The sequence below is a fragment of the Mytilus edulis genome, chromosome 8 (genome assembly GCF_963676685.1).
Source record: "Mytilus edulis chromosome 8, xbMytEdul2.2, whole genome shotgun sequence".
NCBI lineage: Eukaryota > Metazoa > Mollusca > Bivalvia > Mytilida > Mytilidae > Mytilus > Mytilus edulis.
Window position 1 is genome coordinate 60298807 of NC_092351.1, and position 144179 is coordinate 60442985.

General features: G+C 30.9%; 3 protein-coding genes across 8 annotated transcripts; 2 read left to right on the top strand and 1 right to left on the bottom strand.

Annotated features, from left to right (window-relative positions):
* Positions 1-19334: 19334 nt before the first annotated feature.
* Positions 19335-25740, bottom strand: LOC139486018 (uncharacterized). Its single transcript, XM_071270712.1, has 3 exons — positions 25442-25740; positions 20879-20950; positions 19335-19821 (listed from the first exon to the last, which is right to left on the bottom strand). Exons 1-3 carry the CDS (start codon positions 25707-25709, stop codon positions 19361-19363), a joined length of 801 nt encoding a protein of 266 aa, XP_071126813.1. The 5' UTR covers positions 25710-25740; the 3' UTR covers positions 19335-19360.
* A 20583-nt stretch (positions 25741-46323) lies between these two features.
* On the top strand, positions 46324-114286 carry LOC139486009 (protocadherin-9-like). Of its 6 annotated transcripts, XM_071270699.1 has the most exons (12): positions 46324-46378; positions 47900-47981; positions 50392-50465; positions 51919-52115; positions 53078-53122; positions 69069-69156; positions 79072-79142; positions 103007-105708; positions 108894-108965; positions 111172-111289; positions 111801-112230; positions 112542-114286. In XM_071270699.1, exons 8-11 carry the CDS (start codon positions 103054-103056, stop codon positions 112043-112045), a joined length of 3090 nt encoding a protein of 1029 aa, XP_071126800.1. In that variant the 5' UTR covers positions 46324-46378; positions 47900-47981; positions 50392-50465; positions 51919-52115; positions 53078-53122; positions 69069-69156; positions 79072-79142; positions 103007-103053; the 3' UTR covers positions 112046-112230; positions 112542-114286. The 6 variants fall into 6 exon arrangements, with proteins under 6 accessions (XP_071126800.1, XP_071126805.1, XP_071126803.1 ...); XM_071270704.1 differs by lacking the exons at positions 46324-46378; positions 47900-47981; positions 50392-50465; ... (2 more) ...; positions 69069-69156; positions 79072-79142 and adding an exon at positions 80645-80776; XM_071270702.1 differs by lacking the exons at positions 46324-46378; positions 47900-47981; positions 50392-50465; ... (2 more) ...; positions 69069-69156; positions 79072-79142 and adding an exon at positions 84737-85093.
* A 14108-nt stretch (positions 114287-128394) lies between these two features.
* LOC139484251 (uncharacterized) lies at positions 128395-135320 on the top strand. Its single transcript, XM_071267987.1, has 5 exons — positions 128395-128414; positions 129447-129502; positions 130355-130463; positions 132627-132700; positions 134923-135320. The coding sequence occupies exons 1-5, from the start codon at positions 128395-128397 to the stop codon at positions 135306-135308; spliced, it is 645 nt and encodes a 214-aa protein (XP_071124088.1). The 3' UTR covers positions 135309-135320.
* The last annotated feature ends 8859 nt before the right edge of the window (positions 135321-144179 follow it).

The following is a 144179-nucleotide window of genomic DNA, read 5'->3' on the forward strand; positions in this document are numbered from 1 at the left end:
TATAGCAGTTATATTAGATAAGTATCGCATTCATAATTTTTTTATATTAAAAAAACATCGCTATGATATAAGACAAACATCGCATTGATATAATAAAATATAGCAGTATCTTTGACTTATATGTGATTTTGGCTTAGCAAACAATTATATTCATCTCAATTGCATTCCACTGTTTGCTACATGATATTTATAGAATGTGTACATCTACAAATGATAAATCGTGCAGTTATGTTTCATTTATTCAACAATTCAAGTTTCTCGTTTAATACACCTTGCTTGTTATTACATAAAATAATTCATGGAAATTATACAGCAGACGTATGTCGTGTTAAATGTCACCCTGTTTTAAAAAAAAGAGTCATTACTTTATACCGAGAAATCTGCCTTTCTTCGAACAAATGCTAACATTCGTCTGAAATTTCCCACAATGCAACTCGTTGATATAAGACAATATCGATCGTTGATATAAGAAAAGTTTTTATCGATTCGCTTCTTCCATAGACTGATAATGGTTATTCATTAATCGAAGGTGACTTTTGTAAATTGGAATAACTTGTGTTTCTCGATTCTTTTGAACACTTAGCAATACTATCTTCTCTATGAACTACTATAAATTGAAAACAAGACTCAAAATTCAGCATTTAATCAACAGTTATACGTTTGGTCGTATTCACTCAAATTAATTCGTTTCTATAAATTTTCCTGGACAGAAAATGTAACTATAAAACTAAACAGATCAACATATTTTTTAACATTTGGTAGCTATACAATAAAACTTGGAAAATACTATATAAGTTTTATTAACTTGTGTCTCATCCCTTTTGCATATTTAAGCAAATAAAATATGTTTAAACTAAGCAATAAAACTATTGTCCACCTTGCAATGTATATGCATTTTTAAAAGAGGACATGCACAAGGTATATTTTAATTGATTAAAGGTGAGATTGCATATAGCAAATCTATAGTATACCTGAGTACACTGTGTTATTATTTGGGCATTTTTTTCTTCCCCATATAATGTAGGTCGCACCAGAATCTGTTAAAAAAAAATACGCCATTTATTATAAACAGAGTTTCCAATACCCATGTAGGCACAGACAATTACAACATTGAGATGATGGATATATTCCCGTTTATATTCGATGCGAATTAATTATTGAAAGCTACATCTCAAAATGTAAACCAAGGACATGGCGTATAGTACGATTGCACATGAGACAACTATCTGCTTGAGGCCAAAGGACGGGGATAATAACTAAATTCAAAATCTACATACTTGGCTGTGTGGAAAGTATACATACGCAGGTATGTCGTGTGTAATAATAAAAGAACAAACAATGACAATTATGACATAATGGTCTTACGTTGAACATTGTTCAATGAATTTTGTAATTGTTGAATAGTTTGTTCCTGTTTTTGGACAGTGAACGCCTGTTGTTGGCTGTTGTTGAACAACAGTACCATTGAGAACAGTCATGACACTTTCCATTCGGTTCAGTCGATTAACCAGTACATCAGGGTCATTAAGCAATAGCCTCTTATCTTCTGTATGCACAATGTTTACTCTAAAACAGAAAACATATACCAACCAGAGAATCATTGCAATATGTGCACTTTTCATCTCGTGAAAAGTAATTTGACACTACTGTATTCTTATCTTTTAAGGACTTGTCTTGCGATCAGAGTCAGTTTGTTTCAGATAATAATGTAAATAATGCGGTCTTTAGTTTTGCTTGTTGAATTGTTTTACATTTGTAAGTTCAACGTCGTTTATATCGGACTATGTGGTATATGTTTTGCTCATTGTTTGGGGTCGAACTGTGAATTAAAGTTGTTAACTTCTATGTTATTTGGTCTATGGAGGAGAGTTTTCTCTTCTCTTCTTCTCTTCTTTTTTTATATCTATACAAAAAAATAGTTCGTTACTTGTAAAATCTCTAGTACAGTAGTAATGTAGAAACAAGAAAAAGTATATGCTACATGTATCAAGACACGACCTGGCGAGCTGTTCAGGTGAAATTGATTAAGGACTTTCCGATTTGGAGTTCGGTAGTTTTGACGAACTATAGCATCCTTGATTAGGAAAGCGAAAAATAGTAAATAGGTCCGTCTAAACATCCCAAAATACTGTCAAACAGTAAGCCTATAAAAATCATAGATCATCGTTTACTAATGTAATTATACGTCACGTTATAATGCCATATTTTTAGAGGGTATTAACTTACTTTATCATCTTGAAGTGGAACAGTGCATGAGGTGGATCCAGGAGTGTTGGGGGTTGCCCCCCCCCCTTTTCGTCGGAAAAATTTGGTTGATTAGTTCATTATATGGGGAATCACTGAAGCATGACTGGAGCGGCCCCCTTAGGCCAGTAAGCCCCAGCCCCCTTTTTTTATGAAAAATTCTGGATCTGCCACTACAGTGTCATTGTAACTCTGAAACTCTGAAACAATACATACGATAAGAGTGGGAAAAGACTTGAACTGAATTCATAGTAAAAGTATTTTATGATTGGTGGCATTTAAATTTCTAGTATAATAGTCTTAGTCGTAACACAGAACAGTTAAACAAAGTTCAATATATAAGCATCAGTAAAACAATGAAGGTCTACTTTCGAATATAGACATGTTCTAGGACCATATATATTTATAGATTGATATAAGATGATGTGGTATGAGTGTCAATGAGAAAACTCTCCATCCAAGTCACAGTTTATAAAAGTAAACCATTATAGGTCAAAGTACGGTCTTCAACACGGAACATTGGCACACAACGAACAGCAAGCTATAAATTTAGGGCACCAACAATCACTAGTGTAAAACCATTCAAACGGGAAAACCAACGGTCTAATCTATACAGAAAACGTGAAACGAGAAATACTTATGAACCAGATCAACAAACGACAATTAATGGTACCAAACCCTCACCCTTATGTAAAACATTTGTATAACACCAAAACATGTGTCCGTTATATACGGCTTTGATTCAGATAAGATTAAACAAATGTATTAATAAAATAGTCAATTTTATTCCCTTTTCTGCAATTTTCATATGCGAGACAATGCATGGTACTTCCCTTATTTAAACCCCATATAAAGCATAAAACTAAACAAATTGAACAATCGATCAATCGATTAATAAAGTAAGTAAGACAACTTAAGGATACTTGCCCTTACATTTCAATTTTTTTACACCTGTTCTAAGTTAGGAACCTTTTGTTTAGTTGTAGTCGTTTGTTGATCTGTTGCATTAATGTTTCTCGTTTTTCGTTTTTTATATAGATTAGAACGTTGATTTTCCTGTTGTAATTGTTTTACACTAGTTATTTTTTATCCCTTTTCAGCTTGCTATCGATGAGAACCAAAGCTTCGTGTTTGAGGGCATATTTTGACCTATAATTGGTTACTTGTTACACATTGTTAATTGTTGTCCTCATACCAAATTTTCTTATTTGTATATTTTAGCAAAATGATGTAAAGTCAATTAGACAGTAGGCTTCAATCAATATGGTTTTCGAGTTTAGTCAATTAGACATTGGACTTCTAGCGGGGTATTTTATTTATATAGCCAATGAGATAGTAGACTTCTTACAATAACATGCTTAAGTGTAGTCAATGAGACAGCTGATGTCTAGCATTCTGACTATTCATTGAGTCAATCAGACAGAAAACGTCTACACAAGCGGTTCTTGAATATAGCCAATGAAACAATAGATTTCGAGCAATATGGGGTTTGAGTGCAGTCAATGAAACAGCTGACTGTTAGCAATATGATTATTCTGGGTGGTCAATTAGACAGAGGACTTTTATGAAAGTTGATCTTGAATAAAGCCAATGAGACATTAGACTTCTATCAATATGGTGCTTAAGTATAGTCAATGACACAAAAGAGAGTTCAAGCAGCATGGTGCTTAGGTTTAGCCAATAAGCAAGTAGACTTATAGAAATGTGGTCAATGATACTTATATACTTATAAGTTCAGAACAGACTATTTAAAGGAGTTCTGATTGGAATATCTATATGACACATAGAAGATATGCGAGAGGTAATTGAATGAGATACATTCGTGGTTCGTATGCAGTATCACTATATCGGTCCGCAAATTAGGTAACAAGTAAGACAATAAAAGGTAACATAATAACTAGGATAGTGATTCCCCGGGTTTCAAGCCCTGATAGAATATTCTATAATAACATTTGTTGAAACAAAGACCTTTTAAAATTGTTTTTAATTCATGCGTTTAATTTGTAGAATGAAACCCGGTGATAATGATATATTTGTGAGCGTGTCTTGTGTTTTTCAATTTAGACCTTAAGTGTTGTCTAATTGGCACTCAGACCATAACTTATTTTATCTACTAGTATATGTTTTAACTAGGCAATGTGTTCAAAAGATAATAATATAAACGGTACCAATTTTGCTCTACCAGATGCCCATTTCTACAATTAATGTTAATTGAATGATTTTTTGAGTCACAATATTTGAAAATCAAAAATTATATATACAAACGGTTGAGAGCTGATTAACAAATGACCTAAAGTATGACTGAAACCGGGTTTTGTTAAGATGACTACTCCGTACCGTTTCATATACTTCATCAATCTAAACATGAGAAGCTTAAATCTGAATCACGTTCAATTCAGAAAAAGTCAAAATATATATGTAAAAGTGACGTGAACATTTTATAAATAACATGAGTTCGGTAACAGCAATTTAGCTGAAACAACAACGGCACAAAATAAGCAAAACATGGTCTATAAATTTGAAAAGCAGTGGACCATTTAAAAAAAAAGAAGAGCCCAACAGAACAAAATAGAGAAGGAAAACAGAAAATAAGTTTGTGGTAGAGCGGTGTCAGCTTTACCTTTATGTTGCTGACTGTCACAATGAAAATAATGAATAAAAAACAAAAACAAAAGTGCTGTTTCTTGACAATGTAGTATACAACCATTTTGAAATGATTTGTGGTTTTGATTATTACTTCATGACCCATTGTTTTAATAAGCACAACAGAATATCAGAAAACACTTTTCACAAAATAATAAACAAAATTGTGAACATAGACATTGATTTAAGTAATCTCTATTTGCTTTGCTTTTCGTTTCGTCATTTTAGTTTAAAATCGTTTTCGGTGAGTTATTGCAGTTATCCAAATCAACACGATGAAAAAAGAAGTAACGATTGAATCATACCTACGTCAATTTTAAATGTTTTGTCTATTACCTTTCGATTTTTTATCTCCAATGTTCTATATATTAGGCGTAACACCTTTTTTTGTCTCCAGATGATGTGGTTATTCAGAAACAAGATATGTTTTTACTCCAAGTAGATGTATTTCTCTACAGTTGGTGTAATTGATAGATTTTCTTATTACAAGAAGGTTAAGCGTCGAGACTATAAACGTTTAGACTTTAGAAACAAGAACCGTATGCTGAACTGCATAATGAAAATGACATTTTAATGTCATATCACGAAAACAAGTTAGTACTAGACCGCTTTGGTTCGTCCGGGTTATAAGTTTTTGCTCACGCCTAGTCCATTGTGGAAAAATAGAAAACTGATATTATAAAATGCTGTTGGGTTTTATGCCACCAGAGATAAAATCAAATACATAAGAAATGTAGCCGTATGATTTTTTGCCTTAAAACAGATTAAACACAGAATTGTATTGAACATTTCCAGGTATTTGAATTTGTTCCCAATGTATATTTAAAACTAAAAATGACATTAAGGTAAATACAAAATTAGACAAGCAAACTCCTGCATACATAGTTCCTTGGAACATTGGTATAGAATTACATAACTGCTACGAAAGAATTTTTTAGAAATGACTCAATGTTGATTTTAATAGTCGATAACATCATGTAGGCAGAAATCAGAAACAGTTATTTAATTGTAGCATAGCAAATAACCTATGCAACAGAAACACATCTAGAAAAATACAATTGCACGTGGTCTTTTTTTTTAATTTCTATTGGTATTGATGTTTATATCGGGTTATATCTGACCGTCGGCTGTTTTCAAAGGTCATCTTAGATAGTGTCTGGACTAAAATACTCTCGAAATGCTGTGATCTAGAATATGTAAAACTCATTTGGTAAAAAGAAAACTTAGAAATGCTTGACTTTCTCCTTTGTATGGGGTGATGTAAGTGCCAATTACGGACACTACTTGTAAATTTCAACACTAGAAATGTATGTCTTTACTGAAATATCCCAAGTCTTTTAGCGTAAATTTAATTCCGATGCAATGTATTAACAAAATACCAACCAAAACAAACAAATCATAGGATGAAATTTAACTTTGACATTCTGCATTCTGCCCGTTCTTAATCAGTAAATAAATGATTATTATAAGGACAGTACCACTCTTAAATTGAAAGACTATATACATGTCCATCAAAACCATTAGATTTGACCTTCTATTCATGTGAATATAAAACACAGCAGAAATGTATTCTTTATGGTATCTAAAAGTAATTTTCAAGTTAAATAGTTATCAAAGGTACCTTGCTTATTATACATCACCTTCTCTGCATGATGTCTCTATTAATGACTTGCTGCCATTCATACAAAAGCCGTTAGGTATTCATCACATTCGCACGAAACTTTATTCATTACCCCTTTCGAAACTTCATTCTCTGTTCAATTTATGTTTGGAATCCACTGTTACAAACCCTCATTCAAACCAATACAAACTTGAAGCTATAATTTCGGATATTGCAAGTCGCAGACTTTTCAAGCCAGTTCGCATTGGAAAAGATGAAAAAGAGAAAAGATCTTTTCTTAATCTTTCCTTTGCCAACAAAGGTCTCGATGGCGTCAACCTAGGCAATATCCTTCATCATAAATTAGTGCAATCGAAAATACCTCCTTATTTCAAAGACCAGTCTGTACCAATAATTTCTTATACCTATACCAAACCTATTGCAACTAAAATTTTCAATTACAAACGCGTTTTGCAGGATCTCGATATTGACGACTTCAAGTCTAAACCTCCTGATTGCACTTGTGCTAGTTCCAAATTCACTTATAATCCTGCTGGCCACGTTATTACCGGTGACCTTAACATTGTTAATAACACTTCTCTACGAAATGTGTTATCGAAAAGTCCCAAATATCGTGAGCCTAAATCCATCAATTGGAAATACAACTTTAAAATTTTGATGGATTCAGTCGAGGATTATGCCAGGCAATGGGCTAAGCGCGAGAAGGAAGACGTAGACACTCTTTCCGAATGGATTAAGGCAGTGAGGTCGTTGATACAAATCAGAATTAAGAAACTGAATGGGTCCATCAATAACCATGCTACGTCAATCTTTAAAGACCCAAATGTTGCAAAACACCTATCCGACCTCCATGACAAATATGTTGTTGTCCCTGCAGATAAAGCCCCAAATAACATCGTTTTTGTGTGTAAAAGTCACTACATCAACTGCTTGATAAACGAATTAGGTATTGACAATTCACTTGGTAACTCAACATATACCCTCACGACACTTACCAAAGAGGAAATCCTGGATAATCATAGGTCTGTTCTATGTTCCTTTGGAATTTCAACCAAAGATGAAGAACTGGATCTTCCATCACTGTATTGGATACCTAAACTACATAAGTGTCCTTACAAACAACGGTATATTGCTGGGTCTTCCAAGTGCTCCAAGAAACCTCTTTCTAAATTATTAACATCTATTTTATCAGCAATCAAAGACGGGCTCAAAGTTATTGTGAAACTGCCTATTCTAGAGGTGGCGTGAATCAGATGTGGATACTTAAAAATTCAAAAGATCTTTTAGAGTACATACAATCTAACTCTCTTTCATCTTGTAACAGTATTAAAACATTTGACTTTTCTACCCTGTACACAAGTATTCCACATTCCAAACTAAAAGACAAATTGAAAGAGTTGATATTACTTTGCTTCATAAAAAAGAATGGCCAACGTAGATACAAGTATCTTGTCTTAGGGAGGGATAAATCCTACTTTGTAAAGAATCACTCTGATTCAAACAAAAAATTCTCTGAAACTGATATTATCAAGATGCTTGATTTCTTGATTGACAACATATTTGTTACGTTCGGAGGACGTGTTTTTCAACAGACTGTCGGCATTCCAATGGGAACAAACTGTGCCCCTCTACTCGCCGACTTATTTCTTTATTATTACGAGGCTGACTTCATGCAGGAACTTCTTAGGAAGAAAGATAAGAAGTTAGCAATATCCTTTAACTCTACTTTCCGCTATATAGATGATGTTCTTTCACTAAACAATTCAAAATTTGGTGACTATGTGGAACGCATCTATCCAATCGAACTAGAGATAAAGGATACTACAGATACAGTTAAGTCGGCTTCATATCTTGGCTTACATCTAGAAATTGACAATGAGGGTCGGTTGAAAACAAAACTTTACGACAAAAGAGATGATTTCAGCTTTCCAATTGTGAACTTTCCATTTCTAAGTAGCAACATTCCAGCAGCACCTGCATACGGGGTATATATCTCCCAATTGATACGATATTCCCGTGCTTGCATTTCCTATCATGATTTTCTTGATAGAGGTTTGCTGCTCACAAGGAAGCTATTAAACCAAGAGTTCCAAATGGTGAAGTTGAAATCATCCCTTCGTAAATTTTACGGACGCCATCACGAGTTGGTTGACCGTTATGGAATAACCGTTTCACAAATGATATCGGATATGTTCCTTACGTCGTAACTACAATCCCCTTCCCTTTCATGAATATGACCTACCGAATTAGACTATTTACCGGATTTGTAATCACTTAAGCAACACGACGGGTGCCACATGTGGAGCAGGATCTGCTTACCCTTCCGGAGCACCTGAGATCACCCCTAGTTTTTGGTGGGGTTCGTGTTGTTTATTCTTTAGTTTTCTATGTTGTGTCGTGTGTACTATTGTTTTTCTGTTTGTCTTTTTTATTTTTAGCCATGGCGTTGTCAGTTTGTTTTAGATTTATGAGTTTGACTGTCCCTTTGGTATCTTTCGTCCCTCTTTTAATACGCCGAATGCGTAATTCGTCTACATTAGACTCATCAGTGACGGTCAGATCAAAATTAGTAATAAAGCCAAACATACATAATATGTTGACATGCATGATTGGGATCATTCAAAGTATGGACTTTGCAATTAAAGGATTTATAAAGAAAATCCTTTGAAATACATTAGTTAATTGGAAAAAATGCTGATGGTAAGGGACACAACACTGGCTACTTTTTATAACAATTTTTTCTAAATAACCTACTTTCTATGGATTTAATTTAAGTCATTTGTATAGACACCTTCATAAAATAAATAATTGTCTATCATAAAAACAAACACCAGAATGTTTGAATACAATAACAATAAAGCATACATGTGTCTTTACCTTTAAATATATACTTGAGTTTATTAAATTAACTTTTAAGTGTATTTTATAAAATGTCATATACCAATGTCAAGTACAGATTTTAACAAAACTACATGCAAGTAAGCATGGTATACAATAATTGGAGGAAGAAAAAAACTAGAGATTTTGTAAAATGAAAAAGATATTTATTTTGTGAATCCCAGGACTAAAAAAAACACCCTGGTTTACAGACACTACAAAAATAATATGAAGATATAAAACAATAATATTTTTCATGAAGATGAAGTTCTTAACGTAACAATACAAAAGAACTCATCTTTTGAGTTTATGACAATACCAAAATGTGGGTTTTACAATGAGATTTTCTTTGTTTAAAATTAGTCCGTCAGCTCAAATATCTTTAACAGTTATCTGTTTTCATGGTGTTTTTTTTTAATTTTTAATCAAAAGGCAATGATGATGTAGCAAAATATACACCAAAGAACCTAGAAATTAAGCCTATTTTGATGAAATAAAAATATTTATAATTTGATGGTTACGGACACTATATCATTTTTTTTTGTAGTGTCGTAACCATATTTTCATTTTTTCTTAAATTGTTATAAGTAGGTTCTTTTATTTTGGTAATTTTGTGGCTAGTGTCAAATCTTTAAAGAAAAATTACTATTTACTGTAGCTATTCTCTCTAGGAGAATAGTATGCTGGTTACGGACACTACACTTTTTTTTTGAAAAGTACTAGTATTCTGTATGAATCATATCATTCATATTACTGTATTTTATTTTAGTCTTATATTTGAGTATATTGACATATATCTTCAATGTATAATCTTGCAAATTCATTTTATTTTCAGAGTCATGAATGTTCAACACTTTTTCAACACAATTTTAAAATGTATAATGAAGCACCACTTTTACAATTCTGAATGTTACATTTTTAAAATAAGCTCGGATTTGTGTTATGTTGGAGTCGCCAGGCAATAATCTGCAAATTGTTATATGAGAAATGCTAATTACACTCACTGTTAAAAAGATTGTAAAGATGGAAATAACGTAAATGTTGAAGCTCAACCTTATAACGTCTGAAAATGACAATTGTTTGACAACTAATCTCACAGGTGTTCAAAAACTATTCAAGATAGAATCGTAAAATTTTGAACGAGGTTAAAACATCTAATATGTCAAACATAATTAAAAGAAAACTGACAATATAATGTATGTAAGGTAACTGTAGAGTTTACATAACAAAGGCCAGTTGTAAATTTCCCAGTCAGTGTGTTTCACCCGATTTGAGAATCGTCTTGCATACTATTTTACCTTTTTCGTATTATATACCACAATTATTTATCGTATATACTTTTATGTACCATATTCTAAAAATATTTTTCATCCTCCCTTTAGAATCTTCCATTTTCAAAATTTTATTATTCCATATAGCAACAAACAATTAAATATTAAGGAAAAACTGAATAAGAATACTTAGGTGTTCGTCAATAGGAACACATGTTTCGTCGACTATAGCCATTAACTCGATCAAAAATATATGTATAAGAAAATCTGAATCAATATCTGATTTCATTTATCATCTAGAACAAACTGTCAATTGATAATTTTTAGTGTACGGTGGACATTTCAGAGATCCACATCTGGTAAGAACTGGATAAAAAAGTTTACCGTTATGTCGATCCACACCTCCAATAATATATTCTGGGTTTATGTCTACGCATACGTAAGCAGAAACAAATTCATGAGTATGATCTCCAGAGGAGAGATTTCCGTGCTTTCAACCTTCCAATCACTGTAACACGTATTCTTTCCAGGAATCATTATAACAGATGTAGCATGAATTGTTCTACAAAGAACACAAGGGACGTCCTCAGCATCGGAATTGGAGGCAAAGAAGTTCGTGTAATATTCCGAACCGTACATACGACCACCGTCTGGTCCGCTGGTTATTACATAATTCGGATCTGGTGGTAAACATACGTATTAAGCAGCCGATCCTGTTTCACCATGAAAGCCGCCACCTGCATACCCTGTGATACAAACAAATATCTTATATATTCACAATAGCACGTATCAACATATTTTTTAAAGCTATATATATTTTTGAATCGAATTTAATGTGGATCATATATATCAATACTAATGGGGGGAGGGGTAAGCTGCAGATCAGTAAGACTTTGTTTAGCTTCGACATATCTTCAAAAATTAATACAGTAGAAAAAAAGTTTAGAAGGGGGAGGGAAAGTAGAAGATTGAAAAGTGAAGCATTTTTTTCTTTTTACTTTATGTTTTTTAATTTAGGGACATCGCCACAGGCACCTATTTCTATCCATGGGAAGGTCGGCTATCAATATGTAATATATATATATGGATAGTCGACCTTCCCATTTATAGAAACAAGTTCCTGTGTACATCTCTCTTCGGTCCATCTTCCTTTAAGCATATTATTTAGGGAAAGAAAGACAATTATTCTATACACAATGGCAGTTTTAGTTAATACAAAACTGTTGGAAATGTAGGTTATACGTTAATAAGACAGCAATCAAATGACAAAGACAAATTAAGGACATCCAGAAGGCAACATATAGTATAGTTTTCAACAATATAGATAGATGCCTATGGTCCAGACCAAATGAGTATTTGTACCGTACGCGTACGGTCCGGACCGTATGCGTACTTTTTCAAAATACTCATACGGTCGGACTATTCGCGTACGGTCTGCCTGATTTTAAGAAGTTGGTCAAGTTTTAATACAAATAAATATACTACAGATCAACATGACATGCATCTGTAATTTATATAAAAAGTTCAATTGTAATTTGAATAAAAACCTATTGTTTTGACTATTGAAATAAGTTGCGTTAATTTAATCTGGTATGCTCCTGTATTTAACATGAAATTGAATATTGCTCACTGAATTGAAGACATAATGTGGGAGAAAAGTTTTTAGAATATTTAGGTACTTTTCTAGAAAAAACGTCAAACCAGCTGTTTCCTTGTGAGACACCAAGTCAATTGCTAGTTTTAATATAAAAATTGTGACTAAATTTGATAGAAACGATACAAAAAAATAACATTAAATCGTTATTCTCCAAATAATGTAGCAATTTAGGAAGAAAGAAAGAAGCCTTAATTAAAAAAAAAGTTAATAATTTAATACTTACCATTTTGTAACTAGGAGAGTGACGAGACGTGTTTATGTCTAGTCAACGGATACAACGAAGCTTTTATTAATTATTTGACAATGTTTAAAGTCACTATAGTTCTCGTTTTACTGCATTTTAAAAGGATATATGATTGATCAATTATGTGTTGTTGTTTTTTAAACGTACTGTGGCAAATATTTTACGCATATTTATAACGGAAAGAAGACTTTTCAAACAAGAAATAAGAAGTTGCATGCGTTGTCGTTGGAACACCATTATCATAGATAGACGACAAAAGACAAACAGCAAAATACAAAATATAAAAACATATTCTATAGCTTTTATGTACTTAGTAGGCAACCCTTTTTGTTGGTTTGTTGTAGCATAATATTCTCATGCACCGACTTTTAAAAGAGACCACCAAAAATCTCCTTGTAGATACTCTTATAGTATTAAGCATCCTATCCCGCTAATATAAGCGCTTGAATATCAGATATTTATTTGAAATAACCCAAGATATATGAGGTTGTGAATGAGGTTTACAGAATAGAGAATAATGCCCCTCCCCCCAAATAAAGACATAATATAAAGTAAAGTTGATTAACAAAACAACTAAACTCTGCGTTTTCTGCATACCAAATTAAATACTGATATATGTATATCATTTGGAATGAAATATTGAACTGGTCCTTATCAGAACTGGTTCATTGATTTAAGCTCTGCAAATTATGTTCATTAATAAGCATCGGTATTTTCGTCCAAAATCACGATGTTGCCCGAATTGACAAATCTTGACTTCCCATTTCGTCCACTATTGCAGACAAAGTAAACATTACATCCGTCTCCTGCATTGTGTCAATAATTATAACAACAATGATATTATATTTTGTGAAAGAGTTCAGACAAAAATAACCATTGATAACAAAAAGCTCTGCGACAGCTGAAAAAAACATACAACAACTAGTTATAAAGGACAAGGTACGATAAGGCCCGTTTTTTGCCGCCCTATTTTCTCATTTTTCAAAATTTGTTTTGGAAAGCTACTTATCACGTTAAAATATTCCCTTGGGTTTGAAGTTTGTTTGGATGAACTTCAAAACCATTAATTTCAGAAATTTGGGTGAGATTAGGGGGTTATAAGGGCATCAAAACGCCAAAAGAAGGGAAAATTATGATTTTTGGCCATTGTTTCTTAAAATTTAATAGCGTAAGCCTACATGACCCAGAGAAAATTGTGGCAATTAAGACAGCAAAAACAGTTCTCATGACATTGGAATAAAAACATTCTTGGGTCACGTTGGTGCAGGCACTTAAAAACCAAAAATTCGTTGAACGAAACACCTGCAAAGTCAATAACAGTTACAATATTTGAATTATAACAGAAATTTTACCCCCTCACCTCACTCAGATGCTAAAATTAGTGGTTTTGAAGTTCATCCAAACAAACTTCAAACCTCAGGGAATATTTTAACATAATAAGTAGCTTTTTAAAACAGAATTTGAAAAATGAGAAAATAGGGGGGGTCAAACACAGGCCTTATCGTACCTTGTCCTTTCATACAATCAAAGAGCTATAATTCTCGATGTTTGGAACCAAGGATGCAACAGTAACAGTTAAAGAGCTATCAGACCAAATAGACTCTACTAAATAGCCAAATCAGTCGAAGATCAACTTTGTCTGATGGAGTTAAAACCTTAGTTTCTTTATAATTTCAAAATTTATGAACAATTTTAAGGGAATTTCAGAATCCAAACGTCTTTTTCGCCGGAATGATTCCTACGTCTTCAGTATCATATTTGAGAAATCCATAACGCATTCCAATTAAAAAAAACACACTGTATTTTATAGATCTGGAAGACGAATGCTCGAAGACGGATGACATTGTTTTTGATTTTTTGGGGGTTGGGGGAAACCTAGTTTTTTTCACTACGAATAGAAGTTAAATACATTTTAATATCCTCCAAAACAATTTGATTGATAAGCATTTTTTTCTATATTAGGCTATCAATAACAAAATCTAGTTCTGGTGATAAAATTTTTACTCTATCAGATTCCAGATTACTCTTAATGTCGGATAACTAATGCTGCTGTATATATTATAAAACTCTATGCTCAGCGCTAGCTTCTCAGTACTATTTCCTCATATATCACAAACTAGATAAGATCAAATATAACTAATTTCATCTTATCTACTGCTTAATACCGGCGTCACATATCAGCGTATAACTCCGACGTACGCTTGGCATGTTAAAAAATCATGTAAGCTGCCAATACGCTAGTAATTTTGGATGCATTCAACCTGTCAATCATATCTGTAACGTGTGCACAACGAGCTTTAAGCGTGTATCGGGCGTACCAGAAGCGTTCCTAAGCGTTTATCGGGCGTTCAAGAAACGTATGTTGGCGTACGCCTGGCGTTTGTCTAACGTAGATGGAATGTACACTACGAAGGCAAAAAGTTCTTGAACGTATTTGAGACGCGTCCCGGACGTATCTTGGACGTTCTATTATGGGGTGTTTGTTACAAATACACCCGCATACGTTTTAGTTAAAAGTCGAACGATCTTGAAGCGTATACAACGTGCCCTAAACGTGTCTCAAACTTATCTGTAGCGTGTTCAACGCGCTTGTAGCGTATGTATTACGTGCGTGTAACGTACAGGTTCAATGAAAGAAAATCATTATTTGAAAGTTTCCCTCTTTGTGCAAATATGTCATTAAACTCATTAGGCAGAACAATTTTCAGGAACACGTACACGATGATCGTAAGTTAAGAAGGCTTTGTGAAACGGTGGCCAGGATACTATGTTATTCCACCATCTGTTACCTCGCTGTAGACCGAGCGTCCACGTGAGCTAATTTCATCTCCAAGTGGTAATCATCAAACGTAAACAAAATAATATCCTCTAAAATATGTCTGTTCATTCTTAGTCAAAATTGTCCTTACGATACATGCGATACACAGTGTAAAAGTGTTGTCCCATTTACCAGCATATCAACCTCATGAATGTAACATGGTAACTGTTGTTTGAAAATATTTGTCAAATGACAGATTAGACTAAATTCAAGCACTGTGAACAAAGCCATCCCTAGAAAAATCAATTATTTGGTAAGGGAAAACCCAAAGATTATTCAGATTTCAGATAACAAATCACCGGACGTTTAGTTCCAGCATATATATTTATAGAAGGTGCATAATGGTATTATGTCCTGAAGAATAATGAAACTGCATGGTCATTGTTTTGTATGGAAAACCCTAGAAATACATGTAGTAGGATAAAAAAAAATAAAACTAGGGTCACAATGACATTATGACATTGAGATTCTGGAAAGGTTTGTTTGAAATACTTTCACCAGTTTGGGAGGAATTGCGGATTGGTGGAACGGGGTCCGGAGGTAATAATCATAATATGAAAGAGCAATGTCTTTGTTTTGTATGCGCAGCCCCAGAAATCATTCTGATCAAAATTAAAGATAGGATGTTCTCAGTAGAATTATGGCGTGAAAAATCTTGAAAATTTTTTTTGAAATACATTCGCCAGTTTGGGAGGAATTGCGGATTGGTGGAACAAGGTCAGGAGGTAATAATCATAATTTGAAAGAGCAATGTCCATGTTTTGTATGCGCAACCCCAGAAATCATTCTGATCAAAACTAAAATTTGAGGTTCACAATGGAATTATGGTATGAAGAATCTGGAAAATTTTGTTTAAGATACATTCGCCAGTTTGGGAGGAATTGCGGATTGGTAGAACGGGGTCTGGAGGTAATAATCATAGTATGAAAGAGCAATGTCTTTGTTTTGTATGCGCAGCCCCAGAAATCATTCTGATCAAAATTAAAGATAGGATGTTCTCAGTAGAATTATGGCGTGAAAAATCTTGAAAATTTTGTTTGAAATACATTCGCCAGTTTGGGAGGAATTGCGGATTGGTGGAACGGGGTCCGGAGGTAATAATCATAATATGAAAGAGCAATGTCTTTGTTTTGTATGCGCAACCCCAGAAATCATTCTGATCAAAACTAAAATTTGAGGTTCACAATGGAATTATGGTATGAAGAATCTGGAAAATTTGGTTTTAAATACATTCGCAAGTTTGGTAAGAATTGCAGATTGGTGGAAGGGGTGGGAAGGTAATAACGATAATATGAAAGAGCAATGTCCATGTTTTGTATGAGAAACCACAGAAATCATTCTGATAAAAAAAATCTGAAGTTTATAACAGCATTTCTGTGTCCTGAAGAATCATTCTGTAAAAGATTGATTGAATCCTTTAACTAGTATAGGAGGAATTGCGGTTGGGATGTTATAATCGTAATATGAAAGTCTATGGTTTTTCTTTTATTCGAGACCACAGAAACCATTCTGATCAAAAAGTAAAATATGAGGTATACAATACAATTATGGCATGAAGACTCTGTAAAGGTTTAATTGAAATCAATCAGGGTTTAGAAGGAATTGCAATATTTGCTCCCTAAATAAAAATAGTTTGAAATCGAAAAAGTCATGTTTTTTGTGTTGGGATACTTAGAAATCGTTCTGATCAAGAGGCATAATATGGGATGAACAAGTATTACAAAATAACGAATTCATTCGTCGGTATCAAAAAGAGCTGCATCGATAAACAGACGGGTACACCGGTCACTATATTTACCCCACTTCATTGCGCGGTGTTATAAAACATCACCGTGTCATAATCGTCCATATTTTTCTATGGTCCGAAATCGTCAATAGACTCATTATAGGAGAAATTCCCATGTTGTGAATATTTAAACAACATTTTCGAGATCGTGTAATTTAAAACATAGATAGAAAGAGGAAAACTATACACAGCAATACGTATGACCAGAAAAGATCTACAAATAAATTGACATGACCGAATCCTTAAAAGGTGCTGACATTGTGCTTAAAAGATTTTTTAACCCATGATTATGTTTTGTTTTGTATAAAGAAAACTATATAATAATAGATAAAGAGAAACTGCAGGTGACAACAAAGATTATCAAAGCCAGATGTACAAATGGTTTCAAATGTTCTCCAACTGGTGGAAGAGTATCCCATCTGATAACAATTATATTTTCTAGTGTTCACAACATTGTCATATGTTTTGTTTGTTTTCCATATAGTATAACGTTTTTGAATTTTATACATTCTACTTCTTGTCTTGTGTAACACACATTTGAAATGTTCTTGTTTGTATTAGGAAACGGATTTATTATTAAGTCATAGATTTTGTATCAAATTACTTAAAACCTTTACTAAATTCTCCCATATATACAAAGATTTGGTTGCAAGATCGGTTGTACATGTAGAAAACTTACTTCAAACGAAATAGCACATCCTAAATGTTACGGTAATATTGTAAAACGATCCCGGAAATTGAGATACGATCCGGGATAAACTTATCGATGCTTTAAATAAACTTAATCTAAAAGGTTACATATTCAACACTGTAATTACATCTTTAAATAATGTTTTTATTGGTATGAATATTGATTTTGTTATCAGTAAATTAAAACCATAGTAAATAGTACAAATGTGTATTTTCACAATAAATCAATCTGTTGATACCTATAGTTTAGTATTGCACAAGGTCGTGTTTTCTCTGACTATTGATGTCATCTTTACCCTAAATCCATTGAATGTGTGCGGCTATATTTTAGTCTTAGATACATGATTTTTCATTTGTTGTTATTTGCTTTGAACAAGCTGTCGATAACTGCGAGTACTCTCATATCTTATGAGAGTACTTAATGTATTTTTGTTGTTATGATGTATAAGTACCCGTCCACGTCCACTTTGTGTTTTGTTAGATGTATTTCTATTTGTATCCATCTGATGAGTTAAGCTTTTTTTCACTGTTTTTCTTTATAGTTTTTTCTTATGTTGCACTGCTACACCACTGTCCCAGGTTAAGGGGAGCGCTCAATAACATGTTTAACCCCATCACATTCTATGTGCCTTTCCCAAGTCATCAAGTCAGGAGCCTGTAGTTTATGGTCATGTCTGTCATATGTGTTTTTCGTAAAATGTTTTGTTATACATTAGGCCGTTAGTTTTCCCTGTTGAAATGTTTAAGGTTTTCATGTCGGGGACTTTTATAGCTGCCCATACGGTATGGGTTTTTTTTCACATTGTTGAAGGTCGTAAGGCTAACATCCACTTCTTTTGAATTTTGGTAGATAGTTGTCTCATTAGCTATCATACCACATTTCCTGATTCTTAATCTAATATAAGCTTACAGATCCTGTTAATCATTCATTTGTACTAATATGTTAATGTCAAATTGTGCATATTGATTAATGTGTATTTGGAAAAAAAAATTATTTGCATTAACAATCACAGTTAGTTTTAAAAAGATGGCTGGTCGTGTTTAAGCTATTAATCGAGTCAGAATCTTGAGAGCGTCTAGTTAATCTAACTATCGCAATCCGTGAATATCTCACAATTAACCACGATTGACCAATAACAAATTCAATAGTGAATATACGCGAATTGTATTTCTTAATACATCAAAAACAAAAAATGAGAATACCACATTTTCATTTTTCATAAACCTTTGTCATTAATACATGTTAAGAAAACTTCAAATATCAATAGTCAAGCCTGATAGTCAAATATGCAAACAAGCAGACTATCAACATGATCAAAGATGGGAATGAAAACATTACGAATGGTATGTTTTCTAAATAAAAAGAGACTATTTGCATGGACTTCGAAAAAAATCTTCTTGTATGCATGCATTATTTGTACTTGTTCTATAAGCTGCGATATCAATAGAATATGGGAATAAATTTTTAAGTTGTATTTATTCATGTTATTATCAAATACATGAGCTTTATTACTTTGAACAAACGACACATGTTAGTGGGTAATTGTTTATATAGGGTGGACATTTCAGAGCTCCACATTTGCTGACAACCTCATAGAACAGTTTACCATAATGTTGATCAACACCTCCAATAATATACTCTGGGTTTATGTCAACGCACACATAAGCCGAAGCGGCTGCATGACTATGGAATCCTGACGCTAAATATCCATGATATTCTACCTTCCAGCCACTGTGACATGTATTCTTACCAGGAATCATTATTACAGATGAAGCACGATTAGTTCTACAAAGAGCACAAGGAACATCCTCGTCATTAGAATTGGAAGCAAAAAAGTTTGAATCAAATTCTCCACCGTACATCCGACCATAGTCTCCCCCACTAGTCTTTACATAGTTAGGGTCGGGTGGTAAACAGACATATTCAGCAGCTGCACCTGAATCGCTATAAATGCCACCACCGACATAGCCTGCGATAAAAGAAAATTAAACATATTCATATTTTGCCATTGTGTTTGTCTGTTTTTATTAGACTTACATATATTATTTTTAAAATAATTTCGTATGTAATGTTCCAAATTAGACTTTCACTTATACAAAATTTTAAATCTTTTTTAGACATAAATTTTGATTTTTAAACTAGTTTTATCGATTTTCCTGAGGTGCCGAAAAACAGTTTCTATTTGAACCCATTTTATTAGAATTCCACTGTATCAATCAGAACGAAATGCAATGTTTTAAGAAATGATTTAAATTTGTATCCATATACTATTGGTGAAACAATAAATGTTTTAAAAGGACGTATTTTCTGTATAAAGTCAATTATATGTAGACTTTTGAAGCCATAACTTTCTATTGCTTTAAATAAGCAAATAAAAGATCCGATCACTCTATCAATACAGAACGACATGTTTTTGAAGCTTTAGAAAAACTTTTGGCGACAACTTATTATTCGTTATAGAAAAAAAAAGTACTTAAGATATATGTAATTTTCTCCCTACCCAATATACCCCTATTACTTATTATGATATGGACCGGACATTGTTATTGAATCTAACTCAATGGGATTGGATTAAGTTCTTTAAATTAGTGTACCTTCAAACTGGTTTATTTTTTATACATATCAAGGTGAGAATTGCCACTTCTGATATTTTAACAAAATTTTCATAATATAGAGTAGATAGATTATTATTTAATACTCTATTCTGGAGATGAGAGTGAAGGTTTACAATTCAGACGTTTTATTTCTTTAAACAAGTCATTTTAGAAGAAAATTGCCGAAATACATTTTACGCACGGCTACGCCCGGTAAAAATATTGTTTATCTTATAGAAAAGCTATATTTTTCAGTCTCTTTATAAATCTTATATTTACAATTGATAACAAACAAAAGTAGTCCGTAAACAGTGTCAAATAAGTACGATCTGTCTATTTTGGACATTAAAATTCAATACGATAGTGTAAGAGTCAATTTCATCTACCTCGCAAAATGTTGTTAGGCTTTATAATTATATTTTCTTTCCCTACCTGAATAAACCAATTCTGTGTTATTATTTGGACACTGCGTTCTCCCCCATCTTGTATATGTTGTTCCAATGCCTGGAATATATTTCATTGTTACTCCAGAGGTTGAAACTATTTATTGAAACTTATTGCACCCAATACCATAGTTTATGAACAGGGCACTCGTCTCTCAAATAATATATAGACCGAAGCATAAATAAGAATCATACTATTTTTGGAGATGACCAAACTATCCGTCAACTGCAATTTTAAATGCGTTTTATTCAAACATCATAAACACTACAAGTACGTTAACGAAATTGTCCAAACTTTGAATACATAGAGCCATAACAAAAATGAATATGTTTGTTTTCCCTAACCCTGCATATCCAGAAAATCTTTTATTGTCCTGATATGATTTCTTTTGTTTAATCAGATAAGCATGAAGACTAGAAAACATCGGAAACATCAATTTCTCTTTGCGTAAAAAAAAGAAAATGTCTTCCTACCTACCCACTGTCTTTATCTTTGTGAAGGGTTTGGGCAAACCAAAATATTTTAAGTGTGGCCTAGAGAATATAACAAAACAATATTATGTTTGAAATATTTGATGATTTTTAAACCTTCGATCCAAACAAATAGGTGCAAATGTTATGGACTATATAATGATGAAACTCCTAATTTTCTGAAAGAATGATACAATTATCCAAAATGCTTAGATTATTGTGTCAAGGTTATACATATGCTAATCATATACATGAAATAAACTTTCCTACGCAACAAATTTACTAATTTCAATTTAATAAAAAAAAATATAATATATCAAAAATGGGGTTCACAAAAATGTCATAAACTGCTAATTATAAATGTTTTAATTCTTGACCGGAACAATAAATTATTCAAAACTATCCAAATAAATTACTCTTTGGATAACAAATTGTTAAGTAAAAAATCAGATAATTGAAAGTTAATTTGTGAATTTGGACGGAACAGATGTAAAAAAAAAACTACCACGAGGGAAACACCAGTAATGTGATAGAAGAGGAATTGCATTTGCTTTTCGGTTGTTAACTAAACAAAAGAGTTAGAAATCCATATTTTCAACAATTAAAAAAGATTTAGATAAACTGATATCCATAAAGGAAAAAATCATGGAAATTCATAACCAGAAAAGTGTTTTACTTTTCATGTAACATTTTATGTTCTGTTAATGTACATACCTATACCAATCTTCTTTTATTTGGCGAAATTTGTCAACATCAATTTGATTTACTAGTATTTGAATTTCCATACTTAAAATATATAAGACTAGAGCTTAGTAGAGCCTTTATTTCATATACGAGCCTTGTGCAACAAAAATGTATTTTTAAACCAAAAAAAGCCTAATAAACCTCATATTATGCAATAATGATCAGCAACCATTCTTGTCTAGGAAATTAACCCATTAGAAGAATTTTACAACCCGACAAATCTCCTGTTTTTTGGGAATATTCACAGTCATCAGGTATGTTACACGTTCGTGAAGTCACAAAAAGAAAATGAAAGGAAAGAAAGAAAATGTGTGATCATCATTGAAATTAGTTCAAATCTATGACTAAACAAATCTAGTATTTTAACCCCCCCCCCCCCACCTTTTCCTCCCCATGACTACAACATTAATCAGGTTGGACAGTTCATTGACATTTTCAAATTAAAATATGATTGTTACATGTTAAAAATATATTCCAGTGTATTCATGGGGTTGGTTTTGCAGAATGTTTATTTACAAAAAAAGACAAAGGAAGTCCCTGCATAAGTCTCTATGTAAGACAATCAAGTTACAGTGACTTGACTGATAGTGTTGCTATCCACCAATTGCAATTCATTCAAAATTTTGACCAAATTGCAATTTGTTTTATTAAACCAAATTGTTCAACTGGTCAGAAATTTGAACAAATTGTTCAGTCTAAATGTGAAAGTGCAAGGTGATAAAATAAATCATACTTACAATCCTATAAGACTTTAACTCCACTGTGTTGATGTTATTTTTAAATTAGTTTATCAATCTGTATAGTTATATTATAGCTATTACCATACTAAAGGTGAACTGTTTTATTTGTAATTGCTATAAAAATGTCCAAACTAAGCTTTTATATAGTTTTTCTTTCAAAATGTATTCTATATTTATAAGAATCACACATTATATGAATAAAAACATCATATTCAGTAAAATATTTGTAAAATTGCAATATATTTGTAGGAAGGGGAGATAATCTTTTTTGGTTTCAAAAAGTCTTTAATGGCTATAATATAACATATATGATATAATATAATTATACCAATTGCAACTCATTCAAAATTTTGACCAAATTGCAATTCGTTTTATTAATCCAAATTGTTCAGCTGGTCAAAAATTTGAACAAATTGTTCAGTCAAAATGTGAAAGTGCAAGGTGATAAAATAAAATATACTTACAATCCTATAAGCCTTTAACTCCACTGTATTGATATGCTATATCATATATGTTATATTATAGCCATTACCATACTAAAGGTCAACTATTTTATTTTGAATTGCTATAAAAATGTCCAAACTAAGCTTTTATATAGTTTTTCTTTCGAAAAGGATTTTATATTTATAAGAATCATATATCATTTAAAATAATACATCATATATTCAGTAAACTATGTGTGAAATAACAATATGCTATTGATAAGTTTCCTTGGGGAAATAACCTAAAATACTATTCTTTTACTATTCTTTTGAATAAAGACTTTTTGAAACCAAAAAAGATTATCTCCCCTTCCTACAAATATATTGCAATTTTACAAAAATTTTACTGAATATGATGTTTTTATTCATATAATGTGTGATTCTAATGAATATAGAATACATTTTGAAAGAAAAACTATATAAAAGCTTAGTTTGGACATTTTTATAGCAATTACAAATAAAACAGTTCACCTTTAGTATGGTAATAGCTATAATATAACTATACAGATTGATAAACTAATTTAAAATTAACATCAACACAGTGGAGTTAAAGTCTTATAGGATCTTAGCACTGAAAATGTATATGATCAACCCTTATTTTGTAAACCAAATGTGTTGTTCGATGGAAAAACTGTTATATGGTATGATTTTATAAATGCTGGAATTGTTCAAGTAAAAGATATATGTTATGAAGTTATAGAGGGTTTTTTACCAGAAATGGCTATAGTTGAGATGATACAAAATGTAACTAATCATTGTGATATTAACAGTATTGTAAAAAGATATAATACTTTAAAAGTTGTATTGCCTAAAGAATGGACAGAAATTATTCATAAAAATATTCATAGGAGAAATGTTTCTCGCTCTATAAATATTAATGTCATTTTCAAAGATAAATTGTCAGAGTTTTCTATGTGTTCGACAAAAGAACTGTATTTGTTACTTACTAGTAAACTATGTCAGCATCCTATTTGCTATAAAAAGTGGACAGAAGTTTTTGAGATTGAAGAGAATGATCTTTGTAAAGTATGGAAAAACGTTAATTTCTATTGGAAACCATCTATTTTAATGGATCTAGATTTCAAAATAGCACATTATTGTATTTTCACAAATTCTAAACTTATGACTATGAAACTTATAAATTACAATGTATGTGATGTATGTGAAAAAGAAGTAGAAAATATCACTCATTTATTTCTATTATGTTCTGAATTAGTAGAATTTCATCTGTTTATGCAACAGAAGTTGTCAGTTTTATTTGATAATGTTGATTCTGACAAAATTGATAATTTAGTGTATGAAGAGGTATTTATGTTTGGTTTATTTGGATCTATCAAAGGCGTAAATGTAAGTTTTGTCAATTTCATGTTATCTGTAGCGAGATATTGTATCTTCAGAAGAAGGAATTTACTTAAAAATTTAAACAGTAATGTTGATCTTATTAGACTATTTAAATACACTGTAAAACATTATATAACTTACCTGTATGAATATTTGTGTGATGCAAAATGTATGAGAAATGTTTTTGAGAAACACTTTTTAAAAAATAATATTCTGGTACAAGAAACCGAAGGTGTCATAACATTTAATTTCTAATTATTGTGCTGATTATATATATGTGATTATACTTAAAACATTGCTTTGTGATAATTTTGTGTAATATGTAATATATCTGTTGTATATATATGTTGAAGAATTGAATAAAGATAAAAAAAGTCTTATAGGATTGTAAGTATGATTTATTTAATCACCTTGCACTTTCACATTTAGACTGAACAATTTGTTCAAACTTCTGACCAGTTGAACAATTTGGTTTAATAAAACAAATTGCAATTTGGTCAAAATTTTGAATGAATTGCAAGTGGTGGATAGCAACACTATCAGTCAAGTCACTGTAATTAAAATTATTGAATCTACTTTCTAATATATGTCCTTACATAATCCAATGGTCATAACATATAACAGTTAATATGAATTTAAAAATATCTATCTTTATGTGTGTACTAATTTTAATTATGCAATAAACAGAAATTCGGTCGTGTGGCAAAGTGTTCATTTAACGAATATCAGCAACAGATCGAGAATAAATAGTAGCACATTGATATAAAATCTTACTTTGAGAATGTTTGATAGTATCTTGCAACTGTTTAATTCTTAGTTCCTGTTGGTTGATTGAGGTCTGCTGTTGCTGAATCATTAATGACTGTTGCTGAATCGTTATTGACTGTTGTAGCACGGTACTATTGAGTACCACCATGACATTCTCCAATCGGTTTAACCGGTTCACTAGTACATCTGGGTCATTAAGCAATAACCTCTTTTCTTCTGCGAGGACTACTGTATAAACCTTAAAAGAAAGAAAATAAATTAACCAAACAATCATGATTAGATGTCTGGGTTTGAATGACACAACTTAAATTCCTTATCGTTCAAGCTAAAAAGGTCAGGAAAGGTTTACCGTTTATGATAACGACACGTTCCAACATCACGATGTGTACATGTATATGACATTTTATAACGGAACATATACCAGTTTCGAACTTCTTGATTTTTTTAGTGGAATTACGAAATACAAATAAAACAAAACGAAAAAGGGAAAATATCCTCAGTGAATTTCTATCATTTGCGACATAAGGATGGATCTGGTAGCCCCTGCTATCCCACAGTTTCTTACCTTACTGTAGACTGAGAATCTACGCGAGCAAATGTCATCACCAAGTAGGCCCCATCAAAAATAGACAAAACAATCCCCCTTGAAACATGTCTGTTAATACGTGCGTCCTTACGGTAGCCAGTTTGTATATTTCGTCCTATCTGCCAGAATAGCAAAAATCTATGTTTGAAATCAGTCATATTTGTCAAATTATATTCGTTGGCTTTTATATCTAAAGAATTATAAAAAAAAACACAGTAGACTTAATTCAAGTACTGTGAACAAAGTAAGGTCAGTACTTTGGTAAGGGAAACCCAAAAAATTGTTTACACCAAAAAACATTTTGTTGAAAACAATCACCTGACGTATAGTACCAGCATAATATGTGCATAGAAGGTGCACAAAAGCATTATGTCATAAAAAATAATCATATTATGAAACGGCATGGTCAATGTTTTAAATGGGAAACCCCATAAATCGCTCGGTTCAAAAAGTAAAACAGGAGGTCGAATTGCATTATTTCATTAAGACTTTGGGAAAAGTTTGTTTGGAAACTATTCACTAGCTCGGGTGGAATAACGGATTTTAGGGGCAATTATGACCCAAACAATTTCAAAATTTTCAACGAATAATTTTAGAAAGGTTTGTTATAATTCAAAAAGGAAAGTCCTTAGTCAAATGTCAAAATCAAAATTAAGCTCAAGTACATCAAAAGAATGGATTTACCTACATCAGGTACACTCAAAGCTGAATATGTGAAAGCAAAGGAAGTATAAGAACCTAAACATTTGAAAAGCTAAATCTCCAAGAAGAATCTTAAAAAACAGCCAAAACCATATAAGGTCAACTTTGCCTGAAAGAGCTGAAACCTTAGTTTCTAACAATTTCAAAATTTATTAGCGGACGGACAATTTTAGAAAGGTTTGATGGTGAAATTGTATCCCATCTGATAACAATCATTATTTCAGCTCTTTTACGGATCTTATTATTACATTGTATTATTAATATAATATATAAAGGCAACAGTTGTATACCGCTGTTCAAAACTCATAAATCCATGGACAAAAAACAAAATCGGGGTAACAAACTAAAACTGAGGGAAACGCATTAAATATAAGAGGAGAACAATGACACAACACTAAAATGCAACACATACAGAAACGGACCAAGCACCAGACAAAATCCTACGAGAACAACAAACATAACATCACAACCAAATACACGAATATGGGACAGACATGCACCGCGACACGTCTTATAGTAATGTGAATTCACACTCAAAAATAAGAGAAAACAAACGACACAACGGAAACACAACGTTAAAATGTAATACACACAGAAACGAACTATAATATAACAATGGCCATATTCCTGACTAGGTACAGGACATTTTTAAAGGAAAAGTTAAAAGTTAGAAAAATATTAAAAGAAACATTAATACAGTGTATATAAAGTGCGAATCCAGCTAGTTCATTTTTACTGTTATATGCGGGTATGTCTATTGTAGAATAAAGGATCATGGGAAAACTGTATTTGTTTATGTTTTGAAAATATCAAGTTAAGTGATTTGAAGATAAGTTTTAACATATTTTCATTGTGATATGTCTTTATAATATACAAACATAGCATTAAAGTTCAAATAAGTGTTATAAAAGCATCATAATATAGCATATCGATTATTGAAAGCGATCCATTTTAGCTATAGATGCGATGAATTATCACTGTTAGTGCAGTTATTATTAATGTAGAATTTTCAAAGATGCGAGGAATTTTTATTGTAGAATTATGTGATAAATGCACTTGCAACAAACGAAAAAACTTAGTTGATGACTTTAGGATTTATGATACATGTATTTTCAAATTGAAATACAAACTCCTCATTCATTCTTCATCAAATATATAGCTTTTCAAACTTGTAACAAAAGCGATTCTCAAAATGAAAAATTCTAGATCCGCGAATGGATACTACCGCAGAGGTAAAACCATACACATTTGGGTTATTGTACACGAAATGATTGCCACAATTCATTTTTGTTGATTTTAGACCCTTTGGAACTCTCTGTGGGCTGTTTCAGCAACTAGACAAAAAATCCCCAAACTAGATACACGGTTAGATTCAGCATGTCAACGAATCCCAAATATCTATATTAAAGGACTTTTGTCTTTAAATTTGGACCCCTCAAAATTGAAAAAGGGACCAAAAATATAAAAAAAATGCATGCATCGGATACATTTGTTATTGAAGGCATGACTGTAACAATAGGATTGATATACACAAATATCTTATTCTGGGGGTCTCATTGGGGGGGGGGGGGTTCTGATCCCGGATCCCGCTTACTGTTTTGGCAGATTCCCGTATTCCGCTTATTGTTTTGGCAGATTCCTGTGTCCCGCCAGACTTCATTTCTCGTTTTTCACGACACAATCATTTGACTTTCACCTGTCACGCTTGCAAAAAATCGGCAATCCGGCGTCACGCTTATACCCAAATGCGACCCACTATTTTACTCTATTCTGAATCATATTAAGCCCATTATACATATATTAAAAAAGTAGTGTGGATTTTTTTATACCTTTTTATCCCGTCTCGTTTCGTTTTTGAGCCATATATAGATGTCGTATGTGACAATGAGACAACTCTCCATCCGAGTCACAATTTATAAAAGTAGACCATTATACGTAAACATACGGTCTTCAACATGGAGTCTTGGCTCACACCGAACAGCAAGTTATAAATGGCTCCAGTGTAAAACCTTTTAAACGGGAAAACAAAGATTCAATCTATATCAAGATGTACGTAATTAGTGGTGAAGTGTCATGGAAATGGATAAAAAAAAATAAGGATAAAGATCCCTATGCGCTTTATAAGTAACTAAATGGAATACATTTGAAATAAATGTTATTTCTATTGAATTTATTAGAGTGTTTTAAAACCAAACTTTCCTCCGTAAGTTAAATTTTATCAAATCTTTCTCTTACTTTATCTATTGTTTGAGCAAGTCGGCTAAATTAAGGCCTTACAGCTAATTTCATAATGCATGCAAAGCAAAACTTTGGTTGGCTTGCTTGCTTTGTTTGTTTAATTGTTTATACAAACTTTGTAAATAAGATTGACATTTTTAAACAATATGATTAGGCATATGATAGTTTAACCTGTATTTTTAATATTTGAATTAAATTGGGTGTTATCATAACGATTATCCAATAAAAGAAAAACAAGCAAGTCAACTAAAGTCTTGCTCTACATGCTTAAAGAAATGAGCTGTAATAGATAAAAAAAATAAATAAAAAATTATACAGTGAAAATGCACCGCATATACAGTACTAATGATTCGCTCCACAGTAAAAATGAAAGAATAGTATCATTATTCGACAGTAAACATGACTAGCATTACGAAATCATCATAGTGGAATTTAGTTAAATATGAAGAAACTGAATGACAAAACATATTCTACGTTATACAACTTTATTAATTGTATTAAAATGAATATTTTGTACTGCAACAACATCTTACCTGTTAGTTATAAAGCACCTGCACGATCTGTTCGTGAAATGTCATAAATATTCACCTATTTTGGTATATATTTCAAAGCTGGATGGCTTTAGGCGCGATAAAACCCCGCTCGCATCTCTTACTTTGTTTTATTAGTATTATGTATTTCTGAACATATACATTTTAACTAATTTTCTTCATTTTCTTCGAAAGTAAAAAAAAGTTCGTCTGTTTATTTATCATTCTACATTAGACATTTATGGCATATACAGTAAAAATGATATTTTAGGATCCGCACTTTACATACACTGTTAATATGTTACTTCTAAGTTGTGAATATTGTTTCATTTGAATTTAAATAATATACTAGGCTTGCACTAACAATCATAGTTAGGGTGAGTTAAATTGTGGCAGTTAATCGATTCAGGCGCTTGGGAGCCTCAAGTTAATCTAGCTACCCCAATCCGTGCAACCAGATTTTCTCGCTGTGTTGAAGACCCATTGATGACTTTATGCTGTATCTGCTCTTTGGTCGGGTTGTTGTCTCTTGACATATTCACCATTTCCAGTCTTAGTTTTATACCTTACAATTGACAACGATTGAGCATTCACAAATTAAATAGTCTATCAATATACGCGAATTGTGTTTTTAAAACACCGTTCTTTCATTGAAATCGAATAGGAATACGGTACCACATTTTAACTTTTCATAAACCTTTCTCATTACTACGGTCAACCTGTTTAGATAAATTTAAATATCAGTAGTGAAGCCTGATATTTCACTTTTTACTGCACTCGTTCTATTTGAGCTGTCAAAATGCGTTGACTGTATATTTCTATGTCATATACAGTCACTGACCCGATATCACTTTTCCTCATGAATATTTGAATAGAAGTTGCCGAAATAATATTAATTATTCATATGACCTCTTCAACCTGTTCTTGTTTCCAATGCATACAACGATGCGTGGAACGACTCAACCTTGTTTCTTTTGTAATTATTAGAAAAACATATTTCATTTGTTTATATTTTTTGTTTGCAACCTATAAATCATTATGTTTTATGCTTATGGTTGATATTTTAGTCCATACTCAAACGATTTCGTTCACCATCGAGTGTGGGTTTCAACGTAAATGTACATTTCATTGTGTTGTATATTTCTCCGCGAGCATGAAATGAGGCCTTTTTAAACGGGATTTCCCCCAATATTTAAATCAATAAATAACCTTAACGCATTTAACAACGATTGAAAATGTTTTTTTTAGATTGCAATATAAAGACAATTAGTAACCAATTGTTCAGAGAACAATTGAAGGTCTTTCCACCAGTTAAAATCTATTTTGATATTAAAATATAAAAAATCAGTCTAAAATGTCAGTTCATATGGCTTTATGATGTATAGATATGAATTTAAAGTAAAGGTCAAAATCTAGAACGTCAAATTGACCTCAATTGCAAGGTCACAAACTGAGGATTTCAAATCAAAAGACCCTAGTCTCTAATATGTATGGTTAATAAGTTATATCACTTTAAACATAATTTAAGATATGATAGGGGCTAAAACTCAAATTCATTGTTAACGCACCCTTTCAACTAAAATTATTTAGTTACCACATGTCGCAACTAACAATTTATACAAAATAATTTGTCGATATCTTATAAGGTTAATGAAAATGAGTGGAAATAAGACAAATTCAAAAATTATAATATGACCTTGACCTTTGACCTTGACCTAATTTTCATTTTTTGGACCAAGGACCTCAAATCAAAAGACCCTAGGTCTCTAGCACTTATGGTTTACAAGATAGAAATGCATATCACTTAAAACAAATGCATAAGGGGAAATAACTCTCATATGGAGCGTTCATATCACTTCGGTCAAAATAGGACAAATCATGCGAAGGATATAACGAGTAATTTTGTAAAATAAATTTGTCATAATATTTTACGGTTGCGAAGGAGTTGCGCTAACAAGGAAAACAGTGTTTGGGGAGATAACTCCTACAAAGAAAAGTATTCGTTTACGCAGGGTAAATTTCAAAAGCGCATAAACTGTTCGATATCATATACCAAATATCTAAGCGACATATTGCGAAACAAATGTTTATCGCAAGAACAAAATTAGGCGGAAGAAAAAAAAAAAAAAATAATCAGAACAAATACAATAGGCTTTCCACAGAAAAGTGGAAAGACCTAATAAACAAACGAAATACAGTAAGGTCTTTCCATTTAAGAAAGGAAAGACCTTAATAATAATAATAATAATAATAATAAACAGAAGAAATACAGTAAGGTCTTTCCCTTTTGTAAAAGGAAAGACCTTAATAAACAAACGAAATACAGTAAGGTCTTTCGCTATATCGCTTTCGCGTCGATCCGGCCCCACGTCGATCCGGCCCAAGTCGATCCGTCCCACGTCGATCCGGCCCCACGTCGATCCGGCCCAAATGTAAAGTCGATCCGGCCCCAATAAAAAAAAAATATATTTATAAGGAATAAAAATAAAGATATATATTAAAGTAATCATAAATGTTTATGATTTTTATTATAATGTTAAAGGTGTACGGTAAAAAAAATTAAAAAATATTTTCTTCAGATGAGTATAAAAACAACTAGGTTGATTATTAGCGTCTTCTTTCAATTGACTGTGATCCTAACAAGTCTTTCATCTTGTGTAATAACAAATAGTTACATTCAAGTGCAACTATGGTTTTGAAAATTATTTGTCAATAATTCGACATTTTGAGCAAAGGAAATGTATTACTAGATTAAGAATATCTGCTCACAAATTGCAAATTGAATCTGGTAGATACCAGGGTACTCTTCGACAAAACCGAATTTGTCTCAGGTGCACCTCAGGTGAGGTTGAGGATGAAGTTCATTTTTTATTTAAATGTGACACTCATTTATTAAAAAGAGAGGAAATGATGCAAAATATATTAAAATCATGTCCAAACTTTCAAAATTTAAATATTGATAACAAATTAATTTGGATAATGAATAATGAGGATCCTAATGTACTATTTGCATTTTACAAATATATAGAAGATACTTAAGAATTAAAGTACAACTTAATCTGCAATAACTAATTCATTATAACTCTTTAATATGAATTTGGATACCCTGTTAAGCCTGCACAGATCATAAGAAGAATTTCAAATTCTTTGGCACCGTCCCTTGATGATCTTTGCTGGCTGGACACAGAATCTATAATCTTAGAAATATGTTTTAAAAATATATTTTCAATAATTAAGGAGCTTGACTCATCTGCATTAAGTACAAGTAGGGACTCCCCTTTAAGCACCGACTCTTGGTGCTTTCTGCAGATAAGTCATATTAAATATCCTTTATTAAATAAACTTTGTTATTTGCAGTATACCTCATAGTCAAATGTGGGAGTGCTTAATTGCTTTGTTTTTTATTGGGTTCTTTTTGTATTTTTTTGTATTTTTATATATTGACATTTCTTCGCACAAACTACTAATGCCTCATGTTTGTCTTCTCAAAGTGAAGATACACTTACAGGGTGCACTTGAGTCATTTTCAACATAGTATTCATTGAATAATAATACATTGCTACTATTTCGTTGAGTGTATTTTCTGTGTTATATTATTTTATTTTATTATTTTTATAACACTTGTTACATATCTTTACTGTGTGTGTATTGCATATGTTACTGTTTATAATAATATTGTCTGTATCATATGCCCTCCTGGGGCCCTAATTTGGTAAATAAAATATTCTATTCTATTCTATTCATACATACACAACGGTACAACCCGATCCCCAAGCTGATACATACAAACTTTGTTTTTCTTTTAAGTTCTTAAAATTTCTCAAATTGAGAAATGTTGTTTGATTTGCCGAATCCTATCTATAAAAGAGAAGACAGAATGTCTACCAACTGTCCATCCGGACCAATAATGATGTAGAAGGTATTTTTTTATATATATTAGTTACAAAATAGTAGAGTTGGTATTTTTGCCAATGAGACAAATATTCAACTGAAGTAAATGAAGAACATGGAAGTAAGTAATTATTGAAATGACAGTCTAATAAATTCTTCAATAAAAAAAATATACGAAACTGTTATTAAATATTGTCATCTGCTATAGCGATTCTTCTCTGTTATATGTACTCAACATTTCCTTTCTTGCAATAAAGAATACAGTAATGGATACTCATATAACTTGTGTTTTTTCTACACACAACTATTCAAAATACTGTCAAATTTATGAAAAATATATCGATATAGGAAGATGTGGTGTGATTGCAATGAGAAAACTCTCCATCCAAATAACAGTTTATAAAAGTAAACCATTATAGGTTATTATTATATACACCAAACAAAATATCAATCTATAAAGACCTTGTTGATATTGTAAAAAAAAAAAAAAAACAAGTAAATAGAAGCCTGTGATGTTACCTGAAAAAAAATACAATTTATAATTATTATATACACCAACCTAAACCAGAAGATCAATTAATCAGGATTTGATTTAATTAAGTGATTACAAGTGGCATTACCTTAGTTCACATCATCAGACAATTGTTGAATAAACAAACCAATTATAGACTAATGATTTGATTAATCAAGTCATTATGATGAGTTAAATTTAATAGGTTCCAGTGGACTGTAAATATTTATTTAGATATTCTGTGTATGAACAAAAAGGAAATGAAATCGCCATGAGTTAAAGTTATCATGGAAAAAAACTTCATGTTTTAAAATATGTTGAAGCTGCTATACAACAAACGACTCAATAACAATCATGTTCGTATCGATTTAAAATAGTTCTTTAACTGGTACTCCAATACTTCACTTACCTGTTGTCATCCATCATCGGACACCTTTTGCAAATTCCATTTATACTGTGTCACAATTTTCTCCAAGATCAATATAGCTATTTCTTATTTTATTATGGGGCCGGATCGACTTGGGACCGGATCGACGTGGGCCGGATCGACTTGGGCCGGATCGACTTTGGGCCGGATTGACTTGGGGCCGGATCGGTTTGGGGCCGGAACGACCGGATACCAGGTCTTTCCATTTAAGAAAGGAAAGACCTTAATTACATAAACAAACGACAACTACTGTACATCAGATTCCTGACTTATGACAGGTGCAAACATATGCAGCGGGTTTAAACGTTTTAATGGTACCAAACCTTCTCCCTTTTTCTGAAACAATAGCATAACATCACAACATAGAAAAACACACGCTAAAATATCAATTGGAAGGCTTAACTCATGCAATCAAAAAACGAAAATTAACACACTACGTACGAATAAATTTGATCTGCGATACCTGAATGCAAATGCATAGTTAATAGAATATTAGGGACAAACATTCAAGGCCAAAAAGCAATCAAACAAGTTCAAACAAAGTCATGGCAAGACTCCACCGCGAAATATTCAACCCTTCGAAAATAATCACTTTTGAAAAAACGGTTTTCATAATATATACAGTTAAATGAAAAATATCTTTGTCGTTTTAGGTATACCACTTATGTGTATATAAATTCTTCCAATAATTAAGAATACCAAGAAAGTTCTGTCATATAAATACCTAGTTTAACACAAGATACAAATTGGGGTGAATATCAACAAACTATACAATTAGAGCTAGCTAACACTTCCCTGTACAGATTTAAGGACGGAATAATCTTGATGTTCATACAAATCCAATGCATGGATATATATCTAAGTCTTCTGTTCACGATTTTATCATTTTTTACGCATCAATATCGTAGAATGATAAAAAAAAATATCTCGGTCTGTTATGATGTGAAAAATGGCAGCTAATTAATTGTCGTGTTTTGAAGCCGTAGTTTACCGGTTGTCACCTTAGTAAACAACCAACAAAGAAGCATGGATATTTGGCACGTGCTTAACATGTAGAATATGATCATAATAGTTTATTTCAGTGACAGATCCATTCGAGAGAGGTCACGCTGAGTTCACTGTATACGGAAAACATATCGGCGAATTGTTTACTGCATGGAAGGAAGCAATTATAAAAATTAAACTTCTTCTAAATTTGGACAGTTGATAGAATTTTCTTATACAGTATATGTACATATGTTTTAAAATAAAAACTAGCCAACTAGATGTAAAAAAAACAACATATACATAACTTTTTTTTCAATTTAAAGTTTCATATGTCTTAAATTATAAATGAAATAAGATTTTTTGGTAAACACAAACGTTTATATGATTCTGATAGTTCCCCAACTCTTACATATGGAATTAATAAATTGGTTAATCGAAATATTCTTCCAGGCTTAGAAACAGGTAGCAATATCTGGTTGCCGTGCAGTTTAGTACTGCAACCCTTTCGGCAATTACGTGTTATATCCAAGACCATGATTGGTAATTCCTTGCAAACTCTAATCAATATTACCGAACATGGTCTCGGGTGGAACATTTATTTTCCGAACATTTTGAAAGAAAATCTGCTGAATATTTAAAGCAAGGCAACATGTCATTGTCCATATACTTCAATGGATACGTATAATTGTTTTAAGAATGCATTAGCATGTGCCAAAATTTTGTATGGTTTATATGTCTAAACTTCCCACTTCTACTTTTGTATGAAAAATTTGTAAACTTTTTAGATCCCATTGTGCCTTTTAGAGTAAAGTTCTTTTGTTTTCATGGAAATTTTAATATGCATATTGAATACTAAAATTATTTTAATAGACATGAGGAACACAACTGCTGCCACACATTTGGAGCAGGATCTGCCCGGCATTTAACGGGATTCGTGTTGCTCAGTATTTAGTCTTATACGCTGTTCTTTCAGTTTGTCTTTTTTTCACAAATGCGTTGTCAGTTTATATTCGAGTGATAAATTAGTATACCTCTTTGGTATCTATCGCCTCGCTTGTGTGTGTGTGTATTTTGGGCAATTTTCAGGACAGTGAATAACTGTTACAGATGCCGCTTAAGCACCTAAAATAATGCCAAACATTCTTTGAAAACGGGACTAACAATATTAAGAATTGTAAAATAATTTCTTCTCATTTATGTGCGAATCATTAACTGAAACAGTGAAAATCGTCACGAGTTATGCCGCTTTGTTCGGGAAACAGTATCCCAAAATTATCAGCAACCGAAACCGGCTGAATTTTTTCTTGAATCATGGATTAGTACAATAATATATTTTTATTAGGTTCTAAGACAAGTATTTTAAAGTTTCGTTTAGTGAGGATATATCCTAAAATTTATAGGCAAAATGGTCTTGGATTTTCGATTAAATCTGTTTTTAAACCTTTTTATTCGTCTTTCTTTATATTGATATTAATGAGTTTCGATCTGTTTATAAAAAACAATCCCTAATAACGTTAACTTTAAACTGTATAAAGGTTACTCGGGCCTATTCTAAGTTTCTATCAGAAGTGCCGTATTTTTTGTTATTTTATTCTTTACAGAAAATGAATCAAATTGGTCGAAAAAAATAGGCGGTCACGGACCATTTAAGCTCAAAATTTTACTTTTAAACATGTATATAAAAGGGACCATTTTTCAATGAAATGATTGGGAAAATAGAGGTGTTGACATATTTTTGTCGGAATATAAAAAAAACAAAAACGCTTATGACATTTAGTCCAAAACTGTGATATAAAAAGCTTTAAAGAATGAGCAAATAAAAAACATAAGTCACCGATAAGGAAAAAACATATGTTGCCTTACAATCCAAATTTTGGAGGGAAAAGGGGGAAATGGGTGAAATGTCATTTTGAGCCTTTAAAGGATACACATAATAACGAAAATATTCTTTTAGTGACATAACTACAATGATTGAACATTTCTAATCAATCAAAATATTTAAAAAAAATATCAAATTTACGACAAATACTTTTCGTCAGTGTGCATTGTAATTCATGCGTGAAATTATGCGCAGTCGAATAGTTCCGATCCACCTTAAGCATGTTTTATTGCAACTATCCATTATCAACAGGTTTTATTATCAACATATTCATGATGAAAAAAGTTCAAAAGTTAATTTATCAAGTGTTCATCTGTATCATGTGTTCATCATCCCAATTATGTGATATTTTTTAAATTATTTTTATTTTTACAAGGATATAGGTATAAATATAATATTATAATAGATGGTCGTAGATTTATTTTGTTGCATAATTTCCGTGATGTAGAATAAAAGATTTGGTTTTTATTTAAGTAATTCAATTTAATTTAACTAGAGCTTATGTTATATCCTTGTTTGTTCATATGCCCACTCAAAACCAAAACAAAGCTTAGACGCAACGTCAGATATTGCTACCATTTAATGTAACAGAAAATAACGTTAAATTGGAAACGCGCACTATCAAGTTTTTCCTGCTTTCCTTGTTGGGTAAATGCAAAGTATAACACAAAGTAGAAATGCCGAAGAGAGATTCCAATCCAATATGATTTTATAATTTACACAGGATATTAAATTTTACTCCTAACAACTATGTGTTGTTTTTGTTTTGTTTTGTTTTGGGTTTTTTTGTTTGTTTGTTTGGTTTTGTTTTGTTTTTGGTTTTTTTTTTGGGGGGGGGGGGGGGGGATATTGCTGCATTATATAAGCAACCCGAGTATGATTTTATTCAAGCAGTGGAACAAAAGACAATTCAATGGCTTATAGTTATGAAACTGAAGTTTTCTTTACTTTTTGATCGTCTTATGAATGTGTATTTTTGTAATATTTGCATCATTTCGTTTTGTTGAATGTTAGTAGGACATTTACATAAAGTGGAGGAAGGAACTTGCGAATGCAGTTCATGTCGGCCCATATTACGCTTGTGGCAACGTCAAATAATGTTAACGGACAACCTTGCAAGACATTTTCATTAATCAATATTTTTTATAGATAAATTTGATGTAACATTTTCAACTTTTAAAGTACTTTTTATTGGCATAAGTAATCAAAGCCAAAATAAAATCTTAACGAAATCAAATCTGTCAAAAAGTTTTGTGAAGACATGAAAGTTGAACTCGGACATTTCCGCAAGACATTGCAAACCTATTGTTTTAAATTGAATATGTAGCTCAATTTATTTATTAATTTGAATTTTTGGAGCTTACACTTAGTACAAAACGATATCGTGCTTACAATTTAATAAATTATATGTCAAAATTTTAATTTTTGACTGAAATGTTTCAAGTTTCCAAAACTAACTTTCCCCTGGGACAGTCATTTATTCATAATCTTTTCAAAGACGGCCATGTAAACCAATACTGAAATATTTCACGTCATGGAACATTCATGCACAATTTCGAAGAGTTGCGTGAACATTTTGCGAATTGTTCGAGTTTTATGTTTCGGGTGTATTACATGGGACAACGCTAAGTACATACGTTTCAGGGGCGGATCCAGCCATTTTAAAAGTGGGGGGGGGGGGGGGGTTCCTAACCCAGGACAAAAGTGGGGGTTCCAATTATATGTCCCCATTCAAATGCATTGATCGTCCAAAAAAAGGGGGGTTCCAACCCCCGGAACCCCCCCCCCCCCCCCCCCCCCCTCTGGATCCGCGCCTGCGTTTTTGCTGATAATCTGTGTCTTTTAAAGCCTATGAATATGATATTTTTATTCTTTCTCTATCATAATGTGAAACTGATTTAAGACGCAATCTTTATTTTCATATATAATTTGAAATATCTATTTCAGCATTTCTAAGAAAATTTCCTTATCAAATATCTACTTAGCGCTATTTTTCGTGGTAGTATCAATATCTAAAGTTGCGTCATATCTATTTTATATTTTTAAGAGAGAGCATTTGAAAGTCTAACGCGTATCGTAGCAACTTCCAAGCAAGGACCGAAGCTCATAAACTCTGCAATCAATGTTAAACGCAGGACTTCGGAAATGTCCGACCGAAGAATCGACAACCTTGCTTGATCTTGCTTCGGAATTTCGATTTGAATTTGGTATCGTAGGAGTACAAGGGTACCAGTGTTACAAAATCGAGTGCACCTTTTGCTGGGCGGTAAATGATCACATGACTGATGACTCAAAATGACTGACAACTTTGGCACAAGTTCTACAAGAAAACAGATAAACGTCTTTTTATAACAAACCATGTAACTGAATCAAACTCCCCGACAGTTCCAGCTACGATCCGCATACTACTCTAAACTAATAACAGTTGAAACTAAAGTGGAGAAAGTAAAATTTAGTAGTTATCAGAAAACAAAACTTCAGCAAAAGTTTGATTATCTCCCTTTCTACACCAATTCTAAATTTCCGTTCTAGCAATTAGTTGATAATGCCATGTCAAAACAACAGTATTTTTAATGTTCTTCAAACAAACAAAAGCTAACAAATATCAAAAGAAATGCCCTTTTCCCTCCAAAGCTGTGGTATCAGAAATATTCAAACACAGATTTATAAATTAAACAGCAAGTGTAATGTGATGTTTTATAATGTATAATGTTTTTACACTTACCTATACCATAAGGTTCCTTCTCACCAGACTCTTAATTTAGTTTTTTTCTAATACATTATACAGTTGACAAACTGCATGTTGCACAAGGTCTACACGGAAATGATTGCCAAATGAGAAGTGTTGCACTGATCACGGGACGATTGCCCGGATAGTGACAGGATGGTTCACCAGATGAGATATAAATAGTCATAACCTTTTTGTTATTTGGTAGATTTCTTTAATATTTGTAGACTTTTTGAGAAAAAAATATTTTTGAGCAATTAATGTTGACCGGACGGATTAATTTATTTGCTGTTTATGTTCTCTTATTCTGTCAATTAGTCAATTGTTTGACCTATGAATTTTTCAATACAAGTGAGACACGTCACATTATGCACAATAGATAAATAAATAATATTTCTGATTTACAGTTCATACTAAAATTCAGTTTCAGATGACTATGTCTGATTTTTACTTTAAGTTTAACAAATTGTCCCACTTTTATCACAAATTAAAATTTGGTGATAACGTGGATTGTGTTTAATTACTGATGGAATTTTTTGGCTGTTTATCTTATTTCCTGTCATTAACAGAAACAATATTCAATTAAAAATGTGAAATTTGTTAATATAAAAAATTCATGTTCTGAAAGTTAGTGAATAAAATTCATTCCCCTACAACTTATTGGCATTTCACAATCTGTTTTCCATTAAACACGAAAAAGTTTCCCTTTTTCAATTATAAGAATGCAAAGCAAACAAAAAGTTTTGAGTTATCTCCCTTTGTATAATTGATGTACTTGAGTGTCAGAATTATTTTGCATTTTCAGGTAAAGAGTTTTTCTTCATTCTTTCAAAAATCAAAAGTAGTAAATTTCTATGTTAGAAATGTGTAAGCAAATTAACATTGATAGGTTTTTTTATTTCCTTTTTTGAAACCTTCAATAAATTCCTCACAATGCAGAACAAGGCACTTTACAGTCAAAACTTTATTTGGAGGAGACAAACATTTCATGATGATTTTTAAAGAGCTTTTCACAGAATATAACACATATACACAAATAAAATAATTGATGAAGCAATGCAGCATGGAAATAAATAATTATAACACAGCACAAAAAATAGCTGACCAAAAAATCACATATAAAGGGCTAAGACTTCGTCTTTAAAAAAAAAAATGAAAATTTAAAAATAGATTCTATCACAGTCTGTGCCTAAGTATTTTCCAACTACTAATTTGAAGACCAATATTTATCTTGTGTCTCCAATCAAAATTTAGAAAATGTTAACTTTCTAGTGGGAATAGAATGTTTTCTTGTCTGGTGCATTACACTTGTAAAACCAGGGGCGGATCCAGCCATTTTAAAAAGGGGGGGTTCCAACTATATGTCCCCATTTAAAAAACATTGATTGTCCAAAAAAAGGGGGGGTTCCAACCCCCGGAACCCCCCTTAATCGGCCACTGAAAACTATAATGAAATATTGGAATAACTAAATTATAAAATGAGCATATTCACTAATTGTGACTTGGATGGAGAGTTATTTTATTTAGTCATTGGCACTCATACCACATCTTCTAATATAAGGCAAAACAATAGATAGTTATAAAGTGTTTAAAGATTGTATTTTCAAATTTTGGACCTCCACAGTTGCTACTCATGAAAGTCAATGTATGGCATGGAAGACAATACAATACAGTTATGACAGATCCTCCAATGTGAAGTATTAGTTTTTATCCATGTCAGATGATTTTTTACTGGCAAAGCAATAAACAACGGCTTAGTATGCAGCTTTTCTCAGGGGTAAACTGCTTAGTACGTTTCATAACTGTTTGTTCAACAGCAACTGTAAAGAAATTGGATATTTGTAAAATAACATGAACTATTTTGTCTATTTATCAAACAGAAAGTTAATGTTATTATAACGTTGGACATTCCTGTCTTTGTACAGTGTAATCCTTTTGTTAAATCTGCTTGTGAAAGTTATTTTTTCTGTAAACAAACTTTGTTTATATTTCGTATTTTCTTTCAGATGAACAGGAACTTTGTTTGATTTGATTGGATGACCTGACAATAAACACTGTCAAGACTCGGATGACCAAAATCCTGTTTGTCAGAGATTACACAAAGCTTTTGATGAAATGAGAGAATAATAAAGAATTAGTCCTTGTAATGAATTAAGAAGTAGGTTTACACTTCAGATTGTTTTCCAACAATGAATGAAAATTATACAAACATAACTTATATTACTAATGGCAGAATTAGGAAAGCTACGATATAATATATGGTTAATGCATACACTTTTTGCAAGTCCCACTACATAGCTGTTTTTGGTCCCAGTCTGTGAAAAAAGTCAATGGATGGTGATTTAATTTAACAATTTGATGCAACATAAATTAATACTGTAATTATACTTTTGACCCACTTTTAACAACAATTGGTTCAAATATGTTTCATGAATTTGGGGACCTATTTCAGAGCTCCTTGAATTTGTTGGCAGGCATGGATCAAGATGTTTTTTAAATGTTAGTAATGTCTTGTGGTTCGAACAGGAAACAGGAATGGGTTTAAGGATGATTTTTGGTAGTTTTTGCATGAAGGAGAGTTTGTGATAGAGGATTAGAAAAAACTTTAGACCTAATGGTTGGGCCATCTGAGTGACTTTTATTTTGTGTCATTTTCGCGCTTTTGGTTTTTGTTTTTATTTGCCCAATCACTCACCACATCAGCTGTTGAACAATTGTTAATGCAAGGACATTTTCATGTAAGATCTTGAGATGTCGGGTTTCTGTAAAAAAAAAATTGAAATGCAAGTCCTACCAGTAACACTATAATTTCTGAAGTAACTTATTTCAAATGAGAACTTTATAATTTACATCTTTTCATATCTGCTACATGAGTTCTTAAATAAAAATTATATTGTATAGATTTCAAATTCCCTGATAACCTACTGTTTATAATACAAATTTATAGACCAGTTTGTCTGTGTTTTCAGTATAACTTTCAATTTATTATGTCAGAGTTATCTGCTCTTTGATAATATTGAAATCTGTTTCCTTTCATTATCATATATGTTGACAGAAAAGAATAATTAATTAGAAATTTAATTAATTGAAGAGGTCAAAGTTTATCTAAATGATTTAAAGAAATGGCCTTATAATTGTTATGTAGAGACTGTTAAGTAATATGGGTTATACATGCAGACATTTAAAGAGAAATAATAATTAATTTACATTATATTTACATTGTTAAGTTCTGTTTTCTATAATTGTATGTGTGATATCTTGATATGTATGCAAAAATGTGCCTATTCTTTCAGTTTGGTTTTGTATCATGCATTTTAAAGACATTCCAAGGTGTGCACTATGTGTCAAATTGAATTTAGATTTAAGACTCCACATTTACAGGATTTTGTTCATTCCTATATAGCAGAACATTTTTTCAGATGGTACCAAAATCCTGAAGCTGAATTCATGACATAAAGGGCCTGGGTGCACATTTTTGAAATAAAACACCCAACTGTAAAGTCCTTTTAGAATCTTAGATGATTTTTTTGTTGTTTGCTAATTTATATTATATACAAGATAAGTTATAACCGCACCTTCTAGGACCTTCATGATTTGTTGATGATATTTGTATGTCCAGTGGCAAATGTTTCATGCATAATCTGGATAAGAATCATATGTACCTACTAAATTACAGTTACCTATAGCATTATTGATACAAAAGTCAGTCAAAAATGTCACTCAGACAGGATGAGATTTTGTTCCATTTTAAGGTGTCACTATCAGACTTTGAGATGAAAAACGGCAATATTGAATAAATAAGAATTTGAGATGAAGAACGGCAATATTGAATAAATAAGAATTTAAGATGAAGAACTGCAATATTGAATAAATAAGAATTTAAGATGAAGAACTGCAATATTGAATAAATAAGAATTTAAGATGAAGAACTGCAATATTGAATAAATAAGAATTTAAGATGAAGAACTGCAATATTGAATAAATAAGAATTTAAGATGAAGAACTGCAATATTGAATAAATAAGAATTTAAGATGAAGAACTGCAATATTGAATAAATAAGAATTTAAGATGAAGAACTGCAATATTGAATAAATAAGAATTTAAGATGAAGAACTGCAATATTGAATAAATAAGAATTTAAGATGAAGAACTGCAATATTGAATAAATGATCAGTTCCTTTACTTTAGGTTAATAAAGTGAATATGGACCATAATTTGGTATTCGGCCTTTGGTTTCTTTTTGTATCCTTTTTTATAAGTTCTAAAATTTTAACTTTTATTTTGTGGGTTGTGTTGGTGTTAGAATAGTATGAATGGAACAATTGAGTTTTTCGAGAAAAAATTAATACATTTTGATTCACCGTTTACGTGACAGGAAACCAAACAGGAAACCAATCTTTATTTTCTTTATTTTGCACAATATAATTCAAAAGGCATAAATAAACACCATTACTAGTGTTACTTGCTTCATGTTAATATTTAAAATCTATTTTCAATGTTATATTAAAGTTTTTTTAAACGTGACAGGAAACCATAAGAAACCGAAAGCATTTTTTTAGTTTTATTTTATTGCAAAATCTGCTTAAAATAATCTGAACAGTATACTTTTTCTTAAAATCCATCTTACATTTAACAGTATTATAAAACTCCTAAATATGTGCTTGTTTTGAAAACAATTAGTACAATTTATTCAGAATTTTCCATATTTTCTTCATTGATACAGGATACCATAATCGTTGTATCTTGATGTTTTGGCCAAATAAATATATTTATATTTGGTTTTGAAATTCCAGTTATATAAAATTTATTCCAAATCATTGGCAATGTAAACTTCTTTAAATCCAGTAAAGAAAAAAACTTTTAACTTTGAATTAAAATCTTTAAAATAGGCACCATGTGATATTTGTGACCTGTACACCATCTACATGGTTTCCACATTTTAACCTACTTTAGTGGGCTAAAATCAATAAAGTACTTCCTTTCAAGTCATGCCTGGTAAAAGTTTACTTTTCCTTTGACAAGTTTATTGAGTTTCTGAAAAGTGTTTGCAGAACATGAATAAAAAAAAATAATTAAAAATTGTGACAAAGTTACCAACTTTGTACATTCCTAGTGTAACGGTATATTAACATGCATTTTTCATTTAATTATCTTTATTCACCTAAAATATCCAGTAATATTTACTGATGAAGCAAAATCAATCCAACGAACATCGGCAACATGATAAGAGACGTAATTTCGATTGAATTTTCCAAGGACTCTTTACATCGTTATTGGGAAACGTAGTGTGTTTAAACGTCGGTCAAATTTGAAATCGATTTTGTCAAGTCATTGGGCATTTATTTTCACACAAGATCGTATGTAACATTATGCACATAGGAATAATAATAGACCTCTGGCGCAATCTCTTTGAAAATTGTATTTTCCTTTTTTTAACAAGTCGAAACAAGTCTACAGATTATGTTTGCTAACATCCCGTTGGAAACAAAAACAATGTTTAGAACTAGTATATCGTATGTCCGGCTGTAAGGGCGTGATCACATGTTAGTCACATGTTTCACGTATGACCGGAAATGATTAGAACTTAAGGACAAAAACAATTTTAATAAATAACTGGACTTCTGTTTCGTGTGAAATGTAACGCATAACGATAACGTCATTTTCTTACTTAATTATTACGAAGATCAAAACAAGAATGTAAATCATCTCCGATTTACCTGTTTGAACATCTCGCGAGAGTTCATATTTGCATATTGTTTTTAAGAATTCTATTACAACAAAGCAGATTACATCATCTAAAATTTGCGTTACGAAATCGGACACAAAAATCACGCCACTGTTCTTACATCTGCTACATAAATACTTATAGTTCTCGGCATTTTCTTCTCACTATTCTTATTGGTCGATGTTCTTTGTTATTTGAAAGCAAAAGTTACGAATTTGCCGGTGACGATTATCTATAAATCAGTCAGCGTTATGTTCTTCGGAAGCAAAAAGTAACGCGAGAAACGACACAAAAATACAGTTGTAGAATCTTTGAAATTCGTATATTTCAATTTTTTTTCTAGGGAAGAGTAGCATACACTTGTATGTTAATAAAAATAATGGCATCTTTAGATGTAGTTACAACTTTTCTTACAGTAATTCAAATTTTTTCACTTTTCTATAGTTATAGGAAACGGAGCCCAATAGCAAATTATGGTCCATATATGAATAATTTTTTTTTATACATTGAGGCTCTGTTTTATCAGAATAATAATTGCAGTTAATATAATAAATGAGCACAAGTGTTATGTTTAACTTTATAAATACAAGTAATTGTATGCATAATGCATATTTAATAACACTTTTAGTTTTATTGTTTGTTAAAAACATATGTTTTATTCACGCTTTGTGTCTCTTTTATAGGTTGTCACATGCATGGAAGATAAAGTAAACAACAGAAAGAAAGATCAAAGAATATGTAAATGAGTTTTCCATGCACTGTTATTGGCTTTTAACCTCTAACCTTTAAGTTTTCTCTAATTTGTAAATTGACCAAATACTTACTTTGATATAATATAGTTTCAATTTGACCTGTTGATGGAATGGATGTCATTTTCATGGATCATTGATTTCATCCTTTTTATGATGGGTCACTTTCTTTACAGATCATTAAGAAATTTGGTAGGCTGACTTGTTCCATTAACACCCATCTGTAATCATAAATCTTGAGGGTATTTGGTAAATTAAAGCTAAACATGAAATTTTACAGGAGCTAAATAGTAGATGATGTATATTAAACAATTATTATAGGCCCTGGTCAAGCGATTTTTTAAAAGGGATGTTAAAACATATATATGCAAGTCATTAAAGACTAACCGGGTTCAAATTTATGTCCCAATACAGAAGCATTAGATGTCAGTCAAATTGCATATCTGCAACTGCAATAAGACATGTTTCAAGTTTTCTTTAAGTTTTAGTGCTATAGATAAAAAAAATTTAATCATAGTATGAAGTCCATTTATGTTCTTATTTTCAAAATTTCCCTTAAATTTCAAAATCACAAAACCAACGACAGTTGATTTGTTGTGTGTTTAAAAGTTGAACAACATAATGTCTAGATAGATAAGAGGGAGGTTTGTTCCCATGTAAAACTTGTTAAACCCCATCCCCACACATTTCGTTTAGCCTGTATCAAGTACGGTTATTTAGATTATGCGTTGCAGACCCACTGGATTCGTAAAAAAGGGGGCTGTGGGCTGCCAAACTAGACCAAATTTTGTCAGAGCTTTATATTATGACCTCAAGACAATATCCAGAGTAAAATTTCACTAATTTTTTTTAAAGGAATACAATATTCCATCAGGAAAATATGTTACAAATTTTCTTGACATGAGCCAACTTAAGTCTTGGCTGACATTCCTAAACACTGTAAGCTTTAGTGAGAAGAAACAAAAACAAGCTTTTAAGTATTTTTGTTTGAATGTGACCTTGTATGAAAACTGCAAAGCAAACATGCTATTTCAAGACCACCAAGATGTTTTTAATTACTATACTTTGTGAATATCATCTAGCTTCCAGACTCTTTTGAATCAAAGAGATCAGAAATTAGTTGATTTCTAAAAATGATGGTGTTCTCTAATGCATTTTAAATGACTGCATAAATATGAGGGTCTGGATGGGTTTTACAGAGATTAAAGGGTAAAAAGTGCAGAAATAGGGTAAAAAAAATAGAGAAAAAAGTACCAAAAAATTTAAGAAAAGAGAATTATGAGGACTAAAATATAAAGAATACAGAATTATGGAGGACTAGAATATAAAGTATAGATAATTATGGACAAAAAATATTTAAAGAATATCTGAAAATTAACCCAAACAAATAAAAGTATAAAGAAAAGGTAAAATTATCTACCCCCATCCATATATTCATTCCATACCCTCACATATGCACTGACTTTGATCCTGCTTTACAGTAATTAATTATTTTTTAAACATTTTTCAGAATCCTGTCATTGAAGTTTGAGAGATGATGTGGACTTGACAGTGAGAAGAAATAAAGAAGGATTTGGTAACTGTCTCATCTGGTAAAACTTGAAATTTGTTTTCAAATCCACCAGACTTAAAAACATCTATGTAAACAAAAATTAACAGCAAATTAACCGGAAAATTCAAACATCTTTAAATTATCCTCCCTTTTCCTTTAATTTACAGAGTTTTTATTCATTAGCAATGAATTATACCATCTTTCAAAGAAAGGAAAATGTAAAACATATCTTTTCATCAGGTTTATTTTCATTACACTTAGCAGAGAATGTGGAATTTATTAGTAAGTGTTGAAACAAGTGATTAACCGGCAGTAAAGTACCGGAAAAAAACATTCTTGCATAATCAACGGTTATTTTAATAAAAATTAGTTCTGTCCCTGGCTAATTACTTTACCATGCCATTTAGATTAAAAGATAAAACAATTTCACTTGCTCAGCGGTAGTTTATAAACATTAATTTACACTTGGCGCTAAGTTAGTGTGTTTTGAATTTTTTCGCTTCATTTTTCAAGCGTTGATAATTAGTATTTTTTCAAGATGCGAAAAGTTTTTAGTGACTTTTTGATGAAGGGGTTGTATAACACGTTTTGAACTTCTGCTAAATGAGGAATAAATTTCACTTTGATCAATGTAGCTTTGGAACCTTTTATTTTTTCAGGCGGAGTAAATTAAATAAAGCAGGTTTATTTTTAATAAATACTTTGATGAAAATTTGTAATGGGAAAAGTATGGGTTTTTCAAATTACTGGTTTGCATATAAAAGATTTGTCTTGAAAACCTAGAATGAGAAATATTTAAGATTGGACGCCTGAACTTGAATTGATGTTTTTGTTGCAAATAGTCTGTGTCAAACAGCAAATTTTAGTATGGTTTATAGAAATGGGTAGACTTGTTTTACTCGTAAAAATGGCTGTTTAACATGTTTAACCCCGACACATTTTTGCGTCTGTCCCAAGTCAGGAGCCTCTTGTTTTTGTTAGTCTTGTATGATCTTTTAATTTTAGTTCATTATCAGAGCTTAATTCACTGAACTAGTACACATTTTTGTTTAGGAGCCAGCTGAAACTTCTCCTCATGATTTTATTGCTGTGCTGAAGACCTGTTGGTGGCCTTCAGGCTCTTTTCTGCTCTTTGGTTGGGTTGTTTTCTCTTTGACGCATTCCCCATTTCCATTTTCAATTTTTTTGTGTCAACTACCAGGTTAATTTTATACTTGTACATTATGTTAGGAATTTAGAGTTTGATCATGGTATGCAGGGGCTGATTGGGCATTTTTGTAAAAAATTAAGGTATGTAATTCCAGAACTGTATAATTGTATACAGAGTGTATAACAAAGCTTAAACTATTTCGGGCCATTTTATGCAAAAACTTCCAATCTGAATAGACAATGAAGTGAAAATTATTGTCACTGTATGGCTTTCTTCAATTAGCAAAACACAAAAAAAACTATAAATGAATGATAAGATTTGGAAGAGGAAAGAATTTAAAAAAAGAAAACCTAAAAGTCTAAATAATTCAAAAAAATATTTGCAGACAGCAACCAATAACAATAACTCACTCACAGGCTCCTGCTCTTATAGGTTGCACTTTGCAAATACAACTGTTTCTCAAACCACACTTCTTTTGGGGAGATTTAGAATATTCATAGAAAATTAGATTTGTTTACATACTGGTTCCCAGTTATGCGCTCTGTGTTCCATCTCCATAAATGTTGAAAATATGCCACCCAGCCCTATATTTTGACCTTTGAAAAAAATTGTAGTGCATATGAACTTTCAATTCTAGGAAAAGATTTTTTTCAAAACTTCATAGTAAAAGTTGTACAGTTTTAACCAAAGAAGGAGTTCTTATGGAAAATTGCATTGTCAATATTTACACAAATGCAACCTATAAAAATGTAATGGGTTTAAAAATGATCATAAGTATTAACCACCTGCTAACCTTAAGCTTTGACAGTGGAGTGTATTTAAAAGAGAGGCCAAAGATACTAAAGAGAAATTCAAACTATAAGTCGAAAACTAAGTTGTTCATAGAGAACAAGTGTTCAGAGTAGGACTTAGGACAGACTGTTTAGAGCTAATCCCCTAAAACATGTAGAGCAACACTTTGATAATGCCAAGGATAAAAAATAAAAAAGGACCAAAAATCAAACAACAGTTTACAAAACACTTCACAGAAAACTAAAGACTGAGTAATACCAAACCAACCAACAATCAGTTGGAAATGGCATGACTTACAAGATCAGAACAAAGCACAAAAAGAAAGAACAAACCCCAGAAGACCATATAGTACTTACACTTAAGTCTCTGGATTAAAGTCCTTGTGGTCTTTGGTACAGACTAATTAACTATTATATAGATTGACTGATTGTTGTTTATTTTGTGTCCAGTGGCAAATATTTCATGCATGTTCAGGATGATCAACTAATATACATACCTTGTTTTGTAGCAACAAAAAGTTGGATTTTTCTTGCATAGAAGAACTTGGGACAGATTGTTCATCTAATGTTTGGATAAATTGAGGTTTGTTTTACATCAAGTGGCTAATATTTCATACATATTCAGGTCGATCAACAAATGTTAAAACCATATAATGTGCTGAAGTAAAAAAAATCGGAATAGGAATTTGAAAATTTTATATTGGTTTATTTTATGAATTGACATCAGCATTGAATTCTTTAAATAATATTCCATGTTCTGAATCATTCACTGTCAATTTCGTCAGAGAAAGTTTTTAATTTAAACTTAATCCGTAGTGTCAAATTTAAATTTTGATAAGTGCATTTAAATCTCTCAATATTTATTCGATATTATTGAAGCAACATAAACTTTTCAATTCATTAAATCAAATTAATGCTATATAGGAGGGCAACATATTAGATAGATCAATAAAAATGAACAGGAGTAATTCATTGGTGGTAATTCTACCGATTGACAATTTAAATATGTTAGTTATAAGGGATTAAATCATTGTTCGTCTCATAATAAAGATAATATTAGTCACTTAACTTTCTAATAATATGGGATTCAAAACTTTCCATTCGTAAAATATGATTTCAAGTTTTAATCATTTTAGTGTAGTGCAAAAAATATGAATTAGCTTGATCTCTGCTTAACCTTTTGATCCAACATTTTTTTAGATGCATGGTTTGTGAAAAGTATTCAGGGCTTTCTTTCAAATTTGAAGATTTCTTTGTGAACATTTTAGGATGAAAATGAAAGCATAATTTAGAAAGTACAAGGATAGAAAAATTTAACTGTTGCAGCTTATAGATCTTAATTCTTTTTCAATTTTTGTTGGGTAATACTATATGTGAATGCAATGTTAATACAGAATTAATTCTTATGCTTCAAGTAAAACATTTGAATAGTAATATCTAGGAATAGACAGACAATTGCAGAGAAATTAGTAAAAAGAAAGAAAAAGATCTGGTCTTTACAGAAATGGTTTGTATAAGTAAATGAGAAGTAAAAACTGGTTATACTGGTTTAAAATTCAATTTTGAAACTTTTTTAAGGGATTTCATTTTTAGAACGTTTATTTTTTCTCTCTCTCTCTTTTATTTATATGATTGTTTATTATATGTTTATTATACATTTTCTATTGAAAATAATATTTTAAGATGTTATTTTGAACATCAAAGGTGAAGTCACACCTCTATAGGTCAATGTATTGTCCTAAAACAAAAAATACTTTCTGCAAATTCATGATGGATTGAGAGGTAATAGAAATCAAAAGTTAGTTTACATAAACTATAACGCTGAATCAAAACATCTTAATTCTTATCAAGAAAAGTTCCTTACTTTTGGCGTTTTCTTTGTAATAAATCATGCAGTATACGAGCCAAACCAAATTTCATGCATTTTATCAGCAAAATTTTCTCCATGCTTGCAAACAATGGTAAACCTTGTTAAAACAATTTAACAAAATCTGATAAAATTTGATTTGATATGATTGAAACCTTTTTTTCTACAGGTGAGAAAATAAAATGAAAAGTGAAAGAAAATATATGCCTTGATTAGAAAAAGGGGTTGACTAGTTATGAGAGTAATGGAGCATGCCATTTTTTATTGCCGAAAACTTAGATGAAGTAGATATCCACTTGTCACATGATAAACAACACTTAAAACAATTGTGCAGATTTTCAAGAGCCCACCTGTTGTTTTAACCAGGTAAGTGGATTATAATTTTGTACATATGTATTGGCTACCATTATGAAAAGATTATAGTTGTAGATAATGCATTTGAATGTACTTAGACAAATTTATGATAGTGGAAAAAGGGGAGATGACTAAGAATAAACTAATATCAAATGATTTTATCTTTTAATTAAGAAAAAGAACAATAATAAAAAATAAAATTTTATGCTGAAAATTCAAAAAAATATCTTGACTAGATACTTTACTGCAAATAGAGATGAAAATAATAATAATAAATAAAAAGGACTTTGTATTGGTAACATGAAATTCATTTATTGTATCAAAAACAGTAATGGGTACCTTCTTAAATGAAAATATTTAATTTTTTTCTTCTGAGATCAGTATTAGGATAGGCTGAACCAACATTTCTTTTATTTAAATTATACAAACTTGTCATATATTATAAAGCATCCTTAATTTTGTCAAGCAAAAAAAACCATGTCATTGTCACAATAAAATTTTAAAACATAACCATAATAATATACATACATGATTACTTCACATAATTAGAACAAGTCCTTTAGATACAGACCCCTATAATTAAAGAACCTGCTCCCTATTGTTATCGACTGGTACTTGACGTGTGACAGGACACACTTGATTAAATCACATTGATTCAGTGGTATTAAAAAGGTGTCAATTTCTAATCATACTTATTGAAATGAACAGATACATGTCAGTTTCTTATGCAACTACCTTACAGGTATTTGAATGGGAATTTCAATAAAATTCAATTTTATGGCTTTTTTATGAACTGGGGGCTACAACATGACCGTAAAAAAGTTTGAGGGAAGTTAAAGAATTAGTTACAGTCCAGAATTGTCTATTCAGTCGAAAGAGTGTTTTCTGTAAGATAACTAGTTACTATTTGGATTAATTAGTAAATTAGGAGGATAACCTAACAACAATTGGGTTTTGATTTTTCTAGACTGTAGAGGCTGATTTTAAATACAGAAAAAGGAGTGTTGGTTTCATATCAGGTAAATTTAGAAATTAAAATAGCACATTTATCCTAAATTTAAACAAAATCCTAAAAAATGCTCTCAACTTTTAAGTAGATTATAAAAACCTAATGTAATGTTCTTTAAAAAACTAATAATATTGCAGTACAAAAATGTATTTGGATTTGAGGTGGCAGCCTTGTAATACCCAAATATTTGACTTTTAGATTTTTAAACCAATGATTTTTATTAATTTTTTTATTAATTAGCTCAGCAGTAATTTAATTTTGTATTACATGTACTATAATCATACTCTCACTATATATTTAACCAATCAAAACACTGGATTTGATGTTTCAAGCACAAATTTTGTACTCATGGCCTACTTCGATTCGTCCAACTCTGGTTACTCGAGTTCAATTTTTAGGTTTGATTGTGCATGCGCCAAGAGCATATTAATTGAATCAAAAGCTCTGATGGAGAGTTACTCGAGGTCCATTGTTTACCTTAACATCATGGAGGAATTTACGATACTAAACCATATTTTTAGTCATGATGAATAAAGGATGGCAATTCAGTAAATAATTGATTCTGACAAAATCTGAATACAATTATTGACAACTTTGTTACCCAGGGAATGCTTTCTTTTACCTCAGCGGGAAAATGCAAAGTTTTCATTTATATCGAATCTTCAGGATTCGAAGATTTTTTTCCTGGGATCCCAGGATCTGACCCCTTATAACCACCCCAAACATGGCTGAGTATATAGGATATATTACGGAAAGGGGGCAAAGGGGGTCCTAATAAGAGAAGAACTGTGAACTGATTTTGACAATAACAGTTAACAGCTAAAAAAATATTCACAATAGCCAATAACAATGAATAAAACACGCCCAAAACACAAGAACAGTAAATGTCACCTTGCACCCTTCTGAAAAGTATAACGGAGATACACATGTGTATATGTGTATATTTTAGCAATTGTTTACAATTGATGGACATTGATGTAATAACATAGATATATATTGTTGTCTTTTAATGTGACTATTGATATTGTACACTTAAACTTCTATTTCGTCACATAAAATGGCTAAAATACGTTTAAATCGTAGAAAATATATTTTTGAAAAGCACTCCTGTCTCTTTCGTGGTCATCTTGACAATTAACTCGACTCAATTAAACCTGGTCAGGGGCAGGGTTGATATCGAGTTAACTCGAGCGTTGTAAAATGATAAAACTCTGCTACTTCTATTGCAAATCGTGAAACTCTGGTTACCCGAGTTGGACGAATCGAAGTAGGCCCTGAAGTTCTGGGTAAAGTTGTATGACCATAGTTGTTAATGTCTGTGTCATTTTGGTCTCTTGTGTGGAGTTGTCTCATTGGCAATCATACACATCTTGTTTTTTTGTAAATAGCCCCTGACAATTGGAGTCTTCTCCCCTCATCTCATTTCCTTCTTGTCAGAAACCCATTGGGCTTAAATTACCAAATATAGTGCATGATAAGTCCTCTGTAAATGATCATTCTTTTGTTCTTTAATATTCTTCTTCTGAAAGTAGTAGATGAAATATATATATATAAACTTCACAGGATTGATGACTTGGAAGTCCAGTTACATAACAGTCTTCATTTATGTTGTACAAGTGGTAAACATGGCCACATTGATAGTGGCACAAAGTTTCAAGTAAACTAATGGGAAAACACATTTTCATGTTCTTATGAAACTACTTTGCAAATTTCAACATCTTAGCAAGAATGATTTATTAAATGAAGGTTCTCTGAATAATTTGTCCTAGGTTTGTTCTGATCAGATAAAAAGTATGACTGCAATCTGTGATTCTGATAAGCCAATGTAAGAAATCTTTTTATCAATAAAAGCAAATTAAAACTTTAAAATCATAAGGATAAAAGATTCAGGCAGACCTTCAACAATAGACCCCCATTTAGTAATGATAGGACGGCATGCATTACACATGCATAGTTCCCTTTATAGAAACCTAAAAAGGAGAGCATGGTGGATTGGACAGAAATTTTGCCTTGCAAATGCCATCATATTTGCAGAGTATGCGGCATGCACCTATCCTACAGTAGGCATCTAATTTAAAGTCTTAGCCAACTAAAAGCCACACTGCAATTTTACAGCCTAGATGGGTGAAGCCTTGTGAGTCAACCCTAAATAAACAGAAACTTCTATCACCTCACACTTCAGATGTATGTTCTCTTATTCGTTCATCCCATTCTTTTTCTCTCATTACTTTATAAACTTTTGTGTAGATATAAACTTTGTATATTTTAACAAAAGTTCATGATCTCGTCTCCCATAAATATTTATAAATTTTACCGATAAAAAAACACCTGGGGTTGGAATGAGTAATATGTCTTGTGGGTGATCATTGACTATACTATCAGTCATTATATATAATAGTACTAAGAGAAGATACTTTTTAAAGGTTAATACAAATAGAGATCAAACGTTTTAAATGGAGAGGTGTTAACTAAAACTGCATGTATTGTTACAGGCAGTTTTTTATCATTCATAAATATCTATCAGTAAATGAGAAAGGATTATATTTAACATTGATAATTTTTTGTGTAACCTCAAAAATTTGTTTGCATTTTTGCATCTACTTCTTCAAAATATTAACAAGGTGCTACTAGATGCTTTCCCGCTGGTTATTGGTTTTCCCCACCTACAATAGTAGAGGGGCATTATGTTTTCTGGTCTGTGTCGGTCCGTCCTTCCGTTCGTTTGTTCAGGCTAAAGTTTTTGGTCAAGGTAGTTTTTGATGAAGTTGAAGTCCAATCAACCTGAAACTTAGTATATATGTTCCTTATGATATGATCTTTCTAATTTTAATGTCAAATTAGAGTTCTGACCCCAATTTCACGGTCCATTGATCATAGAAAATGATAGTGCGAGTGGGGCATCCATGTACTGGGGACACATTCTTGTTTCATATCCTGTAAATTCATTATTATTCGTAAGATACCAATTTTCATTGATTTTGTGTGTTAAGGTAATGAATGAATTTAAATGTTCAACGAAATGCATATTTTCTGTCAGGTTGTATACAAATTTTGGAAAAACAACGAAATCACATGTCCTCAAAGATGCAAGTTTTCCTCAAACCATGAAAATTGGTACCTATGAAAATGAATGAATCCACACACAGTATACAAGTTTTAAAGAATTTTATGCTCCTTTATGTTGTAAATGGATACAAGTTCTTGGAAATTGTATTCTCCTTTATGGAAAATCTTTTCAATGGTTCATTACTATATAGACCCAAATCCACACACTTAACTATACCATGTACCCAAATATAAAGCTAAAAATTTTGCCAAAATACTTTAAATAACCCAGAATCAAAGATAAAGCATCATAAAACCCTAAAAAGTTTGTCAATACGTATTGCTTATAGTATCAGTAGAATTGCACTTTTTGGTAGCTTGCAACAATGACTGTGACTGTTTAGTCTAGCAATAAAACATATATTCACTTAATTGTATATATTTAAAATATAATAAACATGTCTGGTTAATACATTGCTGACCCGAGCATGTTAAAGAGATGTTTGGCCAGGGGTCAGTTTATAAGAAAACATATCTAGATAGTTTGTATAGCATATAATCATATAACACTCGTTTACGGTATGTGACTAAACATTTTATGAAATTATTCATATTTTTATGGATGAGAAATGGATTTTGAAGAAGCTCAAAGGCTGAATATATTTTGTCATTAAAATATAACATTTTCTCTATATGCATGCAGGGTTCGATGCTCGGCTGATCACAGAGAAAATGGGAGACAAACAGAGAAATGGGCTATTAGTCTATCTCTATTATCTTAAAGGGTTTGACCCATTAGAGGCAATTTCATTTCCATCTTAATCTTTTGATAGCTATATTATACATTTTAAAATATATTGGTCTTCTTTATAGCATTAAAATTTGTCAAAGATACATTTTATTTTATTGTCAAATTTATTTCTTTATCAGTCTAAATTCTTGATAGATGAGTTTGTTTTATGTTGTGATGGATAGACGTGATAATAGTTTTATAAAAGACAGAGTTTAATTGGTTAAGCTGATTTATCGTAAAAAAATCTTAAATTTTGTTGAAAATTAAATTTTGATAATAAATTTTAAAAGTTTTTACTTTTGATATATTATATTTAATGTAAAATATTGTCATTTTCATAATGGAGATGTTCCGTGTGAGTCATTTATATAGAATTAATAAAAAAAAAAAGTGATGTAGGGTATATTTCAATGGTCAATGAGATGGATGCAAGCTAACAACAAAACAATAAAATTATTTTTCTTTTATAATTTACAAAAAAACAAAAATTTATGAGACAGATTTGTCTCTTTTGATATGGAGTTAAAATAATACGTTTTTTAAAAGAAAAACTCCCTTGTTTTTATTTCTTATAAATTTTAACTAATTAATTACATTTCTTTTTTTTTAACAAAAAACAGAAATGTCTAAAGTGTATATCAATATATCAATGTATTGTCTTTAGAAATGAAGCTAAAAAAAATCTTACTTTTTTTTAAAGTAAGTATTCAATGATTAATTACTACTGGGAAAAGTTAAGACACCTTTCAACAACAAACTATCCATTTTAACTGAAGTGTTGAATTTTTGGAGGAAAATAATTGACAAAAAGTATTTTTTGTGAATAGTTGTAAAGTTGTGAAAATGCTGTAATTGTTTTTGCACTATGACACATTCTTATAACAATATTTCATCACTTCGCTGACAGTAATTTCATTTTCATGGTATGATAGCAATCTTTAACTGATTTTCTTGTTCTCCTAAAAAAAGATCACCTCATTATCAAAGCACTGAAAGAACTGTTGAAACAGATTAAAAATAATGAAGTAAAAATATATCTTTGTGATTTCCTCCATATCACAAATATTCGTATTTGATTAAAATTATGCATGAAAAAAAGACTTTTATTGTGATAAAGTTACTGAGAATTACAACTGAAGAAGTTACACAAATGTGCACTTCATATTAAAAAACTGCAAAAATCATTCCGCTATCTGAGAAACGGCATTGTGAAAATGTTATGAAAGGGAAGCATAAACTGTATAATTGGTTTAGGATAATGAGTAGATTTTGGTTTATCATCATTCTAAAGTAGATGGCAATAACAGGGTTCGGTGCTAATATAAATACATTGTGTAGCAACATTAATTAGCAAGATCGCATAGTCTGGTACATAATTTCCTTTCTGAAGTGGTGTAATTTAATGAAGCAAGTTTCTGGCAGGTTAACAGTAGGGTGGCAGGGATAGAGTCTACAGAATCAATAGGTTTAATGACAATATTGTTTCATATCCTGGGGAGCTTAGGTCTGGTCCTGTATTCTGTTTGTGTTTACAAATAAAATATAATTACAGCTCATTTTAATTAGATTGAGTCAACCAAGTGCAATCTTCTAAACTTTTTAAGCCTTTGTCCAATCACTGCTTAATGACATTTTTTTTCAAACCATTTCTGAATTTACCATCATATCTTTTTTAAACACAGAAATTCTTAATTTACGTTGCATTTTGCTTTCTTGTTTGTAAATGCTTGCCAATATGCTGTTTATGGATGTTTAATTATGTATTGAGATAACAGTTAACTCTGACTTTATGAAAATCCTCCTTAATGTCTGATATTATACTTTACATAATAATTTCAATGTTTCAAATAAAAGAAAAAAATCTGCTTACTTCTAATATCAAGGATTTATTTTACTTGCTACCAATTGTCCATAAATTGGGAAAATTGTATTTTCAATTACTCTTGAGTGCTTGATCATTTTTGAAGAATTTGCATACATAGGAAATTTCTATTTGATTGAACACTTGAATTAAATGTTCACATACAGCCTCAAAATCTAAGAAAATGAGTACCCACTAACTAGTAATGAATTTACAGTAATATGTTCATGTGTATGACTAATTAAAACTTGTGGTAAACCATTACTAAATGTTATATTTCCTTATTCAATTTGTAAAACCACCAAAAGATATGATACCCAATGAAATTGAATCTAATTTGAAATTGAAAATCTATAAGTGAACCAAAACCTGAAGTGGTGACAAATTGTGGTAGAAATGGTTAAGTATGAAGTTTACATAGGTCTGCATGCTAAAAAAAAGTTAAAACCAGAGCGAAAATATGTTTTCAAAAGAAATAAGTATTTGAATAGTTAAATCTGTTTAGTGGTTTCATTTCAAATTGACAGGAAAGATTGCAAATTGTGAACACGTTTTTGACATATTTTATCAAGTGCAGACACAGTAATTTTGTTGTGGTCATTCACTGTCTGTCTGTGCATCTATTTCACTTGACCAATTACAAAAAATAAAATTTCAAAATGGTCGGCTGCTCTAATGTGACATGTGTTAAACACACCACAAAGAATTGTTTTATTTAATAAAATAGTATTGAATTTAACAATGAGTGAATGTTGAGAAAATCGGCACAAGTAAAAAAGGACATGGAGGTTTTTATTCTCATTTCGTTCTCATTGCCCTAGACTCAGGTCAATTATTTATGAATGTCTTCTTTGATGAATAAAAATTTGATTATAAGAGCCTAATTCAGCAGAAATTAACTACAGTAACTTCATTAGAAGTAAATTAAATGTCTATTACGATTGGTCAGGGGATTGAAATGTTGTTTTCACCTCACCCCGGGGTGTCTAAATACAACATAAAAAGATTGTAGTAGTCACCTCAATAGCTTTCAAACCTGTGAAATCTATTGTTCCCTAAACACTTAAGATTATAATCAAAAAATTTTAATGGAATTTCCTGCAGATATAGGTGGCTAACTTAAAAGGTAAAAAGTTTTAAGAAACGAAAAAAGATACAAATCTCGTTCTCATACCCCTTCTGACAAAAGTAACTGTTCTTCTAGGGGAGATAATCTTGTTCGACCACCTTTAATATATCAAGATAAAATCTTATCTTCTAAGATGAAAGAATAGAGCAGTACATTAAACAAATCAATTATTTTTTTAATTATAAGATTAGTTCAAGTGAAAAATGAGAAATCTAAACATTTCAGGTTTAAAATGCAATTAATTATATAATTTGTAAAATTAATAAATCCATTATTGAGAGGGCCTTCTGTTGTTTTGCACAATTTGAGATGTTGATCAATTTTATTGCACTTGTTATAATGTTCCTATTTGAAAAAATATTAAGATAAACGAAAACATAATATTGTTATTATTGTGAAGATGTGTTAAAATTGTCACTTTCTTCTCTGGTGAATGCAGGTATGAATTTTTATCTCTAAAAATTTGTGTACATGTATATATATCGAAATGATATTTGTTCATAAAACGAGCTGACCTTTTAACAATTTTAATTAAGTTTTAAAAACAAGTCTGTAATACATTGTATAGGCTAATTGTAATTTATATAAATGGTTTAGACAAATTAATTAATTACTAACCAAATGAATAAATTATCACTTAAAAGTTTTAGATGAACAATTAAAATAGATGATGGTCTAAATGAAGGTATATATAAAAGAAAATAACAGGCAAAAAAATAAATAGAGATCTAAAAAGATGGGCAAAAAAATCTATATTGAAAGATGTGCAAGAGAATAAGGAAAAGATAATAATGGGCAAAAAAAAAAGGTTTGTTAAAGATTTGCAAAAAATCAATAAAGAATAACCAAATTCTAAAAAAATAAAAAAAAATATAGAATAATGTGTAAATAAAACTCATAAAAATCTTCTTAGATACTTAAAATGTTCTATTGAAATATATATATATATTATATATACAAATCTACTCTAACATCGTTAGGTTGATTTTCGAGGCACTTAAATAAACTCAGCCTTAAAACAAATTTTTTTATAACTGAGTTTACTAAGAGAAACCATTATGGCATAGGACGAAAAACTTGTGTTCAAAGTTCTTTCAATTTTTGGCCGTATAAAGTTCCATTCATTCTTACAGCTTTATAAATTTATAGTTAGAAAAATCACCGCTAATCTGTTGATGGTCAGCGTGAACTCGACATTCTCATCCTTTGATTTTTTTTTATGGGCTGTGCTATAATAGTTACTGTTAAATATAATACAAAATTTTACAACCTAAATTGCCTTTTATAGAAGAAAAGGAGAAAGTTTTCTATTATAACAAGATCCTAAAAATAACATTTTATGTCCATTTTGTTCCGGTCTTGTATTGTAACTGTAACAGATGCTAATGTGCGTCCTGGCGCTTGACCATTCATTGGTCAGAACAATACCTGATCATTCTGTATTCAACACTTGGGGTATTTCAAATGGATTTTGTAATCGCTATGATTGGATTACCTGAAATCTCTTAATGGAGGTTTGGAAACTTGGAAAATCATTCAATGGATAAACAAAAGTGTATTGAAGGCATAATTACAGTAAGATTGGGTGATAATTGGTTAATGGGGGTTTTATAAGGTATTAGTACATCTTAATCCTTTACTAGTAAAAAAACATTTGTTTCCCCCCTGTTTTTAACAGAATAAACTGTCAGTTATATTTAGCATGTAATCTTTTTTTGTAAAAAACTTTTCATATGCATTTAGTTGATCATTAAATATAAGTTTCCTGCTTTGGTAATATCTGACTTTATATGGATTTTCTTGCTGTTTTGAAGACCCATTGGTGGCCTTCTGCTGTTTTCTCCTCTTTGGTCGGGTTAATTGTCTATTTGACACGTACATTCCCCATTTCCATTCTCAATTTTAATTTTTAACATATTCCAATGGATGTCCTTTGGCAGGACAAATGTAAGCAATATATATATATATACACATGTATATATATTCTAACATATTCCAATGCCTAGTTTTAACCTGCTGAAATAATTAGTTGTTGTCGTTTCGTATTTAATTTATGCAAATTTTATTTATACTTAATTAAATTACGGTGACAGTCTGCATAAAATTATATTTTTTATTCATAGAAAAATGATTTAACAGCACATCAAAGTATCACGCATCTGTCAGCAAACTTCTACCTCTCTGCAGCACGCAATACGTAAAAAAAACAACTGAGTTTTTATGGCGGTGTTTTTATTAATTAGTATGTAAATGATGACAAGGCTTCATGAAAAATTAGTCTTTAAAAATCGTCAAGCTGATGTAGAATGACCATTAATCTCGTCATAAAAAACATGACATGTATTTTAATATCACTCCTAACATGGTGTCACATGGTTGAAGTGTGTCCCGTTGATGATGTTTAGCGAGATCAAAATACAATATGTTATGCATCTGGAGTCCTGTACATCTTGTTTTAGGTGGTTTGACACTTGATTTTGTTGTAATTATTGCACATTTATGTAAATTGACAAATGTTGACATGGGGAGATGATGATATTGGCAGGGTAGATTAAAAATGTCAGATTTTAGCCTTGACCATGGCCTATTTATTACATTTTTGATAGAAGTATTAGTGAAAGGCATATCTTGTAGTCTGTGCTTTATCATTTGAAAAGTCAAGTTTTGACTTTAGATTTAGGACCAAATAGTACCTATTACATCAGATAATAAGTAACAGAAGAACATAGCATCTCGATTGATGTGTGTATGTCTGGAAATTTGTTTTTCAAATGACACATAAATACATCTTGCTCAGTTCTGATTAAACTTTTAAAGTACTTTTTTCTAATTAATATTAAAATTCATTATGTATAGGTGGCTTCAAATCATTGAATTTGAACTCAATTATTAAAAAAAAGAGAAACATTTTAGAACAACACTATATAAAAAACATTCAAGTGGCCAATAATGTATATAAACAAAAACAAAAATATAAATTATTTGTTTAAGATGACAGATTATAAGCTAAGGTTGACTTGTGACAGAGTACAAGAGACATAAAACATCCTGTGTTCATCCATTGTTCCGACTGTGATCGTAGTACCTTGTCGGCCAAAAATATATTTTGTCATGTTTATAGTTTTATGGAGAAACCTTTGTCGCTATCTTAGGTGATACAGATGATATATCGTTGTTCTTATTCAGTCTTGTTGTGGCTCTTTCTTAAATAAATGTCCTAATTTTACATCACTAATGACAGTTGAGAAATAGAGAAAAATTATGGACCTAATACCTGTGTCTGTGATTGAATTAAGGAATTTTGGTAGAATCTCGAGGGTAGAATACTTTATTCTAAAATGGACACCTGAATGTAATTGAAAACTTGAAATCTTTAAAATACCCCTTCACCATCAAGTTAACAAATTGAGATGCGAAAAAGAAGATATGAAGTGAAATATGCTTGCTATGTAGTCAGCTTGGCCGTGATCCGAGCAGTTTAATAACAAAATTTATAATCTACACAAAACTAGACCAATTGACATTAAGCAAACAACTATCGATCAATCATTATAAGACCAGAGCTCTTTTCAATGAGGGGGGGGGGGGGGGGTAGGAGGGGACCTGATCTCGAAATCCCAGGCTTCAAAACACGAAATCCTGAGGTCCCATATTTTAATAAATTTAAATCCCAACATATTGAAAAAAGAATTCCAGGATCCCAAAATCCTGAGTTTAAAAACACCCGATCCTGGAGTCCCGATAAAGGTCCTTTCCCCCTCTTCAATTGAAAGTTTATTTGAAATTTGCATCTACAATTGTCGTCTCACTGGAAATCTGTGTTTATGAAAAACTGACATTTGTAACACTGTCACTGAACTTGTTATAATACATAAGCCATAAACTGTTACAGTAACTTTCCAATATATTAGGAGCCCTCCATGGCTTAGTGGATGAAGTAGTTAATCGATTGTATCAATAGTCTGTATTACTGATTGATTGTTGGTTGCTTAACATCCAGTGGCAAATATTTCATGCATATTCAGGACCGATTACTGAAGTTGTGAGTTAATTTATACCCTACATGTGGCAGGTGCGTTTGTCTCCAATCGTAATTGACTAGGACTCAGTTTTCTGGCCACAGGTTTGTGCTACCTGTACATGCTGGCTTCCTCCACCAATATAAATGACCACCATGATCAGCCAATAGTGCAGAAAGTGGCATTAAACACTATAGCATATGATCAATCAATCCAAAATATGAGGGAGGACCTTTTTAGTATTTTTCATCATTTTAAAATTACTTTCTTTTGGTTTATTGTTAGATCATTATTATTACTTCATTTAATTAAGATGTGGTATGAGTGCCAATGAGACAACTTGCAATCCAACTCACACTTTATAAAAGTAAACCATTATAGGTCAAAGTACAGCCTTCAGTACATAGCCTTGGCTCACACCAAACAGCAAGCTATAAAAAAGTTTTCTATAGTACCATCCGACCAATTTTCTTCCTTTCCCTGCTGCTTAAGTTTTCAAAGAAGAAACCATAAAGTGCATTGATTTTAAAACTTTTATCAAATTTGTTTGTTAATCCACTTTTTAAATCCTCCATGACCCTTCTGATACAGAGATACCAAGTTTAAAGAAATCTGCACTGTCTGTACCCTAATATTATAGTCCCTATCACAATCATCTCAAGCTATTACAATTACATCCCGTGAAAATAACACATTATTTCTACCCCATTTTGCACTCCTGGGTAACATAAAGGCCCATAGATTGGCCAAATCTTGTGAAATGAGTCGTTTGAACACAACCAATTTGATATATCTTCTAATCTGTTTAACACATGGTCTTTTCTTGTTTGAAAAGATACGGTAGTGTAGTTTGGCGTTTATTGATGTAAATTTTACGGACTTTGACTTTCTATAGATATCTGTTAATGTAACTAAACTATCAAAAACATAATCGAAAACACTAAAATAGATAACATTCAAATCACCCACTGATCTCCTGGTACTTGAAAATTCGTTGCACCAGTGTTTTAATAAAAGGGTTATCGAATTACAAATTTTGAAAGCATCGATTTAAACACGGTTGATATTGTAAATACTCATAAATGTTTCTTTTATGTTTAATTTCACTGTTTAAGTGTGGAATTGTTATAATGGCTAACAGAGAATACTGTATTGTTTGTGGCAAGCGGTGACCCAATAATCCAAGGTTTAATCTGATAAAACTTCTGACACTTTGGGAAGCTTGAGTAGTCATCTAAAAGACAGAAAAAAACTTAGATATTTTTGAAAGATCTAATTTTAAATTTGAGAATATAGAATTTGAAAAGATGAAAAGAGTGGCATGAGTGGGATAGGATATTTTAAAACAAATATTTGTATATCGGGACTTTAAATTTCATCTTTTGCTTTTTCATGTACAGTGGGATTGGTGTCTTTCGATCAATTTTTCTGGGTGATGTTTTTTGGACATTTTCTTTTTTCTTTTTTCTTTTAAATTTCTTTTGGCTGTTGTTTTAATTTCCTCTATCATTTATTAATGTGTTATTTGATATTAATTGTTTTCTGATATCTCAGCTCTTTGACTGGTTGCCAGTATGGGCAAATCTAGCCGAAAAAAACCAAACATGGTTTCGTAAAGTTTTGTTGCTAGTATAAGTCATTGCTAATTGGAAAATCATATAATTACTGTATGTCACATTGTATTTTTTTATAGTCAAGTTAGATTTCTGAATTTGTCAAGTGAACTCATCCTTTCAGCAGTAATAAAATCGGTGAAACACATCTGTGATAAATATAGGTTACAAGCACTTCAAGGAAAATAAAATTACAATATCTGTATTGAGCAAGGAAGTATATTAAAAGCTCTGCACTTAGTGTAAAACAAAGATGTATTACAACGAAATGATCAGATATCGTAAAAGGTCTAAAAGTTTTTTCCTCACCCAGATCTAATTTCTTAAAAGGTGCAAAAGTTGTTTCCTCACCCATATCTTATTTCTTCAGGGTAGTAATCGTGTGAATACTACAAGTTTATTATCTTAAAGTTAAAATTTGTTTTTAGTAGATTTTCATTATATTGTACAAATGGTCATTGTAAAAATGCAATTTGGGAAATTGTAAGTTCCAAATATAATGTCCTTATGTTTTGATAAAAAGTAATTTGGCATAAGCAAACTCAAAATTTAAATTTTGCACTTTTATAACATGAAAATTTAACAAGTATGTAGTTATTGCTCTGAAGAGAATTATGTAAGTTTTAGAAGTTTGACGCAAGAGGATTTTCAAAAATCAAGATAAATCTTTGAAGAACGTTTTGACAATTCTTGCATAAGTCTCATAAATGTTAAAGTTGGTTTTTTTTAGGGAAAATGGGTATATAAGCAAATCCAAGCTATCATTAGGTTTTTGTCGAGCCTTCGACTTTAGTCGAAAAAGCGAGACTAAGCGATCTTACATTCCGTCGGCGGCGGCATCCACAAATATTCACTCTGTGGTTAAAGTTTTTGAAATTTTAATAACTTTCTTAAACTATACTGAATTTCTACCAAACTTGGACAGAAGCTTGTTTATGATCATGAGAAAGTATCCAGAAGTAAATTTTGTAAAAATAAAATTCCATTTTTTCCGTATTTTACTTATAAATGGACTTAGTTTTTCTGCGAGGAAACACTACATTCACTCTGTGGTTAAAGTTTTTAAAATTTTAATAACTTTCATAAACTATCCTTGATATGTACCAAACTTGGACAGAAGCTTGTTTATGATCATAAGATAGTATCAAGAAGAAATTGTTGTGAAAATAAATTTCCACTTTTCCGTATTTTACTTATAAATGGACTTAGTTTTTCTGCGAGGAAACATTACATTCACTCTGTGGTTAAAGTTTTTAAAATTTTAATAACTTTCATAAACTATCCTTGATTTGTACCAAACTTGGACAGAAGCTTGTTTATGATCATAAGATAGTATCAAGAAGAAAATTTTGTAAAAATAAATTTCCACTTTTCTGTATTTTACTTTAATATAAATGGACTTAGTTTTTTTGCCAGAAACAAAACATTCACTCTGTGGTTTAAGTTTTTAAAATTTTTATAATGTTCTTAACTATCCTGGATTTCTACCAAACTTAGACAAAAGCTTATTTCTGATCATAAGATATAATTCAGAAGTAAATTTTGTAAAAAAAAAATTCACTTTTTCCATATTTTACTTATAAATGGACTTTTCTTCCAGTTAACATTACATACAGTCTGCAGTTAAAGTTTATAAAACATTTATTAGATTCATAAACTATCCTGGATTTTTTTACCAAACTTGGAAGCTTCTTGCAATCAAAAGACAGTATCGTGAGGGAAATTTTTATTGATGTTTTTCCTCATTTTTGTTGAGTCTGCGATTAACAGCAAAAGTAGGCGAGACACCGGGTTCCGTGGAACCCTTACGAATTTTTTTATATATGTTGTTGGTTTGCTAGCTTTTTACTTTGACCCCAGATTTATTTTATTCTCATCAGTTTGTATGGCCTTGAGAATTTTCTCTGATTTCCCCCTATAGTTCAGAAGATTACTAATATGTTATCCCAATTTAGCTAGAATATATGTTATATCTGGAAATATAATTCATATTGCAACATTAAATTATCACACGATGATCATTCTGTTAGATAACTTTCTATTATTTGTACGATTTAAATCAGTAATGTACCCCTCAGCGTGAAATTGTCTAACAGCAAAAGATATTCCGAAAATGTTTGGAAATGGAGATTTTATCCAGTTTTAGAAGCTTTTTCGTAATGCAATGAAATTGAAATTTACGCTACTTTTGGGATGTACTTTAAATATGAAAAAGACATCAGTAGAAATAATTCAAGTACCTGCTGTTATATAAGTTTTTTATCATTAGGATCTTGTAGGAATAGAATAACGGCCATTAAGTGGCAGAAAATAATCATGAAAGATTTCTGAATTATTTTGTCAGCAATTATTACTATCCAAAGTACATTCAGTTATGTTAGATTAAATAATTCACAATATCTCTATCCTCCCCCCCTCTTTTTTTTTTGTTATCTGCAGAAAAATAAGGATGACATTGACACTTGGTCAAGATATTTATGTATGGAAGTCATCCTAATTTTTAGAAATACATGTCTATGCCAACAACTGCACTTATCACAAAAATTAACCCAAGATTCATTTTAAGTATTGTTCTTGAGGGTCAAAGTGAAAGGACTCTCATATATCTATCCCAGGGGTGTCCGATCCAGCCATTTTCAAAAGGGGTCAAACCCAGGATAGAGGACAGGTTCCAACCATATGTCTCCATTTAAATATTCAAATGCATTGATCATCCAAAAAAGAGGGGGTTCAACCATTCAAACGGCCGAAAACCCCTCCCCCCTTGGATCTGCCACTGTATCCATACCAAAATATCCTTCTTGGATCAATTATTCTTTAATATTAAGCATGTTGAACAATTTAAAAAGAATATTTGCAGTTCACTGTCATGACCATTTGAGACTTTTCAGTCCTGATATAGATATTACAAAACTGCATGTTTTTATGGAAAATTGGCAGACATAATGTGCAAAATATTTCTGCAATGGGGTCTTTGGTTTGAATCAATTGTTGTTCAATTAATTCAATATTTTGAAACTCAGTTACAACAATATATATACCATGTGGGATTTGATTTTTTAAATACCCATTGTTCAAATGGTGAGGTTTCAAATTTCTTATTGTTGACAAACAGCCACCTGTATTACAATTCCCCAAAATTGATTAAAATTTCAAAAACAGCTGATAAATAGTTTTAGATTCAAATCAAATGTCCAAAACAATTGGGTGTAGTAAGATGTGAAAGAAAATGTTGCTGATGTTTTTTCACAAGTTGTTTTAAAAAGATTTAAAAGAATATAACGATATCAATCTCAACGGTCCACATATGAGAAACAAGGTGTCGTGTCAGGGATACAGACAGGCTTTGTTCACACCAAATCGAGATTTTACATCACCAGAATTAAAACACTGTTTTGATTTAGATGGATATATTTGTAACATGTCAATTAATTCTGGATTATGATGGAAAAATACAGTTAAGTGATTTTTTGACATTTTGTATTTTTGATTTCAGAAATAATCTTGATTTGAAGTTTTTGGATTATATACAAAGAATACTGACATTTGTGACCAGTTTATAGAAAAAGCCTGGACTAAAACAGGTATGTACAATATAACTTGTAAACTTAAAAAAAGGAGATGTGTTATGATTGCCAATGAGACAACTCACCACAAGAGACGAAATGACACAACAATTAACAGCTATATGTCACTGTACAGCCTTCACCAATGAGCAAATCATATACAACATAGTCAACTATAAATGGCCCAAAATAAGTCCAGATACAGAGCATGGACAGAATTGACTATCCTTTAGGAAGTACACCACTAATTCATGGTCCCATTGCTTTCTATGTTAAATTCCTCCGTTTCAAGCAGGCACACCTCTTTTATTTTAAGTTCAAATAAAGTGGCAATCATTGCATTTCAAAGCAACACTTTATGGTGTCTTGTACTGAAAAAATCAACATACCTTACATTGCATATAAGAAAGAACTGGTTCCCGGAACTTCAGATGTACCAAAACAGGTACTTCAGATCTGACAAACAGACAAAATGTACCCTCTTTTTAAAATTTGGTGCAGTTTTTTTACTATTCAAAATTAAAAGTCCAAAAGTGTTCTACAATGATCACCAGTCCTTCAGCTTTCATTTGATACCAAAAATACCTAAATATTCTACATATTTTGAAAGTTACACTCATGCGTAGGAACTATTTTGTGTTAAATATGTACTACTTTCTGGTATGTGCTTTCTGGCCGGGCCTGAATTAGTGGTGTTACACCTATAACAGAACCAAACTTGCTATATTGACTTGAGCATTACTTTATTTCATTCTATGATCTATTTCAAGCAATAAAAAACATATAAAGCCTTAGTCCAAATACTATTTTATTAATTTAAAGCTCAAATTGGACTGGTAGTAACATATGGGTTATTCAAAGAAAACTGCATATGTATATTACCATTGGCCAATATATTTTTTTTATTCTCAATATCATTGTTTTATTTATTAATTTCTATTAGGAAAGCTATGTGCTTACTAATAGTCATATTTTTATCAGAGGTTCTTCATTAAATAACAATACATTAGTCCAAACTTAAGACATAAATGAGAAATTATCCCCCCTTTTTTCTTGAAATTGAAAAAAGGCTTTTTTTTTGCATGAATTATAATTCTGTGGTAAAACATAGATTAATAAGAGCAATTTATATATCCCTCAGCTAGATAACTTGCTAAACTAGTCCAAAATTGCATGTACAGTGAGATTTAAGAATTCTTATATGAGTATATACCATTTGCCTAGATTGTAAAAGGCTACCATAAGAAAAACAAAAAAACTTGAAAAATCATGAGATTATTTTGACTAAGAGCTATTTTGTTCCATAAACAAGTCATAAAATACATGTTTTATTGATTTGAATCAGAAAAAATGCAAAAATGAGAACTTGGAGTCAAGTCTTAACTGCATGCATGTTGTATGACCATAAAAGGCTAACATATTTGAGTATGCCAATTTAAGAGCTTAAATTTCCCATAAGCAGGACGGTTGACCCAAAAAAGATGATTAGACATGATTACTAACATCCTATTTGACTTATTTTCATTGGAATAGGTACAACTTCTAAAAATTGGATTTCTGGTGATTCTCTGTAATAGGAAGTACACCACTAATTCATGGTCCCATTGCTTTCTATGTTAAATTCCTCCGTTTCAAGCAGGCACACCTCTTTTATTTTAAGTTCAAATAAAGTGGCAATCATTGCATTTCAAAGCAACACTTTATGGTGTCTTGTACTGAAAAAATCAACATACCTTACATTGCATATAAGAAAGAACTGGTTCCCGGAACTTCAGATGTACCAAAACAGGTACTTCAGATCTGACAAACAGACAAAATGTACCCTCTTTTTAAAATTTGGTGCAGTTTTTTTACTATTCAAAATTAAAAGTCCAAAAGTGTTCTACAATGATCACCAGTCCTTCAGCTTTCATTTGATACCAAAAATACCTAAATATTCTACATATTTTGAAAGTTACACTCATGCGTAGGAACTATTTTGTGTTAAATATGTACTACTTTCTGGTATGTGCTTTCTGGCCGGGCCTGAATTAGTGGTGTTACACCTTTACAATTTTTATGTCTATTTTGTAATGGAGACTTTTTATGGGAAGTGATCTGCCTAGGACTAACTTAAACAATATGGTCCTTATCTTTTACATGTCATGTGTATTCTTATCAAAATTATATTTGTCTTCTTGATGCTATTAATAGGATTAAACATGATGAAACTGGAAAATTCCACCTATTTATATAGATTTCAGATGCTTTTTGAATTTTTGGAGAGTTCACTGCTTGTGTCATTTAAAAGATGTATATTATTTACTATTTCATAAAAAAGACAAAAAACTTGTGACTCAGAAAAGAATACATTACTTATGTAATGATATAACATCAATTATGTCCCATAGGAACAAAGGGAACATGAAAAATGAAGACCCTGTAAAATTTTAAATTGATAGTAGGTTTTTTTGTCTTATTTTTTAATTTTTTTGTCTTTTTTTAGATACATTAAAATTCAATTATTATTCATCACTTAGCTTCTGGCACAGAAAATTCATCAAGATATTTGTTTATTTAATAATTACTAGAATGCTTTTAGCTTATATCAAGGCAACAGCTTGAAACTTACAGCATTAGTCAAACATTTCACAATATAAATTATATTACATGTAATGGATTTCTAAAAAATATGGAATGGGAATTCTGTCTATGTGAAACCCCTTTATTTCCATTGTACAAAGCAAAAGACGCAGGGTAGACATTTTTGCATTTGACTCGTAATGAGGTATAGCTAGTAAAAATCCCCATTTCACTTACCCTAAATTCAGAAATAATTACAAGGTTTTTACTTCTCAAATAAATTGACTGCTTGAGTATCAAAATAATGCAAATTATCATGTTCTAAATTTTTACATATATTTGTGTGCAGATTTTCCTGAAATCTCAATGATGAATCTTACAGTTTTTTCTATTCTTCAAAAATTGCAATATAATAAATCATTTCTGAATTCACAGTATGCTTTTTACAGCTGAATATAATGTTATTGGTTTGCTCATCGTTGAAGACCATATGATGACCTATAATTGCTTAAATCACCATTATTTATTCTCTGTTTGAAAGTACTCTCTTTGGCAGTTGGTTTTTTCATTTGAATTATTTCACATTTTGTCATGCCTTTTATAGCTGAATATAATGTTATTGGTTTGCTCATTGTTGAAGACCATATGCTGCCCCTATAATTTCTTAAATCCTCATTATTTAGTCTCTGTTAGAAAGTTCCCTTATTAAATCTCCTTATTATATAATAACTTTTAGTCTTCAACTAATGTTACTACATGTAGTATATGAAAGTGATCATTCGCCTAGAGTCTTAAGTTAAGACAACAATTTGGTTTTTAGATACAAACATTGGGACCACATTTCTTGATTATAACACCCTCCCCCTTTTTGAACCCAGTATATATATAGCTGCAATAGAGTGTGAACTATATAATCTCTAAGTAGCCATGAACAACCAAAATATTTTATCTACAAACCATAAAAGCTTGTATATCTATATTATACTGAGAGGTTGAATTAGAAATTTCTTTTGTAATTTATTGGTCAAACAAGCTTTGAATTTGTCAGCAATTTTAAGCTTCAAGGAGGTGTGGAATATAAATATAAACAATCTTCTCAGGTGTTGGGTAAACAATATCACCTAGAATCAGTGTCAGTCCAGATGATAATAATTATTTGTGTATTGAATGACCTGTTGACCAGATGGTTTGGACAACTGACCATGCCTAATTAATGAAGAATGACCAGTCAATATTTAGGGGATGATAATATCACTTATAACACCCCTTGGGTATTAAAGTAATTTGAGAAATATTTTCAAGTGTTTTTCTTGGTCAGAATTTCATTAAGAGAACAGATGAAATGATAAATTAAGTAAACAAACTGGACAGAAGGAAAATTTGTTTGCTGTCAAGATGAGAGAAACGGTAGAAGTTTTTACTTCATAATGAATTGTACAGGTGACAATAGGTTAGGTCTGTTTGATTAGTCAAACACACCTTTGAGAATTGTATGGAAGGATTATTTTCTGTTTTCTTGTAAAACAAGCTGATAAAATTAATTGAAATCACTGGTGGAAGAAATGACACAATATTGTTTTGATAAATATTTATGCAATATGCATTAAGAAGGAATTAGAAATAGAGAAAACAGCCCTAATTTGTTTTTGTAAGAGTAAAACATATCATTTTCAAATTGTAAAACCTTGTGGCTTGTCTTAAATCATAATCATCATGTGTTTGTGTACTGAATAATTGTAAATTGGTTTGGGTTTTGTTTATTTTTTGTCACAAATTAGCAGTTCTAGGTTCATTATTTTGTTTAAGTTATATTGTTTAGATTATAAATATATGTTTTTTTCTTTGTTTTTGTAATCAGTATAAGTTGCTATTTCAGTAGCAAATACCCCACATTTCTTTTTTCGTGAATGATGTAAAATTTTGAAAACTTCACCGGTCTGGCTTAATGATATAGCCATATAATTTGTTAAGCTTTTAGTTCAGATTAAAAGCAACTTTCAAGATGAAACACAGCAATAATCAACACTTCCTTCAATGCGATCTTTCCCTGCTTTCATGATATTCATGTATTCATGAATAAAGTAGAATATTCATGAATATTCATGAATATTCCACTTCCATTCATGGTTACTATTCCAGTGTCAAAATTATTCATGAATATGAAAAATGAATTAAGTGGAATATACATGAATTCTTAATAACTGTTTGGAGACAACAAATAAATGTTCTTAAAATGCTAGTCACTTACTATATCATAGTATAATCAAGTTTCCTTCATTCAAAATAGTTTTTTGTGGTAATAAAACCCTTTTTGTCAATATGAATAAACATGAATAAGAATGAATGTTTGGACTTAGAATTTTTTTGCATACATTTCATGAATAAGAATGAATAATGAGGAATAAATTTTGGACTTAGAATATTTTTCCATTGTGTGACAAACATGAATAAGCATGAATAAAGCTGCATGATAATGACTCAGAATTATTTGTGGCAAACGGCATAAAAATTGATAATGAAATTTGTTCTAGGACTTTTGTATGTATATTTTTACTTGATTGTTGATGCTGAATAACATACATGTACATGTATGTATTCCACAGTTAAATGAAAAAAATATATGATAATTTTAATAGATACATTGTAGCTCATGTAGGTGATATTCATAACATCTTAATACAAAACATGTAAGGTATTTTAAATTTAATTTTATTAATTACCATGATCATAAAATAAACATTGTAAATTTTCTTTTTTTTTCACATGAATTATTATTTATTACCCCTGCGAGATGAAATTCATGAACTGATGAACCACCATGAACTGTTCATGAATGTTCATGAACAATGCATGACTGTTCATAATGAGTTCATTAAGTTTCGTTCATGAATTTAGTTCATGAATAGTTCATAAAATGCAGTTCATGAATATTTTCTGAACTTTAATGAACTGTAAGTCAGTTCATAATGTTCATAAATTGTTCATAACACATGTTCATGAGCATTTTATGAACTTTTAATGAATAAATGAATACATAAAGTTTATAAAAAAAATTATAAATTTGACATCCATTACATTGTTTCATGACATCACAATTAAAGTGCTTTTAGCATGACCTCCAGTTTATTCATTTACAGATCTTGAGATCATTTTGAGACAAAATTCAGTTGAATAGCAAAAGTGTAAATACATGTATGAGGGGGAGGACAGGGGTAAGGGAGACAGGGAGGAAGGGTGTAGGAGAAAGGAGAAAGGGGGTAGGAGAAAGGAGAGGAAGGCTGGGAGAAAGAGAAAAAGTTGGAGAAAAAAATAAAATATGAAAAAATAAAATATCTCTCTTTTTGTGGTAAATTAAAGAAAATAAAATAATCATTAAAAAAAAATCATTTAACAACAGAAATTAGCTCAGCACCTTTTTCTTTTTTTCATACTACGCCAGACGAGTGTTACATTTTTAGAGTCATACAAAATTTGGGACTAACTTTGAAGTTTTGTAACTTACTTTGAGCTGGAGATGTTTCTCATGTTTCGTTCTTACAATCATGACAAATTTGGTAAACTTAATTTCTTTCTTCTAAAGATGTAATTTCTGATTGTCTCTCAAAGTTCAAACATGTGCCTTTCTTAACCATCATACAGCACATAGAGGAACTTGGAAAAAAAGCACAGATTAATGACAATTCATTCTTTCCCAAACATTGCAGACTGGTGTCAATAATTATCATTATTAATGAATTACGTTTACCTATTGTAAAACGCTTCAATGACTTTGACAAAAGATTACAATGTAGACAAATGATTACAAGTGACTGGGAATAGAAAAACGTCATAATGACGTCAGCAAAATGATGTTTTTGACGCTTACAATACAAATGAAGATGTTTGATGAGGAGTGAAGTAATATAGCTGTCAAAACAAAGCAGATTTGTTATCAGATAAGTAAATTATATATATTTTGATTATATTTTTTTGCTGAATAACTATATTTTGAAGCATTTTATAATAATTATTGATTAATTAAAATAAATATAAAACACCAGAAAGTAGCCTTTACATTTTACAGTGTTAGTTTAATGATTTCCATTCAGGAATAACTGATAGATTTGTACAATATATTGTATTTCAAGGTAAAAATAATTCATGCTTCAGCCACTCTTATGATTGTGTGTGGGTAAATTAAAAGGGGAAAAAGGGGGGTAGGTACATTATTTGAAATGTCATGAAAAGGCTGAAGTGATATTCATGTTATTAATCTTACTCTATTGATATTTTAATAAAAACAACATTTATTAAATTAAATTATTACATTGTATTATACCTGTTAGAAACTGTTTAATCTTGAGTGTTTATTTATAAAAACAAATATCAAGGACTTTTGATTCTTTGTGGAGTGATTTTTGATTTTGCAGGGGGAAACTCAGATGCATTTATTGATTAAAAGATCTGTTCAACTGTGAAGAATTTCAAGCAGAACAACTGCACCAAGATGTTATTTAGCATTTCTAGTTGGAAGTCCTGATACAGCAATTTTAATTACAGACAGGAAGAGAAGTTTACTTATGATAATAACACAAAAAATGAAAATTCAAAAAAATCCTTTTAAATTATTTCATGAACTTTAGATGAACAGTTCATGAACTACAAGTGGACAAACAATGTTCATGAATTAAATTACTAATGAACAGTTCATAAACACAGTAGTTCATGTGTTCATGAATGATTCATGGACTGGTATGGTTCATGAACAAATTCATGAATCATTCATAAAAAATTCATGAACTATACATGAACAGGACATGAACTACAAATGGACAAGCGTGTTCATGAACTATAAAATCATGAACAATTCATGAATAATAAAAGTTCAAGAACTATTTTTGTTCATGAACTTTAATGAACCAAGGAGTTCATGAACACTTTCTGTTCATGAATAGTTCATTATTCACTGGTTCATGAACGTGCTTGTCCATTTGTAGTTCATGTCTAGTTCATTAACTGTTCATGAATCTTTTATGAACAATTCATGAATTATGTTCATGAATCATTCATGAATCATCCATGAACATTCATGAACTATTCATAATCATTTCGCAGGGTTGAGCATAGTATGAAAGGAAGAAAAGCCAATGCAAAGCACGAAGTCAAGCCAGCATAAGATAGGCCTACATGTACATAAGAACTTTTGACAATGACAATTTTAGAACAATGACCAGAGAATCGAGAAAAAGATATTATTGCAAAATTACTAAACTGCTAAATGTTCAAAAAGCTATCAGACTAAAAAAAATATCTGCAAATAAGTAAAAATTATGTATGATTATCACTTTGCTCCATTAGATTTGTCTGTCTTCAGTTTAAAAATAGATCTGAAAACACATAGATTAAGGAAGGGTTTGGATTAAATCCTAGATCAAATAGTGTACAATTTTGCTAGATCTTAATGAAAGTGATTGTAAATTCATATTTCACAGCTACATTTGTATCATGATTAAATGATTAAAAAATATTTTAAACTTAAATGTCTGTATTTGCTTTTGGTTTTCAAAAAACCTCTCAAGGACACTTATTTCAATATTCATGGTTAATCTAGAATATTCAACCATTCAATATTCATGGTTATTCTAGATTATTCAACCATTCAAATGACAATATTCATGGTTATTCTAGAATATTCAACCATTCAATATTCATGGTTATTCTAGAATATTCAACCATTCAATATTCATGAAATATTCACATTCAAGGTTATTCTAGAGTATGTATTTAGCATTCAATATTGGGATAGATATGATATTCTATCATTCATGGTGATTCTAGAATATTCTATCATGCATTATTCAAAGACATCCTATTTCATTTTCATGAATATTCTATAGATAATTATTCATGTTAATTCTTGGTTATTCAGTTCATACAATATTCATGTATATTCAAGCTTATTCAGTTCAAACAATATTCATGTATATTCAAGGTGCCATTTAACATTCATGAATATTCATGAATATTCATGAACTGTTACCTTGAATATTCATGAACATTCATGAATATTATTCATGAATATTCATGAATTGTTCATGAATATTCATGAATAATTCAAGGTCAGGAAAGCAGGGTATGTACCTTCATAACAATTTGACTTTCCCTATACACAATTTACAAAAAGATTCTTTCTCTTTATTTTTTAACAGCGCAATATAGCTTTTTTGTGCTCATGGGGTGTTAACCAAACACCAATCAATCAATTTATTTTTTATGCCCCACCTACGCTAGTAGAGGGGCATTATGTTTTCTGGTCTGTGCATCCGTTCGTCCATCTGTTCGTTCGTCCGTCTGTCCCGCTTCAGGTTAAAGTTTTTGGTCAAGGTAGTTTTTGATGAAGTTGAAGTCCAATCAACTTCAAACTTAGTACACATGTTCCCTATGATATGATCTTTCTAATTTCAATGCCAAATTAGAGTTTTTATCCCAATGTCACGGTCCACTGAACATAAAAAATGATAGTGTGAGTGGGGCATTCGTGTACTGAGGACACATTCTTGTTCATTTTGAACTTTAAATTTGGCCTGAGAAACGGAATGGTCAAATCAGATTTCTTTTGGAATTATTGTATTTCAACCCTTAAGGCAGTATCTAACAGAGCCTTTGTTATTCCATATACATGTTTGGGCCATTTACTTCGAACGGTCTTTATATGTTAATGATTGTATGATCGAACACGTCATAATTAGAGAGTACTGTTCCCTTTGGTAAAATATTCTAAAAGCCGTAACAATCACAATGCGGAATTATTTAAACCCTTTTTTCGTAGGGTGTCGAGTTATTTTCTATAATAATGTAAAACATTTTAATAGAGTTGATATTTATATTTTCTGTCAAAAAAGGTGAAAAGTCGTCTAATTATAGCTTTCCTCAAAAGAAATGAACACGCTGAGTTGTTGTACACTTCTGAAATAAATGATTTTTCTAAATATTTTGAAACAAGTTCAATTTAACCAGAATTAAAAGAATTTTTGAAAAACAATCCGTCAATGACAAATTTTAAATTAACATAATGTAGAAATACTAAATTTGATACCCTATAATTTGGAGACAAATAGTGTTGCTTTGGTCAACTTATATTTGCATATCATGCCAACAATACACACGATTAGAATTTGAATAGGTTCAAATCCTGATTTAAATAGAAAAGTGACAATTTATTCAAAAAGTTGAAAATTTGATAGGAGACAAAATTGGCCTGCTAGTCTTGTATTTAAGCAGTCAGGTGGCATTTTTACACCATTTTTGGGTCAGGTTGTTATATGAGATTTTGCTTAAAATTCAGTACCATGGTGAAATTATATGAGGAAATTATGTCATTTATTTTTTCAGATTGGATAATAAATGTTCCTTATATTGGATAGAAAGAAAATACTTTGTTAAAGAAAGAACTGAAAATTCAGGTAAGTTAATTAAACTTCAATGAATGATATGCTGTTGTTGTATTATGGTTTTTGTGGTACTAATTTTGTTGAATTAGTGGTTCCTTCCATCCACTTTTTGTACCCAAAGAAATTATATTTTCTATTACTGTAAACCCACTTATTTTCGCAAGCGATTTATTTTCACGACTTTCATGAGTAGAAAAATAACGCTAAAATAAATAGTGAATATGTTAATCTTGGATCTTTTAGTGAATTATTTAAACTACCTCAAGTAAATAAGAAAATCCCAAAATTAAATAGCCGCAAAGTGGAACAAAAAGGGTAAAACGCGAAATAAAGTAATTTGCTAAAATAAGTTGGTTTACAGTATACTCAAAATGTGTTAATTTTAAAACCACTGACCACAAAAGTATATCAACCACAATGAGAGGGAATTTCACGTTTTGTTTTCAACCAACGTCATTAGTTTTCTTACTGAGAAATCTTATGCGGAATCAGTTGTTGCAGGCTTTTCCAATTTGATTCAACTGATACAAGCAAAGATTTTAGCCATGCACGTGCAGTTAATACTGCTAACAAATGAATTTATTTATAGTATTTAGGTGCATAAGTTTAATTGGTGATTTAAACAGTATTTTTACTTCTTTTTGTACTTTTGTGCTTTCTTAGTTAAACATTTGTGTTATCTAGGGTAAAAATTGTTGACATTTGAAAAAAACGAACAAAAAACAAACTTATTACAAAGCTTTTCAAAAAAACTTCATTAAGTGAATGTTACGGTCACATTTGACACACCAAATCTTTTATTATAAAGATAATTTGCTGCGTTAATATGTTTCTTTGTGTCAAAACGTCATAAAAATACGCTAAATGTCATCCTTAAAAAGGTACAAAAAACTGATGTATTTCGTGTAAAATAGCTTTCAATTTTATAGCTTTTGTCGAATGGCCAAAGCCTCTTGTTCACCTTCTCTCTCGAAGTGTCACCGAAATCATGCATGCAGGGATTTAAATCGCTAAATCTGTGAATTTATCCCATAAACCAATACTATTGTAATAATGTAATAGTCAATAGGTCAGAAAATGATTTTTGATTGAAAGCAACATATTTAAACCTGCAATTGGCCCTTTAAGTAGATTAACTTTTTAACATATTAGTGCAACTTTTGTCACCTGGACACAATAAGAAAATAAACTTTAGATTATTTCCATCTAAAGAATACACTGACCACAAGCTGTTTTTATTTGCCTGGTTAATTTTCTATTTGTATCATTGTACCTGTTATGCTACAGTTTTGATTAGGTCTTTTTTCTCTAGACACAAAACAAGTCACGATTGTGTGTCACTGAGATTTAAATCGGAAGCAAATAATAATAAATGCTGATTGCCACGATTGTATGTTATTAAAGGGCTCCCCGTCAAAATTGTTGTTTTGTTTATTTTTAATCAATGATCCTTGATTGGTCGGTTGATTAGACATGGATATCAGTTTTCTCTGAGTTGAACCGTTTTTTGTTGTGAGGTCCCCCATATTGCATGCATCTATCTTTAAAGTTTTAAATCGAAGAGGTGGATATAGCGGTTTTTCTTTTATTCTGTTCTATTTATTTCCTGTTTGAGTATACTATGACTGCGTGCTGTATGAATTAAGGTAGGCAAGTTTATCTAAAAACCACAAAGAACATTTTATTTTAATTAGTAATTAATTTAATTTGATATGGATGTGATCTGGTACACTGTCTGGTGACTTCATTTTAACCGGTGACCAGTTTATTTAGTTCATCTTAAATGGATGCATTTGATTTCTAATAATGGAATGAATTAATGTGATGAAGGTAAAACTATTTTAGAATTTAATTAACAATATTTTGATTCTAAATGGATGGTATCATACAGAACCTGTATATAAAAAAATTACATTTAAAAAATAGTTTTTAAGAAACTTGTTGATTCAAAGTTTTTGGCATACACAAAATTCATGTAGAATTTTCTAATTTTAAAAATCGTACGTGAGAACTTGTATTCTTGTTTAAATTTAATTTCATCTTATATATCTTAAGTAAAAGATTCCAGTACTCAATAGAAAATTATACATTAACAAAAAAGTCAATACAATAATATTGATGTAATATATTTATAGACCTTAATTAGAAAATTACTATATCAAATTCAAGATAATCACTCATTTTGATATCAGAATTTTTTTTTCATATTCAGTGAGAAAACATTTTATTTTGGTAATATTATTTGAGGAATGAAACAATCTTATCCTCTAATTCCATCTAAAAGCATCAGATTAGGGTAATTAAGTATCTAAATGAAGGTTTCCGTAAGTAGATAAGTAACAAATTCTTCGTCTTCCCCTAAGAAAATAATCAGAATGAATAGGAGCCAATCTGGTTATTATCAGAAACGTTAGCTAAGCTCAAATTGTTTATAAATTAATGACAGCACAAAATTACTTTCATTAAATTGGAGATGAAAAGTTGAAGAACTGTTTAATATTTTTTGTCTCTAGCGTCTAACGTTGGTTCAACCCTTAACATGTGGGAACGTTTTCGGCATCAGACTTAAATTAAACTGGCTTCGTTTCATGGTGTTTTGTAATTAAAAGAAAGAGGGAAATTATCAAAATAAATACAGCTGATCGTTATATTTTTATGGTTTATGTAAGACGATGATTGCAAGGCACTCGTTTTTCAACAAATCTGTTACTTTCTATTTACTGCTTAATTTTGTATTTAATTAAAGAAAATGGATATTTTGTAAATCCCACTGATCGAAAGTACTCTTTTAACTGATGATTCAAGTTAATAGGTTTCATGCTAATAGATTTTGGAAAAAAGAGTTGAAAGAAGGTTAATTTAAGACTCGTGTTTTAGAACTGCAATACCTAAAATCCTTTTGATTTATAGAGGAAATAGTCCCTTTTTGCTGACTTATGGAAGTTGTGAATGGTTCTCAGTTCATGTATGTTTTGAATGAGATATTGCACATGTCTACACTAAATGTTCTTTTTTTTTTCTGGCAAACCTGACTTTTCAAATTGTTTCTTTTAAGAAGTTTTTTCAGAAGTTAAATTTGTTAGGGGAACTTTGTCTAAAGTTTAAAGTTACAGTGATAAAACTTGTATTTAAAAGATTGCATAGTGGCTCAATATCACAAACATAAAGATTAAATGGGGGTAAGAGTGGGTTGCCTCAGAAAGACAACTTTAGTTATCTATGCATTTTAACCATATATCAGTTGCTCCATGAGGGAGAGGGGATGCCCTGGCCCCCCCTCCTTTTGTGGGAAAAATTTGGTTGATTATATAGGGAAATATTGAAGCAAGACTGGAGCGGGCCCCCCTTAGGTCAGTCAGTGAACCCCCCCTGAGGAAATGTTCTGGATCTGCCACTGGTTGCTCCATGAGGGAGAGGGGATGCCCCCTCTGGTATCAAATCTTTCTGCACTTATCTTGTTCGCTCTTACTCTGAAGCAGTGAAAAACTAGTTACAAATGAAAAAATTGACTGATTGATGCTTTAAAAGAAATTCATTAGAGTCAGATCTTGAACCTGGTTTATTAGTATTTCCATATCATGAGTTTGAACATGGTTCCTTATAACGAGTTGTCATCTTATGGTGCATTACAGTGCAGTACTTGTCTCTTCTGTCTGTCCATCATTCAAAATATGACAACACACAATTATAATGATCAATTTCAAGTTGAAATTGACATTATTAAATTTTGTATGAAGTTTTTGATTGAAATTAACATCAATGTACCCAGAATAGCTGAAAGATGTCTCAATACACAAATGGCAGGCGATTGAAAAGGCTTAAATAAATACTTCAAAAACTTCTGCACCCTGAATTTTGAGCTCTTGTATTTTAATTGTACAGCTTTTGAAAATTTGTTTAGAATTTTAAACATGCGGCTGAGATAATTGACATTGGGTTTCATATCTATAACGATTGTTACGCACTTTGAAAAACCTATCAAATGAGAAGTCTTGTATAGAAACATAATAAATGCCATTAGTTATTAAATCTATTCAAATACTTAACATTAGTAAGAACTTGTTCAATTTTTATAACAAAAAAAAAAAATATATGGGTTTATAATAATTTTTCGCATGTCAAATGTTTTGTTATTGATTTTATGAAATGAGACCATATAGTCAAGTATTTTTTGTTAGGTAGAGTTATTAATATTGTACAAAATTTTAATTATGAGCTTAATTAGAAAACGATCCGTCAGACTTTACAAATTATGTCATATTTGCATGCAATACAATTTGTACTTCTTATTTACTAAAAAAGAGATTTAAAAAAAAAAATTTTTGTTTGACTTTACAAATTATGTCATATTTGTAAAATATTAAGCCTGTATTGCTATTTTTGCTATAAAAAACATTTTGATATTTGAAATTTTTCTGTCAAGTAAGTTATGTCATAAATACGACTGATAAAATCGTTAAAGGTTTGATATGATTATAGGTTCACTGTTTCCAACACAAATATAACTACCGGTTGTTGTAATTTACTAGTGGTAGGTCAACGAGCTTTTAATAGGGGAGTCAACTACAACATGAAAGAGATCCATAGGATCGGAGATCACTTTCACCCGCTACAAAAAACAAAATTTCCTAAATTACATCAAATTATCCAGAAATTAGCACTTGTATAGGTAATTTAAGATAGATCTGAAGAAATCTACCTTAACACATGTTTTGTGTGATAATGACGTTACGGATATTTACTATAAGAAAAGTATTTAGGTAGCAATTTCAAGTTTTGTTATGCAGGGCAGGGGTCATAGATTTGATGACATAATTTATTTTAGAAGCAATCTTAAGTTTTGTAATTAAGGGTAGGGGTTAGAGTATCGATGATATTTCTTCAAAGTAGGTGGAAATTTGATAGATATATTTGAAGATAAGAAGATACAATTGACTCACTGAAAAATGTAAAACATGCTTGATTTCTGTTTTCATCTCTGTCGATTTATCTGTATATTTTTCTAAGATAGGATTTGGACATGAATTTATCTGTAAGATTAATGTGTGTCTATCTGAAGGTCTTTGGGAAAGGTTTTGATATTAACAATGTTACAGTGTGTGAAAGGATTTTTTTCAATCATGAATTTTTGCAGTTTTACATTCTTTATGGGTTGTTCACAAAAAATGTTTGCTGAACACATATATATCAAGCACATTCTCCTGTCTTTATGCTCTAAATTCATAAATTTAAAAGATAACTTTTTTGCAAATATGCCTAAATATTAATAATCTATTTCATAAGTTCTTAAAATGGATTGTAATGAACATGCATGAAATATTTGCTACTGGACATACAGCAACCAACAATCAATCAATCTTAAAGTGGATGTACAAGTACCAAATCAGCTTAGGTACCAATTAGTTCTAATAATGTTAAATGGAAAATTTTGACAATACTTCACTTCTTTCATCCTTTATCTTCTTTCAAAACTTTTCATTAGAAAAAAAAACCTTGATTGTTGCTACCAAATTCTATGAACTTTTGACAATCGGAGAAAGCCAACAGGTCAACAATTTTGCTGTTTCTTAATAGAAAAAGCAGTCTCTTAAAGCTAATACTTGAAAATGTAAACATTTTTTATACATTCTATGCCGAGTGGGAGGAGTCAACGACTGAGGAAGTTGCATGTAATTAGAGTTAGTGAATGAATTGGTTTCATTGACAGAGCTTGTATTTGATACAGATTATTCAAGTCTTTTGGATGTTTAAGCAGGTGTTAAACATTGTCAATTTCGTCCAGTTATAGACAGGGAAATTAGACATCAATTTTCAAGTGTTTTCTGTGGAATGTGATAATATGTCTCAGCAGGATAATCATTGGTTTAAGTCATCGTGATGAAGCTTGTTTGACAAAAAATTTATCTTGGCTTGTTTATTTTTCCAAATTACTTTGAGATTCATGGAATTAGTCTTTCGATTAGGTAAGTTGATTCTTCAATTGTTTTTTTTTTTTATTTAATGAAATTTATAACATTCGTTTTTGATAAAAAGGTTGTTTTTATTTGTTCAATCATCTCAAAAATTATAAAGAATATAGCTTCACTGTAAATTTGACTGTTTGAAATTTGCATTCATACCATTTCATCACATTTTTTATATCAATGAGATATTATTATCCTTAAAGGCTATCTAGTTCTTTTTTGTTCTTTTTATAACTATATATTACATAAACATTTATTAGGAGCAAACTGCTTCATTACTCTTTTAAATTTGTATGAAAAATTGTCAAAACATTTGTAAGGTAGTTTAAACATGTTCTAGAAAGTCCAAATATGGCCTTAGATTAGATTGAAAATGATTAGTTTGGTTGCCAAGGTATGATGCTCAAATTTCTGGGTTTTTTTTCTCTTTATGATTGGATGTGCAGAGTTACGGCTCTTGATGAATTACCTCCCCTTTGGAACAAAAACAATATTGACAAGGATAATTAACAGTTGTTGGATAAGTGACAAACATTAATCACTCCTGTACTGTAAACAATCAAAGACAAAGAGGCAATTAACAAAACCTTCACAAGTTGTTATTAATGTACATAAATCATTATTTGTGCAATGTTATATCAATTAAACGAATATTATCTAGTATTGTATGTCATTACACTATGTGTGAGGCATTGATGCATGGATATTTGTTTTTAGGGACGTGTGAGGGCTGTATAGCCAGTCAAGGTAGTTAAAAACTTCCATCATCATATGTTTTTTTAGTTAGTTTCATTACTTTTTGACAAGTGGAATATCTTTCCAATTGTATCAAGATTTTGTTCTTAGTTTATAGTGAAAAACTAAAGTTAGAATGTTTTTATAAAACTTTGAACCCAAAATTGAATATAAAAATCTTTTGTTTTACTTTTGATATATACTTCTATTTTACATGATCATTGGATGGTCAAGGTCATTAGGACCCAACCTCATCAAATTGCTTTACTTTGGAATTGGGTACACACACAGCAGAATTATCAACATGATCAAGGTTTTATGAAAAATTTGGCCATGTAACAATTATTAAACAAAAAAAGAAATACATTTTCCTATGCATTTATAGCAAATTTTAGAAATTAAAAAATGAAATTCACTTTCTAATTTAAATATTTAGAATAAAGTCATGGAAAATTATACTTTCTGCCTATGTTCAAATTGATAAAAATTACCAGATTATCAAACAATTCATAATTTTTGAAAAATTGAAATACCTGAGACGATCAAATGACATTTCATTCTACCTGTCATAGGTAAATTACCCCTTAATTACACAAAAGGAAGGTAACTGAAGATAAACAATGTATTACATAGCAGAGAACATCATGCCACACTTACATAGGGTGTGAAATACCTCTGGGGTAATGATTGTTTTATGGCACTTTAATATGTGTAAAACAGTTGGATATTTACAGTTAGAGAATTTGAAGGATTTGCATCTTGTTATCAAGAGATTTATGTCATTAAAGAGTCTCAGTTTTAGGCATTCAGTTTTCTGGTTTGAATGATTTTACACTAGAAATTTTGGGGCCTTTTATTAAGCTTGCTGTTTGGTGATGGTGTGAGCCAAAGCTCCGTGTTGAAGGCAGTACTTTGACCTGTAATGGTTTACTTTTATAAGTTGTTACATGGATGGGGAGTTGTCTCATTGGCACACATACCACATCTTCTCATATCTATTTAAATCAGTATTTAGGTATAAACTCCTTCATTTTATTTCAGTTGGGAAAATTAAAGTAGTATACTTATAGACTGATCTGCTTTGGGGGTTATATCTCCTTTCATTTTATTTCATAAAAAAAAATTCCACTGAGGCTTATTTTCTCTAATTGTTCGTGTTTGTAGCTTTCCTTCACAAATATCTAAAATATTTAAGTATTGTACCTTTAGCTGGAACTTTCATGACTAAAAAAGTTTTATTCTGGTAAAAAAAATTCATGAAAAGTCCCTAACCTTAGCATCAACCTCTTATTAGATAACATAGAAATTTCAGTACATGTATATGTGGAAAACTGATATTTGAGGAAGTTCTCTATTTGTTTTAAATATTTATCATGTTTATTATGTAACTGAATATTCGTGTATTGTAGGCTAAGTTTTAGGTCTAGACATATTGATGCTGCTAAAATTAGAATTAAAATTAGGTAGGTGAAACCATTTTTGGAAAAGTCTGTAATAAAATTATTAGTAAAATTGAAATTGTCTTACATGAGGCCCGTAGCCAGGAAATTCCAATGGGGGGGTTATTTGGACTCATGAACTCGACTTTAACAGTCACAATTTGAACAGAACGTTGACTTTAATTTGTTTAACAGTGCTTATTTGGTTTCAAGGGGGGTTTGTCCGAACCCCCCCCCTGGCTACGGGTATGTACATTATGATGATAACAAATACCTGCTATTTTAAACATGTGTCTTGCTTTTAGAAAATGAACCAGAATTATTCATGCAGTAGCCAAAGATGTACTATTATAAATCTGAGGATAACATATTTAGTTTTAAGAGTTTACACCGTGGACCAATAGAAGTATTAGTCCTAGATTACACCTGCTTGATTATACCATGGTAGATCAGAGGTCTAAATGATAGTGCAGACTGTTTATAATGGGAGACCGAAAGAATATCAATAAACTAATAGATCTATTTTCAGTAAACCTATCAATAGATCAGGGTCTAAACTCGCTTCATGTAAGGTATTTCAATATAGTCATATTGATGTTTGTTTGCTTAATATTCAGTGTAATATGAACAGAATTGTTCATCTTGCATACTAAATGAACAATATGACAGTATGCAACTAAAAAGTAAAGCTCAAAAGTACAATGTAACAGCATCTTTCTGACTAGATTTACTGGATGTGAGTTATTCCCCCTTTCATTTGATTACTATTTTTAGGATATGAGTACTGCCCCCATTTTAGGGAAGTTTTGCTGTTGAAGACAGTTTTATGTACAATATAATGCCTTTCATTTTTTTTTAATGGTCTTTCAACGTCCATCCAACCCAACTAAACAAACATGTATTCCTACATTAAACTGAAACAATTAGTATGCCAATTAAAGAGTTTTATACTTACGGTACTTCCTACTTTAGCCTTTAATTGCTGTTTAACACAGTGTATGGCTTTTCAGAAAGGGGAATAACTTATATCAGATTATTTTTAAAGCCATATAATTCTGCTTGACCAGGCCCGTAGCCAGGAATTTCCATAGGGGGGGGGGGGATATTTGGACCCACGAACTCGACTTTAACAGTCACAATTCGAACAGAACGTTGACTTTAACAGTGCTTATTTGTTTTCAAGGGGGGGGTTCGTCCGAACAGTATGCAATTAAAAATGTATGTTGGCCATCTCCTTATTGATATTGTTATTAATCAGAAACTTCACAAAATAGAAAACCTCTGTGGCCTTTTTTCTTTCAATGAAATGGAGTATATTTTTTTTCTTCAAATTCTTGGTAATATTGATGTAAAAAAAAGTACAAAAATAATTATTTATTTGTATATATCAAATTTGTTGAATGAAGTTCTATTTTCATCAGTTCAATTATAGAAAACCATCAGTCAAAATTAACTAATTTACCATTGGCAGTAACTTGAAACTTCCAATCACCAACTTGTCAAAATATTTGTATATTCCCAGTGGGTATAATTGGCAATTAACAATACTTCCTAATATCCTCCCTTGTTAGGGGGTGTCAGGGACCCTGGAGGGGGAGGTGTATATCAGATCTAAATCTGACATTACATACAAATAAATCTGTCACTGAAATGTACATATTGTAATAAGATAGTAGGTATCAGAATAGATTTCGTATGATTAGATAGTGTAAGATAGATGCAAAAACTTGTTTGTTTATTTGACTTTGAGGATTTGTTACGATTAGTGTGCAAGGGGGAATTCACCAAGAAGGTTTGTATATTTTTGTTCATCTCACCTGCAGGTTCAGAGGTCAAATAGTCAACGTGCAGAGATTTTGTATGTTATTTAACATGTGGAAAAGTATTGGGGTTCATGGTCAATTGAAATCTAGATTTTACAATGCATTAGATAAGCAAGCCTTATAGAATGGAATAGAACTTGCTTTGATTATAACTAAGTTTAAATTTTGAACAACTCTTTACATGAAGGTAGCTTGATATTAATGATGTAAGCATCATCAAAATATTTTATAAAATTTTATAAAAATGCCTGTACCAAGTCAGGAATATGACAGTTGTTATCCATTCATTTGATGTGTTTGAACTTTTAAATTTGCCATTTGATTTGACAGGGACTTTCTTTTTTGAATTTTCCTCAGAGTTCAGTATTTTTGTGTTTTTACTTTTTTTTTTTTTTTTATAACTTGGTAGCGGAAGTTGAAAATCATGATATCACTAGAAAGAAAACAAATTTGATAAATTGCAAATACCAGGATAGCTAATTAAGTTACATGCTATTTATAATTAAGATTTAAAAACCATTCATTTTCATAAACATGCATAGAAGGAAATGAAATTTTATGCTTTTCATAATTTTTAAATCATATACCCAATATATCTCTTTTTTGAAGAAAAGCAATAATTTTAGCTTCAAATTTCTCAATAATTAGTTCATTAAAATACTCATGTCTTTGAATGTCCAGGAAGAAGAGGGCTTGTCATAAATATTAGACATTCCAGAGAGAAAACCATTCCTAAATAAATGAATCGCAACACCTTTTATTTATCCATTACTCATTCTTCAGTTTGCAATATTTCAAACAAACTTTCAACGAAAATCTCTTTTGTGACATGAAAACATCCACATATTTTTATCAAACGTCTCACTTGGGTCTCAATATTGCATCATACAGGATTGAAAGAGATTAATTATAAAACGGTATTTGAAATTAATTATTCTTGTTCAAACAAGGTGCTGAGTTGAATAAAGATGCGATAACCTTTTTTCATTTGATACCGTAAGTGGCGGGGATATATTTTGTCAATTTTGTCATTGCGTTTTGACGTTATTGTCAATACAAGGGACAAACTCACTAAGATGAAACCTGTGATGTGTCAATATTTGTCCGTAGATTGCAAAACAGTCGGATCAAGTTGTATCGTTTCTTAATAGAACATTTAATCTTAAGGTATACAAGGTAGGGAAATAATTTGAGTAGCGACCGAATAACCATTTAACATGTTTAAATAAAAGTTGTCAAAATTGTCTTCCTTATCAAATTCATACTTGAAAAAGAGAATTTCTGTCTCTAAGAATTTTGATTATGTAGACCACTTAAAAGGTTGTGTCACTGTCATTTTGTCATACACAGGGGACCTGTAACTTTCCTTTTCAAACAATATTTTTCTGCTCTTCAGAGGTGGACGTACTGAATACAATGAGATCGTAATAATAGTGTCAGTGTCAAACAGAAATCGTCAGTTCACTAATGAAGGCGCATCATGCTCTTGTAAGGTATAAAGACAACTAATTGTGTAAGAGATAGAAGAATAAAAAATTACAGGATTTAAAACTGAGTAACTGTTTAGATGTGAAACAAAAATATGAAAAAAGAAGGTTTAATAAGGAAATGAGAATTTAATTTAAAGAAATATTTATTTTAAAAATTGCTAAGTAATAGTGAACTATTAACCTATACATGACTTTGTTACTAAAAGGGTCCATAATGATAAAGAAACATGACCTTGTGATTTTTAATATTCATAGTTTTAGTGGCCAAAATACACCCTCATCTTTTTACCGCTAGCTTTTGACCATTTGTATTAGTGAATTTGTCTCTTTAGTTTATAAAGCTAAATGAAGGGATTGCAGTTCAAAGAACTTTAAATGATTTCAACCACAATTTTAGTTCATTTGTTTCGACCATCAGCCACAATTGTTTCAGGCTTGTATTGTTCTAACGCTAGTTGTAAATGGATACAACATTTAAGTGCAAAAGACCATTCACCCATAGAAGAAGTATCGAAGTTTAGCGGAAGCCTTGAAACACATCGGGACAATGGCAGCATATTGTTTGAAGTTGCACGTAATGTTCTGTGCGATTTCATAATGGATTTTTATTATTAGGAACAGTAGTTGTATTAGTCAACATTTGAATAGTAGTTGATTTGTATCAATCCCCACCAATTGTTTTTTTCGAATGATTAAAATCTACAGAAAATTAAATGAACTTTGAAATCTTGTATTTCACCCCACATAAAGTTCTTTTTTTAACTTTTTGTTTATGTTTTTTTGTTATCTAATCAGTTTGAAACAAAGAAATTGTTTACAAATTTCAAATGTACTTTAACCTAGAAAAAAAAGCGGGAATCATGTCGTTCAATTTTTCTTTGAAATAGTTCTGATTTTTTGTGTGCATTTAAATAATTAAATAAATAAAATAATTGTTTTTTATTTGGTCGGGTTGTTGTCTCTTTGACACATTCCCCATTTCCATTCTCAATTTTATTTGATTCTGTTATTATTTGTATTATATGTGAAAAAGTAAGTGTTTCTTGTGGTTCAAAAACTAAAAAATGCAGTACTAATTTGATGTTTCAATTTAAACAGCAAATGTGGATTTTAATTTCTATTTTGATCTTTGAAAGAATCAAGTATGATGGTTTGTTTTAAAATAAAACTGTCACAATAAGGGGAGATAACTCATTAAATTAACAAAAAATTAAATCAGGATGTCAAAAAAATTGATCAAAGAAGTACAGCAATGACAAATCTTATTTTGATATGGAATATTGATGTGAATAGGTTATAGGAAAATATCATTAACTTTTTTAAGGACTTTGGAATAAAATTGTTTTAGGGATATACACAAATCAAATCATGTTTGATAAAGGACTTTGATTTATTTATTTACTATTATGAATTTTTGTTTTACTGTAAATACTTATGTAAAACAAAATATCTTAACTGTGTTATATATTTGGACTTCAAAAAATTACAAGAAAAATAATCTTCAAAACTGATGTGGAACTCCCTGACTGTTCCCACTATATTCACTTATGAACTAAAGAAAATTACTATTTAATCTGATTCTTTTAACATGAAGTTCAAGTGCTAAAATTGAGTAAGCCTTAGAGATTTTCAAGTGATTGTTTTATATTAAAGATAACATTAATAAATACAAAAAAATATCAAAAGACTTTTTTTTATCTTTCAACTACGCATTAAACAAAAATGAATGAAGTCTAAGATAGCAAACAGGAGCAGTATATTTTGAAATTACAAAAATTGATAAACATATTGAAGTATTTAAGCCTTGTGGTAAAAGGAAATTAGTTTAAAAAGTTTTTGGGTTTTTTTGGGGGGGGTAGGGAGGGGGTGCTTCTGTTCTCATGGGCTCTTATAACACTTTCACACAAACAAATAAATATATAACAGTTTACATATTCATATTACTTATTTGATATTCTATTTGAAATGATATCTTTCCCTATGCATGGTATGTCCCCTTTTTACCTCACTTATAATTCCTATTCCTCAAGTAATTTTTTAATACTATGGACCAATTATGAAATAACAACACTCTAAAAGTTGAATTTAATTTGGTATATAAAAAATACAATTTCAACAACTGTTACAAATATATTGTATTAGAATTCCTTTGTGTTGTAATCCTAGCATCAAACAATCTTAGCCTGAAAAGTAAATAAGACAGCTAGTTATGTATTTAAAAAACTTGCAGATTTTAACAGACCAAACTAAAGGGTCCCATGACCTAATAGATATGTAAACATTGATTCAGGGTACTTAACAATGTGTTAATTTCCACACAAATAAATCTTTCCCCTCTTTAACAATGTGTGATAATCTTAATAGAAGTCAGGTCAATATTGGGATGGCATCGTTTTACCCACTTAAAATCTAATAGATATATATACAAGATGGACAAAAATGTATGACTGAGATGTTTTACCCACTTAAAATCTAAAAGATGCAAGACGGACGAAAAAAGTATGACTCTGAGATAGTCCAACCCGCTGTGACGGAGATCTTCTTACTGAAATTGACATTGAAAGTACGTTGAAATTTACATCTGAAGTTTAAATGTAACATTGTGCCTTGGGGTTTGTAACTGTATATATAATTTACTTTAATGAGAAGTGAAAGGGGTTTTGTGGTTCTAGATGAGACAGTTATTAGCTGTTGAAAGCAATTTTGATACTTATGAAGCTCTTAAAAGGTAGGTTTTTGACTTATATTATACATGTATAATGACAAAAATAATTTTGCTTTTTTATACGCAACAATGGCGAAAGGAAAGATACATAAAATGTAACTGAGATGGAAATATGTTTTGTTAATTGTATGATTGCCATTAACTTCATCAAAATTTTGTAAATGGTGCTGTGACCTGTAGCCGCTCTTCACCCAGATTCCAAATTGTTTTCTATATATCAGGCTGTTATTTTTCTGGTTTGAATAGTTGTACATATGTCATTTGTGAGCCTTTCATAGCTTTCTTTGCAGTATTAGCTTTGCTCATTGTTGATTGCTGTACAATTGTAAACTTATTCGTCTTTTGGTCTCTGGTGTAGAGTTGTCTCATTGGCAATCTTACCAAATCTTTTTTTATATATATATATATATTATATGCTATAAGAAGCCTGATAGATAGCATTCAATAGAACCATTATCATGTGTTACCTTTGAAAATTAATAAAGATAAAACAGGACTTTTTAGCTTATGTTCAGTGGCACTTATTGAGTAGAAATGCAGTCTTTTAATTTAACATTCACATGGGCACACAATGATAGATATAAAATTGGTGCTGGAATAATTTAACATTTACTGAATGTTAATTCAGGTAAAAATTTGGTACAAAAAATTCTTGCTTAACATTTATATATTTAATCAAATATGATATGATTAATTTTGACATGGATTAGACTCAATTTCTCATAATATTACAAGTAATAATTCATAATTAAATTGATTAAGATTCCATTTCCACCAAGGATCTCTACAAGTACCTAAATACCAAAAGACTAGACCGTTAGGCAGCCGCTTTAATTGCGCCATACATTTTAATTTTGATTTGATAAATCAAATTAAATATTTATAACAGAGATTTAATAACTATTTTGGCGATATTATCTGAGTAGTTTCATGCCCTTTAAACAAACTGTTTGCTTTTGTGAAAAGAGCTTGACGGAAAATACATCATGGGTAATATGATCTAATAATTACTTTGTAATTTTTCATATTCATAACAGAAAAAATGTAATTTTTCATATTCATACCAGAAATAGGTATCATGTATTATAGCTGTATGTTTTCTGTCAATTTATTTATTCATTTGTCTTCGTCAGTTTCTGTGATGAAATACGTTTCATATTCTGAAATTGATCTCTCAATGATAAGCAAGATCATCTTTTTTCTGTTAATGTGATATTGAATATAGTCACTATTTTCTAAAAATGTGTTGCTCTAAACCTTAGTCTAAGTATGATTTTTTTTATGAAGTGTTGCCTTGAGGTTCGATCGATCACTTGTAAAATTAGGCAGTGAAATCTAGAAAACAAATTAATAATCAGAATTTCCACCATTAAATTAAAAAACAATAATATTCTTATTTTTGATTGGAAAAAAATGAAACTGCTGTACATGAGTAACAAGATAAATGTTTTTAAGATGTGCATAGTAGATGTATAGATCAGTGTAAAGATCCTCTGAAATTCAGGTTTCTGCTAGCTCTTGCTTTTATCATTGATGCCTAGAAACATGATTGACCCCTAAAAACCAGTAACATGGGATTGACCCTGAACATTAATCTTTGACAAGAAACCATCATAAATGTTTCTTAGTTACTGGTCATCATTAATCAGTATACAAATAAAAATTAATAATTAATTATTAAACTTAATTGGAATTAGGAATGACCAACAGCAATAGAATGGTCAAATTGACAATTTCAATATTTTTTATGGATGACTTGTATAATTATAACAATGCCAAAATCAATCAATAAAAATGTCTGAACTTAATGTGATTTTTTTTTGTGAATCTAGAAAAAAAAGGGGGGGATCCATTCCTCTTTGAATGAAATAAGAACACTAAGTGATTACTCTTAATACCAAGCTTGATAGTTATAATTCTTTCTTATTAAAGGCGGGAATAGCAATTTAATCCAACAGTCTCATAAAATTAATGACTTCTTGTGAGTCAAAGCAAAATTATCATTCCAATTCCGTCATGGCTGTGGTCACAAGTGGTCACATCTTATAGATCTCCTAGTTTGCTATCTTGTGTTATCAAGTGGAAATTTAACACCTTCGCTAATCACAGAAACCCAGAACAATTGACCATATTAAGATCTAACAGAAACATGCACAAAAGAAGAGATTAAATTTGATAGGTGATATCCATCTGTCGGAGGGTATGGCTTGATTTTATCTGGAGTCCTAATGATGAAAAGAGGGGGACTAAAGGCCCTATCATCTAATATTTATCCTGTCTTAAGGAAATCAATTGTGGGCCAATCAGGATTAGTGTTGGGTTCCTGTGATAAGGGGTTGTGTTGGTAATTAGCTGTTTCACGGGTTGATTGTTTAAGTTTTTATTTCAATGATTGAAACCTATACAGAGTTTTGAGTAAACAAGATGATTATTTTACCAAGGATGTTTGTTCTGGGATAAGCAAATCTTTATAGCATATATTCCAGTAACTTGTGAAATTTTACATGGTTTTATTTGGATAACACAGGTTCTTTGTGGAGATCTATTTGAAAAAAACTTTTAATTATTTACTTCAGTTCAGACAGATATTTCACTGTAAGTAAAATGTTTTTATCCTCATATTTTTTATTTTTTTTTCAAATGTTCAACTGCAAATGTTACAACGATCTTAACCTAAGTTAACTTTAAGTTTCTGTGAGAAAAAAGGGGGGAATTTAATACTCGAACTCTCTAAAAGATTTTTTTTTTTAGATAATTGGCTGATTGAGATAGCCTGGTTTATTCTATAAATTTTATGATAGTATTCATCATTATGACAGTATTCTTTTATCAACATTATTTTTTTAAAAACATCCTTTCAAAGTAAAGAAAAGAAATATGGATAAACAATTGCAGTTTTAGTTCCAGGAAGGCGACACTGACAATAAGTCTTATTCTTATTTCACTTAAAAAGTCATCAAGTTGCATATATGCATTAATAATTAAAAAGTCAACATATAAAACAGTGCATTCTTTGTTTTTAAAATTTCCGAGTTACTTTACATCAATGATGCATTTCTCCCCAGACAACCCTAGTTTGTATGCTAGCAGTTGTTTTAAATTATGAATTATAATGATATATATGTGACATAATTAAAAGTGTTGTATACTTGTTATTTATTAAAATGTCATAATATTTAATTACGCTGTTTGTAACGAGTTTGTAACACTTGTAAGTTATATGAAACTTTTCTCATGGAAGTGTAGTTTAGATATTGCACGTAGTCAAGTTGAGGTAAGGGAAATCATTTATAATTTTTATGTAAAATATGTATTATTGGGTGAGAAAAGGGTATTTTTATTTACAAAAAGGTTTCCATGTAGATAGATATCTAATTGAGTAATTAAAAAAGTAAATTAAAATTTTGAATTATGAGTTTGAGAGTGCTTGCGAGTGAAAACTAAGACTATACACTGGACAATTTCTTTTATGAAGAATGCAGTTACTACTGATTTTAAATATTAAACAATTATTTATATTGTGGTACTAATTTACATTTATAATTTGTTTTACCAGCCCCTTATATCAGCCAATCTTAACAGGTTGGGATTAAATTCATTCAATGGTTCTAAGACTACCGAAATCAATTTTGATTTGTACTTAAAAATATCATAAATTTTCCTTAGTGTCTAAAACCTGCACATGATGATAAGTTCATAGAAATTAAAAATATAAATGCAATATGTGTCTTAACAGAACATGTTATATGATAGATAAATAATTTCATGGTAATTGAACCCATCTGTCTCCACAAATATGAAACTGAACAAGTAATCATTTAAAACTTTTCAATAATTTGCTGTTATGAATATGTGTTAATATTTGAATGATACCATTAATACAAGCCACAGATGGTAAAACATTTCATCAATATCATCTTGAAACAAGGGCCATAACTCTTGTCTCAAATTATATTGAAAATAAATTTGAATTTAACATGTTAACAGGATACAAGAATTAACGTGCTTGACATTAAAATTATGCATATGAATATTCCACTTATAACTTCTTAAAGTCAAAATGAAAGTAACATAGACACAGAAAAGAAAATTTAAGTTTTGAAGTTATCAATCTCAAAAATCTGTTTGTTTTTTTTAAAATCATGATCAGATATTTGACTACTAGCATATTTTGATATTGATATAAAATGCAGTTTTATGTTTTTAAAAATTCTTAATGATATTGAATTGTGACCTTAGTGCTTGTTTTCGTATTGAAAAAGACAGCACAAACTCAATGGAGAAAATATTTATATGTTAAGGTGTTCAATTTGATTACTAAATGATTTATGAAGAAATCAGTAGAAATGATGTTTCTGTTCTATCACAAGTTCTGTACAAGGGTTTCTGATTAAGACATATATTCAACACAAGCTTGTAGATAACACATCATTTTTAACCTGATGACAAGCCCTCGACAATAGACAATGTCAAAATCGTCATGAAATATTACCCCGGCTAAAGAAAACGATTTTCTTTTTAGTTAGTGAACAACCCTATTTAATCTCTTCAGTAGCAACTATCAGCCTTTTCGGAACACTTCAATTCTATATTGGAACAATAGGGGTTTAATAGAATTATCCCTGTATCTGGGATATGGATGATAGAATGAGTCGTTTATCTTATCTCTTACCTGGGTATTGAAGGTAAATTGTTTGATCTCAACAGGTAAAAATCAGAGTAACATGAAATGGACGTAGATATGTTTAATTGATTGAAGTGGCTACCTGGGGAAAGGACAGTATTATTATTTATTCGTTTTATTGTGTTGATGGACGGAAACAGAACGACATTGTGTTGATTTACGTGCATTGGGATATACTTGTGTTCATTTGGATGTACTTTAAAATTTGTTCAGGATTTTTTTTCTTATTATATGTAAGTGTTTTTCTATGTTATTTTCTAATTAATCTTTTGAACAAACTAGATTTTTTCTCACTATTTTGTCTCATCTGTTAATATTGGTGACTTATTTATAGCAAAAGTAAACAAAAACAAAAAAATTTATATCGTCGCTGTTATGCAAAAACCTCGTATCTCAATTTTTTGTGGAAATCTTTTTAGCGATTATTTAGGATTAAATATGTATGTTCCACTGTATGCGAAAATATCTGATCTTCTAACCAATCATTAATCCGAATTCTGACAATTGTGACGAAAAAGTGTAGTCGGATTGGTGAGACATTTTGTTGTGCGAAAATATCGTATCTCAAAAGAAAAACACTTTGCACGGCAGCTGACATTATAACAGGTACAGTTTTATCAATTTTAGGTTCTCATAGCTAATAAAAATAATGAAAAGCTTTGAAAATACAATATAGGTGATGAAATGTTTGCTCCTCTTGGTAATTGATTGGTTAGAAGATCAGATATTTTCGCATACAGTGGAACATACATATTTAATTCTAAATAATCGATAAAAAGATTTCAGTTTTTACTGCCTGTTGTAAAATTATCAAAACCTTAGATACGAGGTTTTTGCATAACAGCGACGATATAACAAATTTATGAATAATAAGACTTTTTAAGACCACTTTTAAAATAATTTATTCAGATGAAGCAGTGCAAGGTATTTATTTTTTTCGTTTTCTTTTTCTTTATTTTGATTCTATTCAAGAATAATATTTCTACTTTAAAAGTTTATAAGCAAGAAAGTTTATTTAAAGTATGAAACTTAGACATAATAAAATTTCAGACTTGATATTTGTTTTAAATCTACCTTATACATTGTATGCTAATGAAATGGAAAAAATAACATTTGTTACATAATTTAGAAAAGGACAAAAATACAAAACTTGTTTGAAAATTATATATAAAATCTGAAATTTATACAAATAAAATGGAAAAAAAAAGTCATTCATTTTATTTGGTACATTTTAAAGTTAAAAATTCTTTACTCAGGAGAACCTTACATTGAAATTTCATAATATCCAAGCAGAATCTAAGGTCTTAAAGCTTTAACCTGTAATGTTTGTCTCTCTCTATCGGAAATGATCTTGTTTGTGTTTATAGCAAACAAAAAATGACCAGCAAAAGTTGACACTTGAAACAGTAAATATCAATTATATACAAGTGCTGACCAATCCGTAATTATATAAGTATCAATTAGATCCATTCGGTCATTTAATTTGAGTGTCAAAACACGGTACTTCACTTTCCAGGAGGTACCCACTTGTCGTCTCTTAGTTTGCTTTCTCCGACAAGTTTTCGTTAAAGTTTATTTATTCCTCTGGTCAGCTGTTTGCTCATTAAGACAATATAAACAGAAAATAGATTCCGAGCTAATATTTAAATTGGAAAGTATAGCGCAAGATTAAATATAATAGTGTCCTACGAGGTGGGCACTGGGTATTTAAAGTTTGTTTGACCATGTGTTTGAAGACGATAGCTTTTCTAATCCAAAAACTAAGATATCAGTTTTGTAAACATGGTCAATCATTGTAGCTTTTGTGTTTGGAGAATTAAATTTTTTCCTGACAGGAAATTTCTAAACATTATAAATATGACCTTTTCTTGACCAAGGATGTGATTGAAATAACGTGAATTTATCAAAAAAAGATATACTTTTACATTCTCAACACATCAATGCTATAAGATTATTAAATAGACCAACAACTTTTTAAGGTAAGATTTCGATTTTAATCTTTGAATTTGTACGATAAATTGAAATTTGTAACTAGAACTATGATTTAAGCTTACCATAATTTGTCGAAATGTGCGAATTAAGCCAACCCCAAAATGGTCATATTAGAAGTAACTTAGAAAACATGGGTATATTTAATGAATTAAGTTCTAAAATTCAAGCAATTGCTATCAAAATTTAGAAAATATTTATTTTTGAGAAATTTTAAATGAAATCGTCACAATTTGCAAAAAAATAAAACATTGAAATAATCTCTCTTAATTTACAGTATTAAAATTTTAAGGAGGAAATAAATAATGGATATAATTTATTCTAGTTAAAGAAGGAAGACAGACAGATTAGTAAGAATCATAAGTCATTATGACCCATTTGGATTAATCCTAATCCATAATCTTATCTTAATGATCAACATCTTGACATGGGATTAAACAAACAACAAATGTCAGTGTGTTAATCATTTTTATTATTCACACTCTTTAAGGAAATGTTTCACACCATGCTGAGTGTAAGTGTGAAAATCAAATTGTAATAGACTCGGATCAAACTGTTGGGTTTTCAAAAGAGAAAGTTCTTTATTCTAAACTGTTGGAATAAAAGTTATCTTGTTGTGAATGGCTATGAGGTATCATTCTTTGACTGGATTTCTAAAAGGTAACATTACACTGAAATAGATAGATTTTAAGGGACGTTTATATCGAATGTAAGAAACAGACAAAGTTTGGAAAATTGGAATTTAAAGTTTAAATGTGTGCAAGGTAAATAAAACTTTTTTCTTTTTTTTTACCGGTAATAGAAAAAATTAGATATACACAAGAGAGGTTGCTGTCTGTCTCTCCTTAAGACCTTTACCAACATCTAAATGGTAATAGCAGGGGCGGATGCAGGAATTTTCGAAAGGGGGGGTGCTAACCCATGCTAACCCAGGGCAAAGGGGGGGGTGCAAAACATATGTCCCGATACAAATGCATTGATCGGCAAAAATAAAGGGGGGGTGCGTACCCCCGGAACCCCCCCCCTACCCCCCCCCCCCCTGGATCCCCCACTGAATAGAACATAAATTATTTGAAAATTTCAATAAATAAATTATTTTCAAATGTAATGTTGAGGGAGTTTGCTTACGTGCTTAACCATCCTTTAAATCTAACAGTTTTAACCATTTAGTCTTGTGTGGTTTTTACTGTATGACCAAACATTTACGTTATTATCAGTTCATAAGAACATGAACAAGGAAGTAAAAAGGTTAAATGCTATCAACCTCAAACATTAATTAAATCAAATTAATTTCTATACACCAAAACAAACAATTTTATATATTAAAAACAATGAAAACTTTTGTCATTTATTAATTGCAAATTGAAAAACAACCGACAAACACCTATTTTGGGCTTTTATACAGGATATATGATAAATGGAAAAAATTTCAAAATGGCCTTCGGGCAACTTTCGGAAGCAGATGTGATGGACAAAACATCATAAATTCATATATTTCACCGTGTCCGATGACAGGAGCCTTTCCTAAATTAATTAATAATCAGAATGACTTTATTTGTAGTTTTGAATAGTAATTATTTTTACGTGTTTACGATGAGGCAGGTGAATAATCATAGGTAAAGCGGTACATATGGTTGTAAAGTAGTGATGTAATTTTATAAATGTATCTTCATCTGGATTTTTAATTTATAATCATTCATAATTGTGATGCAATTTCAAATCAGGTTTGAACATTTATCTTATAAGAAACTTACAGAACTAATAGTATTTATCATGAGATGGGATTTTTTTTGCTGAAAATATTTTTAATCAAAAGTTTAGCATCCTCAAGGCTTCAAATTGTATGCAATGTTGGCATTGATTTGAACATTTATCTTATAAGAAACTTTTAGAACTAATAGTATTTATCGTGAGATGGTTTTTTTTACTGAAAATATTTTTAATCAAAAGTTTAGCATCCTCAAGGCTTCAAAGTGTATGCAATGTTGGCATTGATTTTAACACAGTATAGCTCATGAATCAAAATTCAATCAACAAAAAAATATTTTCTCATAAAAAAGAAGGCTTTTAAAAATACTTTTAGTAATTCAACTATTACATCTTATTAAAATTTGAAACATAATTTAGTTCTTTAAATATAAATAGACAGTTTTGTACCTATTTGGTTAAATAATTTCCTAGTTATGAAATTGTATTTGCACATTTGAAATTGAATCAAGTTATAAGATAAATAGCATTTTATGTTTGAGTTGGATGTACGTTTTTAATTTGAAATTTTAAACTTTAAATAAGTGTACTGAGAAAGAGTTGCAAGTTATTATAAGCTAAAGAAAAAAACCATTACGAAATCGAAATGAAAATTACAGGATATCGATTTCAAATGTTGCTTGACTTCAACATTTTTAAAAGACAATTTGTTATTTTAGCAAATAATATTTTTTCAATTCACTACTTTTGTAAAAACATTAAAAATGTCATAATTTCAATATGATGGCACAGCAATATCTAATGTTTTGAACAGCTTTTGTTGAAAAAAATATAATAAAAACCTCATTTATAAATTGCCTTTATACAACCATGAAATGAATCATTCGGTGATTCAAATACATCATTATAAAATTTTATCATCGTTCCAAAGCCATCTTTGGTTTTTTTTGCTTGCTTGTGTGCATTTAAGAAAGCCACTGGCTAGTTTTACGTGTAAGAGGCTTACATCTTAAGACTTCAGCCCATGAAAGTCGCTTATCATTAAATTAATTCATAGTTTTGTGTCAGTGGTCAATGAGTTGCACAGTTTGAAACTTTGGATTTTCAGTTTTAAAAAATCAGCACTTATATCAGGCACATCCTGAGGTAAGATTCGGTATTTAACTTGTATTTTGTGGACAATGCAACTCTGCTGTCCAAAGGTTAATCTGTGAAGATGATCTGCTTAACTATAATGCTTATTCTGACAGATTTTTAAATTTGTTAAGAGATAAAAATCAATTTGATAGATTTTATTTAATAATTGCATATTTATTTTCAGATTGATCAAATGAAGAAGTAGCATTACCTGGCAGAAAAAAGAGAAAGATGGGGACCATGAACATTTTCGCTGTTGTTCTTCTTCTCGTAGACTTCATTCACTGCTCAATGTTATCATTTTCAATCGAAGAAGAGAAAGCAATAGATACAATTGTAGGTAACATTGCCGTAAACAGTGGACTTTCGTCTAATATGTCCGGTCAGGATTTTAATATGTTGGAATATAAAAGGGTTTCTACTAATAGTGAAAATAGTGCCGATTTATTTAACATCGTTGAAACTACGGGGGATATTAAAACCACAACTGTGATAGATCGAGAGGAGATCTGTAAGCTTAAACAAACATGTGATATCACATTTGATGTTGCAGTTTCATCACCATTTTCAAACTTTTTCGCATTGTACACTATCGAAATTTCAATTATCGACAAAAATGACAATGTTCCTACCTTTCCACAAAGTTCAATCACTCTCGAAATCCATGAAGATGATAGCATCGGCACTTTATACTCATTGGATAGTGCACAAGATAAGGACATCGGCATAAATTCTATACAAGGTTACGAAATTTCACCTTTGAACAGCACCTTCGATTTGAATGTCGAGAGAAATTTAGATCAGAGTTTCATTTTACGAGTTGAACTGCGTCAAAAGTTAGATAGAGAAGTTGACGATTTTTATCAGTTTCATGTCACAGCCAAAGATGGGGGATCTCCACCAAATATTGGAACAATGACCGTGGATGTAAAAGTCATTGATGCTAACGATAATAAACCAGAATTCCAGTCGGACTATAACATCTCCATCAAGGAAAATTTCAGTGTTGGTAATACCCTTTTACAGTTATTGGCTACTGATAAAGACATCGGTGAAAATGGACGAGTCTTCTACCGCTTCAGTCCTCACCAGTCTGATTTAGATAACATTCAACAAGTTTTTAGTTTGAATTCTGAAACTGGGAAAATAAATTTAAAACAAGCTTTCGATTATGGACAAAAAAATCTTTACAAGTTTTATGTGGATGCTAGTGATCATGGAACCGATCCACAGTGGTCGCAGACTTTAGTTACGATTCGTGTAGAAGATGATGGAAACAACCCCCCTCATGTCACATTTAGTTATTTAGTGTCAAAGATCAACTCTAACACTGTGAATATTTCAGAGGCAGAAAAAGTAGGCAAAGCCATTGCTATTGTTAACGTTCAAGATTCTGATAGCGGAAAATCTGGACAGGTCACATGTGTGATCAATAACGATAAGTTTGAACTGCAATCTTTATCAGCTGGGAAGTATGCTGTTATTATCAAACAAATATTAGATCGCGAAACAGCCGATACTCATACTATCACAGTCACATGCAATGACCAGGGAAATCCACCAATGACAACTCAGGAGAGCTTTACCGTGCAACTTGCTGACGAGAATGATTGTACACCTATGTTTAATGTTAATTATGCATATTTTGCCGCCATCTCTGAAAATAGTACATCAGGGTCTCTTGTAACCCAGGTAACTGCCTCAGATTGTGATGCTGGCCATAATTCTATTATACGTTACTTCTTACATGCCGATGGTGTGGACAGTTTTGTCATCAATGATATTACAGGAATTATTAACACAAAGAAGGTTTTTGATCGTGAAATTAATCCACGATTGACATTCAGAGTTTTAGCTGTTGATTCAGGATCTCGTCCATTAACTGGGACAGCAACCGTGGTAGTTAATGTCACTGATGTAAATGACAATTCGCCAACGTTTAATGTTACTGCGTTTAATTTCCATGTTTTAGAAAACCAAGATGCACAAACATTAGTTGGCAAACTGACTGCTTTTGATTTAGATGAAGGAGAAAATGCCCGATTGACATTTTCTCTTGTTGGCAATAATGCTGATGTGCCCTTTCACGTTTATCCTAATGGAACTATTATGACCACACAAAAATTGAATCGTGAAGACAAAGGTGAATATAGATTTAGAATCGTTGTAAGTGATCATGGTATTGTTCCGAAAGTAGCTCAAAGGGAGGTAAGAATTATGGTTGCCGATGGCAATGACCATTACCCTGTCATACATTTTCCGAACAGTAACAATAAAACACTTGCTATTGTTTACTTAGAATCTGTAGGCTCTGTCATAGCAACCGTAAATGCAACAGATGCTGATTCTGGAATTAACGCTGATCTAGCTTACTCCATTGTAGCAGGCAACCAGTTGGGAATATTTGACATTAACAAACATGGGCAGATAATTCTAGCTAGCACTCATATGATTAAAGAGGACACAGTTTTTCCTGTTGTGATATCTGTCAAAGACAAGGGAGTTAATCCAAGGGAAACAACTCAGGATGTATTCATAGTTTTAGTATATGCCAATATGGCAGCAGTTTCGCCAGTGAAAGATAACACTACTGGGAATAAATATGTGGTCATTTCTGCAGTAGTTGTGGCATTTACTGCTTTAGTTTCTGCCGTAATCATAGCCATTATTATCATTTTACGAAGAAACGATAAAAAACTAGCCGAACAATCGAGAAGAGAAAAAGTTAAACATGCAAATGGTGATGTCTTTACGAATGGGACTGTGAGTTACGATCCTAATCATGGTGATCTTTCACGGAAGAAGAAGAAGGAAGTCAGTTTTTCGTTAGAAGATGACCTAGATAATGCTTTTGATGCTTCCAGTTTCTCCTATGACGATAGAGATGTAAGTTTTACAAATAAACATGCATTTAAGTAGTTCAATTAAACTACTTTAGAAAAAAAATTAAAAATCCATTAAAATTTTATTTCCTGGAGAGATCTTACATTGAATGAACTAGCAATAATTAGTTTTAGAATTGGATGAAAACAAATTTGTTTTGGCAAACACACAGAATAATCATCTTAATCTGTAATTTCAGTTGATAAGGAACACATCATTTCTTTTCAATTATTTTGTAACCCATTAAATTTTGGTAAAAAGTCATTAGAAATCCCCCCTTTTTTCCCTTGAAAGTCCAAAATAGGGAAAGAGAAAAACCATCATTGAAGCAATTTTTGTTGTTTAATTTTATATGTTTGTTTGGTTTTGATTGATAAAGTTAAAATGTGTAAACATCATTGTATCACCTGTCAGATGTAGTAATTGCAATTTCCCGCCAATTGTAAATAAGGGGAATTAAGGGTAACAAATCATCATCTTGGATTAAAAGGGTCAGAAATTACAAGATTATTATGTGAACTTTATACATTAAAGTATAAACATTATATAGAAGATCAGATTATAATTCACACTTATCTCATAATGTGTCATAGATGGTGATTAAAAAGATTGATCCGACAAATCTATGTAACATAAAAAAAAAGTTTGATTCATAAAATTATCGTTTTATCGAAAAATATCTTTCCAAGGGATTTAGTTTATAGATACAGAGTGGAAACATTCAAATAAATTATCCCGATGTAAGATAGACCTTTAAACTTTTTGGTCATGACATTCCGATAAGAGGGGACCTTTGGAACTTTGTAAAAATTTGGTTGGCACTTCTGTCATCGGAAATGGTCTGTGTACATAATCTTGATTTGAATTAAATGTAGTTAATGATCGGAGACAGATTGATTCAGCGATGGGTTCCTCTTTGATCACGACATAATGGACAAGTATATTTAAATGGGTCATCGGATCTATCCCAAGCTTTGAAGATTTCTGAAGATTTTTATCCAAATTTGTTTAATACAAATTTAACACAATGTTACGAATCGAATTCGGAAAATTTGATACTCTTTTAAAAAGATTGTTAATTTGATAATTTGATGTTTAGTTCAAATGAGTAATTGTTTAAGAATTTTTAATAGGTACTTGAAAATAAAATAAATTTAAAATCTAATTCAGTTTAATGATGTGCCAATGTAAATAATGATTTTTTATTAGCAATTTGATATTTTTGTCTCCCAGTTTTCTCTTTAGTTTCTTTACTTATCCTTTTAAGTTGTAATTTGAGTGGTTTATTTTTATAAATTGGCTTAAAACCTGATCTATTATAGGTGTGAAATCAAAAGAATTACTTTTGCTTTTATTGCAGTTTAAGGTGGTACCTAACACTACAGGGAGATAACTCTGTAAAATCAGCTGAACATTTTAATTATGTTGCGTTATTAAGAGAATATTAAGCTTCTCAATAATCAAAATTAGTTTGTCAAACTGCCACGTAACCAGTGTAATTTTTCTGATAAAATGGTTGGTTCAAATTTTTAAAATTTTTTATTTTTTTGTCCTACATGTCCTAGGGTCAAAGTAAATACTTTGTCAAAATTTTATGAAAATTAAACGAACCAAATTGATTTTAGTAAAAGTGTTAGGTACCAGCTTAAACCTCAAATTTAGAAAATTTTGAATTGAAAATAGATAATAGATTTTAATCATCCCTGATATTTATGTATATATATAAGAATACTTGGTATGATTGCAAAATGAGACAAATACCAATAAATATCATGATAGAATGTAGATTTTGAAAAACATGCATATACAGGACATTGTATGGCCTTCAACAATGAGAAAACCCAAAACAGACTCCCTGAGTGATTCATGAAACTCTTATAATGTAACTTTGAACCTGATGTATTCATATTTGACTTTTTTGGTCATTTCAACAAGTACGAATGACTTCTTTGCAATTACATTTCCTCGCAAAAATATTTATTTAGGATGTTTAGCATGTTGACAAATATTGACAAAGGATTAGATTTAGATTTAACTTGCTGTGTATGGAAATTATAAATATGTTGATTTAAGGAACTACAGCCACACAGAGCGCACTTAGGGTTTCTAAAATGAAGGGGTGAATAAATTTGAAAATAAATGAAGTTTTAGATGATACAATATTATCTTTGGGACTTCTGTAACCGTTAGATTTTTATTTAAGGATATTGGTTGATAGGATTTTGAAATAGATCTTTATTGAAACAAATAGACTTTATATTCATTTATTTATGAAGAATCATTTAGAAATAAAGAATAATTATCTATTAAGAAAAATCCAGAGAACTATTTTAATTATTCATGAATTTTTAAAAGAAAATTAATGAAAATGTGATATCATTTCATTAGAGATATTAAAAGTAAATAAAAGAAATGAACATAAATTTCAATATTAGTGATAATTGATTAACCAATATGTTCCAATACACAACAGTAAGAAATCAACTACAAAAATATGAATATCTAATAAAATAAATAAATTGATGCAATTAATTAAAAATAAATGAAGAAATAAGAAATAGAAAGCTTTTAATGTAATAATTGATAAACTGATATCCATCCAATACACAACAGTAAGAAATCAACCACACAAATATGAATATCTAATATTGATGGAATATTTTGAATGATTTACATCAAATTAGGTTGACATGCACACATAAATTTGTCAATTGTCATGCAATTGGTGACATTAATTGATTTTATGATTGACATTTATTTTGTAAAATCTATGGAAGGTGGTGAACTTTTAGTCCTTGTTGATTGGATTGATTTATGATTTGTTATTGTTAGGAAATAGGAACAGTTCCTGGTTTATAATAAATCTACAGGTTTACGAACTTTTAATTTGTAAAATCATTATTTTGTATTTAACAAATGAAATAAAAAGGTACAAAATACTTTGTCATAATCAGCTCTTTGATTTATTTTTTCTCTCTGAATCCATTCGACATTAGCATTGAGGAGAATGTATGCTACCTCAAATGATACTAATAATATATGTTGTTTAAGATCTTGAAGGCTTTCAGGCCATAGTGTATGTGATTTTAATTGCAACTTCTTAATTGTTGAATGTATTAACACAGAGAAAATTGATTAATGCCATTATAGTAAATACAAATTTAAACATTTATTTCTTTATTTTTCAGCATAACTCCATGAAACCTTCTAAGAATAATACAATGCAGTTCCAACAGTTTTTAATACAGCCAGATAAACAGGTACTATATTTGTTCAATAAATGTGGTGTGGGTGATGCAGAATGTCTGTCAGTCTGTCAGAAGATGTTATCTACACATACACAGTAGCTGGTGTGTCACTAGAAGTCTCCATCGGTCATGATTTTTTTGGGGGGTGAATAACAAAAAATTGTTGGCTCTGACCCCTCAAATTGGATAGTTCATGATAATTATATGTGATTCTAGAAAATGCTACCACCAAATGTAACTGTACTGGAAATGTTACTTTGATCTGATTATCTCTGTTAATGATAAATGAAAAAGGCCAAAGTGATGTAGTATTTTGTCTCTATTTCTGACAAAAGTTGACCGAATAACATAATTTTTTTTCTTACATTTGACAGATTTATCTGTTTATGGTAAAAAAAAAAAAAAAAACATACAAGTTAATGTATACCAGGTTGTAAATAAATACACAAATATACATCAATGTTAAAACAGAAAACAACAAGAAATATGTCTTGAAAATTACATTTTATTTTTATTTTTACATATTTGAATATTTTTGGCTAAGAAGGGAAAATAAAATCTTGATTAAACAATATGATAACAGCAAGCTTCATTACATATTCCACAAATTCCCATTAATAGGCAGTTATTATAAAATTCCTCACAATTTATCTTCAGGACCTTTTTGATGGAATGCTAATTATCTCCCTTGATTATGTATTAGTGTCAGCCAAAATTCATGTAACATTACGCAATACATCTATGAAACAAAAATATTATATATCTACAGGATATAGTGTATTATCATGGGGTATAATTGACATTATATGTTTATGAATCAGTGACTGACCAGTGACTTTGACCAGTGACAACATACAACCCGACCTATTACTTCTAACAGACTTATCTTGTGTTGTCATCTAGTTAGACCCTTTGTAGTCCGACCGTCATTAATGGTTTTGTTTGTCAGACCTTGTCCACCCAATCAACTGACCAGTGATGATGATGACCATGAAATGTACATTTTGGCCTGAGGGTGAAAATGAGTTTACGCTTCATAGAAGGTGACCATAGCCTATCTTTTGATTTATCAGATTGTGGTCTGTTTAAAATTCTGTTTGAACATGATTATTTTTACAGGTTAGGTGTTTTTGACACAATAGAGGGTGCTATAAAGCAGCACCCTTTCTAACCCCTGTTCTTGATTCTCATGTAATGAACTGGACATAAAACTCTATTATGAGGGTTTAAATAACTACTAAATATCGGGTATGGTACACCTGATTAGATAAATCACAACTTAATTGCAGAGTTTTGTCGCATATCAAAATTTGGTGACATTCCCATCCCAAAGAGCTGCATGTGACGGTCAAAATCACATGTATTTTAAGATTATTATTAAAAGCATATGAATTAAGCCTGTGACTGTGACCTCTGAACTTTAGTTAAGATAGCACATATTTATAAGCCCTTAAATGTTGGACCATATTTAAAATTTGAAAATAATACACTGGACAATGAAATCTTTTGATTGGACAGTTTGTAGAAATACTAATTTCAATGTCCATTGAATAAAATAGGCTTAATAGAGCTATCAAAATGCATAATAAAACCATCATGCAGTGACCAAGTGGACCATTATGGTCAGAAAAAATTACTTTTACCTGTCTAAAAAATATTTTTCACCTGACACCATTGTTTGCCCTTTGTTTGAGGAGATCTAAAAATAATAATTGTCAGAAAAGAACAATACCCCATCTGTCTTTTTGATTTTCTTCCATCTCACAAAATGCTAATACAAATTTGTGGTTCAGTGAAAGGAATGGTCAAATTCTCTTAATTTGGTCAGTTGGTTATCATGGAAAAAATTATAAAAGTCTGTTCTGTTGATGAGAGACATTTCTGCACTTACAAATTGATTAATATTCTTAAAGATATTATATAAAACTTAATTTCTTTTAAAAAAAAATAAGGAAGGTAGCCATTAAAGGGTGAATTTGTAAGAAAACCCATTCAGGAAAAAATTGAAAAAAACACATTTTCTATATCAACAAGGTCTTTGTAGTGTTCACAGCCAATAATCCACTTTATAGCAAAATATTTTTATAAAAGAATTTACATATACATTCATTACAAGATGCAGTGAGGACTGTATTGCTATTTATGATTTCTTTAAAAAAAAAGAAGAAGAAAAGTTTGAGCCAAGACAGTATTTACAATTATTATATTTTATTTTCAGATAAAAAGTTTACAGAAAGCACATGATACAGGAAGTGATACCTCAGCAGAAACGATTGGTAGTGATAGTGGTCGAGGAGGGAGTGAATCAGAATTGCCAAACAGTGCTAATAATCCAGGTAATAGAATGTCATTGGAGAAAAAAAGATTCTGTTTTAGGTCTGACTTTAAAAACCTGAATAGAAATAGGAAATTATGTTCTCAGTAAAATTACAAAAATAAAACAATTGTATATACGAACAGAAAAAATACAATACAAATGCATTTTCATAGGGTGGATTTTAAAATATAAATGATGATTTTTCCCTTTAAACGAATATTTCTGGAACACAAAAACTCATTCGAGATGCTTCAAAAAAGAATTGAAAAAGCTAAAAAAAAATATGAGCATATAGAATACAAGCATCAACAGAACAAACCAACTTAAATTTTTCTAACGATATATTAAAAATCATAAATAGCAATTTACGTAATTTATTTTAAATCTATGAATCATGTTTCATCCTATTTTGTATGAAATGTTTGCCACTGTACATCTATTAACCAATAATCCGTCTTAAATTTTGAAATGTATTGGTGTATAACAAACACTTTATATTTAAAGTAAATATTGATATTTTTTTATTTCAGATGACAGTAGAGCATTTGGGTACAACAACAGAGATTTTCACAAATGTTCAAGTCCATTTGACAATAATGGACGTCCAAATCGTCCTTTTTCTGACAATTATTCAAATAGTGCTAAAAATAGTGGTGGCTTGACGCCAAGAGAAACATTTGAACGCAAACACAAATTGAACTCTTCGACACGAAGAGACAATAACCAGCTACCAGACAGACCACAGTCAGATGAGTGGTCACCGTCTTACGTGTAGCCAATCAAAACTATGCAATCAAACAATGTATATATAAAATATGTGTTCAGAACAAAGCTTTAAAAGAAACCGTCCAGCCACAACTGTGCCATGTATATTTTGAGGAGGAATTTACAGCATTGTATCTTCTGGCAGCACTTGTTTGTTATGGGATTAGATTCTACATGATGATCTCAGTGTTCTTGGTAAGTTTTAATAACTGTAACGTACAGCAGATGATCCTCTTTCAGAATATAGCTGATGGGAATCATCAAATTCATTGAGTATACAATTTTGTAATGAAGGAATATAAATTATTATTGGTTTAATTGAGCATTTCAAGTATATTTTCTAGTTTGGAATAAACTTTTCAAAAAAAAAAAAAAAAAAAATGCTAACCTGCTACTGTTGTTTTAATAATTGTTTTGGGGTTGCTGTCTGATTGACATGCATCTTTTCATCTACTGTTTTTATCTATATTTCATAATTAATGTATTATCTCCCCTTATTTTTTCAGGTTCGAAACCAAGAGCACAAAGAAGACAAAAATCTAGTCATCCCTGCTGAAGAAGATGTTTTTATGTTTTATTTATATATTTGTTGACCTTTTTATATATGTTTTAAACCACTGTTATCTTGAACCATTATGTTGTAGACAAGTAGATTGTCAACTCTTAAATCAATTACGGTAGTTCTACTAATAATATCTAATTATTTCAGTTTGAAATAGTTGAAAAACTTTGTTACTGTAATAGTTATTAAATACAATGTAACTGATAAAACTGCTGTTTTATTTTACTTTTTAATAATTTTTAAACATCCATATTTTAAAGATTTTGTTATAATATTGGATTTTATCAAATTTATACTGGTAGAAAAAAATGTTTAAGAAATTCATTGAATAAAAACTATTCAATTCCATCAGAGAAATTCAATGACATATAAAACAAAATGATAATTTCAAAAGTATTAAAGGAAGTTATTTCATTGTTTATTTTCGAAATGAAATTTGTATTTGAAAATGTTTTTAAATTTGATCATTTTAAAGATCAAAAACCAAGACAAATGAAGGAATCGTGAAATTGATAATTAATATCAAATAAGCATTTTGAATTACTTCCCTTGTTCTTCGTTTGAAATCTGTTGTCTTCCATTTTACAAGTTTTCAAGAACTGCTGTTCATAATATATTACAAATGTTGAAATCCAGTGGCTCTTTTCACAATATGATTGTAAGTGGTACTCAAATGCATTTTTACTTGGAAGATTCTTTGTGAAAAGGGTCACAGTTATTTAATTATGACACAAATGTTTGTTCTTATGAATCTCAATATTTTTCTAAATACAAAAAGTTACATATTTTTATGTGATATTGTACCTTGCATTTATAACATAAGCATTGTTGTCTGTATAGTTAATTGCAATTTTGAATTAGTCTGTAATGTTATTTGAAAATTAACTGTATAGTTAGTTTTGCTCAACTTTTGACAATGTACACCACTATGATATTTACAAATTATCCTGTCATATATTTAAGCATTTAAAAATAATTCAAAATAGTGAATTTAAAAACCTTTTGACTTTTAATATTTAAATTATTATTCAAAAATTCTTTATTTCTAGATCAAAAATTCTTTATTTCTAGAATTTGAAAAGACAAATAAATATTTCAGAATTTAAAGTTGGATGATCTTCTTTAATCAAATGCTTAATTGAACACTTTTTTTATAAAGTGAATGTGATTTTCAAAAACATTGATTTTAGACTTGTCAAACAAAATGACTGCTGCCTAATCTTTTAGACATGATATTTGTTATAGCTTTAATAGTTCATTAGTTAGCATACTGATGAACAAATTTATGATTATATAATGTATAAATACTTTGTTTAAACATGGTGCTATATGTTCCTTTTGCAAGCTTTGAAAAAGGTGCTAAATGATTTTATTTGTTTCATTTCCTTGACAAATTTTAAAACATTCCCCCTTTTTTTATAGAAACAATTTTAACAATCCAGCATTTAAAAAACATGAATTTTCTTAGTCTTTTATTTTGTGAAAATAGAAAAAAAATGTATTAAAGTTATAAAATGTCTAATGATCCATTGTTAACATCAATGGTTTAATATATAGTGATGCATTTACTTTATACTGATAAACTTGTACATGATGATCTACAAAGAGTGATGTATTTATTTTGTTGTATGAAATACATAAAAGAGATGTTATTTTTTTTCACAAAAATAAAACATGAAATAACTATAATTTGTGTTATCGTAATATATAATGAATGAAATAAAAAATGAAAAAAGCAACTGAACAATATAAACAAAAGTGCACACGCTGAAATGTTTTGACTGCTTTATTGACCTTTGGTCTCATGTAGAAAGTCTCAAAGATATAGGTTTTACTACAAGTATTGCAAATGCTTAACATTTTTAAATATCCATGGAAATGAAGTTAAGATCAGATATTCCTGTCTGACAAACATGCACACCTTACAATAATTATTCAACATAGCTGACATATTGCTTATGATAATTTAAAAACTAAACCAAAACACAAAAACCTAACATTGAGCCTTGAACCATAAAAATGAGGTCAAGGTAAAATGAAACCTGCCAGACAGACATGTTCATCTTACAATTATTCCCTACTCCCAATATAGTTGACCTACAGCGTATAGTATTTAAAAAATCAGACCAAAACACAAAAACGAAACACTAACAAATGAACAACGAAAATGAGGTCAAGGTCAGATGAAACCTGCCATACAGATATGTACATCTTCCAAGCATTCAATAGATCAAGTATAGTTGACCTACTGCTTATAGTATTTAAAAAAAGAATATCAAAATACAAATATAACATTGACCAATGAACCATGAAAATGAGGTCAAGGTTAGATGAAACCTGCTAGACTGAAATGGACTTCTGCATGTACCTACTACAATCATTCCATAAACCACATAGTTGATCTACTCTTATAGTAGTAAATCATGCATCTTTAACCTTGATCACTGATCCATGAAATGGGGTCTAAGTCAGATAATCCCTGCCTGGTTGACATGCAGACATTGCAAGGAACACATATTCCAAATATGATTTTTCTGATACTCATAATTACTGAGAAATTTGCATGTCAAAAAAAATCAAAGATTGTTCAAGTAGTCAATACACCTTGAAAATTAGGTCAAGGACAAAAGACGTATGACAGATTGAAACTTTGTAAAACAAAAGGTATCTGCATACAAGATGTGAGGCATCCAAATTTTCTACATTCTGAAAAATAAATCATTATACAAATAGTTGATGCTAGAATATGATAATTTTATTCTGTCATTTATGGTATTAAATGAACTGTCATGCTTTCATAGTAAAATAAACCTGACATTGAAAGCGTCCTGTATTTTCACTACTTTTTACATCATACAACAAAGACCAAGACATTTCAAAAGAAGTTGTATCAGAATGAAGTTGGAGCACATTGAAAATTGGTACAGTTTTCCCCCTGTTTACCGTACTGATTAAAAACCTAGAATCATACATGACATAAGTAAGATAAGATTTCTAATATTTTAAAGATATACCCAATAATAAGACCTTACATGACTAACACCACTATAGTAATTCACTCATGAAACGAGGAAAAGATTTAAAAACACTAAATACAGAAGACCAAAGAATAAGCAACACCAACTCCACAAAAAAATGAGTCCACTTCTTGGGCTCATGCATATGACTGCCGCTGATAAGCAAGGTTCTGAATGGAGTTTTCACAGAACACAGAAACGTTTGAACAATAGATAAAGAATAGATAATAGAGGCCCCTCATGGGGGGTCCTAGTAATCACATAATCACCATTTTTTTGCCAATATAATCACTTAATCATTAAATATTTGCTTATCTTTAGTAATCAAATAATCATAAACTAAAAATACAGTCCTAGGTAATCAAATAATCATGAAATATTTGCCTTAATAATCAAATAATCATTAAAAAAACGGCCAAGTAATCACATAATCAAAAACCCCATGAGGACCCTCATAATATATAGAGATTACAAAAATACAGAATACAGAAAAAATGGCCAAAAAAATATGGACATGAAGACCACAATCCAGACCCTGAGAATAGAATTTTATAGTATTTTATAACCAGATAACAACCATTACCGTATGGTCGGTTATAAAAGGCCCTGACATGAAAAATATGAAAAAAATCAAATAATAAAAGTAACGGCATAATTATTAACAAAGCAATCTACGAAAATCAAATATGAACAAATACGATTGTGACGTTGATAACCTGTTTCCGTAGTTTTTAATGATGACGTCAAATGTATATATGTATAATGCCTCCGTTATCCGAAGAACTCCTCGAAAGCTGCGAGGGTACACTGACATTCATGTACACTCCCTATCGGGATTAATGGAGATGTGACCCTAACGTATATTTATACGACAATTATTTTTACAAGGACAATCACTTTACTCTAAACTCTAAATGCTTTAGTTTCAGAGATGTATTTAAAGCCGAAAAATGCATTTACCCCCTATGTTCTATTTTAAGCCATGTGGACCAAGTTGACGGTTAGCAGGCAAGGTCATACATAGGATACCTTTTAAAAATAGATACCTTAATGATGATAGTGGCCAAGTTTGGTTAAATTTGGCCAATCAGTTTAACCCTTTAACATTCAAGGATTTTTTACCTTTTCTTCCCGAATAAAGGATATCTGTTTTCAATCAATTGCACATTTCGATAAAAAGCTCACTCAAAGGACAAGTTAGACTCATCTGATAGATAATTGACCAAGGTTTCAGGAAAACTTGATTTAAGGAAAATAATTTCTTACGTTGGTCACGTGATATCCCTCAAAAGTCACGTGACATGCTGAATTAAAGTGACAAAAATGTACAATTCAAGCGGAAAAGCGGTTTTACAGACATTTAGTGACAAAAATAGAACATAGTTTTAGTGTTAAATTAATGCAAGAAGACTTTCGGAAACGTTATCGGTGAAAACTTTATACAGAAAGATGCAAAACTTGTCTGATTGGTAGAAATATCAAGACTCGAAACATCGAAAAATAGTGGATTTTTTTGAGAATTTTTGTCATAGTCAAATAAATGGCCCAAGTTTATGTTAAAGATGTTCTATTCATAACTGCTTACAGAATAAGCCTTTAGGATAGAATTTTGAGTAAATATTGAATGAAAATCTGGTATTTTTGAGTGCCCAGGCTAAGAATGTAACAAAAACAGAGAGAGGGGAGAAAAAGGGGGGGGGGGATTTTTCTTTTTGATGTAAATCATGTATTTCAGTTGTCTTAATTGAAATTGAAAGTTAATTTTTTCATCCTCCGGCAGTGAGGTTTGAACCCGCGATCATCCGGGTGATAGACTGTGCATCTTTCCACTGAGCCACAGAAACCATTGGAAAACTTATGAAATTTAAGCATATAAGTCACCTTCTCTGTAAGACTAGAAATTAATGTTGGGAGAACATAATCAAACTTCGTTTTCTTAAGAAGCTATTTTTTGAAAATTATTATTTTTTGAAGCAAATTTGTAAGAAAGTTATTCAGAAATGTTCGTTTTTTCGTCTATATGTCACTATTTCTATACCTTGGCGATACGATATCCAACACCCTCATAACCAGACACTAAAGAAACAAAGATTTGTTATTGCTATTTCGACTTGGCTAACAATTTTTAACACATTTTGGATGTTCTCATCTCTTTTGCTATAAAAACTGACAAAACAAAACATGAAAATTCCTTGTAATTTGAGTTTGTTTCAGTGTTGATACTCTATGAATCAGATTTTTTGTATGTGTATGAGTTTTACTTATACAGTTTTGATAGTATTCTTGTAAATGATCACGGCACAGTTATCAAAATTGTCATTTTAAAACAAAAAACAGCAACAATTTGTCTTGTGACATTTTGTGAAAATATTCTATTTAAAAATAGAAATAAAACAGTTTTCCCCCAAAAAAATCTTGTCAATATAGGGCAAATTGACATGATGCATTGCATTTTGTTGGTTTCAGACACCAAAAATCAAGTTGGTGGTATACTGATCTTCAATTTGAGCCCACAACCACATATGTACGTTAAAAATTGTCAACGATACAAAACTTCATGCAAACTACTCCGCCACAAATTTTGCTTATCGGTCAAATTGACCGGTAGGAACGCTAAAGGGTTAAAGGAGAAGTTGTACAGAGGACGTAATTTTATGAGATAACAGTCTTAAAATTTCCGGCATGCAATTTTTAAATCGAAAGTTTGATATTTAATAAAGGAATCAGACTGATGCCGGCAAAATTCTTGATTTAAGACTGACTTTCTTCCACCTGTTCACATATTTGTTTGTTTGCATTGAATTGCAAGTGCACCATAGAGATAAAATCACATTTTGGCCTTATTGATTGAACGAATTCATAGAACCACGAGCATGACTTCATATAAAACCGGGATTTCTATGAGTGAAAGAAGTCTCAGTATAAAGTAACTATATATATAAGTATAGATGAAGTATGATTGCTTAGGAGACTATATATAGTCAACCTGAGATCGAAAGACATGAAAGTTAGCAAATATATAAGTCACAGTGCAGCCTTCATGTTCCGTTTCTGTTCATCGTCTTCTCCAAAAATATATACTTGAAAATGTTATAAACTGAAATGCCTGTACCAGAGACATATCTGGTCTCTGTCTGTACACGTGTTATCCATTCGTTTGCTGTGCTCGAGCTATTGATTTTGCCATTTGATAAGGGACTTTCTTAATTTAATTTTTACTTGAATTTATCTGTATTTTTGTTATTTTTCATTCTTTTTTTTTTTATATATATAAAACATCAGTATAGATGATTCGTGTAGAGGTCAATCCTTTGAAGTTTCAACTTTTTCAGAACTTCACATAACTTTCACTTGAAATTTTCTAAAACATCTTTAAAAGGTTTCTTTTGTAGAACTTTCACGTTACAATTTATTTTGTATCTTACAAATCGAGATATAATGTTTAAAATGATATTTAAATATGCTAACATACTTGAATTATGATGCGGAAAATTACTACATTATAAAAACATAACATTTCTTGCATGAAAAAAGTTCAAAGTTGAATAGTACTATTAAACCTCCCATATAGAATTAAAAGATTTTAAACTTAAAAAGATGAAAGGTTTAAGTAATTTTCTAAATTAAGCAGCATCCGAGTTTATTTAATCATTTCAACATATTCAATGTAGATAAATGATGATGACTTGAAAGCTTGTTTTATAATGTGAGTCAGGAAACTGTTTAGTTCAGTGGTTGTCGTTGGTTCATGTCTGTCATGATATTAGTTTTTTCGTGGATTGTTTTGTTAGTTTTTCCCTTTATTTTTTTGCCATGGGGACTTTTATCGATGACTATGCAGTATTGTGTTTTCCTCGTTGTTGAAGACTATATATATATACGATGACATAAAATTGCTTATATCCACTCATTTGAACTCGTCTTGATTGTTGTCTCATTGACAGGCATACCAAATATCCTTATTCTTATATATCTATTATAAATTGATTGCAATACAAAATTGATTGATTGATTGTGTTTAACGCTACTTTCAGTAATAATGGCTATATCGTGATGGACAGCTTACATTGGCAGAAAAAAATCAAGAGTGGCCGGAGAGATATGTCGACTGTCGGCAGGCAAAGTGATGATCTTAGTTGATTAAGAATGTATTAAATACATGAATCATATGATGCGACCACCAGTCAGTCATACACGAAAGAATACAAGTATTTTATAGAAGTCTTTTGGTTTTTGTCGTTGGGTTTGAATTTTTCTCCAAATCTCCTTTTATGAATAAGAGCATGTGGGAAAAGCTGGCTGTTTTCGTATTATGTACTTAATCATGTTAAATGGCATTTACCTGAATGACAAAGTTTATAAACTATAAGTCATGAAGAAAAATCAGCGCGTCAGACTATAAACAAATTTAAAACGTGTGATCTTCCAACCAGCATTGGTCGATATCTCTGCTTGTAGACTGCTTGCATCCACGGGTATCATCAGCTGACTATATATATATGACTTGCTTTTGTACTGACATGATGTATTATTAAATTCTCTATTGATGAACTGAAAATCATAAAGAAAGTAAGGTCCAACTCTCTCAGAGAAAGTAAACCGAAGATGGATTTGGATATAACCTTTTAAAGTTTTCTTTGGTCATATAGATGGATCGGAAAGAAAGGAACATACAAACAGACAACAGCAATAAACAAAAAAAAAAACCAATTCACACCATGAATGGATTCATATGCTGCAAAAGAGTAAAACGTTTCTATTCGGCGGAATACATATATATCTTCGTTGTACGCAAATGTGTTGATGGCTGTCTCTGTATGTGTATCCATGGGTTTCTCTAGCTTACTTGGTGATGACAAACTGTTTTCCTTAGTGGTCGAAAAAGTACTGGCAATGTTAAGTTTTATTTTATAATTTCTGTAACCGGCATACCATCGAGAGATGACAAATACCAGAGTTTTCATGTTATGACTAAAAAAATCGACTAAAAAAGTTTGTTCCAGAAATGAACCAATGTGACCGCCTACCTGTTTGATACCTTAAAATAAATTAAGTAACAATCAAATTTTAGTTGCATAGGTCTGTAGAATATTATCTACTAAGATGCTTGCTTCAGACATTTGTCTTTTTCTGTAACAGAAAATAGAAACCAGACCCGTACTTTTAATAACAAAGGCATTCACTTTAAAAAGTTCTTGTTCTGTAAATTATCCAAAAATGAGATATTTTATTAGACAGTTTTATACAGGTGAGATTCTAGTATAATCTTTATTGTATTCAAGTAATCTTCATTTTATTCATTCCCAATTAGTATGCACCACATGTAACAGTGGGCAGGGCGACATTTCAAAGGTCACAATACACCAATGCTACTCATATGATGATCACTTAATTAACTTTCAATTTAACAAACAAAATCACTTTTATTTCACTGTCAAATTAAGTTTTCATTTAAGCAAAACTTGTTGACCATGCAAACAGACTTTATTATTTTCGCGTTTTCAATTGCTGACTCTCAATTAAAACCACACATTGACCATTGTACGTTTAGTGTCCAGACGTCGTGTCTGAAATTCAAATATGACAATGCCGTATCTGTAATTAAATTTTAGGATACTTGAAAGATGGTCTCATTTGAATCACCCTTTCTTAATTTTTCTTTAGATTTTATTTATTAAATCCGTCGCTTGCTTTCTTTTGATCTGAACGTTCCTTGTTTGGAATTAAACTGACATGTAAGTTAGAGTTCAGATATTCAAGTGTTTTACAAAATGGTTGCTTAAATTATCTTTTTATTTCGGACATCCCGTTGGGATTGGTCAATCTTTGGAAGCTATGTTATCGATCAGAAGTTGATTCATCACACATTGCATTAACGTTCAGTTGCATGCATGTGAAATAACCAGAATTCAGTTAAATACTATATACTGTTCTACAAACATGTCGAATCATGTTGATGTTGGACTGCTGTCTAATGAACATGCGTTTCTCTTTTTTTATAAAGGAAATATGAGACCTGCTCTGCACTAGACTGGCAAGCTTCGTGGGTGGATGTTAACATGCTTGTTCACAATGAAAAGATCTGTAACCCTACCAAAACATATTATTTTGACAACGAACCGACCAGTTTGTGCTCTTAATCGAGCTTGACAGAGAGACAGCACATTTATAAAAGTCTTTTGTATGAAGTCCTAAAGTTCAAAACCACGATCTCACACATTTTTAAGGCTAACAAACTGCATGGAGAGCCGCACCGAGACGACATCAAATTATTTTAAAACTTAAAAACTTTAGCATTCAAAAAAGAGGTATAAGGTATTCGGCCCTCAACAATGAAAACCACCTAACGTATACAGTCGGCCTACAAGTCCCCGGAGACAAGAAAAATGTTAAACAATTCAAATGTACGAAAAAAAAAAATACGACAGACATGAACCAATGACAACCATCGAACTACATGCTCCCGACTTGGAGCAGGCACGGACAGAATGTGGCGGGGTCAATTATGTATTTAAGCGCTTAACACGCCCTCAACCTAGTTGGGACAGTGATACAACAGCATACCACTAGAACACACTATAAAAGTATGTTGCAATTCTCGACATAAAATAAAAGTAAATGTGCAGACAATTTTTTGAAAATGGTTTCTTAACCATTAAAAAATGGTTTCTTAACCATTAAAAAAGAAGATATGGTATAATTGCCAATTAGATAACTCTTCACAAGAGACCAAAATAACAGAAATTAACAACTAAAGGTCACCATACGGCCTTTAACAATGAGCAAAGTCCATACCGCATATATGTTTATTTCTTTAACAAAGAGGTATTTCTGAACGCAAAATACTACAGACAAATGACATTGTGTGCGCATGATTCCTTTTTCGAACTCTCATTTCCAGTCATTAACATATGGTCACAACACTAAGACAATATTATACCCTTATTTCAAGTCAAATTACGGTTCTGTGTTTTGAACTTGATTTTAATCAAAACAAAGCAATGAGAATCTAAGTATAATAGATACTTCCGTTATTAAATAATCACGAAAAGCAATAGCTTAAATATTTTTTTAATCAAAAGATCAATTAAAACAAGTAAATATAATTTAAAATTAATGTTCATTTGAGAATGTAAAAAAACGTTGAAACCTCTTCCAAATGCCTTTCTTTTTCTTTTGTTCTTTATTTCTTTTATCTCTCGTTTTGCTAATGTCCAAATTCATAGATGCCCACTGTGGACTAGTTAGAAAGGCATCTAATTCACCTTCTCTGTATAGTTCTGCGAGAAGGAATACAATATATTCTGTGTTGTCAAATTTCCAATCTTTCATTGCCTTTTCTTCAATATTTAACTTATCTTTCAAGGTCCGATTCATAACTCTGCAACATTTTTTAACTTTCTTTTTCTTCTTCTTTTTCGTCACTTCAATAGTTGTAATTTTCATTGCGGCTGACACTTCATCTTGTTGTTTCATCGCCAAAAAAATAGTAATATATGATATCTGGAATTGTTTTTCGCCAACGCTTCGCCTCGTGTTGATTTGCACGGTTGACCCTTCAACTTCGTCTTCTTTCCTTGTGCTTATTCCAAACTTCCATTCTATTTTTTCGTTTAATTTATCAACAACGTTTTGACCATGTGTCTGTTCCACAGCCATTTTTACACGTTACTAACATAAGTGATGCGACGTCATAGTTCATTGCCAGGAACTGAAACAACGCCATCAGCGCATGCGAATAAATAAATGCTTTGACTGCTGATTTTGATGTGCATGTAAATACATGTATATGTGGACACAGTTTAAATCTAGTATTTATAGTAATAACTTATGATTATGTATGGTGTTTTAAACATATTTCACCGATTTTTAACTAAAGAAGTAAAAACTGCATTGATTGATTGACTGTTAGTTGCTAAACATCCAGTGGCAAATATTTCATGCATATTCGGGACGAGTACAACCGTATGAAAACATTTCTTAAATCCAAACATGAAAAAAAACACGTTTTGAACACTAGCTGAATCAAAACCGAAAAAAAGGAACTTTGTTCGTGTAGAAAACGGGACATTTACAAACATATTAAGACTACAAAAGATTGGATCGACATATGAACCAACATAAGAAATAAAAAAATGAACAAATAGCAATAAAAAAACGCGGTATTTAACTACGAAGGAAAAAAAAACAAAAAAAAACACAATTTTTTACGTTTAAATATATTATTTTAAATTAAAAGTAAAAAAAGTCATGGTGTTATCAAATATTTGTTTCAGGCATGCATTTTATAAATGCTCAACAACTGTGTTCAGCTTTACGTGATATGTAAAGCGTGTTTTCGACTGAATAAAAACTATTATACCAAGTTATGTACTTCTAGTCAGCTTTAATTTCATACACATCACGCAACTTGCTTACCATATAATTGTTTTTTAAGCTTTTTATGTTAATATAATTTAATTGTCGACTCAAAAAAGTGACAAAGATTTATGAATATTATAATTTCAGACACACGACATTAATTATATGTCTTGCGCTTGAGTTGGTGTATTTATGATTATATAAAGACACACCTCGATTCAGCATTTTTACTGTGCTGGGGAAACAAGAGTTGGATATTTCTATCATTTAGTTTGGGCGGATGCTTAGGGTTTGAATCCAAATCGACAAAAAAAATATTGTAGTTTATAGTCCAATGACATATATTTCATGCGTATTCGTGACAAGAATAAATTAAACTAACAAAACATGTTTCAGGGTATTCGTGCGGGATGCATGGAAGACAATAAATTTGAACTGGATATCACTTCGAGGATAAGCTTTTTAGGGACAATATAAGCTAGCCAAGGTTTACGATCAGAGGAGGGGAATGGATCGTGACCCTGCTATTTTTAGCTGATATTTTTTTTAACTTTGTTGCGACAGAATGAAAATCAATATTATGCAATACAAGACGCTTCTCCGTGGTGAAAAAATAGCATGCGTAACAACAGATGTAAATGAATATTCAATCCGCTAAAAACTACTCCTGACCCATTTAGACTCCACCCCTCCGGACGATATCAGATGGTCAAAGATGTTACAAATATACAATAAAGACCAGCACAGAAAAACTCTAGAATATGGAATAGAATTTAAAAAAAATAGTAACCTCTAAGATAAAATAAAAGAATTAAGTTAAAAAGTTTACTGAGATGTTAAAACATTTATAGAAAAGGAGCGACAACGAAACACGTTGTTTTTTGGTATTTTAATCATGATATGTACGGAGAGAATTAGTATACTAAGGAGACCTGATTTGATCTTATCTTTTTTCGAACATTTTTTTTAACATACATTTCGCGAAGATAAATTATAAAAAAAGTACATTCCACTAACTCCTTCAGTTAGTATGAGTACTCTATTGGTATCGACAAAAGTGAAACCCTCTTCTTTCCGTCCCCAATTATTAATAAAAGGAAAAAAAAACAGCAAAAAGAGACTACATCATAGGCTTCTGAGGAAAACATCCCCTACAAATACACAAAAGAAATGGAAAATACTGTAAATTGAGGCCTACGAATATAACACAAAGAGACGAAAAATGATTGCCAATGAGACAACTAAGAAATAGCATGAATAGATTCCTAATGAAGTGAATTTTACCATCAATATATATAGATAAGCTAATCTAGGATAAAGCAACGAATTTCATTTTACGTTTCCGGAGATAATTTTTTAATGTTATTTTCTAATCTGACATTTTAGAAAATAGATGGTTTAGAAAGGAAGGGTGAAAGGAATTGTATACTTGTATATTGGAAATAACAAAAAAGTTTCCGATATGTTGCTGTTAAAAAAATTTAGTTCGTTTTTGTTTTAAATTTAAAAAAAAAAGGATTTTCTCAATAACAAAAGTCATGACCTCTTCTGAAAGAGGATTGGTCGGTATCTTAGCAAAATAGAAAATAAAGTTATCCCATAGTATGCTGGATCATTTGCTCTCCTGACAAGGTAAAAAAGAGGACTTAAAGAATTTCTTCTGTGACTTCAAGTATACAGATTCACGTGAATGGACAATAAAAAAGTTCAAGTAGAACTTAATGATATTCGATTCGACCATAAAATTTCAGACAACAAAAACAGCTGCATTGCTCTTGACAAAAATCGACCGCGTTGTCTTTAATTTAAATTTAAACACATTTTAAAGAGGTTCAAAACACTAAATGTGCCCAATGCCTAATTTATCATGAACATCGCGAAAAAATTACAAGGATTTCAATCGTAAATCTAGTTACAATTGATGTGTACTACTTTGGATACAAAATGGACAGTAATAAAAACAACAAATATGAGACATTAGAAACCTGTGGAATATTGGTGTTTCGGAAGATTTATTAATCTTTAATGTATCTTTAATGAAACCAAAATTCGATTTAATGATTTTAATGAAATTTAAATTGATAGAAACTAAAATTCGCAGACAAAATGTATATTCATGGCTGTCGAGACGTTTTCCGAAAAGTAACCGCTAACTATTATAACAGACAGAGGAGAGAACTAATTCAGTTCGGTACAGAAAGTATTGCGAAATAGTATAAATTGAGAGTATCATAACATCTAAAAATCTGACCAAACAACAGTCCTATTTCAACTTTTTGGTATCTCTATGCCGTCCTAGAGACCAGTGCAATCGTTAACTTTTTTTGGTTAAAACTGTTCTCTTATAGTATACCATACGATATCTGTGTTTTTGATATCCGGATTTAAATCTGCAGTTTCTGTATCATTTGGTCTTTAGTTTGGCCATGTTGGCATTCATACCACACCACTTATTTCAAATGTGGCAATACAGCTAAGTTAGAATTTAGTTGGTTTTGTCAGCTATAACATTCAGTAGACAGCTGTCACTCAATAATTTACAGTTCTCTGTCCGTTATTGAATTGATAAAAAAAAACTAAACAAATATCAAAATCAGTCAGCAACACATTTTCTTCATATATGATTTTGTATTTCTACACAGGAGCTGTATTATGGCGGAAAGGAAAATCATAGGATTTTTTGATTAGGAAATTTTGGTCCAGCGTGAGCTTTAATGGTCCAAGGCTCAATACCGTTATAACTTAGGAGCCTTTTACATTAGCTTTTGTTCAATGTGACGTTAATATAATTTACATCAACCGAAGCATATGCCCCTTTGGTTTTTTTTTTGCGTATTGATATTTTGTTATAAAAAAGATAAATCCATATACTCTCTTCTCCATAACATAATTATAACACGAAGGCGGATCTATCTAAAATTATCAATTCTAAGTTGCGTTCTAAGGAGTTTTTGAAAATATCATCCGTTATGTTCAAACCACATTTGCACAGTAAAAGATGGAGGTTAATCCCAAAGAAGACAATTGAATCAACAATACAGTACAACTCTAGACAAAGTTAAAATAAACTAATAAGTGCCTATAAAATTTGATGAATATAAATGGTTTTGTTCATGAACCAGGAGTTAACACAACCTGATATATGATATATACGTTTGTTTGAAATATTGCTTCACTGTAAAAGAACAAAGCGTTACAACTCTTGTCTATCTTTATAACATTTATTTATTTAGAATTCGTGTTGATACTTTTTACTGGCAAAAGAGAGACAACCCTGAATCACTCTCATTTCAAAAAAAAAAAAAAAAAAATGCACACTAATTATTTAAAACCAAATAAATGTATAGTAAAATTACTTTTATAATATCCATAATAATAATAAATTTAAAGAGGGTAACTCAATTAGAACTAGTCTAATTTTCATTGAGGCCCTCAAACAAAATACATGCATACAGTTAACATTCATACATTCATACATTAAAATACAATATATATTACAATATATATTACTAGTAATACACAATTCAATTATTCAAATATACAAATGGCAATAAATGGAAATATTTGATAAAGTTTTGTTTAATTTTCTTATTTTTACTACAAACAAAAAAAATAAAACAAATTATTTGACTTGCATATAATGTTCAAGAAAATGATTATAACAATGTTTCTTGAATAATTCCACATTACGACATTTTTTAAAAATTTTAAGTGGTAAATTATTAATTTAACTAAAGAGTATCTAAATACAAAAAAAAATATCTCCCGGTGTCAAATTTTTTATTCAAATTACAATTTGAAGGAAATTTATTGGTTTCAAGCTAAATATGTCATTTTGTGAGACTCTTTAATTCAGTATACAAATTACATGTTGCTGACAGTATTATCCATTCTAGGAGTAAACATATCCTGCCAAAAGAACTATCATTCATGTGTCTTTCAAGAAAGAATATCGTGATATTTTGTCAGCATTATTTAAAACAAAACTGAGCATCGCCGATGTCTTGACGACATTTTTTCTAGCTGATTTTTTTTTTAAAGGTGAATGATATTTTATACTATCTTCAGAAAATTCATGAGCTCCTGGTCTCGTATAATGATAAAGTTTCTTGTAACTAAAAGAATTTACGCAGTTCTGTTTGTCCTTTTATTTGAATTACTATTAGATGGAAGCTCAAACATATATAAAGTGCTGACATTGAAATACTCATAAAAGGTACACAAAAAGGCTGTAACATGACATAACAACTTAAAAGTATTCATCTTTGAATTCTCATTCGCCATTCAAACTATACATGTGTAGTCATGCATTCATGAATGCACTTCTCATTGCATTGAACGAAATCAAATCTTGGTCTATCAAACGTTTTTACAGATAAAAAAAAAACCGAACAGTGGTAACAGGAAGAAAATTACCAAATGGGACAACGTTTTAGAAGGCAAATGTTTTAAAATATGCTTTACGTGTGACCTATATATATAGTTGGTAATGTCTGTGTCATTTTGGTCTTTTGTGGATAGTTGTCTCATTGGCAATCATACCACATCGTCTTTTTTATATTTAGTTATAAATAAAACAGAAAATCGGAGAGAACTTTCTTATACAATCTATCATATGTGTGACAATTGGAAACTTGTTACCTTGATTTTTATATTCTTTTAATGGTTTAATTGTCAGAAAACAACAGTGCACAACATGATTTTTTTGTGTTATGAACATTTTAAAGTGATATTATTTTGTATTGGAAAAATATAAGGAGTGCTTATTTGTAATAGTTGGTGTATTATATACTTTCGTTATTACTGAAACTTGAAAAATTCCAAAAAGATAATTGAACTAAAAAATACCGGTGAACGTTGGAACCAGGAAGTTGATCGTTTTTTTATATTGTCTCATATATGAACTTTTTGAAAGCTACAACTTCCATAGTTCGAATTGACCTAGATAATTTCAATTATTTTTAATTGTTACTTGAATTTTAATTAAAGATATCTTTGCACTCAAACTATTAAATTTGTATCTTCAGATAACATTAATCGCTTATTAATAAACGTCTACCTCGCAATTCATTTTTTTCCCCAAATATTTCCTTGTCAAATCTACTTTGATATATAATAAATTTGTTTGATTCGGCATGCATTATGTCGTTGCTTTATTCTTATGTTTTTGTTTTTTGTATTGGTATTGATTATTGTAGAGGATTTAATTGTAAAAGGGTAACGACCAATGGGTTAGTATATTTTATAAACTAATATAATATTATCAATACTGAGCCAGGTAATTTGTTGTAGATACACATCATATAGAAGTTAACTTAATAATACCTTGCATTTCCATTTTAATATTTATAACGGATATACGGATTCAAGTTATAGCAGATTCAATCTAAAATACTGCATTTGATATTTTGAATATAAAGCTTTTGAGGCCTGCATTAATTATATCTACTTGTTTAAATTTATATTTTCAGTTCAATAGAAGAGATTTGTTGTAGCAATTTCGAGCTCAGGGACGGGATCTGTGTTGGTAAGATGATATATATTGCATAACCATTACAGTAAGAGTCCTCTTTCAAAACTAAGAATCGCCCCGAACATGCATGAATTATTTGCCACTGGACGTTAAGCAACAAAAAATCAACCAATCAATCAAAACCTAAAACGATGTGCTTGTGTGTGTGTGTGCGTTTAGGTTAATCCAGAAAAGTAATCAATTAATATTTTACATAGTTAACGAAGAACTGCAAAATTATCAAACACCCAAAATAATAACCACAATTTCTATTTACTATCGTGTCAATCTTTATCTATAGATACATATTTATACAAGTTATTAAGAAGTTTGAGATTTAACTCGTGAAATCCATAAATAATATAAATGATGTCGAAAGTAAAGCAGAGAATATCAATAGAAATTTCTCAACAAACGAAAACTGTGTGAAATTTATCACCATCAGAACTTGAGAAAGACGTTTTAAAATAATTATAGACCAATAGTTAAGCAAATTGGAAAATATTTGAAACAACTTGAAGAGAGGCGAAAGATACTAGAGGGACAGTCAAACTCATAGATCGAAAATAAACTGATAACGCCACGACTAACAATGAACAAGCCAAACAGACAAACAATAGTACACATCACACAACTTAGAAAACTAAAGACTTAGCAACACGAACCAAACCAAAAACTCGGGGTGATCTTAGGTGCTCCGGAAGGGTAAGCATATACTGCTCCACATGTGGCACCCGTTGTGTTGAAGTATTACGATTAAGAGAGATTCGGAAAATTATATATTTCTTTTAAATGAAGTAGATACATTTACGGTTTGTATATTTGGTTACCTCAAGTATTCTATACATATATTGATATTTATTCTAGAATGTAAAGTTGGTTTCTATTCAAAAGGCGGTAGAACTTGTTACATGTGCCCAGAATCAAGATATGGATACAAGTGTGGACGTATATGTAAATGCAGAACTACTGAAAGGTTTGAATATACGTATCATTTGTATCTCCAGCTGAATCAATGAAGGAAATATACTACATGTATGACATATAAAGTCTCTAACTTTAAAGTCTGAATATCGTTTGTCCATCTACGCATAATGCGATGAACATCAATATATGTCTCTTATTCGGAATAACCATCACGCTTTTTTTTTTTACCTCTGTTCATCTGACCTCTTGTCTTTGGACTAATTTGTGAGAGGTCCTTTCACAAGATAGTTGTTATTAAGTCTTGACCTTATATTTCTTTACTAAGGTTTCTCTAATAGTTAAGAGAATAAGGGGTATGATTGGATATTGAAGCTCCACTATGTTAGTTGTTTCTGGTCACATGTTGAATGTATTTGTTTACAATCCAGTTGATGTTGTTTGATTGCTATATTTTGTGTAAGACTAAAAAAAAAAAAAAATATGTAGAGTAACTACTCCTGAGTAAGCGTTAACCTCAAACGATTTGAAGGTATAGTAACGACGATGCGATAGTTATACTGCGCTATTTCTTATGTTTTAATGTCAGTCTTCGATTTATGAAATTTAAAAGTCTTTTGTCAAAGTTTAAGGTCGACACGAACAAGCATTACCATAAAACTATTGACGGAAACAAGTCTGCTATATTTTGTTAGCCCCTTTAAAGGAATTTGTGTATGCAGATGTCAGACGAATTTTCCAGCATACGATTCATTTAGTAGGGGTGGCTATTATTTGCGGTCTGAGTGTTTGTTGGTGCGGTCCATATTTTATGACATATTATGATTTCACGGTATTAGTTTTTATACGCCCGTCAAAATTTTTGACGGGGCGTTTAATGGTATACAAATGTCCGGTGTCCGTCCGTCTGTCCGTCTATCCGTCCGTCCGTCCGTCCGTCTGTCTGTCCGGCGTAAACATGTCGCACCGTAACTTGAGAACGACTTATCTAAATATCATGAAACTTAATATAGTTTTTTCTTATGATGGTTAACTGATCTGTATACCTTTTGGTGAAAATAAAATTAAAACTTTTTGAGTTACGGCACTTTGTAACTAAAACAGGGGAAAGGGGGGAGGGGGTCACATGTCGCACTGTATCTCAAAAACGATTTTTGATTATTGCTTTAAACTTTACACACTTTTTAGTTATATTAATCTTAAGATCTGTAAACGTTTTGGTGATGATTAAAAATTTCATTTTTGAGTTATTGAGTATTTTGTGTTAAAAAAGGGGGAGTTTTTTTTTACATGTCTCGCCGTATCTCAAAAATGACTTATGGTTATTGCTTAAAACTTTACACACTTCTTTGTTATATTAATCTTAAGATCTGTATACTTTTTGGTGATGATTCAAAATTTTATTTTTGAACTATTGAGTATTTTGTAGAAAAGGGGAGGTTTTTTTTTACATGTCGCGCCGTATCTCAAAAACAATTTATGATTATTGCTGTAAACTTTACACTCTTCTTTGTTATATTAATCTTAAGATCTGTATACTTTTTGGTTTTGATTCAAACTTTTATTTAAGTGATATTTAGTTTTTTGTAAAAAAAAAAAAGAAAAGAGGGGGGGGGGGGTTCACATGTCCCGCCGTATCTCAAAAACAATATATGTTTATTGCTTAAAAACTTTCTCAGAATCTATTTATGATTATTGCGTTAAACTTCCACACCAGTCGGGCGTATCATGCGCTTATAGCGCAGCTGTTTATTTATTATTAATAACAACAAAAATAGCACTGCCAACATCTATAGTAGTGAATATACAGTCATAAAATGAGAACTAGTCTTTTCAATATATATACCCCAAGGTTGACCGGGACCTAGAAGTATAGTCACAACTGGTCTTCCTCCGACCGTCAGTTAAACTTTCGCCAAAGTGGGGCGTCCCCTGTTTGGATGTGAGAGATGTACAAATTTGAAGCCACGTCCGGTCCGAATGGGAACGTAACATCCAATGCCTCGTAAAGAGAGTGCATGCTCTCTGCACGTTAAGACCCGTTATCACAACTTTTTAAGGGGTGTGTTGGTGACCAGTTACAAGGCTAGATTTCTTTTTCTATCCAATATACCTTCATTCCCGTGGCAGTCTAAATTTTTCCGACCTTAATCTCGGAAGCATCTATTACAAAACCTACATGTTGTATAAACCGTTTATTTTTTTAATTTTTCAGATGCGACCATGAAGTAGGATGTGTCCAGGTATTAATTAGCACAGAAGCTGTCTTACCAGATGATCATACTGAAGGTATTAATGCTTATGTTCATTTGTTCTCCAACTACAGTCCTGCCCAAAGCATAATCCTTCAACGCATAATCATGTCCATTATTAAAATCGACCTTTAAATGTATAAAGTAAAATCACAAATATACTGAACTTAGAGGAAAATCAATTCGGAAAGTCCATAATGACATGGCAAAATCAAAATACAAAACGCATCAAAAACGAATGGACAAATTATGATCCTTCATATTTTGAATTTCGAAAGAGAATCAAAGAAATTATTCAACTTTATAAGTATATAGTAGACACCTAAGACTAGTTACGTTCTTTAAAGTTTTATTTCAAAAGCTAGATATATTTGTTCAAAAGAACTCCAGCGAAATGAAGCTGAACATAAAAGCAATATTGTTATTCTAATTTATAACTGTATTAAAACAATAGAAAATATTAAAGCTCCTACATAAGACACACACTTCATCAAAGATACAAAGCTTGTGAAATTCGTTACACAAGACGCGTATAGCGTCTACATGAGACGCGTATTTCGTAGACGAAATACGAGTAGATCGTCTACAAAAGACGCGTATTTCGTCTAAAAAGACGCGTATTTCGTCTACAAAAGACGCGTCTTTCGTTTTCACAAGACGCGTACGTCGTCTACACAAGATGAGTATTTCGTCTGCATGCTCGATCAAAACAGTTGGAAGGCTAATTAAATAGGAAATTATAGAGCATTTGAAAAAACACCTCCCTCAAAAATTCTTAGTAATACAGAATGTGATTTCAGTGTTTTCATTTTTCATAACTGTTATAGTTTGTACACTATGTTACAGTCAAGCTTAATTCAACGAGCAAAATGTATTTGTACTTAAACCCAATTGTGACATTTTACTTGGTATAGATCCGCGTTACGAACATTATTATTAGATTGTACATAAGAAAATATCTGTACCAAGTCAGGAATATGACAGTTGCTATCCGTTCGTTTGATGTGTTTGAGCTTGTAATTATGCCATTTGATTATGGACTATCCGTTTCCTCAGAGTTAAGTATTTTTTTTAATTTTAGTTTTATGCATAACAGAGTTGGCACCTGTTTTCGTTCTTATCGGTATCATGAGTTCCCCAAGTTTTTGTTTTTATCTTGATTTATTTTCGTTATGGATACCTACAAAATGATAAGCGGTAATAACATTAATGACAAAATGCGCAATATGCTCAGTTTTTGCGTAATTTATATGTCTATGTTGTCCAAAATTTGTCTGCGTCGTCAGGACACGAACAAGTAAACAATATATATTCTGAGAGACTGCCAAACATGAGATTTTGTTGGTATATTAGGCATCTATAGGTATATAAACCCTTAGTGTAGAACTGCAAACTCTTGTTTTAAAATGCAATAACTGGGATGTTACCTTTCACATAGCATCGGATTAACATTCCCATTCCGACCGGATTCGGATGCGTATCTATAATTCCCTTTTTTGTACATAACATGGTTGTTCTAATGCATCATCGTTTTTAACGTTCATTTTGATGGGTTGAAGTTACTAATTTGCATACTATCAATTCGCAATTTATGCTACGAAAATGTATGCGAAAGCACAGACAACGTATGTCTGATTTTAAATGTATGAATTAATGTTGCTTTATGTTAGTTTCAATAGCATGATGATATCAAACGCGTTGCCAGTAAACCTAATATGCGACAATCAAATCACAAATTGATGCCGTCGGAGCTTACAATTCAATGCAGTTATCTCCCAAGTGATGGGTTACTTCTTTCTGACTGTTACTTAATTAAGTACCTCCTGAATTTTAAAATGTGCTGAATGTTATTATAGGAACAGGAGTTTTATAAAGGATGCCACCGACTTGTAATGAAAATCTTAACAACCCCAAAATATGATTTCCTCTGGAAATCTGTTATCTGTATTTATTCTTCTTATAAATGTATACATATGTAAAGAACAAACCAAGTGCTTCACAAATAAAGCAGGAATCTCATGTGCAAGCAAATACATTTTTTCCATCTTTTTCTTTAATACCGACTCCTGACTGTAAGTCATATGATTTTTGAAAAACTTATTATTTAGTCATATCGTTAGAAAGCCATGAAAAAAACCGTGTCTTTTAGTTTTACAGTATCAATATATTTATAAACTTAAATAATAAACATACGTCTTTTTTAATATTCTCATAAAAAATTATTCATTTACTCTGTAGTATATTTACATCTTTTGATAGGTACTGATGTTATGCCACTATCGCTACTTCACATCGTAAACATCAGCATTGTTTCGATATTATTTCTGCTACTAGTATGTGTCTCTCTTATGTATGTTTGTTGGAAATATGAAATATCTTGCAAGAAACGAGAAAGAAGAACAGTTCAATCTAGCACAAATCATACCAATAGATCTCGAAACCATGCACACCAAGGAGAGGCTCACGAGTACGTTGAAATAAATGATGGAAGATTGAATAGGGGATCCTCAATATATTATATTCATCGCGCGAGAAACAGTGGAAGTTCGACTAGGGGTAGCGGCATTTGTGGAGTAGACAGTGATGGATATCTGAATCCCTATCATGCGCTTAAATCAAATGAAATCGAGATGGATTATGCATAATATTCTTCGCAATCATGCACATGAACCAGTTTCACACATACACAGGATAACACAGTTTACATCCAACTTCATAGATAAAAATAAAGTTTTTTTTACTCTTATGTTTCTATAATTACGTTTTCAACATTGCTTCTTTCTGTACTGTTACTACGTTGGTGTATGAAGGGTTATAAAAAGTACAGTATATGATATTGTTTGTAGAACGGCGCAATTTTTGTTAGAATGTTTAAGATTATGCACATTTCTTAACTATACCAGACACGTTTTCCTATAACAATGAGAAAGACATCCTATATTCGAGTTGTATATAGTAAACAAGGTTTTTATGGTGATGTTGTATGTTGTTAGTTTTGTAATATTGGTCGCCATCATAATGATCTGTTCTAAGTGCATCTAGAATCGGTCTAATTGTTAATAGCATGATTGTCAATAAACTCATCATAGACGCCAGACGCGCGTTTAGTCTACAAAAGACTCATCAGTGACGCTCGAATCCAAAAAAGTTAAAAAGGCCAAATAATTGTTTGTATAAAACATGAATTGGTAAAATTGGCTTTTCCCTAAAAAATAAAGGTAGTAGAATCCAAATTATTAAAATAAAAATATGTTTTATATTCCCTTAAGCCCTATGTTTACAAGGAAGAAAATACATCTGGTCCAATAGTACAAATATGTTGATCTTTGATCGCTGACTTTGTTGCATTATAATGCATTGTTTTTGTTTTGTTTAACAATGATAAGTGACCTTAAGTTATTGTACTTTGTCCAAGAAAATAAAAATCTACTGAGTATATATTGAAATTGTTAATTTTTTGAAACAATTAAACGATAACTGACTTTTATCGTTGGACTTTGCCAAGATCATATCAACCTGAATAACCAACTGTGTGATAAAACAATGACGTATACATCACATCGTATTTTTTTCATTTATATGTATATACATGATTTGTTTCAAACTTAGACCACACATGTTAGAATTTTGATTTGCTTCAGCACTCGAATTCTGTGCAAGTTAAATAAACACCCACTTGAAATCTCGAAAAAGCATATACAATGCAAACACAATACGTAACACCATAAGCAAATTGCTAATATGATTTTAAAGAGAGAGAGGGAGAAAAAAACAAGACACAACATTAATGTATACTTAATGGAAATACATCCGGTGCAATGGTTAAAATATGTTAATCTTTGATTTCTAACTTTGTTGTATTATAATGCGTTGGTTTTTCTGTTTGACAATAACAAATGACCTTTAGTTATTGTACTTAGATAAATTAACTTAGCTAACCTTACACCACTGTACCAGTTATGGGGAGGGTTGGGATCCTGCTAACATGTTTAACTCCGCCACATTCTTTATTTATGTGCCTGTCCCAAGTCAGGAGCTTGTAATTCAGTGGTTGTCGTTTGTTCATGTGTTACATATTTGTTTTTCGTTCATATTTTGTATATAAATTTTGCCGTTAGTTTTCTTTTTTGAATTGTTTTGCATTGTCATTTCGGGGCCTTTTATAGCTGACTATGGGCTTTGTTAATTGTTTTAAGGCCGTAAGGTGTCATATAGTTGTTAAATTCTGTGTCATTTGGTATTTAGTGGAACGTTGGCAATCATACCACATCTTTTATATTAACATAGATATCTAAAGAATAATGCATTTTTATTCAACCGAAAGTAAAACGGCTAAGCTTGGATTATCTCCCATTACCAGGATAAATTTCTTATTTCAAATCCATTATATTTATATTTTGTAACTGGTTGTTGCATGTACACCAATATAAGAAACAAAAAACCCGCAAGGGTCCATGATTGGTCTAATAAAAAAGGCATATGATATTTTTATTTCTAAGCGGGATACGTCTGATACTTAAGTTTTAGTTTTATTTATGTTCATTTTATTAAGACTTGATTTCCGATATTAAAACCATCCCACTCAGGGGGTATAGGCTATACTGCATTTATTTTTATTCTCCCACCCGTGCATCCTTCTGTCCTTTTGTCTGTCTGTCATTCTGTTTGTTCTTTCATTTATCAAATATGTTCGTCATTGCTTCCTCATCTTTGATGAGCAGTGTAATAGTTTGTGCTGTAACATGTGACCACTCTCTGGACCAGTCAGAACCTATTTCCTATATGCGATACTGTGATTTTGCAATATGTTACATGAAAGTAATCTGTCACAAATGTTTTCAATAAAGTTAAACTCCATATTTAGTCACACAGTTGGCTGTGAGTTCAAACGTCCTATTTTTTTTGTCGGTATTTTGAATATTGATATAGGGCACAGACAGGATTATATTTCATTTATTTTGGTGATTTATATAATAAAGTTTTTAATTGTGTTGCTCAGTCTACAGTTTTCCATCGATTTTCGTGTTTTGCCAGGGAATTGTAAGTTTGTTTTCGACATATGCCTTTGGTATATTTGCGTTCTCTTGTAAGACTTTGTCCTTAAAGTTCCATTTCATTTTTGTTTTGTTTTGTCTCATAATAACCCATTGTGATCAGGTAATTCGATCAAGATTAAGAGAGATGTATAGACGTGCATATGAGTAGGAATATCATAGAAGTACTTTGGACAGCACAAAAAAGAATATGTTTAACCCCGCCACATTCTTTCTGTATGTTTCCGTTCCTAGTCAGGAGTCTGTAATTCAGTGGTTGTCGTTTGTTGATATATATTTGTTTTTCGTTTATTTTTTTGTACATAAATAAGGCCATTTTCCCGTTTTTTATAAATATGTCATTTAGGGGCCTTTTATTCTGTCAAAATGGGTTAAAGATTTGAGGATGTTGATACAAATTCGAAATAAAATGACTGAATGGGTATAAGAATATTCATATTATATATATCTCCATGCTCTCAAATGTCACTTTACATCTGTCTAGACAAATATTTTTTTGTTTAATCCTCACTTGCCAAAATTACACAAGGCATAACAAAGCACGTTTATTTTTTGGGGCTACACAGTTCATACAGAAAGTTCTTTGCAACCTTTAAATGCAATTATATAAACAATCAAAGCCAGCCAACTTATACTACACAGGGTAGGCGTTAATCATATGTTTATACTTAAAAAACACTACACCAATATGAATCTCGTTCTTGTTGCGATAGTAGACAAATATTTGACATTTATAACCTCTACAACAGCGCTATCAATTTTTAATTCATAAAAACATCATTCTCTGAAAATAACGCTATTAAGATGGTCGATTTTTGTTTGTATCGACAACATATTTCTTACAAATGAGGGAACAATTCCCAGGAAAACTAACTGAGTGTGTTAATCTTCTAACTGTCAAGCGTCTCTCGTTAAAGGAGCCAGAATCAGTAAAAGAACTTTTGTTATCATTCAACATCACATTATGCTACATTGGTGATGTCCTGGATTTTGATACCTTTGTGAAACAAATCTTTCCCTTCGAACTGGAAATAAATGATACTACAGATGAAGTGAAATACTAAAATATTGAGATGTAAGAAATGACTTGAATCACAAGTTTGTATTTCCTTTCGTAAATTTTACGGACTGTTTGTTGACCGTTATGGAATATCCGTTTCAACTATATATTATCGTATATGCTCATAATGCCGTAGCTTCAATCCAGTTTCCCTCACGAATGTGACCTACTGACTTTCGAATTAGGTTTTTACCGGGGTTGTAAAATCATGAGCAACACGACGGGTGTCACATGGGGAGCTGGATCTGCTCACCTTCCGGAGCCCCAGAGATCACCCCTAGTTTTTGGTGGAGTTTGTGTTGCTTAGTCACATTTTTTCTATGTGTGTTTTGTGTACTTTTGTTTGGCTGTTTCTCTTTTTGTTTTGTAGCCATGACATTGTCAGTTTATTTTTTTCATCAAGGAGTTTAAATGTCTCTCTGGTATCTTTTGGTCCTCTTTTAGAACGACATGCAAACAAAAGACGCAATGTACAGAATTAAGTGAGCTTGTAGATACGAAAAAACTTGTTTAAAGTTAATACAAACTAATAAATAAATGCCTGCCCTCCTAAACTAAAGAATCTATCAGTACACATCCAACACATTATGTGTATAGGATTTATAAACAATCCGACAATAGTAGTATGATCTTGTAAAATGTCCAATATATAAGTACATGATATGGAGAGGATGGAAGACTATGAATTTAAATAGCAATAAGCATTAAGTTGTGTTTCAATTTAACAATAACGAATGTTTGTAAAGACCAAACTATCTGTATTATAAATAGGTTGACCATTACCGAATATATGTGTCACTGAAGGCCGGTATATGTGGTGATCATCCGAACCACATTCTCGTCCCCTTTTCTATGATATGTTTATCCTTACTATGCATGATATATCTGATTTATATAATAGCATTTAGGTCAGTTTAAAAGCACTGCTGATGTTATGATGTGCCGACCTTAAATAGAGCATCTGATTTAAAATTAAAACAAACTTTACTGATTGGTGTCTTGTTGAAAATATACAAGTAAGACCACGAAGTAGCAATTTGTTGCTTTATCGACATTTATTCATTATTACCAATTTAAGGGGGTAGACCTTAGTTCAGGGAGATAACTCTTTAAATCAGTTAAGCGTTTGTAAAAGTCAAGTTCATCAATGTATTTTAAGCATTTACCTGAAACAGATTGAAAACAATCTATGTAACCTAGAAGCTTAGAATATATTTTTGAAAATGGTTGACACAAACGTACTGATGATTTTAAGAGTTATTTCCCTTAACCGAGGTCTACCTCCTTAAGTTAAAGGAATGACTGTAATATTTTTTTCTGTCTATGAAGAAATGACATAAAAAATGTGGTACTCACTGAATATTAAAAAGTGTGCACCACATTTTTATGTTATTTCGAATAGACAGAAAACATATTACAGTTATTTCTTATAATTTAATTTAAATTCCATTTTAAACCGGGGTAAACCATAAAAAACGTTGATTGCGTCACGGTCACATGACTAAACTATGTCAGACAAGCAGAAGACGCGTTACATTTAAAATTAGATTATTAGAAAGTATCAACAAATTTTACAGAAATACTCGTACAATGATATCCATAATATCCTAATATTTAATTCCACTACGACAGTTTAAATATATTGTGTTACAATAAAATAACATCTTCGCATTATACATAATTCTTCTGAACTAATCCCGACAATAAACGTTGATAACCAACAAAGTATTTAATTGTACGACGGTAAAGTATTACAAACATTGTTTTGATACATTGTACTTCCTAAAACACTTTACAGCAACGAATATTTTCCTGATATCGCCAACACAAATCCTCCAATATTTTCCTAATACGCCTTAATAAATATATAGCAATGATTGTATTAATTAATTTACTGCTAATATCAAATACAGTGGAATCTTTAAATGAAATGTATGAAGGAATGTGTACAGATAACAGGTAAAGTATAAAATAAATTATTAGTATTTTTACAAAATTGTATACATTGCGTTCCTTCAAAAGTAATTTTGGTCAACATTTGATAGTCTAAAATGTTTAGTAATTTGATAAAAATACACGTTTGGTATGAGGATTAACATGTTATGATGTATATTCACTCTTTGATATGACGATTGAAAATGTTTGATCGAACTGTATTATTTATATACCAAACTGGAGAGAGAGAGAGAGAGAGAGAGAGAGAGAGAGAGAGAGAGAGAGAGAGAGAGAGAGAGAGAGAGAGAGAGAGAGAGAGAGAGAGAGAGAGAGAGAGAGAGAGAGAGAGAGAGAGAGAGAGAGAGAAAATATATTATCGTCCTAATTTAACAGATAAATAGGAAATCAGTCAAATAATGTTAATGTCGGGTGCCTGTCTTAAAGTTGTTACTAAATACGGGTTCCGAACAATGGAAGCACCAATATGAATGAAATTTTAACTTAAGTAAAGTGTGTCTGATTTTTTTTATCTTGTCTGACGCCTAAAGAAAGATTATGATATGAATACAATCAATATTGAATGATGAAGAGTTCACATAACAAAACTATCTAGGTTATTCCCTTAATCAATGGTCAAAACCCCAAAAAGGCTGTCTTTCGGCAGTATGTATAAAAGGTAATGTACTAGGAGTACCAACATCGGTCGTTGATTATCATTTTTGAATCCACTTCTCCCTATACATTCTTTATCAAATATGTTTTCAGTTTAATATATTTCGATCATGCATGTGTAATCATAGTAGAACATATTCTCTAAACGTATAATAATAAATAATAATAATAATAAATACAATATTTATAGAGCGCATTATGTAATAACAACAATTACTCTAAGCGCTTCACATTGAAAAAAATATATAAAATACAAAAATACATAACCGTAGCTTTTCGTTCGGACGTCATTTGGAGGATGTAGGAGCATACTATTTTCCGACCTGAGGGATCTACTTGGCTTGTATGGCGTAATTAAATTTTGAAGGTAACTAGGAGCCTTGCCATGCTGTGCTTTGTACACATATACAAGAAGTTTATATTGGCAACGGTAATGTATGGGTAGCGAGTGAAACGATATTTAAACAGGTGTAATTGAGTCAAATTTCCTTTTTCGTGTTATCAAACGTGCTGCTGTGTTTTGGACCCGCTGCAATTTACTGATAATGTTGGTGTTAGTACCGTACAATAATGAAACCAACTCGAATGTCGAATGTTAGCATATATTAAATGTGTGATAATAGTCTTGCTTAACTAATTAAAAGTTTATTTATTGACGAATGTCTGTCATTTTTTTTAGATCTAGAAGATTGGTTTGTTGCTATAATTACGAAGAGGTTAATGGTGTTTGTATCGGTAGGTGAATATATTTACGAGGTCATAACTAGTAAATAATGTCTATAGATACATTAAATTAAAATGCAATAATGACATTGTTCCATATTGTTATTAAAGCATTATTTCATGTTTTCCTTGATTTGACTGCCAAAATCGGTTAAACGATATATTCGAATTTGTGAATATGTATACAAGTACGTATGTGTTACATACTTCAATTATAAAGCAATGTAACATCACATAACAAACCAAACAAACACTATTAGAAGTAATAACTTAAGAAGAAGGAATCAGAATTGATTACGTGACATAATTCTATCAAACAATTTTCGTGTTTTAGTTTTTTATATATAAGAACAAACAGAAATGGTCTTAAAAGTATACTATATCTGGAATAATTCTACCTATTGGTCACATTACGACATTATGAGCAAAGTCAAAATCATATTGTCCGCTACAAAAAGATGCCGACATCACAGTATGTAGAACAATTCAGATAAAAAAAGCCAACGGCAAGATTTAATACTCAACAAAGTCAAAAATTACAGACCTGCTATCAAATAAAGGCAACAGTAGTATACCGAAATTCATAAATCAATTGAGAAAAAAACAAATCCGGGTTACAAACTAAAACTGAGGGAAACACATTAAATATAAGAGGAGAACTACGACACAACAGAAACACAACATTAAAGTGTAACACACACAGAAACGAACTATAACATGACAGGACTACAATACAAATAAATGGGAGAACATATACGACAGAGAAAGACACGAATAGTAGCTAAATAAAGGGACAAGGTTTAAAATTTTATACGCAAGACGCGTGTTTCGTCCACAGAAAACTACACAGTGACGCTCAGATGAAAAAATGTTGAAAGCCAAAACAAGTTCAAAGTTAAGGACCAAAAGTTCCAAAATACAATTAATAATTTAATCCTCACTTTGCATAATCATCAATACAGCAATCTACACAAAGTCTCGCTGAGCTTGACTGTTAAACAGTGTTATAAATCACTGCATCACATGGCTTGATCTCTTATTTTATCAAAACGATAATAAATTGAAAAAACAAAGGTGTTAATTATTTGAATAAAAGTGTCAAAGGGTGGGCAAGTTTTATTAACGACGAATTTTGCATAACTGACCATTAATTTTAATTAAGTTCGATTCAAATAATTATCATTTGCAATAGATTGTTATCTTAAAGACCTTCAATTTTGGTTATTTCATGTCTGTATCTAATCAGATACGATATATCTAAACGTCCACGTTTCAACAGGTTCTTATGATTAATTTTGAAAAGTTTGTGCTATTAATGCAATATGCAGGTGATCCAAAAGTTGATGGAAAAAATCGAGAAAAAATTAACATAAGAATGAATATTTGCGACTACACAGAATTCTAAAAAATCTTCCGGCTTGACAAAAGGATTCATAAGCATATGCAAAATGTATGTTCCGACAAAACAGACTAGAATTGGTTCTTTTTGTATTGGAGATTAAAAAATATGTGAACATGTATACTTAATTTCTTTAAAGACCTTTCCTCACTTAGACTTTAGGTACAACAATATTTGTAAGTTAAAGAATGTACATAACTTTACTCACTGCCCAATACAAATTTTAACAATCGGATTTGTGTTCTTTGATAGACAATTCTGCGGTCGTTGGTACTATGCATTTTACTAATATTTTAAAGTATAATCAATAATGCATCAACACGCATCAAACCAATTTTCTTATATTGAGAACATAATGGCTGACATAATGTTTTTAATAAACATGATTAACTGATTGAGTTTCAACAGCGTGTAACGACGGATTTGTGAATTATGATGATGGCCAATGCAGACCTTGTTCCAGAGGATTCTTCGGAAGAAAATGTTTAAGGAGGTGTGACTGTAACATGACTGAGAAGTAAGTATATTATTAATTATCTTTATTTACTTAAAAAACACTTCGCCGTTCCACAATCTAATGCATTCTGGATAATATTTCGAAAAACGTACACAAAAACGTTGTGATTGGTTTAAAACGTGATAAACAATAGAAATTCAACCAATGACGTAACGT

What these genes read in the sequence shown, in the direction of transcription:
- LOC139486018 (XM_071270712.1), bottom strand. Translation starts at nt 25,709, where the DNA reads ATGATTGTTTGGTTAATTTATTTTCTTTCTTTTAAGGTTTATACAGTA. An exon ending in TACTATCAAACATTCTCAAA is followed by an intron (nt 20,951 to 25,441) that starts GTAAGATTTTAT and finishes AATATATTCCAG; the next exon opens with GCATTGGAACAACATATACA. An exon ending in CACAGAATTGGTTTATTCAG is followed by an intron (nt 19,822 to 20,878) that starts GTAGGGAAAGAA and finishes CTTTTATCGCAG; the next exon opens with GCTATGTCGGTGGTGGCATT.
- LOC139486009 (XM_071270699.1), top strand. Translation starts at nt 103,054, where the DNA reads ATGGGGACCATGAACATTTTCGCTGTTGTTCTTCTTCTCGTAGACTTC. An exon ending in TCTCCTATGACGATAGAGAT is followed by an intron (nt 105,709 to 108,893) that starts GTAAGTTTTACA and finishes TTTATTTTTCAG; the next exon opens with CATAACTCCATGAAACCTTC. An exon ending in AAACAGTGCTAATAATCCAG is followed by an intron (nt 111,290 to 111,800) that starts GTAATAGAATGT and finishes TTTTTATTTCAG; the next exon opens with ATGACAGTAGAGCATTTGGG.
- LOC139484251 (XM_071267987.1), top strand. Translation starts at nt 128,395, where the DNA reads ATGGGACAACGTTTTAGAAG. An exon ending in ATGGGACAACGTTTTAGAAG is followed by an intron (nt 128,415 to 129,446) that starts GCAAATGTTTTA and finishes TTATATTTTCAG; the next exon opens with TTCAATAGAAGAGATTTGTT. An exon ending in ACCAGATGATCATACTGAAG is followed by an intron (nt 132,701 to 134,922) that starts GTATTAATGCTT and finishes ATCTTTTGATAG; the next exon opens with GTACTGATGTTATGCCACTA.